The sequence below is a fragment of the Triticum aestivum genome, chromosome 3D (assembly GCF_018294505.1).
Source record: "Triticum aestivum cultivar Chinese Spring chromosome 3D, IWGSC CS RefSeq v2.1, whole genome shotgun sequence".
NCBI lineage: Eukaryota > Viridiplantae > Streptophyta > Magnoliopsida > Poales > Poaceae > Triticum > Triticum aestivum.
Window position 1 is genome coordinate 396,251,309 of NC_057802.1, and position 143,845 is coordinate 396,395,153.

At 46.4% G+C, this 143,845-nt stretch overlaps 6 protein-coding genes, 1 long non-coding RNA gene, 1 other non-coding gene and 2 pseudogenes across 9 annotated transcripts; 2 read left to right on the forward strand and 8 right to left on the reverse strand.

The window, feature by feature from the left end:
• Positions 1-10,807: 10,807 nt before the first annotated feature.
• LOC123074739 (uncharacterized) lies at positions 10,808-14,124 on the reverse strand. 2 transcript variants are annotated; one of them, XR_006436042.1, is made up of 5 exons: positions 13,600-14,124; positions 12,798-13,450; positions 11,733-11,897; positions 11,480-11,644; positions 10,808-11,276 (listed from the first exon to the last, which is right to left on the reverse strand). It is a non-coding gene; the product is annotated as an uncharacterized lncRNA (long non-coding RNA). The 2 variants fall into 2 exon arrangements; XR_006436043.1 differs by having other exon boundaries at positions 12,022-13,450.
• A 2,046-nt stretch (positions 14,125-16,170) lies between these two features.
• On the forward strand, positions 16,171-18,275 carry LOC123074740 (40S ribosomal protein S24-1-like; annotated as a pseudogene).
• A 1,009-nt stretch (positions 18,276-19,284) lies between these two features.
• LOC123079141 (senescence/dehydration-associated protein At4g35985, chloroplastic) lies at positions 19,285-21,099 on the reverse strand. Its single transcript, XM_044501825.1, has 5 exons — positions 20,431-21,099; positions 20,219-20,355; positions 19,960-20,126; positions 19,777-19,861; positions 19,285-19,671 (listed from the first exon to the last, which is right to left on the reverse strand). The coding sequence occupies exons 1-5, from the start codon at positions 21,001-21,003 to the stop codon at positions 19,512-19,514; spliced, it is 1,122 nt and encodes a 373-aa protein (XP_044357760.1). The 5' UTR covers positions 21,004-21,099; the 3' UTR covers positions 19,285-19,511.
• A 56-nt stretch (positions 21,100-21,155) lies between these two features.
• On the reverse strand, positions 21,156-25,749 carry LOC123079140 (hexokinase-9). The gene is made up of 9 exons (XM_044501824.1): positions 25,343-25,749; positions 24,235-24,385; positions 23,953-24,135; positions 23,648-23,722; positions 23,371-23,526; positions 23,041-23,139; positions 22,826-22,956; positions 22,099-22,180; positions 21,156-22,021 (listed from the first exon to the last, which is right to left on the reverse strand). Exons 1-9 carry the CDS (start codon positions 25,603-25,605, stop codon positions 21,674-21,676), a joined length of 1,488 nt encoding a protein of 495 aa, XP_044357759.1. The 5' UTR covers positions 25,606-25,749; the 3' UTR covers positions 21,156-21,673.
• Positions 25,750-26,450: 701 nt separating this feature from the next.
• On the reverse strand, positions 26,451-66,318 carry LOC123076325 (uncharacterized mitochondrial protein AtMg00810-like; annotated as a pseudogene).
• On the reverse strand, positions 32,023-32,715 carry LOC123079146 (uncharacterized). Its single transcript, XM_044501829.1, has one exon. It carries the CDS (start codon positions 32,681-32,683, stop codon positions 32,204-32,206), a length of 480 nt encoding a protein of 159 aa, XP_044357764.1. The 5' UTR covers positions 32,684-32,715; the 3' UTR covers positions 32,023-32,203.
• LOC123079142 (putative leucine-rich repeat receptor-like serine/threonine-protein kinase At2g19230) lies at positions 35,864-40,261 on the forward strand. Its single transcript, XM_044501826.1, has 12 exons — positions 35,864-35,993; positions 36,078-37,133; positions 37,253-37,391; positions 37,566-37,637; positions 37,735-37,806; positions 37,902-37,982; positions 38,368-38,531; positions 38,636-38,883; positions 39,090-39,216; positions 39,320-39,382; positions 39,487-39,679; positions 39,753-40,261. The coding sequence occupies exons 1-12, from the start codon at positions 35,888-35,890 to the stop codon at positions 40,195-40,197; spliced, it is 2,766 nt and encodes a 921-aa protein (XP_044357761.1). The 5' UTR covers positions 35,864-35,887; the 3' UTR covers positions 40,198-40,261.
• On the reverse strand, positions 44,301-45,744 carry LOC123079144 (transcription factor RAX2-like). Its single transcript, XM_044501828.1, has 4 exons — positions 45,609-45,744; positions 45,020-45,149; positions 44,824-44,904; positions 44,301-44,754 (listed from the first exon to the last, which is right to left on the reverse strand). Exons 1-4 carry the CDS (start codon positions 45,742-45,744, stop codon positions 44,301-44,303), a joined length of 801 nt encoding a protein of 266 aa, XP_044357763.1.
• Positions 57,714-57,786, reverse strand: TRNAV-UAC (transfer RNA valine (anticodon UAC)). The gene has a single exon. It is a non-coding gene; the product is annotated as a tRNA-Val (tRNA).
• On the reverse strand, positions 58,481-62,951 carry LOC123079143 (probable acyl-[acyl-carrier-protein]--UDP-N-acetylglucosamine O-acyltransferase, mitochondrial). The gene is made up of 11 exons (XM_044501827.1): positions 62,705-62,951; positions 62,519-62,604; positions 62,011-62,135; positions 61,574-61,682; positions 61,259-61,351; positions 61,065-61,181; positions 60,897-60,980; positions 60,211-60,315; positions 59,350-59,436; positions 59,140-59,263; positions 58,481-58,805 (listed from the first exon to the last, which is right to left on the reverse strand). Exons 1-10 carry the CDS (start codon positions 62,787-62,789, stop codon positions 59,144-59,146), a joined length of 1,011 nt encoding a protein of 336 aa, XP_044357762.1. The 5' UTR covers positions 62,790-62,951; the 3' UTR covers positions 58,481-58,805; positions 59,140-59,143.
• Positions 66,319-143,845: the final 77,527 nt, after the last annotated feature.

Consider the following 143,845-nt stretch of genomic DNA (forward strand, 5'->3'; position numbering starts at 1 on the left):
TGCAAAACAAAGATTTAATAGGGGACACATCAATAACTTTTAGATCTTCATCTTTATTCTCATAAAAAATAGAAGAACATGCTTTTACAAAGCAATCTTTCTTAGCACGCATCCTAGCGGTTCTTTCTTTGCACTCATCAATGGAAATTCTCATGGCTTTGAGAGACTCATTGATATCATGCTTAGGTGGAATAGATCTAAGTTTCAAAGAATCAACATCAAGAGAAATTCTATCCACGTTCCTAGCCAATTCATCAATCTTAGGCAATTTTTCTTCAAGCAAAGCATTGAAATTCTTTTGTGAAATCATAAATTCTTTAACACTAGTCTCAAAATCATAGGGCATCTTATTAAAATTTCCATAAGAATTGTTGTAGGAATTACCATAATTATTAGAGGAATTACTAGGATACGGCCTAGGATCAAAGTTTCCTCTATAAGCATTGTTACCAAAATTGTTCCTACCAACAAAGTTCACATCCATAGATTCATTATTATTCTCAATCAAAGTAGACAAAGGCATATCATTAGGATAGGAAGAAACACTCTTATTAGCAAACAATTTCATAAGTTCATCCATCTTTCCACTCAAAACATTGATTTCTTCAATTGCATGAACCTTTTTACTAGTAGATCTTTCGGTATGCCATTGAGAATAATTAACCATAATATTATCTAGGAGTTTAGTAGCTTCCCCTAAAGTGATTTCCATAAAAGTGCCTCCCGCGGCCGAATCTAAAAGATTTCTAGAAGCAAAATTCAATCCGGCATAAATTTTTTGTATAATCATCCACAAATTCAAACCATGAGTAGGGCAATTACGTATCATTAATTTCATCTCTCCCAAGCTTGTGCAACATGTTCATGATCAAGTTGCTTAAAATTCATAATATCGTTTCTAAGGGAGATGATTTTAGCGGGAGGAAAATACTTAGAGATAAAAGCATCTTTGCACTTATTCCAAGAATCAATACTATTTTTAGGCAAAGACGAAAACCAAGTTTTAGCACGATCTCTAAGCAAAAAAGGAAATAGCTTCAATTTAACAATATCATTGTCCACATCTTTCTTCTTTTGCATATCACACAAATCAACAAAGCTATTTAGATGAGTAGCGACATCTTCGCTAGGAAGGCCGGCGAATTGATCTTTCATGACCAGATTCAACAAAGCAGCATTAATTTCACAAGATTCAGCATCGGTAAGAGGAGCAATCGGAGTGCTAAGAAAATCATTGTTGTTGGTATTGGTAAAGTCACACAATTTAGTATTGTCTTGAGCCATCGTGACGAACAAGCAATCCAACACACAAGCAAACAAGAGGCAAGCGAAAAAGAGGCGAACGGAAAAGGAGGGCGAATAAAACGGCAAGGGTGAAGTGGGGAGAGGAAAACTAGAGGCAAATGGCAAATAATGTAATGCGAGGGATAAGAATTTGTGATGGGTACTTGGTATGTCTTGACTTGTGCGTAGACTCCCCGGCAACGGCGCCAGAAATCCTTCTTGCTACCTCTTGAGCACTACGTTGGTTTTCCCTTGAAGAGGAAAGGGTGATGTGATACGTCTCCAACGTATCTATAATTTTTGATTGTTCCATGCTATATTATCTACTGTTTTGGACATTATTGGGCTTTATTATTCAGTTTTATATTATTTTTGGGACTAACCTATTAACCGGAGGCCCAGCCCAGAATTGCTGTTTTTTGCCTATTTCAGAGTTTCGCAGAAAAGGAATATCAAATGGAGTCCAAACGGAATGAAACCTTCGGGAACATGATTTTTAGGAAGATTATGATCCAGGAGAATTGGACCCTACGTCAAGAAACAAAAGAGGAGGCCACGAGGTAGGGGGGCGCGCCTACCCCCCAGGGCGCGCCCTCCACCCTCGTGGGCCCCCTGTTGCTCCACCGACGTACTCCTTCCTCCTATATATACCTACGTACCCCCAAACGATCAGATACGGAGCCAAAAACCTAATTCCACCGTCGCAACCTTCTGTACCCACGAGATCCCATCTTGGGGCCTGTTCTGGAGCTCCGCTGGAGGGGGCATCCATCACGGAGGGCTTCTACATCATCATCATAGCCTCTCCGATGAAGTGTGAGTAGTTTATCTCAGACCTTCGGGTCCATAGTTAGTAGCTAGATGGCTTCTTCTCTCTTTTTGGATCTCAATACAATGTTCTCCCCCTCTCTTGTGGAGATCTATTCGATGTAATCTTCTTTTGCGGTGTGTTTGTTGAGACCGATGAATTGTGAGTTTATGATCAAGTTTACCTATGAACAATATTTGAATCTTCTCTGAATTCTTTTATGTATGATTGGTTATCTTTGCAAGTCTCTTCGAATTATCAGTTTGGTTTGGCCTACTAGATTGATCTTTCTTGCAATGGGAGAAGTGCTTAGCTTTGGGTTCAATCTTGCGGTGTCCTTTCCCAGTGACAGTAGGGGCAGCAAGGCACGTATTGTATTGTTGCCATCGAGGATAACAAGATGGTTTTTTTATCATATTGCATGAATTTATCCCTCTACATCATGTCATCTTGCTTAAGGCGTTACTCTGTTTTTATGAACTTAATACTCTAGATGCATGCTGGATAGCGGTCGATGAGTGGAGTAATAGTAGTAGATGCAGGCAGGAGTCGGTCTACTTGTCTCGGACGTGATGCCTATATACATGATCATACCTAGATATTCTCATAACTATGCTCAATTCTGTCAATTGCTCAACAGTAATTTGTTCACCCACCGTAAAACACTTATGCTCTTGAGAGAAGCCACTATGAAACCTATGGCCCTCGGGTCTATCTTCATCATAGTAATCTTCCAACACTTATTTATTTCCTTTGCTTTTTTACTTTGCTTTTATTTTACTTTGCATCTTTATCACAAAAATACTAAAAATATTATCCTATCATATCTCACTCTCGTAAGTGACCGTGAAGGGATTGACAACCCCTTATCGCGTTGGTTGCGAGGATTTACTTGTTTTGTGTAGGTGCGAGGGACTCGCGCGTAGCCTCCTACTGGGTTGATACCTTGGTTCTCAAAAACTGAGGGAAATACTTACGCTACTTTGCTGCATCACCCTTTCCTCTTCAAGGGAAAACCAACGCAGTGCTCAAGAGGTAGCATGATGCAGTAAAGTAGCGTAAGTATTTCCCTTAGTTTTTGAGAACCAAGGTATCAATCCAGTAGGAGGCCACGCTCAAGTCCCACACACCTACACAAAAAATAAGAACCTTGCAACCAACGCGATAAAAGGGGTTGTCAATCCCTTCACGGCCACTTGCAAAAGTGAGATCTGGTAGAGATGATAAGATATTATTTTTGGTATTTTTATGATAAAGACTAAAAGTAAAGAAAGCAAAGTAAACGGCAAAAGAAATAGCTTGTTGACGGGAGATTAATATGATGGAAAATAGACCCGGGGGGCATAGGTTTTACTAGTGGCTTCTCTCAAGATAGCATAAGTATTACGGTGGGTAAATGAATTACTGTCGAGCAATTGATAGAATTGAGCATAGTTATGAGAATATCTAGGTATGATCATGTATATAGGCATCACGTCCGTGACAAGTAGACCGACTCCTGCCTGCATCTACTACTATTACTCCACACATCGACCGCTATCCAGCATGCATCTAGAGTATTAAGTTCATAAGAACAGAGTAATGCTTTAAGCAAGATGACATGATGTAGAGGGATAAACTCATGTAATATGATATAAACCCCATCTTTTTATCCTCGATGGCAACAATATAATATGTGTCGTTTCCCCTACTGTCACTGGGATCGAGCACCGCAAGATTGAACCCAAATCTAAGCACTTCTCCCATTGCAAGAAAGATCAATCTAGTAGGCCAAACCAAACTGATAATTTAAAGAGACTTGCAAAGATAACCAATCATACATAAAAGAATTCAGAGGAGATTCAAATATTGTTCATAGATAATCTTGATCATAAACCCACAATTCATCGGATCTCGACAAACACACCGCAAAAGAAGAGTTACATCAAATAGATCTCCAAGAGAATCGAGGAGAACTTTGTATTGAGATCCAAAGAGAGAGAAGAATCCATCTAGCTAATAACTATGGACCCGAAGGTCTGAGGTAAACTACTCACACATCATCGGAGAGGCTATGGTGTTGATGTAGAAGCCCTCCGTTATCAATGCCCCCTCCGGTGGAGCGCCGAAAAAGGCCCCAAGATGGGATCTCACGGGTACAAAAGGTTGCGGCGGTGGAAATACGGTTTTGGCTCATGTTCTGATGGTTTGGGGCTACATAAGTATATATAGGAGGAAGAAGTAGGTCGGTGGAGCCACGAGGGGCCCACGAGGGTGGAGGGCACACCCAGGAGGGGTAGGCGCGCCCCCTGCCTCGTGGCTTCCTCGTTGGTTGCTTAGCGTCCACTCCAAGTCCTCTGGATCACGTTTGTTCCGAAAATCACATTCCCGAAGGTTTCATTCCGTTTGGACTCCATTTGATATCCTTTTCCTTCGAAACACTGAAATAGGCAAAAAAACAGCAGTTCGGGTTGGGCCTCCGGTTAATAGGTTAGTCCCAAAAATAATATAAAAGTGTATAATAAAGCCCATTAAACATCCAAAACAGAATATAATATAGCATGGAACAATAAAAAATTATAGATACGTTGGAGACGTATCACTTGCTCGTCAGGGTCGACTTGCCCTTCCTCCCGATCGTCCTGTTCGGATGTTGGTTCGATGGGGTCTTCTTGGTCTTCGGCATTCTCCGGAGTATTATGGTCTCCGGTGCCAGTATTGCTATCTCTTCCGCGACGCGATTTAGAGCGCCACCGCTGACGTCGTCGCTTTGGTGGTATCTCAGGAGGTTCGTCCTCGACCGGATCCTTCTCATCATCGCCTTCTTTAGGTGTGTCCACCATGTACACGTCGTATGAGGAAGGGGCCGTCCAGCGTCCGGTGAACAGCGGGTTTTGGGTCTGCTCCTCTCCGGCATCATCGTCCATACCGTCGATGTGCTCGGAGGCGTAATCGAGCATGTCGGTTAGATCCTCGACGGTGGCTACAAAGTGGGTGGTGGGTGGGAAGTAAAATTCCCTGCCTTCAGCCCCTAGTCTAGGCTGGGCGCAAATCGGGAGCGATTCCTCTGTGATGGTGAGGGATCGCATTAAGTCCAAAGCCTCGTTTAAGAGCGAGGTCTGAACGAGGAAGCGAGAGTCCGTGGAGTTGGGCGGGACAAGAGTTCCCTGGCCGATCTCGCATGATGCGGACTTCGAGGGTTCGGAGCTAGTGCCCGGAGAGGAGCCCAGCTTTATGATGACTGCCGGTGACACTATTCCCTCCGGTTCTCCCGTGTTGAGCTCTATGGCCGCAGTCCGGCGGGCTCTCGGCTCCCGTCTTCGGACCTGGTGACGCGCTCCGGATCTAGGGCCAGAGCAGTGGTTGGGGCCGCGAACCCTTGGAAGATCAAGTCTCCTCGGATATCAGCGACATAATTCAGATTTCCAAAACTGATCTGATGCCCAGGGGCGTAGCTGTCGATCTGCTCCAGGTGGCCAAGCAAGGTGGCCCGCAGTGCGAAGCCGCCAAATACAAAGATCTGGCTGGGGAGAAAAATCTCCTTCACGGCAGTATTGTTGTAGATGATCGATGGAGCCATCCAGCCTTTTGATGACGACACAGTGGAACTCTCAATGAAAGCACCAACGTCGCTGTCAAAACCGGCAGATCTCGAGTAGGGGGTCCCGAACTATGCGTCTAAGGATCGAAGGTAACAGGAGATAGGGACACGATGTTTACCCAGGTTCGGGCCCTCTTACTGGAGGTAATACCCTACTTCCTGCTTGATTGACTTTTTTGAATATTGAGGTTACAAGAGTAGATCTACCTCGAGATCGTAGTGGTTAAACCCTAGATGTCTAGCCTGTATGATTATGATTTCCTCTACGGTCTAAACCCTCCAGTTTATATAGACACCGGAGGGGCCTAGGGTTGTACAGAGTCGGTTTACAGAGAATGGAATCTTCATATCCGAACGCCAAGCTTGCCATCCACACAAAGGAGAGTCCCATCCGGACACGGGGAAAAGCCTTCTATCTTGTATCTTCGTGGCCCATTAGTCCGGCCCATGTCACATAGCCTGGACGCCCGAGGACCCATTAATCTAGGACTCCCTCAGCGCCCGTAGTCATGCCCCGGGTATGTAGCCCTATCGGTGAACCTCGTTAACAAATATCGTGCCTCGATGTGTCGTCTATGATCTTGCATTAGCGTTTTAATCTAACAAGTGATATCAGAGCAAGGTTGCAAGAAGGCTATGCGGAAGATCATCCGGAGGTACGAGGATCATGCTCGACGGGTGTCATGGAACGTCCGATTGGTGCAAGGTGGAGCATGGCAACGATCGCGGAGGTGGTCGGTGGTGTCAGACACTTCGGGCAGGAGGCCTGGACCGTTCGATGGGCTGCGGTCGGTAAGGATCGGCTAGACGTGGCGATCGGACCGGCGTAGTGGCTGTTGAAGACGTTGCGGAGGTGACGGATTTGGCTTGTGATCAGACTAGCGACCAGACGTGGGGGTGGCCGGATAGATCGGAGTGTGAGAGCATCAAGATGATGCGCTCGGTGTTGTACAAGGGCGGCGGTGCGGCACTATGGACGGATTATGTCGGCGACGTGGATGGCCAGGGTACAGCACGCTCTTGCACGGTCGATGCACGAGGTGGCGACTATTTCTGCAGGGTTGGCGTGCGGTGAGTACGCGCGACGGGGTAGTACAGATCGCTGGCGAAGAACCAAGATCAGAGACAAGGGCGAGCTTCTTATCGAACATACAGCGGCGGAATTTTCAGAAGGACACAGACAGAGGAAATGAAGGCTACGGTTCGAGGCTGCGTACGCGAAGTCGACGCTTCATGGTGTGCGGCAGCTAGTCTCCTCGTATGAGGTGCACCGCACAAGGAAAGAAAATCGTGTCGAAGCAGGAGTTTAGGGGATTAACATGCGGCCAACCGATCTACAAGGTGATACGTGCGTGCAGACGTGTTTGGTCCTGGGAACAAAACCTGCTGCTGGTTGCGATTAAAAGGAAAAAAATAAAAATGAGACTTGTGCGTGTATGATGGTCCGTTCGGGATTGGATACGGTGGGAACTGTGACAGACTTGGGTCAGCTTTCTATGTGAGAGAGGAAAGGACAGGGCCGGCGGTATCCAGTAGAAATAAAAAGGATAGGCGACGGAGGCTAGCAAAGCGCACAAAATCAATCTACGAATTCAGGGAAAAGGTGGAGCGGATGAGTTGCTGTGGGCGGAATTAATCGGCGCGTTGCGGCAAGAGGCTTCAAGTGATTTTTCTGAAGGGCAGACACGAAGGTTGTGCAGGTTATATTTCTTGGTAGATCGTGGACTGGGGCATGGCTTCAGACAAGGAATACGGGATCAATGATCTTTTTCATGAGGAAGTCGCAGAGGAAAACAAGGGCGGTAAGACCGGCGGCAACAGGTCGGTTAGATCGCGGCTCAGCATGGCGCCGGGGTTCACCAAGTTTGATGTAGAGAAATTCGATGCCACGGGTAACTTCGGTCTATGGCATACAGGAGTCAAGGATCTTCTGGCGCAACAGGGAATCATGAAGGGTTTGCAGGAGACGAAGCCGACCAAGGTTGACGATGCGTAGGAGGATATGCAAGTGCAGGCGGCCGCTACCATACGGCTTTGTCTTGCGGATCAGGTCATGTATCATGTCATGGACGAAGATTCTCCTAAGGGAATTTGGGACAAGTTGGCAAGTCGTTATATGTCCAAGTCAGCGACCAATAAGCTGTACTTGAAGCAAGGATGAAGATGCAGGAGGGGTCGGATCTTGCGGAGCATGTGAATGCCTTTGATCAATTGGTCATGAATCTAGCGCATCTGGATGTGAAGACTGAGGATGAGGATAAGGCACTACTTCTTGTTTCATTGCCACCGTCCTATGAGTATTTGGTCATTACATTGACACATGGAAAGACAACCATCGATAATGAGGAAGTCACTGCAGCTTTGCTTGGTCATGAGTCGAGGAAGCAAAAGAATGCTGCAGAAAGGGAGAGTACTCAAGGTTTGGGGTTGGCAGTTAAAGGTTATCAACTCAAGAAGGGACAAGAGGTGGGGAAGAAAGAGAAGAAAAAGGTGCAGTACTACAGGTGCAAGGATTGGGGACATATAAAGAGGGAATGCCGGAGCTGAAGGGTGGGCCAAGTGCTAATGCGGCTACTCATGGTGATGGTTTGGACAGTGATAGTGATGTCCTCGTAGTATTAAACATGCGGTCAACAAAAGATGAATCGTGGATGTTGGATTTAGCTTGCTCTTTTCATGCGACGCCCAACCGGGAGTGGTTCTCTTCGTACAAGTCTGGTGAGTTTGGTTTAGCCTATGTGGGCGATGACACAGGTTATCGTGTTGCTGGAGTAGGTGACTGATACGTCCATTTTGCATCATGCTTTTATATTGATATTTATCGCATTATGGACTGTTATTACACATTATATCACAATACTTATGCATTTTCTCGCTTATTTTATAAGGTTTACATGAAGAGGGAGAATGCCGGCAGCTGGAATTCTGGACAGGAAAAGGAGCAAATATTAGACCTATTCTGCACAACTCCAAAAGTCCTGAAACTTCACGGAGAATTATTTTGGAATAAAAAAAAATATTGGGCGAAGAAACCACCAGAGGGGGGCCACCAGCCATCCACAAGGGTGGGGGCGCGCCCAACCCCCCTGGGCGCGCCCCCCAGCCTTGTGGGACACCTGGCAGGCCCCCGATGCTCATCTTCTGCTATATGGTGTGTTTTGACCTGGAAAAAAAAGAAGGAAGCTTTCGGGATGAAGCGCCGCCGTCTCAAGGCGGAACTTGGGCAGAACCAATCTAGGGCTCCGGCGGAGCTGTTCTGCCTGGGAAACTTTCCTCCGGGAGGGGGAAATCAAAGCCATCGCCATCACCAACGATCCTCTCATCGAGAGGGGGTCAATCTCCATCAACATCTTCACCAGCACCATCTCCTCTCAAACCCTAGTTCATCTCTTGTATCCGATCTCTGTCTCAAAACCTCAGATTGGTACGTGTGGGTTGCTAGTAGTGTTGATTACTCCTTATAGTTGATGCTAGTTGGTTTATTTTGTGGAAGATCATATGTTCAGATCCTTAATGATAATTAATACTCCTCTAATTATGAACATGAATATGCTTTGTGACTAGTTACGTTTGTTTCTGAGGACATGGGAGAAGTCTTGTTATAAGTAATCATGTGAATTTGGTATTCGTTCGATATTTTTGATGAGATGTATGTTGTCTTTCCTCTAGTGGTGTTATGTGAACGTCGACTACATGACACTTCACCATTGTTTGGGCATAGGGGAAGGCATTAGGAAGTAATAAGTAGATGATGGGTTGCTAGAGTGACAGAAGTTTAAACCCTAGTTTATGCGTTGCTTCGTAAGGGCTGATTTGGATCCATATGTTTCATCCTATGGTTAGATTTATCTTAATTCTTCTTTCATAGTTGTGGATGCTTTCGAGAGGGGTTAATCATAAGTGGGAGGCTTGTCCAAGGAAGGGCAGCACCCAAGCACCGGTCCACCCACATATCAAATTATCAAAGTAATGAACGAGAATCATATGAGCATGATGAAAACTAACTTGATAGTAATTCCCATGTGTCCTCGGGAGGGCTTTGCTTTATATAAGAGTTCGTCCAGGCTTGTCCTTTGCTACAAAAAGGATTGGGCCACCTTACTGCACCTTAGTTACTTTTGTTACTTGTTACCCGTTACGAATTATATATCTTATCACACAACTATCTGTTACCGATAATTTCAGTGCTTGCAGAGAATACCTTGCTGAAAACCGCTTGTCATTTCCTTCTGCTCCTCGTTCGACACTCTCACTTATCGAAAGGACTACGATAGATACCCTATACTTGTGGGTCATCAGTGACATCGAAATCAAGATGTTTTACGGAGTTGAGCGGATGATTCGGGGAGTCAGGCATGTGCCAGGGCTAAGGAGGAATCTAATTTTGCTTGGTGTTCTTCATGATGGTGGTATGGAATTTCATTCTAATCAGGATAAGAAGACCATGGAAATCATGGAAGATGGGGTGACCGTGATGATAGGAGAGAGGATGGCTTCACATCTTTATAAGTTGCAAGGGAGCAATGTTGCAGGTGGAGCCATGGAGAGTGGAGTTGCAGGAGTAGCAGTGGAGTCCCATGGTGGCGACGAATCTGGCCCGTCGGGTAGCTCTCAGTAAGCTACAAAGAAGACAACCCAAGTCCGGAGTACATGGAGGTTCGAGCATGGATGACTTTTAGGTGGTGGAGAATATTCGCCAAGGTGGAGTTTGTTATACTTGCGTCGAATATTATGTACGCAAGGGGTTACATGGACTTGGAGTTGTAATTGGTGTGGTTAGGTACAAGTCGTGTAGAAGTCGGGCACATTGTATCCTAAACCTCTTATATATCGAGGGGCACCACAAGTTGTAACCCATGATGACTTGATAGCAGCAGGTACGCGGGGGAGCCAACGGCTTGAGCCGGCGCTCGGGCGGCCGGTGTTGCGATATCTTGGGGAGGAGCGCCCGTAGTCATGCCCCGGGGATGTAGCCCTATTGGTGAACCTTGTTAACAAATATCATGCCTCGGTGTGTCATCTATGATCTTGCATTAGCGTTTTATTCTAACAACTGTAGGCGAGAAACAAGTTTGAATAATGGGTCAGTAGGTTTGTTGGAAAAAATATGCCCAATCATAAATTTGTTCCTAGTGGTCCATATCACCCAACACATGCCGAAAACCCAGACCAAAAGATACGCTTAACTTGCCCAGAGAAGCTCACAGCCAGGACCCTTGGCTCATGAAAAGAGAGAGGATCCCATTAAACATTCATAATGGAGCGAATGCAGCACCAGAAAGCAGAATCTGGGTCGCATCTAAAAAGGATATGGTCAGTGTCTTCAAGTCGACCATAAAGGGCACACAGATCAGAGCCTGGGCACAAACATTACTGCATTGAAAATTGTAGCTAGATCATAGTTATTCAGTAAGATACTAACCGGTTTACTTCTGTAAAAGTAAATTAACCGATTAATACTTCATCCCTTTGAATAGTAATAATGCTCAACTTCGATGCCTGGATTGGATGGTGAACTTCAGAAACTCACCTCATATCTCCTTTCTAACATCTACCCCTTGCTAGTCTCATGAAGGTGAGGTCCCTGAATAGGCAACATAGTACCTGTAGATAGAAAATAACATGATAAGTTTTGGACAATAATCATTGGGCAAAGGAGATATGTTGCTCTAGATGAGCAAAGATCGTGAAATAACATCTTCAGAAATATCTACATGACAAAAAGTGTTCCGTGCATTCTGTATAAACTTTATAGTGTCTTTGAAGTTCAGAAAACATTTAGAATGAGACAACAACGAAGCACAAACCTTTACTCCCTATTTCTTCATCGTCTTTCTCATGTAATGATAATTGCTCGTGAGATAAAAGAAGCTTCCACTCTTACCAGGGGATGAGAGCCCTCGGAGAGCCTGGTCCCCACAAAGGGATAGCATACAATCTGCTGCATCAACCTTGAACAACTTGCGCAATGTCTTGTAATTCATTTCATGAGAAAAAATGCATGTGAATTGTAACTGATGATAGATAAACCTTAATCTAGACACTGAGGTGATGACCAACCAGAATACTTGGAGGCAGTAATCTTTCCATCTGAAATCACAAGAACTCTGTGGAGGGGTATATTTTGAGCCTTCTGGTGGGAACCTTGTCCATACTTTCTCCTTTGGGTCAAAAGCTGATGACTTCAGATCAAGCGTAATTGGTCCTTGCTTTCCTACTGCGTATCTGTAACCCAAACAAGATAATAAGCACATGAACGAATTTATTTTCAATTCTTAGAAAGACATTGCATTCTGCTATAGTCATTGAAAAGCCATAATGGGTTGTGCCTCGTTGTTATGATCCAAACCTTAGTAGAAAATGAGATGTTGTATAACATGCTTTTCCACGTCTGGGTTGTGCAGCCTGAGATCAAGTTAAGCCAGAAGCTCCAAGGCAATTAACATCTCAATAAATTATCCTAGATTTGTTTCAGGTCGAATGCCTAGTTGCCTACATGGTGCAACCACTCGTGCCATTTGAATGGAACAGCAGATCGTACTAATCATCTGTCTAAGCCATCAAATTGCAAAACTCATGTCTAATTTTGAAACAAAAGACACAAAAATACATTTGCTGGAGAATTGTCTGAAATGTGAAATCTCATGCTTTCCACATATGCAAACAATTTTGGAAACTGAATGTTCACGGCAGAAGGAGGGGGAAATCAATCTATTTGCCATTAATGATTGAAAAACTTTAGGAAGTTTCAGGAAAAGAGTCTTTCATAAACATCTGATTCTTAGAAACCTGCAGTTTTCTCTGTATTTGAATGCCGATGAAATTCACAATAAATAATCACTATTGTTGTAACATCTCTCACAGACTTTTACGGTGATATGACCAAAAGGATGGCATAATGGATATTTTAGACAGAGAAAGGAGAGCACAGACATAATATGTTTTGAAACACTAACAAAGAACATGGCATAGGGCTGGCTGAAACTTCAGAAAACCTAATGCATGAGATGGTACAGGAATAGTAGGGCCAGGCAACATAGCTGCAGCTTCCACTGAAGACACGGTCTGAATGGTAACTCAAGACACCAAGAACATCTACTAATAAAAAGAGGCTACAAAACTTACCTCTAGCAGACATCCGAGCACAAGAGGCTCCAGCAGCCTGATCTAAGCGAGCCGACTCTTTGGCCTTGCCAGCATATGTCGGGTCACCACCCCGCATGGTACCTCACGTACAGTACTGAGAAGCACACATTGACATATCTGCCATGTTAAAATCGAGCACACGAACTTACTGAAACTATTGCCGCACATCTCGTCAAACATCTCCATAGTATGAGGCTAACCGGAATGTGGGGTCTGCGTACAGTGGGTCATCGGCTGTAAAATCTTTACTATGAAAATTAATAAAAAAAATATTGCAGTTGTGCTATTTCTAGTCCAATGCATAAACAAATTTGGGTCTAATATCTAAAACTAAACAAATGATTAATTGGATGAAAGAACATTCATATAGAAAATGTTGGGGTTTAATCTATCAACACAACCAATGTTTAATCAGGGATGGCATGCTCTTTAGTCCTCCAGAAATATATGTAGTAAGAGAATACCTATTGGATAACATAAAAGAACAGAAGGAGAAACAATCAACAATAATGGTGACCAGTAAGATAAGGAGCATAGGGATGTCCATGTGAAGAGTGGTTCAAACATGGCGAGAACTGCATGGCAGTCATCGCCAACCAAAAGCAGTTGGTGCAACCCAGATTATTATGAACCTGCAGCCATAAAAAACCAAACTAAGGCCTGCATCAAAATAGCTATTAACCATACAAAAAGAACACATCTTCGTGATGACGAAATTATAAGAAATCAGCAGTATGATTCAATCTACACCAATATGCCAGAAGGCACTGAACATTCGTACCATGCATGGAGAACAGGCGGACGAAATTTCAGTGGAGTCGCAAAACGGCGAGATTTTGGCAAAGTCAGCAAAACGGCGATGCTGCAAAGTCAAGGATGGGAAGCAATTGAGCAAGGGTTTCCGTTGAGGGGTCAAGGTGTTCTTCTATGTGCCTACATCGGCTTGCAGAACGGGCAAAGGAGTCCCTGCCGGACACCCCGTGGGTGTGTACTCAAGCAGAGTTCACCTTGTAGTAGGGTAGGGGTTGCCCAACCTCGAGCGGGGCGGCAAGAGGCGAGGTCCCATGCGTTGGATTTCAATGCACTCAGCGGCGGTATTCGCAGCGTGAGCCAGGTGGATGGGACCGACGACGGGCAGAGTGCGTCGGGAAGGAGTGGCTGGTGACGAATCCAGCGGGGTTGAGGGAAACATTGTCGAGGTGGAAGCAGCGGGGAGGAGTCCCGGCGGTACCATGGTAGCAGGGGCGAGGGGAGCCGCCAACAGCCGCAGCGTCCGTGGTGATGCGCGGGGGGTAGATGGTGAGCGGCCGACATGAGGTGGCGACGTGCTGGAGCCTAGAGGTCGAGATGAGATCGGGAGGTGTTTTTTTTTCTTTTATCTCGTCATACCGGTTCAGTTGACTTATTATATGGATTGTAGGTTGAATACTCTAAACCATAGGGAGTTTTTTTTTTGCAAACACACGTACGACCAGAAGTGATAGCCGCTTTATTATTATGTAAAGATAAAGACTAGCAAAACGGTTCGTGCGTTGCAACCAGAAAAAAAATCATAACACCCAATGGCCATGACCATATTTTGCTGCATCACTGATATACACTATCACTCTCATTTTTATGAAATCATGAATAATTTTTGAAAAATCATGAACAATTTTTGAAAAATCATGAACATACTTTTAAACTCATTAACATTTTTCAAATTCATGAACAATTTTACCGATTTTCAAACATTTTCTAAAATCGTGAACAATTTTTAAATTCATGAACATTTTATACAGTTTGTAATCATTTTTTAATTCTGAACATTTTTTAAAATATTTTTCTTGATTAGGCGAACATTTTAGAATCGAAACATTTTTGGAAATTGTTTTGGTGAAACAATTTTTTAAATTCATGAATTTTGTTTGATTTAACAAACATTTTTTTAAATCCATGATCATTTGTTGAATGAACGAACATTTGATGAATCAATAAACTATTTTGTAAGACACGAAGAGTTTTTTAATTTTTAGGATAATTTTCAATTCATGAACATTTTTTTAAATTGGTGAAATTTTGTTCAATTTCATTAATATGTTTTATACACAATCTTTTTTAAAAAATCTTGAACATTTTTTATTCCTGAAAATTTGTTTTAAAATTGAGAATAGTTTTTGAATATGCAATTTTTTAAAAAAAATTGTAAACATTTTCTGGATACACAAACATCTATGAATTATTTAACATTTTATTTTAGAATTCTCATTTTTTATATTTTTGGAACTTTCTTAAAGTCCTAAATTATTTAAAGTAGAAAAAAAGAAGAAGGAATGAATTTTAAAAGACATGCTGCCCGGATATGGGCTGGGCTAAACAGGCACGCTGTGTCTTCTCCTGGCATGTAGAGCCCAGTATAGAAAGTTCCTACTGTATGGGCCGGCCCAGGCGGAGATTCCCCTGTGGGGAACTTTTTTTTATCACTTATATGTGGCATCGCTTGGTAATATTTTATAACTTTGGAGGCAATGTCGATGACGTACCACCAGAAGCAATAGCCCCCTGTATAGATGATGATGATGATTATGATTATGATGATTATTATTATTATTATTATTATTATTATTATTATTATTATTATTATTATTATTATTGTTGTTGTTGTTGTTGTTGTTGTTAAAATAAAGTTCTCGTGAACATATTAATATGAAACCTAATTTTGAAGATCTCGACGTGAGAAAAAGAAACCCAACAATGACAATGGTTAGTGACTTGGACACACGTTGAAGAGATAAGATATTTGGAAGAAACGAATCTATGTCGAAACTCCTAAGTTGTGACAATTGTCGCCCATGTAATTTGTCACTTGTCATCACCGAAGAAGGTAGGAGTGACCTTTGTAAAGGGCACCCCTTAACTAACTACTGATTCCATAACTCCCACAGGCAGTGGCGCGGCTATGTCTCGTTGAACGTGAGGCAGTAGCTTGCTTCGCCTAAAGGCAACCGATTCGTGGGCCGGTCCAGTATAGCGCTGATGTCACGCCTGGTTTTTTCTTTTGTTTATCTTTTTCTATTTTCTTTCTTTCTTTCTTTTGTTTTTTATTCTCATTTTCCAATTTTTCTTTTAATTTTTAAGTTTTTTAGGCAATCTCGCAAAGCTTTTGATTTTTTTTAAGTGTTTATTCTTTTGCTTTTGAGGGGATGAGGTGATTCTAAGTTTTTTTTTTCTTTTTGACAATCTGAGGTGTTGAGGGGACTCCAAGTGTTCATTCGAAGTGTACTCCTCGAGCCCATCTATATTATCCGAACGAAGCCCACAGTGCCACGCTATATAAGCCGAGTGCCCCCATAGGGTTTTCCAGCGGCGGAACAAACCCGAACGCATCCTGTGGATCACACCTTCTCGTCTCCCACCTCTCCGCCGGCGGCCAACTCCAACCATGGCGGACTCGAAGGCCAGCGCGGCGGTCACCCTCCGCACCCGCAAGTTCATGACCAACCGCCTCCTCTCCCGGAAGCAATTCGTACGCACCCTGCCCTCGTCATCGGGGCTCTCAGGATCCATCACATCTCTCAAATCACTAACCCTTTCCGGCGCTCCACCTTTCACTTTCAGGTGCTTGAGGTGATCCACCCCGGCAAGGCCAACGTCCCCAAGGCGAGACATCGATCACACACATGGAGGCGGTTCAGGTGACGATCTAGCGATCTCATCGTCTGGGTTTCTCTGTGCAGGCGGAGCTCAAGGATAAGCTGGCCAAGATGTACGACGTGAAGGACGCCAACTGCATCTTCGTGTTCAAGTTCCGCACGCATTTCGGAGGCGGCAAGTCCACCGGATTCGGTCTCATCTACGACAACCTCGACGCAGCCAAGAAGTTCGAGCCCAAGTACCGCCTGATCAGGGTATGTTGCCATTGCGCTGATTTAGTTATGGAATCAGATGCTTTTTTATCGGGCTCGATCGCTCTTTGCAAAGTGTACTCCAGCCCTAATCGTCATTAGTATCACTATCACAATCTGTAGCAATGCACGCTAATATGCTAAAAGAGTAGTACTCCCTCCGTTCACTATTGTAAGATGTTCTAAATTTTTTTAAATCGGACATAAGTAGACACGTTTTAGTGTGTTTTTTCGCTCATTTCAGTTAGTATGTAGTCAATATTAAAGTATTCAAAATATCTTATAATAATGAACGCCTGCACGGACGGAGTAGTAGTTATTTGGCTTTCATTACCTAGATGTTTCAGGTTGGTCATACTAGTTTCATGTGCTTATCTAGACGAGAAATTTATGGCTGCGGCAGTAGATTTCTTTGGGTATAAGTCTTTTTAGAGATTTCAAATGGACTACCATATACGGATGTATATAGACATATTTTAGAGTGTAGATTCTCTCATTTTGTTCTGTATGTAATCACTTGTTGAAATCTCTAGAAAGACCTGTATTTAGGAACAGAGGGAGTAGTAAATTGTGTTCCTGACTTGTTGTATTCTATGCATCCTGTTTGCAACAGTGTAGTGTGGCTGCCAATGCATCATGGATTTATATTATGATATGGTGTCTGTGATGTTGAGAACTAATTTATGGATGCAGGATACATGTGCATGATTTTGTATTGCGTTTTGTTGCATTGAACCGTTCTGTGTTCGGTTGTCTCTACATTTTAGTTAAGGGTCTGTCTATGACACATCTAGATGTGACATAACTATGTCACATCTAAGCTGATGTCCACTCTATTTGTGGTCTTTTTTTTGTCCTAGTTTTTTTTCTTGTTGATGCATTATATATTTGTGGGAACTTAGATGTGACATCATTAAAAAACATTTAGGTGTGAATTAGACAAACTGTTTAGTTAAAGCCCATAAAGATGTAGAATGCGGATATTCCATTTAACACAAATTTGCAACACAAAAAAAGAGTAATCATCAATTAGGTAAGCCTCAACCTCCTAGGACTAGTATATATGCTGCAACAACAATTAAGCTCAGTATATAATAATATGTATCATCTTGTTAGGTCTGATATTCCTTTGTTGATCGATGGTGTTAAACAGTAATACATGACTATAAAAAAAGGCATGTAAATATTTAGTTACACAGTTTTCTATTGATGTGGCTGGATGTGTAATTGTTATGAAGAGGAATAAAACAGCTGTTGGTGTGTTTGGTTCTGAATTTTCAATGCATGGTGGTATTTATTTTTATATTCTGCCTTATCGCTCATGTATGTTATTCCTGTAACTAAATAATTTCCTCTGTTCCCTTTCCCAGAATGGTCTTGCTACTAAGGTTGAAAAGTCTCGCAAGCAAATTAAGGAGCGTAAGAACAGATCTAAGAAGATCCGTGGTGTCAAGAAGGTGAGCTACTTATGCATGATCTGCTGGCCACTTTCTACTGCTCACTGTGATCGTTTATGCTGATATATTTTTGGCTTGTGCAGACCAAGGCCGATGCCGGGAAGAAGAAGAAGTAAACATCCATTCACATTTGGTTTACACTCTCGGCGGTTTAGTGGCGGCGACATCATTATGTCCTTATTAGTTTTTTTCTCCTCCATGCTGAAGTGAGGTTTTTCTCATTCCTGGATGTGAACCTAGCTGGTTGGAATAACGCCTTGTGACATTTACATCCATGCTTAGAGCTAAAGTGTTAATGGAAGCTTTGACAAAGCAGGTTTCTCGTCCAAATTAGTTTGTGATATGCAGTTTCTTTTTCTTTTGTTTTCTGCCCATTCCATTTCTACACTTTGTTCATTTTGATTATGCACTCTCATCCTGGATGCTTAATTTAAGTGGTGTTTGCCTAGGGCATACTGTCGCAGCATCCCTGGTTTGTAGTGAGCAACCCATTTATGGTTTAACCGGTGCGCATTTGAATCCTGGAGGTTGCTCGGAGCGTTTGTAAGCATGACATATCAGTGCATCTGAAATTGACGAAGCAGAAACATTATTACACTTCATAACTGTGGAGTAGCATTACGTGTCTTCATTAGGTATGTTGATGGTCCTCCGCAGGCAGCACAGCCAGTGCTACCTGTTGGTATGGTGGCAGTGGCCGTGCTGCGGTGCGCAGTCGGCCTCAGTTTCTGTTCCTGACGGCGCTCTTGACCATGTTCCCCGGAAGGGAGGACGAGGGCGTGATATGCTTAGAGGTTAGAGCTAAAGTGTTGATGGAAACTTTAACAAGGCAGCTTTCTCGTCCAAATTAGTGTGTGATATGCCGTTTAATTCGTTGTCTGTCCACTCCATTTCTACACTTGTTCATTTTGATTATGCACTTTCTCCCTGCATGCTTAGTGCCTGTTCGGAACCTCTCCAGTCACAAAACTCCGCTCCGCGCAAGGAGCTTGGTTTGAGCCACTCCCTGCAATTGTGTTGCCGCTCCCTCCGCTCCGGGAGCTGCAATTGTAGAGCGGAGAGGATCCGAACAGGGCCTTAATTTAAGTCGTGTTTGCCTAGGGCATACTGTCGCAGCATCCCCGATTCGTAGTGAGCAACTGATTTATGATTTCTCGCATTGGTTGTTTTAGGGATGACATATCAGTGCATCCGAAATTGCCAAAGCAGAAACATTATTACACTGCACAAGTGTGGAGTAGCATTACATGTCTTCATTAGGTATGCTGATCTTCGTGATGGTCCTCAGCGGGCAGCACAGCCAGTGCTACTACCTGTTGGTACGGTGGCGGTGCCGCGGTGCCGAGTCGGCCTCAGTTTCTGTTCCTGACGGCGCTCTTGACCATGTTCCCCGGAAGGGAGGACGACGGCGTGACGGCCTTGCGTATCTTGAAGATGTTCCACGCCGTCCCGACGGTGTGCCCGACCGTCGCGAACGCGTCTCCGGTCGCCTCCCCTGCGCTCTCTCCATACCTACAGCAGAAGCTAGTCAGTCAACCGCTGCGTTCCAAATGCTGATCTGCTTTTCGAACAGAGAAATGGGGTTCATATGGCTTGAGGTGCTGCTGGTGTTCTTACCTCTTGGACACTGCACCAGAAACAACGTTGGAGGTTGCAGCAAGCGACCTCCTCTCGGCAGCCTCTACCGCGTCCATAACTTTATCTGTCACACAGGAACAAGGCAACCGATGTAATCTCTCAAAAGATTTTGGTCGTTACGGCGAGGTCCCGTGGGTGTTTCCAGGGCACTAGAGTACTCACTGATGGCGTCGAGAGAGGCGATAACGACCTCCCCGGGGACGGTGGAGAGGAGGGCTTTCCCTTGGTTGGAGCGAAGCAGCGGCGCGGCCATGGACCCCGTCACCGAGATGACCGTGTCCAGCATCGTCTTGCTCATCTTCTCCGTCATCTCCGACAGCTTCCGCACCCTGACCAACCAACATCAGTAGTGATGAATGAGCGATGAACAAGCAGTAACTTAACACAAGCAGGAAAGGGATACTGTTAGTCGAGTCACTACCTCTTGAGGCTCTTGTTGACTCCTCCACGCTTCGCCGGACCTGCCTGGCTGCTCCCGTCAGCTCCACCGGCGCCGCCGAAGCGTTTGCTCGCGCCGCCGGCTGCTTGAGGGTTTATCAGGTTGGCTCCCTTTTGAACCTACACGGCAGTGGATTCAGAGCAGTGGCCTTGTCGTGAAAAAACTTAAGGGGCGAAGCAGAGCGGAGTACGTACCTGGCTGGCGTAGGCCTCGCTGCACATGAAGATGCCTTTGACGAGGTGACCGGTGCCCGCGCCGATGGCCTTGGCGAGCACGTTGTTGTAGCTCTCCACCTTCGACGAGAAGTCGTTCCAGTACGCGTCGGGCGACGCCGACGCCGGCGGCGGCGGCCTCGAGCCCCTCGACGGCGCCGAGGGCGTGGAGAAGCAGGAGTTGGACTTGAGGAGCGAGTCGAAGGACGGCAGCAGCGCGGCGTCGGCGAAGGAGACGCCGTAGTTGAGGAGCCCGCCGTCCTTGTCCGGCAGCGTGAAGAGGTAGTGCAGGCGGTCGAGCTTGACCACAGGCTCGTCCCTCGCCAGCGGCCAGCCAAGGTCGCGGCCGACGCGCACCACGGTGGTCACGGCCACGTCGTCCTTGAAGATCCTCACGACGGAGAGTTCGCCGCGGCCGAGCTCGAGGGGCCCCTCGGAACCGGCCACGAGGTGCACCGCCGCGCCCGGGACGCGGAGCAGCGTCTCCTCCCGGATGCCGCCCCTCGGCCTCGACGACGACGACGATGACATGGCGCCCCCACCGCAGCAGCCCATGAACCACTATCTAAGTAGCTGCTACAGATTAAGACGAGCGATTCGGTCGTGAAGAACTGGTAGCAAAGCTGGCTGCCCGGGACGCATTGGCTTTGGGATGCATATATATCATGTCGGCCAGGAGAAAGAACGAACAGGACGCGCACGGAATAAATCTTTCTGCAACTTTCTCACTCCTTTGCGGCCGCGCCTTTATTCCATCCTTCAGGGTTAATACATTCGGGGACACCTTGGACACACATTCTTTGTCTACACAGGCCACACACATATATGTACACAATAATATCTGACAAGAAAAGGGAATAATAAAAGCATGAAGATAGCTATCGCATCAACAGTTGCACTCCCACCAAAGGCGAGGAGTCGACAGGCGAGAGCGAGCAACAAAACGGAATGAGGGTCGCAATTTTCGCCGACGTGAATGAAGAACGGATGCAAGCCGTCAGAGTGCACTCCGTCGATTCCTCGTCTTCTCTACCACAGCAGGAAACTTTTTCTCCATGGCCAGAGCGCCCAGAAGCAATGCTGACATGAGCAAATTGTCCCCGAATTCCATATGCAATGTCTATTTTCAGCTTCATAACTGAATTAACATCGCACTGCGCAGTTTGATGAATGTTGTGGTATACTGCTGCCATGGCTTCTGAATCAAAGGAACTATCAGATTGAGCTAATAATCTTCATCAGCCTGGAGGTACTGAGAATAGGAAGCCGCCAAGAGAGCGGCCCCAAGGCCCGAGCCGTCATTGGCCGGTTTGATCACAACCGAGGGTGCCAGCTCCTCCCCAAGCATATCACTCAGAGTCCTTTCCATGCACTTACTGAAGAAAGTATAGTACTTGTAGACTCCGCCATCCACCGCAATTACTGTCCTTCGCTTATCGGGGCTGTCAGTAGCCCGACCGAGCTTTTTGAGGATGCCATGTATCCCGGCAGCAGCAAGCCGCGCGCCACGCGTGGCAATGACCTTGCAAACATCCACGACCAGTTTTCTTGTTTTTCTTGAGGTGCTCTCGATCTGAAAGCATACAAGTCAGAAAAGGAGTTGTTTGGCGGTAGATGACAGTTTTACTAAATTTTCATTGCCGAGGGTACCTCGAAGATTTCTTTTAGCTTGATACCGACTGTTTCCAGATCAGGAGATGCATCATGATGCATCACCAGCATGTGAAATGTCCTGGAACACAGCACAAATCAAGCCGTTTAATGACAGTTGTGGGAATACTAAGCAGTTACGTTTAATTTGAATAGCTTGCAGCTCATGTTTAAACGCAAAGTGAGATGGAAAATTAGTCAAAGAACGCTAAGTGAAGAACCATTCCATTCATTTTCATTGGCTTACATTTTTTTAATTAAGGCCGCTTAGAACTCTGAAAAGTTTGCACTGCAGGCTGAATCAAAAACTGAAGATATACTCTGATAGGGATTGGCTAGCAAGATATTTTTTGGTCAGAGGTCTCCTAGTTTAGCCATTGGCATGGACAAAAATGCAGTGACTGTAGTTTTACTAGTAGCATATAAGTACTCCCTCCGTTCATAAATATAAGTCTTTTTAGAGATTTCAATAAGGACTACATAGGAATGTATAGACATATTTTAGAGTGTAGATTCACTCATTTTACTCCGTATGTAGTCCGCATTGGAATCTCTAAAAAGACTTATATTCAGGAACGGAGGGAGTATAAGGTCACATGATTTTCTTATTTAAGGTGCTCTTTTTGTTGAATTTTCAGTTTTTCTCATCAATAACTACAGCTAAGCAATTCAGTAGAGGATTTTTCTTTGCATGATAAAGCAGTGAACGATAACTAGAACAACATACTTTAGAATGTATGGGATCTCTAGTTTTGGAGGTATATTATCACCAAAAAGAGCAGCTTCTTGAGCCATCTGTAACAAGATTCTTCGGACGATTTCCCCCATATACATACCAGAGGTCAACTTCTCATAAATCTGGAAGGAGATATTCTTATCCACACTCATCAACCACGAAACAGGGAAGTCCCATTATTGTATATTGAGGGCAAAACCACATACCTGTTCTCCAGGGTTCAAACTTTCTGCATCCAAAGCTTGATCAAATTCAGTGAGTGGAAGATGAGCGGACTTGAAATTTCCCCACTCCATGTTTATTACCTGTTACAAACCAAACTAATTAAAATCATCATATCAATGGGGTAAATAGCCTTTCTTCACTTATTATCACCATTTGTTGTTTTTGTGATATTGTAAGTAATAGAAGCAAAATAGTTTGCGCGATTTTTGCAGCCATACTCCGGACATGCGCAGGTGGCCATGCCATTTAGGAATTGGGCAGAAGAAACATGGGGTAAAAGTTGCATTCATGGGTGCAGAAGAGACACTCACCATATCTCCGGACATGGGCAGGGGGCCATGCCATTTAGGAATTGCATGTGCATGCTCTATGTACGCTGCATTAGTACCAGTTCCCAGTATTACAGCAACCACAGTATCATTATCCACATACCTCCCAGCAGCCAGAGTCCCAACGGTATCATTTACCTTCAAAATAGTCCAATATTTCAGTCTCTATTGACAGACAAACCTGGCATTTAACCCCAGGACTCTTTTCCAACAGTATCACCCCCAGTAAGCATAATATACATTATAAGTAGAAACTAACCAATGTTGAGACTTTCATAACAAGTCCTTGACGTTTTATAGCCTCGTTTAATTCAGCCACGATATCCTTGCCAGCCTGACTTCAAAGCAAACATGCAAGTACATTATTCATAGCTAATTATACAATGACAACCATATAAGCATATCACCGAACTGAAATTCTAAGGAAACTACAGGATTTTTTCCAGAAATATAAATTGATATGGGATAATACTAGACATTGCTTTGTATTCCTTCAGAAAAAAATCATGTTCTTGTGATAACATCTTTAATTTGGTTTCCACAAGCAAGGTGCAACAAACTGACCATTTCCTCAATTGCAAAACCCTTTGTCCACTTTATAAGTGTGCCAGATGAAATTGAAGTTTGCTTCACTGGAAAGGAGAATGTAAAACCGAGTTCTCTATGAGTGCCCTCCGGAAGGTGATAATCCACACCCCCAGAGGCAACAAACTCTGCTAAAGCAGCGGCGATAAAATCAAATAGTTCCTGAAAATTTATGCCAAGTATGCAATATTAGCAAAAATAAATAAAAAATATAGAAACATGAATGAAATGAACATTATGAGCAATGGGCATGATCACTACATGTGAGCTTCTGGACATTAAATCCTGTGGAATGGATACCCCTACAGATTCTTGCTTGATAACTCCCTGTTCCTTGCCCCCTAGTTGAACTCGTAAAACGCGGAAGTTTGTTCCTCCGAGGTCAAGTGCATAAAATAGCCCTTTCTCATCCCTTCAGTGGTTGCATAAGTGAGGTTAGATGATGTACTGAAAATGCAGCTCAATTCTCTCTTTTTTTTTGAGTTCAAATGCAGCTCAATTCAACAGTTGCAATATAGGACAGTCACATAAGTACATATGCTATACAATATTGGAGGATGCATATGCTGCAATTGCACAATTAAATTTCTTGATATAGTTCTCTTTCACCATTCTGTATAACTAAGGTCATGTCAACTCGATTGGGATGTTCCGGGGAAAACCCTAGATCTGGGTCTACCGGATCGGATGATGACAGCGCCTTCAGTGCCGTTCTCCCTCTTCGGGGCATCGTTTTGGAGCAAGTGCTGGCTGGAGGGGACAAGAGGAGGAGCGGTGTTACATCTAACGCAAGGCCGACGACAGATCTTGGCGGCATGGCGCTGCGGAGTTTCGGTGATGAGCGCGTGTGGATGGATACGTGCAGGATGGTGGCGTTGTCTGGCGCCGTGCCGTGGTGGCACGATGGCAGGCCTGGCAAGGTCGGCGCGTCAGTACCTGCTCTGGAGATGGATTGATGGAAGACGACGGCGGCGGCCTCTGAGAGTGCGCCGGACCGGTGCGTGACCCAGACCCGGCAATGCAGCTTGGTTGGGGCATCTAGCTTTAGATGTTAGACTTTGGTGCGATGTCTGTTTGGTATTCAGCTCGGACATTCAGCACCCCTTCATCAAGTGGATAGGAGTAGCGACAGATGTTGCCAAGATGATGGCTTCAGATTTACTGTATTATTTTAAAAGGTCTTTGTGAATAATTAATAAAATGACCGCATGCATCGCCCGGATGCAGAGGCAGGTGGTCATCCTCCTTTCAAAAAAACCATTCTATATAATTACAAGCACAAGAAAACCACACATGCTAGCATTTCTTATTAATTCATAATAATCGGCTAATCGCTATTAATCTTAACCGAAGAGGTGGGGGGTTTTACCCGGAGGGGAGGGAGTCAACGTAGGTGACGAGCATCTTGAGCTTGCTCCCGTCCTCGGAGGCGAGCCCCGCGCGCATCTCCACGTCCATCGCGTCCGACACCTGCAGCAGCTGCGCCGCCGGCGCCGCGCACCGCTCCTGCAGGTCCGACAGCACGGCGGCCACGCGCGCCCACCGCTTCGCCTCCCGCAGCCTCTGGCGCACGGCGATGGCGGCTGCGGTCGCGACCACCGCCGCAGCCGCTAACGCCGCTGCCTTCCGCATCGATGCCGCTGGCTTCACCCTCGGTGGTATTCGTGAGTTGTGAGTTTGTGACTACTCGTGAAAGACTGAGAGTCAACCGGCGACTTTTACAGTAAACTGAAAGTTGGTCCAATTCGTCGTTCGGCCTGAACTCTGATGTCTAAACAACGACGACGAGACTTGGGACCTTTTGTCGCTTGGTTCGCTTAATGTATTTTTCAGACAAAGATACAAAAAATTGCAGTGACAAAGATAATTGATTTGCACATTGTACCTTCGTTGCAAAATACTTCCTCTGCATCAAAAAATAAGACGTTATTAATGTGAAAAGACATTTTATACTTTGATACAGAGAAGTACATCGTTACTTTCAATCAAACATTGTATTGACGTACTTTCCTTCTTTGTGTTTATTGAGTGTTTGGTTGGGCTGCGGCTTTTAAAAGGCTGATTGTAGTCCGAAATCGATGGTATCTCCATGGAGCTCGCCTCATCTGTCTTAACTTTCCCGATATTCTATCTAGGCTTGCCGCTCTTTATGTGCAAGGGCTCGGACTCCTCTCTACTACCCCTGGTGGAGCGTATGAAGAGCAGACTTCCCACCTGGCGAGCATCCTGCTCTCTCGTGGGGAATGATTGGCGCTTGTCCTGTAAACTTTGATGGAAGCGTTGAACCCTTTGCTCGGGCCGCATCTCTATTTATATCACATGTGTGCCGTGGCTTACAAGAGATCGAGAGAGATCGTGATCGATCGTTACAGGAGATCAGGGAGGTTACAACAGAAGAAGAGATAGGAGGATACAAGTTTAAAACACCTCCCCTACCTCTATACAATATCATCTAACACTCCCCCTCAATCTAAACCTCAAGAAACTTTCGCGAGATTAAGATTGTACTTGAACTCATTCAACCTCCTCATAGTAAGGGGTTTTGTGAAGCCATCAGCAAGTTGATCTCCAGTAGGTATAAACCGAATGTCAAGTAGCCTTCGAGCTATCCTTTCTCGAACAAAGTGGAAATCAACCTCAATATGCTTGGTACGTGCATGAAAAATAGGATTAGCTGACAGATAGGTTGCACCAATATTATCCCACCATAATCTAGCAGCTTGTGGAGCCTTGATTCTAAGTTCATAGAGCAATGTTTGTATCCACATTACTTTTGCTGTAGCATTAGCCAAAGCTTTATATTCAGCCTCTGTACTTGACCTTGAGACAGTAGCCTGTTTTCTTGCACTTCATGACACAAGATTAGTTCCCAGAAACACAGCAAAACTACTGTAGATCTTCTATCATCAGCACACCCTGCCCAGTCTGCATCAGAGTAGGCAGTAACAAGTAGAGAAGGAGACTTGGTAATCTGAAGCCCAAGTCCTTCAGAAAATTTCAGATACCTTAAAATCCTCTTGACCGCAGTCCAGTGAGTTGTTCTAGGTGCATGTAAATACTGACATACCTTATTCACAGAGTAAGAAATATCAGGACGTGTAAGAGTCAGATACTGCAAGGCACCCACAACACTTCTGTAATTAGTTGCATCCTCTGGTTCAAGTGCTTCTCCACTCTCAATTGTAAGTTTTTTCAGAAGTTGAAATTGGTGTACTCACAGGTTTACAATTATACAAACCTACTCTCCTGAGTATATCAGTTGTATATTTTTCCTGTGTAAGAAGTATACCATCCTTGATCTACTTCACTTCTATGCCAAGAAAATAGTGAAGATCTCCCAAGTCCTTGAGAGCAAACTCTAACTTTAAATCTTTAAGCAAACAAGTGGTAGCATCTGAACTTGAGCTTGCAACAATTATATCATCAACATAAACAAGCACAAATATAGTAATATTGTCTTTATGATAAAAGAACATTGAGTATCTACTTTGGATGGTGTGAACCTAAGTTGTTGTAACTGCATGCTCAACCTTGAGTACCAGGCTCTAGGGGCCTGTTTCAAATCATATAAAGCCTTATCCAACTTACAGACATGATGAGGTGTGCTTTGGTTTTCATATCCAGGTGGCTGCCGCATAAACACTTCTTCCTCAAGAACACCATGAAGAAACGTGTTCTGAACATCTAGCTGGCGTAAACTCCAACCTCTGGAAATAGTAATAGACAATACAAGTCGAATAGTGGCTGCCTTAACAACGGGATTAAATGTATCTTCATAATCAATACCAAATCTCTTCTTAAAACCTTTGGCAACTAATCTAGCCTTGTATCTGTCTATGCTTCCATCAGGTTTTCTTTTTATTTTATATACCCATTTGCAATCTATAACATTGCTACCTTTCTTTGGAGGTACTAAGTGCCAAGTTCTATTTTTCATCAGAGCATCGTATTCATTATCCATAGCCTCCTTCCATTCTTTATGAGCTAGAGCATCATGCAAATTATTTGGTTCTCCAACACTACTAAGAAAAGCACGTTTGACTGTGTCATAGCGTACCGTACCATCAGTATACTCCTTTTCTTTGATAATACCTGATTGTGACTGAGTATGTCGACGAGGAGGCTGAGGTAGTGCTGCTGATGTAGCCACAGGAGATCCAGAAGCAGTAGACACCTCCACAGAGAATCCTGGTACCGGATCCGAGGCGGATTCTGCCCCTGTAGTTGATCCTGACGCTGCAGACGCGGGTGTCCCCCTGTCAGCAGTCGCGCCAATCGCCGCGTCGTCCCCGCCCGCGCCTGGGCTGGCGGGCTCCACCCGGGAGCGGCTGTCGACCACATGCGTATCGGCGCCCGCGCCTTGGCCCACGCCTGGGCTGGTGGGCTCCTCCTGGTGGCGGCTGTCGGCCACGCGCTGGGCGGACGGTCTCACCCAATCGCGAGGCGAGACAGGCGGGGTCCGCTTGGTCGCCCACCCGGGCGCCAGTGGACGCATGCAGGGGAGGGAGATCCTCCTGGGATCGCGCGCCACCAGAGACAGACGGGCTGACGCGAGGATCTGCACGGGATCCAGCACCGCTGCCAACCGAATCAGCATGGGATCTCGTGCCTGTTTCGTCCGGATCTGCACACATAAAATGACGCCCACAATCTGCAGAATTACAGTTTTCTTTGAAATTTTCCACATGATCAGCTTTATTTAATTCACCCCCGTGATCTGGAAGCAAGGCTATTTCAGCACGAAGAAGAGCTCCTGCATTGGGATTAAGTTTGGCAAAAGGCCACAATGGCCCTGCACCTTCTCATGACCATGTCACTATGGCCTGCGATCCCCAAGCAAGTGACCCGCATCATGCGCGATTCTCTTTGGCACGGGCGGCGCGACGTGAATGGAAGTCAATGCCTGGTTAATTGGCAGAAGGTATGCCGCCCTCTATCGCTCGAAGGGCTAGGGATTCCGGACCTACAGCGCATCGGAGTGGCTCTGCGTATGCGCTGGATGTGGTTTCCAACGGACGGATGCATCCAGGGCATGGCACCATCTGCATCTACCTGGCACCCCTAAGGTGTGGACGGTGTTTCGAGCATCCACGGCTTGGACTCTCGATAATGGCAAGGCTTGCCGTCTCGGGGATGATCACTAGCTCGACGGGCAGGTCATCTTGGACAATGCCCCTTCCCTCATGGCGTTGGTGCCTTGTCGCCGGCGTAAGTCCCGCACAGTCCATGAGGGCCTCGAGCTTTGTGCATGGATCGGGGCATCCAGGGCGCGCTCGGCTCGGCAACTCTAGTCGAATACGTTGATCTCTGGCGACGGCTTCGTGGCATCCATCTCTCTGACACTCCGGATGTTCTCCGTTGGCACTTGACCGCGGACGTCACCTACTTAGCGCAGTCTGCTATCTTGTCTATTCCACAGCTCTACCTCCGAGCCCCACTGGGAGCTTGCTTGGCGATCCTGGGTGCCTCTATGCATCAAGATCTTCGTCTAGCTAGCACTTCAAGATTGTTGCTGGACGACTCAACGTCTCGAGAGGCATGGCCTGCCCCACGAGTCGACATGCCTTCTATGCGACAAGGAGTCCGAGTCCATGCACCATCTGCTATCCGATTGTCCTTTCTTGCGTCAAGTCTTGTACGCCATCCTCTCTTGGTGTCGTCCAACTGTCCAACCACCGGACGTGAACGTCCAATTCCTCGACTGGTGGGCTGCCTCCCACGCCACCTACATGGCCAGCCTTAGGAAAGGGTTTGCGTCGCTCGTCATTTTGTGTGCCTGGTCAATTTAGAGTACTAGAATGCATGTGTCCTTCACGGACGACGTCCATCTCTCGGACATCGCCGCCACCATCAAGGAGGACGCGCGGAGCTGGGCCAAGGCTGGGGCCAATGGATTGCTTAGAATCCTTCCGATGTAACCTAAAATCTAATTTGAGGGGCTAAGCAAGCCCTCTCGCTATTGTGCTCACGGTAGCCCCCACACCGACCTAGTGAACGTGGGTTCATACCGTATATCCGTATTCTTGCTACTCTACTCTATCTATCACCGCAATGTTACGCAACCTCTTGTGTATACGCGAAAAACAGTTGTGACGACATTGTTGGGGCGGGAAAGCTGAATTTTTTTTGCAATTATTACTACTACTCCCCCCGTTCCTAAATATAAGTCTTTGTAGAGATTTTGCTATAGTCCATATACGGATGTATCTAGATGCATTTTAGAGTATGGATTCACTCATTTTGCTCCGTATATGGTCCATAGTGGAATCTCTCCAAAGACTTATATTTAAGAACGGAGGGAGTACTATCTAAGGTTGGCCATAGTGGGGGTAACATAAGACTAGCCACAATGGATAGTAACATAGAGTAGTAACATGCCCATGTTACTAGTCTATGTTACTACCTCTATAGTGGGGAGTAACATATGTGTGGTAACATGGAGCACTTCATTTATTAGGCTATAGACACATCTTGCCTTGATATGTGTGATGTTACTCATACTAGTAGTAACTAGCTATGTTGCCATTTTTATCTCTTTCTTCATTTATTGCATGCCACATCATCTATTTAACCTAGATATGTGTGATGTTACTATCTATGTTACTCCCACTGTGGTTAGTCTAAGTAGTATCATGCTCTTGGGACCCGTAAATATGCTTATGTGGCAGGCAATTAAAGAAGAGAGAGATGGTTATAGTAACATAGGTAGATATCGTAACATAATAAATGTGATGCTACTATGTGTCATGCATGGCAATAAATGAGACCACCTATGATACTAATCTATGATACTATGCACTATAGAGGTAGTAACATTGACTAGTAATATATGCATGTTACTAGTCTAAGTTACTCCCCACTATGACCAGCCTAAAGGAACAAAGACGAATACATATAAATATATAAGAAAAGCTAAAACAGAGAAACTTACACTTTTGATCTATTTAGTATATATAACCATTGTATATAATCAAACCAGAGTAGTTGTTATCATCTTATCATGATATCTAGTATAAAATTCATGCAAAAAACTACTAAATGGAATTTAAATTATACGCTCAAAAGAAAGGGATAAAAATATGTTTCTCTACTTAAAAAAACGAGTTTCAAGACGTTACTACTGAAAATTGGGACTGGCTAGAGGCCAGTCGACTGAAAATGAGTCGAATAGTTTCCAACCTTCCAATGCAGAACCGACGGGCTAGATGCCTTCTTGTACTTCCAATCGGTTTTCCTCTTCATCTTTTACCCTGAGCCACCAGACATACCATTGGTCCAACCGCCTGCTGTCGACGCCCACGACGCTTCCCCGCCGGCCTCACCCCCCCACCCCCAACTGTCGCCCACTGTCGTGCTGGGGCCGCCTTCAGCCATCCCTCTAACCACAGCAAACCTCCAAACACCCGGCGAGTCTGCCATTCTAAGTGACCCACAGGTTGTTGCTTCTCCGGTGAGGCACTGACGGACTATTTCTTACTTGAAGGATGAGAGACTTAGAGTACAATAACTAATGTGTTTCAAATGTAAGACATTTGTTCCCTTTGGATGTAAAGTTTGGCTAAGTTCATAGAAAAACTATCAATATCTACGGTATTAACTGTAAAACATGAAAATAGATGTCATGATAGATCTAATACATAGGTATCGTAGATGTTGGTATTTTTATAAATTTGATCAAACATAGAAAGTTGAATACATACACGTCGTCATACGGAGGCACTATCTTGGAGTGTCATTTTAAGACGAACTGAAGCCGCGAACCAACCTGTGCTTGCAAGGTTAGAGGGACAGTGGTATCCCCAGCCCACCAGGCTTCAAGTCCTGGTGCTCACATCATTCCTGGATCTATTTCAGGATTTCTGGCGATGCACTTTTAGTTGGAGGAGATGTTTCCGTCGACGACGAGTCGCCTACTGTGACTTCATCTCAAGATGATATGTCGGCTCAATCTCTCGGAAGTGCTCATAGGGGTAGGCTGTGCGTGTGTGTTCATAGGGACGAGTGTATGCGCATATGTATGAGCGCTCGTGTCTGTACTGTGTTCAAAAAACAAAAAGACGAACTGAAGTCTCATTTTTATTACATTCACACACAAAAAAGTCTCATTTTTATTAGATACACCACTGGATCCAGTATACAACTCCCCATTCCTCATGTCGAACTTGAGGAGCAAAAACAAAAATCCTTCTGTTGGCATAGGGACCGGACAATGCACCTCCGTTCCGAGCGCTCACGAATCGAAGTCATGAAGATAATCGAGCTGCCCATCGAGGACGTCGGCCGCGTCGAGGTAGTACTTCTTGACCTCGTCGTGCCTGAACTTGCGCCCCGCCTTGCACGACGATCTTCCCCCGAAGCGCGCTGCCGCCGGCGGACGGATCTCCACTTTCTTGTAGTTGTACATGGCGGACTCGAACTTGAACGGCGACTGCAATCCCGTCGAGTAGTAGTACCCGAAGCGCGCGGCCATCGTCGGCGGAAGGGCCTGCGGCTCCTCCTCCTTCTCCTCTTGCGCGATGCCGCTCCTGCCGAGCGCGCGGAGGCCGCCGGACTTGGACTGGTTGGTCGGCTTCCGCGGCGCCCTGATGAACCCGCCGTTGGCCACCGCCGGGCCCTCCACGGCGTGCACGGCGCGGCGCTTGCCCTCCGGGTCGACCAGCTCGCGGTCGTACACGCGCACCCACCCTCGCTGCCGTCCCTCGCGACGCATGTTTGCTCGGTTCCTTTGGTTTGCTTTTCGTGGTTCTGTGCGTCGAGGCCAGATGGACAATTTATACACACCGGGGGCTTCCCTTCCTTGGCGGACACGGGTTAGTGTTCGGGTTCGTCAGTTCTTGTCGTGTGGTCGGCAACTTGGGGTCCAAGTTTCCTGAGCAATCCGACTGTTTCCTTTTTTTTCTTTGAGACAAATAACGTATTGAATTAGTAGGCCGAGGTTTCGCAAAAAAAAATAAAAAAAAATTAGTAGGCCGAGCGCGATGACCAGGTCACCTACAACGAGCCAGTAGTGGGCCGGCGCAATAACCACGTGGTCTCATCCCGCTGACGTTGCATGCATGTTTCTTTTTACTTTTCTAAAAGTTTATAAAAATAATAAATACGAATATTATGAAAAATAGTTACTTTTTCAAACGTGTTCAACGCACAATTAAAAATATAATGCGGTGTAAAAAAATGTTTGCTGAGTTCTTAAAAAAAATTGTACCATTCATAAAAAATTGTTTGTGAAATTTCAAAAATGTCCAAGTGTATCAAAAAATGTATATTGCATATTTTAAAAATATTATACAATTTAAAAAATGTTTGTCAAATGAAAAATATGTTTCATACTATTCAAAAGAATGTACATTACATATACAAGAATATACATACGTTTCAAATAAAATGTTTGAGACTTTATTTAAAAATATTTTATATATTGCAAAAAATTTTTTGCATAGTTTATATAAATGGCACGTATCATACAAACGAAACGCTCCAACATGTATTTGAAAAATGTTAACAGGTACTCAAAAAAAGTTTAAAACAAGTATTTGAAAATATCTTAATCATGTAATAAAAAGTTAAACATACGTAAAATATGTTTTAGATGTATATGAGAAAAAATAGACATCAAAATATATACTTTAGAAAATCATGTATTTAGAAAAATGTTAAACGTGAATAGAGAAATGTTTCTGATGTTTACGAAAAATGTAAAATGTCTATGACAATATTAGATGTGTGTTGAAAATAAAGAAAAATGAAAAAAAGAAAACTGGTAAAAACCAAGGAAAGAAACAAAGTGAACCAGAGAAAAGAAAATAATAAGGAAAAAAAGAAAACCGAAAAAACAAATAAAAATAGTGAAAAGGCCAGTAAAAAACTACTTCCTCCAAAATTGAACTAAAAGGACAACATTTATTTGGGACGGAGGGAGTAAAAAAAACACGTGCGAAGCTACAGTATTAGGCCGGTTTAAATAGCGCCATGCAGTAGGCGAGCGGTAATAAGAATAAGTACATGCGACATATAGCGATTACGCTAAAAGTACCCCTGGATGGGCTTCCCGAGGCGCGTGTGGGGTCGTACAGGAAGCCTGCCGTGTTGCTCGTTTTGGTGAGTGACGGCTCTCCCATGCTCGAATCAAGCAAACGTCCTCCAACTTCGTGTAATTGCCGGTTCTTTTTTTAAAATTGGCTTGACTAGCATCAAACCCCTCCACCTCAAGCTCTTTCACTTCATCATTGTTGTCATCCGCCTCCTCAACCTCGGCTTGAACCTCCGGATTGATGCCCGGATCAAAATCATCAAGTGGAGCACTCAAGTCCACCTTGTTCTCCTGCAATAACTCGGTATATGATGTATCAACGGGGTAGCTACAAAATCTGACGGCTGAAACACTAAGAAACCGAAGCAAATTTCAATCAAAGTTCACTGGAGCAAAGATAATTTTTTTACCTCTCCGGCGTTTCATCGAGCACGTTGGCGCTGGTGGAGTCGACGGGATTGCGTGACATATTGCTCACTGGAGGGGTGGAGGCGGGGCCTGTCCTCGCGCCGCCACGGCCTTCTTCTTCGGCCCCTTCGCTTGGGTCTTTGGCCGTCCACCGAAGGGGATGGAGGAGGCGAATGTCCACACGATTTTTTGGATGGGCCTGGGAGCGATTTGTTGGTCCCTCTGGACGACTAGGAACAAATTTATCATTGAGCATGTGTTTCCCGCTAAACCTGTTGATTGCTTATATAAATCGTGTGCTCTCTTGCAGCAATGGAAATCACTGACTAAGGTGGAGGACCAAGATGCACTGTCTGTGCTGATCTCTAAAGTTCGGGCCTCGGCGTCTAATCTTTGCAGACAAGAGCAGGATGCTTAGTTGGTTTTGCGCTTGGTTGGCTAGTTTCTCTTTGGCTGTGAACTATTCCGGCCTGCGTGCCGTGTACTGGCTAGGGAGCCGTGTACCCCTTTAACTTTCCTTCAACTGCCCCATGGTTGGGGTCTTGCTGGTCGTGTGTTTGGACATCTCTGTGTTCGCTACCTGCCGTATGGCTTTATTTATAAAGTCGGGCGCATGCCTTTTCTTAAAAAAAACGTCCGCGAGGCGGGGACCGCGACGGGAGGATTCACGACTGCGGCAGCTACAACTCCATGGACGACGTGGTTGCCCTGCTGCTTCCGCTTCACGCTGGCGGCGAAAGGAGTAGGCGCGGCGGCGAGGAACACGGCCGTGTGAGTGACGACGGGAGGGGGTGGGCTAGGTGGCGCCGATGGGGCCGTCAGCGCATGGAAACGCCGTTCAGGGGTTGTGGCGGCCCCATCACGGCGATTTGGGGCGCAACGAGGCGAGATGGCTTGGGGCCGGAGGGATTTACGACAGCGGCGATGCAGACAGGCGGCGCGGAATGGGAGGATTAGGTTTGACGGCTATGGGCCGAAATATGAAGGTGTCCGCAAAAATATTTACGGCCGAACTTGATCGAGACGGTTTTTTGTCCCGGTCCTGTGTAGACGGTTATTTTACGCGAGGGGTTGATTTGCGAGATCTGCTAGAGTTGCTTAGATGCACTTAGGAGCTCGCTGTCAGCAGAGTGTTCGGCTGATTGTAAAGAAAAGCAGTGTTCGGCTCGCTGTGTGGTAGTGGTAGGGGTAGTAGACGGCCATGACGCATGTTTTACGCACAACAAATCTAGAAAAGACCATCGCGTGTTGACACGAGGGCGAATTTTGTATCCGAGTTCGGACCAATACGCACTGATTTGAATGCCCACAACGTGGCACCCTGTTCGTCGCGATTGATCGAAATACGCCAGAATAAAATACAGTCGCAAAGACGTGCATTAACCCAAAATAAATCAGTGCATTAGCTCCATCCGTTGATGTTCTCTTTCCAAGATCACGGAGGCACCTGGAGCTGGAGGTCATCATCAGCTAGCCATGTCGCGCCAGGGCTCCGTGCGGACGACGGCCGCCGTCTTGTCGATCATCTCCATCTGCGTCGCCCATGCCGTGCTCCATGCTCGCGCTCAAGCAAACACTCGCGGTAAGCTGCCTGCAATCCACACATTTTCTCCCCGGAGTCCGATACATTACACACTCGTGGCACCCTCGAACTGTTCGGTTCCAGGTTTCATCAGCATCGACTGCGGCAGCCCTCCGAGCGCCGGCTACGTCGACGCCGTCACCTGGCTGCCGTACGTCTCCGACGCGCAGTTCGTGGACGCGGGCGTCAGCCACAACATCTCCGCCGAGCACGCCGACATGATCGACCTGAAGCTGCCGAGGCTCTACAACGACCTCCGGAGCTTCCCCACCGGCGCCCGGAACTGCTACACCGTGCGCCCCCTGACGCCGGGCACCAAGTACCTGGTCCGCGCCACCTTCCTGCACGGGAACTACGACGGGCTGGGCCCCGGCGGCCTCGCCGTGTTCGACCTCCACCTCGGCGTCAACTTCTGGCAGACCGTGAACGTCTCCAGCGTCTCCGACCCCTTCCAGGCGGAGATCATCGCCGTCGTGCCCGACGACTACGTCCAGGTCTGCCTCGTCGGCAAGAAGGGGCTCGGCACGCCCTTCATCTCCGGCCTCGAGCTGCGCCCGCTCCCGGACACCCTCTACACCGTCGTGGCGAACGCCTCCCTGTCCATGGCCGTCCACGGCCGGTACAACCTCGGCCCCGACGACGAGAAGCTGGTCGTAAGGTACCCGTCGGACCCCCACGACCGCGTCTGGAAGGTGCTGGCGAACCTGCGGTCATGGAACCCGGCCAACACGACGGGCAACGTGCGCTACGTCGCCGGGGACCAGTTCGAGGTGCCGTCGGCGGTGATGCAGACGGCCGCCACCGTGGACGACGGCTTCAGCCTGCGGTTCTACTGGGACGCGTACGAGTCGAACAAGGAGCTCGACTACTTCGCCGTGCTTCACATGGCCGAGCTCCGGCGGCTCAACAGCAGCGAGGCGAGGATCTGCGAGGTCTACCTCAACAACGGCCTCTGGTACAGCAAGCCCTTCTCCCCGGAGTTCCGCTACTCCAGCTCAATGTTCGGGATGGTGACAGGGAGCGTGGAGTACAGCTTCAGGATCGAACCGACCGCCAACTCCACGCTGCCGCCATTGCTCAATGCGCTGGAGATCTATGTCATGGTGCCTACTGCAGAGCGTGCAACCGATGGAGGAGATGGTATGGTCTCTATACATGCAAATTGGTGTCTCTGAACTGAATTTCGTTATGCACAGTGATTTTTACTGAAATGAAGCTGACATTTTGTTGTTTTATTTAATTAATTTGGGGGAACCTAGTGAGTGCCATTATGGCTATCAAGGCCAAGTATGAGATCAAGAGGAACTGGATGGGTGATCCGTGTGGCCCCAAGGTATATTTGTGGGACGGTGTAGGTTGCAACTATGCAATCTCTAGCGCACCAAGGATCACCTCACTGTGAGTTCCTGCAAGATGCAAATTCAGTCCTAAATACTACTCCCTCTGTCCCATAATGCAAGACATTTTTTTTACACTAGTGTAGTGTCAAAAAACGTCTTACATCGGACGGAGGGAGTACGTACTATGTTACATAGTAAAATAACTGAGAAACATGTAACCTTTGGAATGCAGAAACTTGTCCTCCAATGGGTTGGCTGGAGAAATCACCACTCTTTTAAGCAATCTCACTGCTCTTCAGAACCTGTAAATATGCATCATCTATTTTACTACTCTAGTTCTCCGTCAGTATTTTTGTGCTGCATATTCAGTGCTAATAGTTGGAATTTTTTTGATCTTTCAGGGATTTATCTCACAACAGTTTGACAGGGAACATTCCTGAATTTCTTGCACAACTACCGTCGCTTGCTGTCCTGTAGGATCAATGACTATGAGATTTGTACTACTTTGATCATACATTGTCACTGTTACACTCGCCCAACATTAATCCCGTCCCCTGTTTCCCCTCAGAGATTTGACCGGCAACAAGTTCAATGGATCTGTTCCAGAAAGTCTTCTAAAAAGGTCGCAAGAAGGTGCACTTTCTTTAAGGTAGTATATTATCCCTTTTTTTTGTGCGCTGAAAGGTACTCCCTCTGTAAACTAATATAAGATCTTTTAGATAAGTAGTGATCTAAAAGATCTTATTTAGAGAAGGAGTAGTATACAGAAGGAGTAGTATATTATCTTCCTATATATATACTATATCGTAGCTCAGAAGAAAATAAATATAATCACGAACCTGCTCATTGTCACAACTCACAATCCTATTGTGCATTAGCAAACAAAGGATTAAAAATCTGAACATTTTAATAGGGTTTTAGCAATAGCCTGTGAAGATCAGAGAAAAGTAGAATGCTCCTTTATCCAACATATCCTTTAACACTGTTCTATTTTCACTATGATTTGTGACCCTTATTTTTTTGGTGAATGTTAGGATTGAAGCGAACATAAGCAGCATCAGCAATGACCAGCCACAAGGAAAAAAACCTAACAGGAGCACTGCCGTAACTGTCGCTGTGGCTGCCGTCGTACTTTCTGTAATGGTGGTTGTGGTGGTAACTCTTACGCTGTGCCTTCGCAGGAGAAGAACTGAAAATGGTGATTTCTATTGACTGTAAACCAAGTACTTGTCTAATTACTGTTAAGGAAAAATATAGTGTACTGTGTTCTTGGTTGCTAATAAAGCACTAGTACCTATGCAGATCTTTCTGTCAGACCGCTGAATGGAGGTAAATCAAAAGAAGACAATGGCGACGCTGTCTCAATGCAATTCGATAACCGCCAGTTCAGTTACAAAGAGCTAAAGACAATCACAAATAGCTTCGAGAAGTCCATTGGCAAAGGTGGGTTCGGAGTAGTCTATCTTGGCTACTTGGAAGATGGAACCCCAGTTGCAGTCAAAACACGCTCAGAATCGTCATCTCAAGGGGTTAATGAGTTCTTGGCAGAGGTTAGGCTTCCTCCAGCTCTTTTCCTCTCATTCCTAATTACCTATACCTGCTTTTTTTCTTCCATCGTGTGCATAAAATTAATCAAATCAATTTTACCCAACTACTTTAGTAACAAGAATTTGTCAGTTTCGCCAAATCATATACTGCAAAAAAAAAAAAAACACTTGGTCACTCGTTGACAGAAGTACTCTGAATTGCATTTCAGGCTCTACATTTGATTAGAGTTCATCACAGGAACTTGGTGAATCTGGTTGGCCACTGCAAGGATGGGCAACACTCAGCTCTTGTGTACGAGTACATGTCTGAAGGAACTTTACAAGAGAAGCTAAGAGGTACCAACGGACAAGTAGTAGCGTCTTACGCGTCAAAAAAAAAAGTAGTAGCGTCTACTCTCACCCCTGAAACTCCTATTGATTACTTGTATGTATCCTTCAGAAAAATCATCTGAGTCCCTAACATGGCGCCAAAGACTAAGGATTTCGCTCGACTCCGCTCAAGGTTTGCTAGCTACTAGGCTAACTTCTTTGGACACACCAGCTTCTCTTCTCTTCTCTGTCAGAAAACAACCTAACTGAATTTTCATTTTCTGACGATGTGTACAGGCCTGGAGTACCTGCACAAGGCGTGCACGCCGCCGCTGATCCACAGGGACGTGAAGACGGCCAACATACTCCTGAACGGGAGCAACCTGGAGGCCAAGATCGCCGACTTTGGGCTGTCCAAGGCCTTCAACAACGACCTCCAGTCCCATGTCTCCACGCGAGTAGTGGGAACCCCAGGATATCTCGACCCCGAGTACGTTCCTCCCCACTAACCAAAACCAGAGAGAAGCAAACTGAAGTGCTCTCTGACAGCACGAGCTCTGCAGGTACTACACTTCGTTCCAGCTCAGCGAGAAGAGCGACGTGTACAGCTTCGGGATCGTGCTGCTGGAGGTGGTCACCGGCCAGCCCCCGATCCTCCCGGAGAGCGTGCACATCGTGCAGTGGGCGAGGCAGAGGCTCGCCAAGGGCGACATCGAGAGCGTCGTGGACGACAACATGCGGGGGCGGTACGACCTCAACTCCGTCTGGAAGGTCGCCGACCTTGCCCTGAGGTGCACGGAGCAGGCGGCCAGCCAGAGGCCCACCATGGCCGACGTCGTCGTCCAGCTCAAGGAGAGCTTGGAGCTGGAAGAAGGCTCTGAGAGGGTGCACGGTTCCTACACCGGAAGTGGCGACGCCGACGAGTATGCGGAAAGCAGTGACGCTGCAAGCCAGAGTACGCAGAGTGGGAGGGTGCTAGACCTGGTGAGTGGCCCCGCAGCTAGATAAGTCTGAGAATGTCGTTGTGATTTATCCGAGTTTCTGTTTAGCTGTGAGCTTCAACCTCATAACATGTCCCCACAATAAGAACAAACGGTATCTATTCCCTCTTCTCCATTGAGCTCCCCCTTCTTTGATGGTGTGTCGCTTCCTCTAAATAGGCTTTTGATTGTGTGTCGCTTCCTCGAAATAGGCTTTCGCCCCGTTTTATAAATAAAGCAAAGTTTCGTACAACAATCAAGCAAATCCCAAACTACAAACCAACGGCTGGGGCCACAACACAACAATGCCCAAGAAAACATAAAAGAAATATGAAAAAAGGCCACCTAGTGGCAGTCGCAAAGCGACACTACGATGCTGCGAGCCGACGCACTGTAGCTAGAAGCGCATTCATCATGTGGCCGAGGCGGGTATGCTCACGCTGCCTCGAGAGCGGGTGCCAGTGCTGCATAAAAGCAAGGAATTTGAAGGAGTCAGATGCCTTTGCCGGAAAGACCTTCTCAACCACCATCTTATTACGACTCGTCCAAAGTGTCGATGTCATCGCCGCAAAAACTAGCCAGAAAAGGCGGCAATGTTGCGGCGGATGGGTAGTCCTATGGTTAAGGAAGTCCGCAAGGTCCAGGGCCTCCCATTCGGGTCCCAGCGCCTCGTAAACGAACGTCCACATCACCCTTGCAAAAGTACAAGCGAAGAGGATATGTACCTCCGTCTCCGATAGGGGCACAGGCCGTTCCCGGGGCCGTGTCGCTTAAGAACCTCTGTCCCCGAGGGGAGGCGATTTCGCAGTAGCTGCCAAACGAATATCTTAATCATCAGGGGGCGGGGGCTTTCCACATTGGAGCTAACCAAGGTGTGTTTGGTGCCTAGCACAGAGCATGATATGCCGAGCTCACCGAGAACTCTGTCGTCGGGGTGATTCTCCATGACACGGTGTTAGGATATTCCAGAAGCGTCTGTGGTAAAGCCTCCCGCAAGCTAGACCAATCGTGTGTCGCTGTCGTGCCTTTTTCAACACTAATGTGTTTGTGTCGAATAGTATGTACAAGGTCAGGTTAGATTGGACTTATGTTGTAGAGTGGGCAGAATACATGTAATGTTGGAGTCGAACAGTTTATACCCTTAGCCTCTTATATAATGAGAGGTACCCCATGTTGTAACCAACGATGACTAGATAACGACATGCACGCGGGAGGAGCCGGCGGCATGTGCCAGTACCTAGTGCATTCGGTGTTGTCGTTCTCACGGAGGACTGCTCGTAGTCAACTAGCCATTGCCCTGGGAATAGGCAAGTTCTTCGAACCTCGTTACGAAATCTCGCTGTCGTCATTGTGCTGTGATTGCTTGTTCCTCGATGGATCAGTTGTACGTCAGATTATTCTAACAAGTGGTATCAGAGTCTAGGTACCTAGAAAATAAATCGTGATGGACTCGCGGGTGGTTGGTGGGTTAGAAAGACTCGTGTTAGCGGCCCATGGTGATCAATGTGTCATGGAGAGATTTCTGAGCTTTAGTCACACATCAGTTGTAGAAGGAGATAGAGCACAACTTACAAGGTTGAGGATGTCTCCTCTAAGCTGGCTAGTATTTTGGGAGGTGAGGGCCCAAACCCTGGTATAAGTTTGTGTTGTCCTTTGGTTGGGCTTGATTGATGGGCTACGATGCTTGTGTGGCGGGCCCAAGCAAGTGACCGACACACCCACTTCTCACGCACTGCAAATGCAATGATGCCATGTTGAATGCAATGTACAATACATCAAACACAAAAAATTGTTGCACTGACACAGCACATAACATACCTATTTCGTAGCAAATGCAGCGAAGCGTTGCAAGGCTACAGGCCGTCGAACTACACACAAGAAGGAAACATGCACTATACCGACCCAACATATGACGCGCAAACGTCCAAATCACCGCAAAAGCGGCGGCGCGACGTTGCATATGATGGCGAACAACATCGACAGGGTACATGACACGCACAAGCGCTGCGGTAGACCCAGCATCGCCGAACTACCAAAGGATCAAAGAGACACAAATAAACCGGGCAAGACGGCACCTCGCACACTCGTCAATGCATCCAAGCAGATGAAAGGATACCAGGAGGCGCAGCAGCTCCGACAACATCCACCATCCGGGCACACGCAAACAAGGCCGACCGGACAGGTCCCTCACAACCCCACGCGCACACCTACCTGCAGGGCGAAACGGTACCAGCCAAACAACATCCACCATCCGAGCATACACAAACAAGGCTGGCCAGGCAAGCCCCTCACAAGCCAAACAACATCCACCATCCGAGCATACGCAAACAAGGCTGGCCAGACAAGCCCCTCAGAACCCTACACGACAAGGCTGACAATGCAATATTCAACGAACAAGTCACGTGTACCAAGTCTCAAGATGATATGCCGGCTCAGTTTCTCGGAGGTGCTCATAGGGATAGGGTGTGCGTGTGTGCGTTCATAGGGGTGAGTGTATGCGCGTGTATATGAGCGCTTATGTTTGTACTGATGCTCAAAAAAAAGTCACGTGTACCTGGCTGGCGCGAACCAAACAACGCGGCAGGGAACGAACGACGCTAACATGACGACCCAGGCTCACCTGGCGCATGTGGACCAACGCATGAGATGACATACGTAGGCGCAACGAAAAACACTACAGAAAGCTGGCCCCGAGTGCGCCCGTTGCCCAGTTGTCATGTGTTGAAGTGTATATATGAATTGCTTATGCCTTTTCATCAATTCAGACTTTTGGTTGCGTTGGGTAGTGCATGAAGCTTAACATGGTATCAGGTTCTAAGGTCTTGAGTTTAAGTCCTAGCGTTCGCAAATTATCCAAAAATGGTGTTAACCCCTCTCTATCCGTCCACGTATAGGCCTCTTGAGCCATACTTCCGGGGGTGTCGAAATATATATATATGTGGATCGCCTAACCAAAGCTTAGCATCATGGACCCCTGAGAATCCCGTTCTTCAATCTTTGGTGCAAGATCCAATAGGTGCAACTCACTCCAGGCACCAAAGACGACATTCGATGGAAATTCACTGCTGACGGGTGCTACTCCACCACCTCTAATTATCGGATGCAGTTCGCCAGCTTGGTCAAGTCGTACATGTCTAGGATGGTGTGGAATGTTTTTTGCGTCACCAAAGATTATGTTTTTTCTCATGGCTCATTCTCCGAAACATAATTTGGACGGCGGAAATATTTGCATAGAGGGGTTGGCCAAACTGTAGTCTTTGCCAGTTGTGCAAAACGGAACGGAATCGGCAGTACACCTTATTTTCAAATATCCCTACTCTATTCGTCTTTGGAACATGATCTATAACTGGCTTGGGATGTAATCTCAGGCTAGCGATGGGTCTGACCTACATTGGGTAAGATATTGGTGGAATGCTAGCGACGGACAACTCGGAATGGCGGGAGGGCGTTCAATTTTATGAAGATGCTGGTTTGTTGGCCAATCTGGAATGAAGAAATGCGAGAGTTTTTCGAAACAAGTCATCTTTACCAACCCACGTGATTTTCTCGATCAACATTGAGGCGAAGATTTGGATCATTGCCGGGGCTAAAAAATTTCGGGAGAGTGCTCCCCTTGTGTATTGACATTTGTGGTCATGAAACTCTCAAACCTTGTCATTCTTCTTCTTAATTAATAAGATGAGACAAATTTTTTGTTCCCGTTTCTAAAAAAAGATTTCATGTCATGGGTATTCTAGTTACGAATCAAAATGTTTTATACTCCGTCCCAAAAAGATGGTAGACAGATCTAAGACAAGCTTTTCATGATGTGTGGTAATACTCGCTCCCTCTGGTCATTTTTACTCTGAGTATTATATTTGTCTCAAGTCAAACTATGCAAAGTTTGACCAATTTTATATTAAAAAATATTAACATCTACAAAACCAAATATATATGTATTATGAAACTATATTTCATAATGAATCTAACAATATTAATTTGACATTGAGAATGTCGATATTTTTTATAAGTTTGGTTAAAGTAGAGATACTTTGTCTTCGGACAAAAACTTATATGCAAACTAAAAACGACCGGAGGGAGTATAACTTAAAAACAGTAGATCTAAATATATACAAAAGTAACCACGCTAATTCAGAATTCAGACCAATTCATTCCTAGGTACAGCAACTCTTGAGTCGCTATGACCTCGTCGTAAGATGAGGCCAACAAATCTTGGAAAGAGTCGGGCGTGGACGCCGGACCGAAAGTGTGAGCAACGCAAGGATCATCAAATTCAACCGTGCCGCTCCCGCTAGACTCCGGCCACAGTATTGTGTCATGCACGTCCACTGGCCACGTAGCGCTGCTCCCCGCTGCAAAACTACTGGCCGTCGGACTTGTTCCAAATGACGACGGCGACGACATCACCTCCCCGGTGGATTCACGGGTCGTGGACTGCGGCTCGATGAGCCCCATGAGCTCGGCGTACAGCTGCTCCGATTCACGCGTGAGCTCTCCGCCGTCGTCGAGCGTGGCGAGGGCCGCGCCGAGGTTCACCATGGCCGGTGGAGGAGGGGGGAGGGACGATTGATCGACCCCGTGAGGGCTGTCGGCGGACGCGACGGCGTCGCCGCCTGTAGGGGGAGTTGATGGCGCCGCGGTCAGCGAGTAGTACCTCTTCTTGAGCTTGGTGTTCCAGTGGTTCTTGACGTCGTTGTCTGTTCGGCCGGGGAGCTTGGCCGCGATCACCGACCACCTGGTTACAAACCAAACCACCACATATATAGTTTCAAGTAGTGACATTAATTCAGCCGTCAAACGTATATATGTTCAACAAAGAACTAGGTAGTCATGTATCCGTGTATATATACCTGCTTCCGATGTCGCCGTAGAGGGACAATATGAGGCTGTCCTCCTCGTCGGTGAAGCCGCCGTGCCGGAGCGCGGGGCGGAGGTAGTTGAGCCACCGCAGCCGGCAGCTCTTGCCACAGCGGTTAAGCCCTGATGATGCATATGCAAATTACTACTAGTAGAAACAGAACTAGCTATAGAGAAGGTAAAGTGCTTTGCAGAGTGGACAAGCACTCTGACGTGTGCCACACGCTAACTGGAGTCCTGGCTAGGTGAGTAAATTAATTACGCAGCGATGATAAGCTTGCGTAAACTAACTACGTAAACTGTGTCAATTGTCAACCAACCAGCCTTGCTAGACAGAGACGTCGCAACTCACACATGCATTCCACTGCTAGCAGACGAACCTAGCTCACACGAGTTTCTTTTGACCACTGTTAGCACCATCCTCAAGGCACGTACGTACGTAGTACGGTGGAAGCAAAAATGAACCTAAGTGCGTACGGCTGACGAATGAATTCCTAGCTCCGGCAGGCGCGTTCTTCCTTTCGTCTCGGATGAACTATATACGCCGGCGGCCGGCCGTAGCACGTAACACGTATACGGTACCTGCTTTCTGTGGCAGCGTGATCCAGTTGCCGGCATTGGCGAACCTTCTGACGAAGTTCCTGAGAATGGCGTCCTCCTCCCGCGACCACGGCCCTCGCTTCACGCTCGCCTTGTCGCAGCAGGGAGACCTCCCCATGGATCAGTCCAACAGTTCAGGCCGCAGAATGCAGATGTGGGAAGGAGAGGGAGAGGGATCGCCGATTCCGGTCGAGTAATCCTCCCGACGGTTAGGAAGGGGTTATGTAGAGCAGCAAGGGCCCTGCACTGAGCAAGTTGACCAAGCATATATAGGCCCTGTTTGGTTCATAGTAAGTCCTAAGACTTTTTTAGTCCCAAGTCCCTAAAAAGTCCCTACCTGTTTGATTCTGGGACTTATAACTATAAGTCCTATAAGACTCTTCTTGAGAGTCTTATTTCCTAAATCCCAAATGCCCACTTTAAGTCCCTATAAGTCCTTCCTGTTTGATTTAGATGGGACTTATAGGGACTTTTTTAAGTCCCTAAACCAATAAGTCCCTGGAAACAAACACCCTCATAGTCTCATCCAGAAGAGTTCAACCACTACCGGTCAGTTTAACTCATCCTGTACTAGCTACAACTTGCATATATACATAACCGATCCTCGCAAAAACAAAATACCAAGATAACCACTATTCTCTTTTGTATGACGCGCTGCAACATTATATGTATAGAAGTTCAATAAGTGTCAGTTCTTGCCGAGATGCTCAAAAGAGACTCGACATATATGCTTTGGTCAGGCGGCCCCGGCCTCTAGTCTATAGGCACTTGCATTGGCCCGTATTCCATATACCTAGAAAAGCTTGATGATAACTTGGCAACTACCAGACGATAATCTATTTCGTTTTAGCCGCTAATCTCATGACCTAGCTTGGTGATAGCTTGATTACTTCCGCTTCAAAAGATTGTATATAGATGGTAGTACATACATGTAGCTGGTGTTGCTGGTAGTTTCCCATGAGGCCACGACCACCAAAGTAGCCACTAATCACATTGCATCAATTCCGCACAAAGCCGTGAGACAAACCTAAACCGCTTTTATGCATGGGTGGCACATCTTAGAAGGAGTCTTCTTGTGTGAGACTTTCTATGAGTTACATACCAAGAAACTTGATGTAGTTATATTAAAGGTGCACGTTTTAAAATCTATAACAAGGACAAGGGGCCCTTCTTAAGCAGGTCATGTGCATGAGAGGCTTTACGCCCAAATGTTATCATTCAAACAGAAAGGCAATGTTGGTGTTAAGGTTAAGAGCATAATGACATTGATCACTATTTCAAGCAATGAAGGGATTGCTGTTGGGTGATCCTTTATCACCAATCCTTTTCAACATCATTGATGATATGGCGGTAGTGCTTATAACGTGCAAGAGCCAAATGGGATGGTCAGGCCTTATACCACATTTGGTGGATTGTGGTGTGTACGTACTACAGTATGCGAACGACACTATCGTTTTTATGGAGCATGGCATGGAAAGGGCGCAATTAATATGAAGCTAATTCTTTGGCTATTCGAGCAACTATATAGCCCCAAAATAATTTTCACAAGAGTGAGATCTTCTGCTTTAGTAAGGCCAAAGAAGACAAGAACTGGTACAAATGACTTTGGTTGTGAGACTACCTCACTTCTGTTTTGATTCCTTGGCCTCCCAATGCAGAATAGAAGGGCATTGAGGACTGCTTTCAGAAAAAGCTTGGAAGGGCAAGTTATTATCCTATGGGGGTCATCTTATTATCATCAAAGTTGAATTAATTCTATTGTTTTGCAATAGTTAGTAGTTGAAATGAACTTAAGTTGTTCTTCGCTATCATTTTTCATTGAAATAATGAAGATGCTTTTATTTGTGGGTGTATGTTTTATTGATAGTTATGGTCCATTGATGATTCTTTTATAGTGCGCTGTCTCTCTCATTATTTCCTCCATCTCACCTTGTATATACTTTTAAAAAATCATTTCTCTCCCCATCAATGTTTGATAAGACTCATATCACTATCTTCTACTATCATCTCTTGCCGTGCTAGTGCTGCAATATCAAGTCGAGGTTTTAGCACACAAATAAGTTATGATTTTATTCATAAAGTAGTTGGTTAGGTATTTTATCTTTTGAAGACATTAAAATTTACAGTACCAAATAGCAGTACACCAAAATATCACAATAGAGAAAAGGGTAAAATCAACCTCCATGTTTGCACAAAATGAAAAAAAAATCATATTGGTGCTAATAGCATATATCATCATAGGTCTTTTTCTGTCAAGTTTAGCAACCTGAAGTAGCGAGCATGCTGAATATGCATAATTGATGGACAACGGCGGAAAACACAATGTTTTTTTCTTGGTTAAATTGATGCTCCGCATATGCCAAAATCTCTATCACGAGATATCCTACATGTAAGTAAATCTTTTGTGCAGTGCCACTAACAACAGCCATCTGTTTGAAAAGAACAATTCAACTTAGTAAGCCCAACTCATTTTTTCAATCACTTTCTTAAATGACCAGCTCTTGAAATCATAAATGGCAACATATGGCTAGGTTACAAACAAGATTTGGGACAAACATCAGGCAACCCGCTACAGTTATGCATGCACCACGCTGCCTTTCCCGATGCAACACAAGCACGAGGTGAAGGCATAACACCTGTAAGGATTATATGGTGTTTCCAAGGATCCTGGACATCGTATGGAACTCAACCATATGTAGTGCAAGAGGAGTAAATTGCATAAAACCATCACTTTGAGGGCTAGGTTTGCGAAAATCACTAGGATACAGTTTCTCTGCAGAAGGCACCACGTCTTGCGTAATTCTTTTGCAAAAACCACTGATCGGCGGATCTGGGTCGTTTAAGAGCGTTTATGGCAGATGGGGCCCGTTTTCTGCTTACGTGGCATAATTGTTTAGGTTTAATGCAAAAAAGCCTTCCTACATTCTCCCTACTACATCTTAGGCCCTCCAACCACGCCCTCGCTCCATCCGCAGCCGGGAGACGAGCTCGGCGCCGCCCCTCCCTCCCCGGGCCGCCGCCGTCGTGCCCCCCCCCCCCAACACTCACGAGAGCTCGTTCCCGATTTTGAGCAGGCCGGAGACCAGGGGCAAGGTGGCGTTGAGCGCGACCCCGCCTGTGAGGATGGTGGTCGCGGCTGTCGCGGCGAGGGAGGAGACGGCGTTGAAGGCGAGGACGACGCGCATGACGACGGTGAGCTGATGGCCGCGGCCGCCGCGGGGCGGGTCGACGAACGAGTTGGAAGGAGCGCTGGCAAGGCAGGGGAGGAAGTGCCCCCCACGCCGCGGCCGTCTCGGTCGTCAAGCGCGGCGCGCGAGCGGCTGAGGGACGACGGTGACTGGGGCGACGACGAGACATGGTGGACCACGAGGCGGGAGAGGAGGCGGCGCCGGTGGAGGAGGTCGACGCGGGCGACGATGGTGTTGCAGGCGTCCAGGAGTGCGACGCCGGCATCTAGGTGCGCGGCGACGACGACGGTGTCCATCCCGTCCCCGTGCCCGGCGGCGAGTGCGGGCACGGCGTCCGCAAGGGTGGTCGCTAGGAGGCTGGCCAGACACGCGAGAAGGCCGGCCGGGCGCGCGAGGAGGACGGTGGCCCTGATCCAGATCCTCGCCGGGGAGTAGTGGTCCACCGCGGAGGAGGAGCGCTGGGTCTAATTGCGTTTTTCAATTTTGACTTAGGGGTGTCTATGTAAAATTGTAGGGCCTAGTTTGTAATTTTAGATTGAAAACCATCCGGCACAAAAAGTTACGCCACGTAGGCAGAAAACGGGCCCCATCTGTCATAAACGCTCTTAAACGACCTAGATCCGCCGATCAGTGGTTTTTGCAAAAGAATTACGCAAGACGTGGTGCCTTCTGCAGAGAAACTGTATCCTAGTGATTTTCGCAAACCTAGCCCTTAAAGTGGTGTTTTATGCAGTTTACTCAGTGCAAGAGTAAGATGATGATGCTGATGATGATCCTCGAAGCAAGAAGGAAGATGAGCATCTTTCAACTTCAGGACTCAACACCGGGCGAGATAACTGTTACTCAGAATAGGATAAAGGGTAATATGTCTGCCATGACTACATCAAAGCCAACCGGGTACATCACGAGGGCTTCTTTCAGCGTCGCTAAGGTACGTGCAAGCATTTGTTATTCCGTATAACCGAGGGTGTAAAGGAATATGATCCTTACTTCACACTGAGAAAGGATTGCACCGGAGCACCGTTATTCTCTCATCTCTGAAAAAGCATTATTGCTTTGAGGATGCTTGCGTATGGTACAGTGCAAATGCCATTACAGAGTATGCCTGGATGGGATAGAGCACATGCATTGACCAAATGGTGAGATTTGTCGCTGTCATAATGAAGGTGTTTGAACCGGAGTACTTTTAAAGAATCAAATGTCGAGGATAGATGAAAGTTTTTGAGAATTGGAGCAGCAAGAGGCTTTTTTGGTACGCTCGGTTCAGTCGATTGTATGCACTTGAGATGTAAGAACTGTCTGATAGGCTTGGCATGGTAATAACAAGATCACACCAAAGAATCCAATCATAAGTTAGTTCTCTACATGTGTAGATGTTGTAGCTGACATGAACACACCATTGCCTCGTCCTTTTCAAGAAAGGGACTAACACATACTACATTAGATGATGTAGTAATCTGTTAGTTTCCGATAGATAAGAGAATCTATGGAAGTAGAATTGTCGTGATTAGTATTTTATTTTCTGTCAAAATCCGCATGATCAAAGCACGTACCAGGTCAAAGCTCTAAAACCTGGTGTGTACGGTGCACCTTGTACTTTTGGTACTACTAGGAGTCTTGTACTATTAGCAGTTCTTTAGCTTATGCCCGTCGACCTTGTAGAGTACTAAGTATAATACTACTCCCTCCGTTCCTAAATATTTATCTTTTTAGAGATTTCAACAAGTGACTACGTACGGAGCAAAATGAGTGAATCTACGCTCTAAAATATGTCTATATACATCCGTATGTGATAGTCCATTTGAAATCTTTAAAAAGACAAATATTTAGAAACGGAGGGAGTAGTTATTAGGACACTACCGGGAAATGTATTAGCCAAGATCAGGACGGCTTAAAAATAGGCTAGCCTTGTACATGGCGCATATAATGAACGGCTGATAGGTCCGGCGCCCCAAGAGCTTAAGAAGATAAGCGCCTCAACATACTTGAAACGACGGGAGCGACGCTCCATGGCCTAGAGCGAGGGGCGGCCTCAACGGCATGTATGCCTTTTCCAGAGATGGCTTGATGTGTTCGATTAGTCAGGGTTGTCTCTTGTTAGATGTGGCTCTCATGTTTTCATGCTTCGGGGTTAGTATCACTTATGCCACTCGTTTGGATGATGTTTTATTTTCTCTTGACCTGTTTGTATGAGGATTTCTTCATCATCTAGTATTATTCGACTGCATGGAATATATATATAAAGTTGGGTGAAAGTCTATTTCGGAAATGAAACGACACCGTGTTAGTTGAATGATCAAGATGTAGTGTAGCATCACACATACGTCCTCGATGCACAATTGCAGAGTTGCATAATTTATAGCAGCACAAATTGTGTCGTTCTTAATTAGGTTGTATTATATTTGATTAAAATACACAAAATTACATAATCAAAATTATCACAAAAACATTGTCTTAAGGAAGAGCTTCGAATAACCTACTTTCCCTAAAAAGGAATAATTAACCTATTCATGTATAATGTTGTAAACCATGCACTTTCGTCCATCCCAATAAGTTTGTCAGGATTATCCCGCTATGTCGAGGATAACACTATAGCTAGCTAGGTTTACTCCCTGACTTTTTTACTCTGCATATTAGCTCTATTCCAAGTCAAACTTGACGTCCCGTCAAGCTTGTATTACTCATATTAGTCGTGACCAAAATGCTATTAGTCATGTCTTAGCAAATTATGCTAGACATAGTGGTTGTATAGCTCTTTGGCTAAGCTCTGGTCCTGAAGATGTTGAGGACAGATGCATCGTTGATTGTAATCCTTATGGTTGAGTAATGCACGTTCTTTCTGCAAAAAAGAAAAGAGGGAGTACGTGAGTTTCAATAAAAGTTGAAGGTTACCTTCCCAAATATAACATATCAACTGTCTTAATCATATCCAATGGATAATAAAAACTCATAGAAGTTAATAATCATATCACAACTAGCTAAATATTCTCCCCGAAAAATAGTAGGGTTGAACTAATTGCACGGCTTTGAATTCGACACATATTGGTTCTAATACCATATTGTACTGCGAGCACCGATCATTCAGACAATGCTCAGAGAGATTATGCTATATATTTCAACACAAAGTTGGTTAAGTAAAGCGAATCACTATCGCATTGTCAACGAGCAAACACAAGGCTCACACCTAGTTAGAAACTCATGAGGTCATGTGCACCTTTAGCAACTAATGTCTAGCCTTAAAGGGCAATTGATAAATTTCTCTGTGAAATATGTATTTTGAGACTTACAGGCGAATGTTAGCACTTAGCAGTTTGTGCTGAAAATTAGATCAACACTTACGAGGGAGATATCCTCTTGCATTATCTAAACAAATCTGATATCGTTGGCTCCATGTACATCACTATGTTCCGTTTAGTTAAAATGCAACTACATAGTAGATTCAAGGTTTTGATGGCCAAGATTACTAGATTCGGTTTTCTTATCCTTATATGTTGATTCACATAATTATTCTGTGATGGTCGTCCTGTGTTTCAAACTCTTGGTATGTTGAAACAGAAGAATTGTTTTGGATGGGTTGATTTGGACTTGTAGGAAGAGAGGAAAATACGACACTGGTAAAGCCTAAGTGAGTTGGGGAGCGGTTGCTCCTTTTTTAGAGAAAAAAATATACATTTCACTCTTCCAAACAGTTCCAAGAAAATCGCATTAGATGACTCATCATTGTATTCAAGTTCCAAATTTCCAGAAAAAAAATCGCCTTATTATGTTGTTGTGCAAAAACCCAAGGTCCTTTTCACAACCAAAAAATGATTTTCTGTAAAAAAAACTAGAAATGATTTATTTTCTTGCTCTAATTCTAGTTTTTTTAATACAGACTACAAATCAACAATGCTTTTCACGCACTGCTATCTACATGCCAGGTTTGTTTCGGATTTTTTATTTATTATAGTCTCGTTTCTTTGAATCTTCATTCTGAGAAATAGAGAGCATCTGATCTCGGGTGTACAAAAACAACATTGTGTACTTTAGCACTTAGCAAGCACTTCACTAGACTTGAGGTTTATTTAGACTTGTATTAACAACTGAACAAGTATGGTAATTGAGCATTATGGATCACCATTGAGTTTCATACAAATCCACTTGCATTTCATCAATGAGCAAGAAAAGAATATGTATATATGAAGGTAGTTGTTTATAGATGTCAGAATTTTTTACTTAAGCATCTTTTGGCCATGAGATAAGGTCGTTACACTAGTAGAAAACAGGGCTTTGGTCACAGGGCAGTATTCACATTAGTCCCGGTTCAGTCACGAACCGGGACTAATGTGAGCATTCGTCCTGGTTCGTGCGGCTAAGGCATTAGTCCCGGTTCACCTGGGCCCTTTAGTCCCGATTGGTGCCACCAACCGATACTAATGGGCTCTGAGGCATTAGTACCGGTTCATGGCACGAACCGGTATTAAAGGTCCCATTTTCAAACTCTACCACCACCCCCCCACCACCTTTTCAGTTTTAGGAAAAACAAAAGAAAATGATGGAAATGTCAAAAAAATAAAATAAAATAAGTTTCCCATGTGATATGTGGTCTAGTTGTTGGGAAAATTAACAAATATGAATTTTGACTTTATTTGCAAAATCTCTCTGGAATTTGTAAAATGGGCATAACTTTTGCATACGAACTTGGATGAAAAAGTTTTTTATATGAAAAATCATCTACTCGAAAAGTTACATCCGAATTTAACTGGGGGAACCCCGTTAAACATTTTCAAAATCCTCAAAAACCTAACAAAAAAATTACGGGGCTTTTAAGATCTAGAGTGGAAAAAATCAAAAAAAATTCAAACTGTGGTCAAACAATAGTCAAACTAATTATTCTAGAATATTAGTGTTACTAAATAATTATTTCAGTTATTTTGAATTTTGGTCAAATCTGGTCAAACTATGGTCAAACAATGGTCAAACTAATTATTCTAGAATATTAGTGTTACTAAATAATTATTTCAGTTATTTTGAATTTTGGTCAAATCTGGTCAAACTGTGGTCAAACAATGGTCAAACTAATTATTCAAGAAATATTAGTGTTACTAAATAATTATTGTTTTTTAAAACAATAGTTTCAAACTCAAACAGTGAAATGTGTGACTTCATGCTCAAGCAAAATTCCTGAGGGTTAATAGGATTGACATCTTACTATTGTCAGGAAAACAACAAGTGCAGACATGGAAACGAGGGAGAATAGAACCCGGAAGTTAAGCGTGCTCAGGCTGGGGGAGTGGGAGGATGGGTGACCGTTCGGGAAGTTAGATGATTTAGAATGATGAGGGGTGATTAGAGATTAGAGGATAAATTGAGCAGTGATGAGGGGTGATGATTAGAGATTAGAGATTAAAATAATTCAGAAATTTGAAAATAAAAAAATTCAAAAAATTTCAAAAAAAAATCATAAAATTTCCTTTAGTCCCGGTTGGTAACCAACCGGGACTAAAGGGGAGAGGCATTAGTAACGACCCTTTAGTCCCGGTTCAAAAACCGGGACTAAAGGGCCTTACCAACCGGGACAAAAGCCCATTTTTCTACTAGTGTTATATCTTGTTATTGTTTACCTTCTATTTGCTACTGTACTTGTTAATATGTGGTCTTGTATTTACTTAGTTGAACATTAAGGCAGCATGCACTGAACTGGTACAGCCATATAAATATATAGAATACTTACTCCCTCCTTACATTTATATAGGGACTAATGCGTTTTTCAAGACCGCTTTTGACTATTGACAAGTTTAATAGTACATGAGATGCATAATATGGCAATTATATCATTGAAAGCTCCTTTCACATACGAATTTGGTGTTATGCTTTGTGTAAGTTGCATGTCATATATTATTGCTCTAACATTTGGTCAAAGTTAGCCACGAAAAATGTATTAGGCCCTGATATAGATGGAAGGAGGGAGTACTATGTTTGGTTTAATGGTTCAGTGCTTAAAAATGGTGGAGCTCTCAGCTATCCCACTTGTTTGTGTTAGGACTCTGCATAAGGAAATTATATTGTAGATGCCCAATCGTTTCCTTTCAGGAAAAGATACTGATTTACTATCGTTAACCCAAAACTGAAAACACCTTATTTATTGAAACAAGTTCATAGAAAGTAGGATATTGTTCATGTGTACTATCTACTATGGCAGAGCCAAAGATCACCCGGGACCAGGAGGTGCATGCCTGTACAGGTTGGTTAAATTTGATGTGTATTGTAGTGTTGTTAACACCCCTCAAAATGTATTTTTCTGCCATGGTAGTTTCAGACATCCATGTAGTTGTCTATTATGTAACTGTGATTAAGGACACTACAAAATAGAATATGGGTCAAGGGTTATCAGTTCGTGCAAGTTAAGTTACATGTATAAAATATGATTGCTAAGAAGCACGGAAGAATGAATGACAAGGATTCCCGAATGTTAGCAGACTGAACTGTTGGGTGAACTAAGATAAGGAAGACAAATAGATGGTCATTTTCATGTGCGTCAGTATCAATTTAACGACTTGGTCAGGTGATTAATTGCCTACAAAAATATTGTATCTCTCCCTAATAATAAAGCATGGATTGACTTTGTCGGGTTTACCGTCACAATACGCTTTCTTCTCATGTTATAATACGCTTTTACAATTTGTATGGACAAAATCATAATATAAACAAGGTGGTACTAATAGCATGTTCGTCCGTCCGTCCGACCTGGTTCGTATATCGCACGTATCAACCCAATCCGTTCCAAAAAAAAACCGATCTATCTCGACCAGCATACGGCTATCGCTCGATCCCGCTCGATCCGTTTCCGACCAGCATACGGCATCGGCGGGCTCCTCTCCGTGGTCAGGAGGCGCTGATCACCGTCAAGTGCGTGCACCCGGTGCGCGTCCGTGCAGTCAAGTCCGGCCGCTACAACACCAGCATCGACGCGTACGGGCGCTCCGCCTTGGTGGACGTGACGAGGAAAGGCGCTTCCTGCTCCTGGTGGACGTGCCGAGGGCCGGCAACGCGGACGACGTGACGCAGCTCGTGAAGGTGACCTGCACCTATCGCGACACGGCGACCGGACTGGTGCTGGACGTGGCCGGCGAGGACGTGGCGGTGCACAGGCCGGTGGAGCTGGCCAAGGACCAGCAGCCGTCCATGGACGTGGCGCGGGAGACATTTTGCGTGGAGGCGACGAAGGACATCGCGGCGGCGCGCGCGGCTGCGGAGCGCGGCGAGTACGCGGAGGCCGCGAGGATACTGGAGCGCAGGCGGGAGGCCCGACGACGCGAGGTGCAGGGCGCTGGTGGAGGAGCTGCGGGAGCTGAGCACCCGCGTGGTAAGCCGGCGGGAGTACGAGAAGTCGGGGCGCGCGTGCATCCTGACCGGCTACAGCTCCCACGCGCAGCAGCGCGCCGCGTCGGCCTTCGTGGCCGGTGCCGAGGGGTACGGTTGTCCCCAGCCAGCCGGGGTGGCTCCTGGCGCGGCGCCGTCGATTCTTGGTTTTGGAGCGGCTGGGGTGTACGCGACGCCGGCGATGCAGAGGATGGTTGCTGAAAACACGTGAGTTCATATTGTTGGCTAACATCAACCCTAGATCAAAACCATTGGTGGATTTCTCGATGCTCTGCTGTTTTTTCCTGCTCGTACAATTTATAGGTCAGGTGTGGTGAGGTGAAAATCTCCGCCCCGTTGGGATCCTGCCCGGATGTGGTAATGGTGGGTGAGGTGTTTCAGGCCCTTCGAACCGCGGCGTCGGCATCCATGTGATCCCTGCCTTTGCCGGCGATCTCTATCCCCCGTACAGTACCTTGATCTCTTGTTTGGGGTGGTTTATGGCTGAAACGAGTGTGAATGTGATGAGTCTGCATCTTGGTCATGGTTTTTTTCTCCGGTCATGGTTGTTTGAGTAAATTACTGGCTTACTGGCATCCTTTATGATCATTAGCATGTACAAGCGGAGTTTAATTCCATGCTTAGCTTGCAGATGCATATAATAAGTTATTAAATAAATTTGTACTTATAAGTTGCACAATGATATCATAATTGTAGTTACAGATGGTGGATTTAAGACAACTGACGTAGAGAAACAATAAGCCTCAAGGTCAACTCATATGCTAACAGGTGCTATATCACAAAGATTTACTATACCGTGTACTCATAATAAGTGTCGAAGAAGTGTATCATGTCTGAGCATAAATCATTGATAAGAATCTTCCATTTTTTTCCTTAGTGATATGATCATAGATGGCACAACTTACGCCTTGGGATAGTCGAGAAGTAGTTGTCCCAAGATATAGACCTTTTCAGCATACTTTTACCATTCATTTAGATGTCAATATTTTTTTAATACAAATAAGCATAGAGTACAAAAATATATTTTCATACAAATTTATTAACATATATCTGTCGCGATCATGGTGAAAAGAAATATAGGCGGCCACACGAGTGGGGGTTAAAATATAGGACATTGACCTGTGTATGGGTGGGGAGGGGGGAGGTGGTCTTAGCAATGCTTATTGAGGCTAGATGGTGTGTTAACTTTTTATCCCGTTGCAACGCACGGACATTTTTGCTAATAACCAATCAAAGGATATTGCTTTTTTTGTAAATGCCTAGGATCAAGGGCATGTACCGCACATTCATCCCTCCACGTCATCTAAAGATGACAACAAAGAGATGTTGCAATGGTTTATTTCTCGGTATTATATATTTTAGTGATTAAAATTTAACTTAAAAACATGGGACTACGGAATGACTTCGTTAGATTGGAGAAAAATGTTCTCTTTTCCATGTACAAAATACGGATACGTTGATATAAGAGAAAACAAATTGTTGCTGCTCAGGATCGAGTAAATAGGGATACGTTGATAAAAAAGAAAGAGAGAAAATGTGTTGCTGCCCAGGATCGAACTGGAGACCTTCAGTGTGTAAGACTGACGTGATAACCACTACACCACAGCAACTGTTGTTTATGTTTTACTGATTTAACTTATAAGTAATTATGCGTAATTGTCCTCTTCCCAGAAATCACATGTCCTGTATGCTCCGATCCATGCAGCTTCACCTTCGAAGTATCGCATTTTGTAGGGTTCGGAAAAGATGCTACACACTTGTTCCCTTAAGCTTAAGAGGGGCATCTTCAACATTTATACGATAATACTAGTACTCCCTCCGTTAGAAAAATATATGACGTTTAAGCAGCTCAAATGGAGTACTAGTTGTTAGTAAATTTGTCACACAAGACACGAATGCTATGGCAAGAAAATAAATAGAGAAAGAGTAAGGAAGCTAATAATTAGTTTCGAGATGCAAAACGAGAGCAAACTTATAGCTTCCCTCACATCATACCGAACAATTTAGACACACTTCATTTCTTTAGAGTTGTATGGTGGGTTGTTGGTTAATTATATGAATAATTATACCAACAGAATAACACAAACTACTACTACTACTAAAATTACTCTGAGCCTTCAGACGTATTTCTTGGGCGCCCTTGGATTGCTTGGCAATGATTGCCTGGAAGACTTGAACTGCTTCCACCATTGACATAGCTGAATCTTTCTGAAACACTGCCGAGTAGTATTTCGGTTGTTCGAATTTGTTTCAAAACGAGCACGAACGACTCGAGTTAAGGTCGACTCACAGGCTCACAGCAGATACAAAATAGTGACTGCATCTCTCAACAATATAATGTCATCCGGATCTTACAGCTTAGAGCCTCAGATCTGAACAAAATCGGCCATGTGCCCATGTCGAGTTGTTGTGTACAACTATGAGCTATAATACAAGTATTGTACATCCAAGAGGCAAGAAAACTAGTGCTATCTCCCTATAATCGGTGCGGCAATCATCTTGTCTACAACCCGGGTTTCATCTGGATTGACTGGCACCCGGTCACTCGCTGTCTGTATGGTGTATCCATGCATCGGGAATGGAAGAACGAGAATTGAAACTGAACATTCCATAGAGTGGGGTGGGCTGTCTGTAAACAGAAAATGAAATAAAAAACACAATTTAGGTCTTACAGTAAAGCAGATAATAAAATCAACATTGGCACAGAAATAACAAACTAAAATCAATATGGTAGCCACCAAATATAGATCCCAGAAATATATTGATGCACAAAACAACTTCTGGGGCAGCAGCATCCTGAAAGCAGTCACATTCCTGAGGCATTTTCAATATGCTCACTGTGAATTGTCTCTTCTTAATAGGGATTTGGCATATCTCCTTGATAGGAAATAAAATGAGCACATATATTCCCAACAATAGTATCCTGCAACTCAATCAGTGCACAAATGAGCTTGATAACTTACAAACTTATGAGATGTTCCAACTTCTGAATTTGCAAATTCCACGACGTCCTTGGTCAAATGAGGTGCGAATAGATTCCACCATATAGGATACAGAGGGAGATTCCAATAGCTCAATTTCCCGTTCCTGTTATTACAGAATGGTATAAATGCACGGAAGAAAGAAAATGCAACTATGCAAGTAACACACACAAAAAGACCAACTGTGCTTACCAGTTCAGCGAGTCGGTCTTCAAAGTTACTCTGGGAACTACTAGCTGGCATAAATACTTTCCTATATGCTTTCCTTAGGCTCCGTACCTTTGATGTTATGAAGAATCCATAACAATCTTATGAGAGAAAGATAATTTACTTGTGTGCAAACATTTAGCTAGTAGTGTTTAGGAACTAAAATCAAACCCTCCAGGAGTCCTTAAGAAAATGGTGCAGAAAGTAACGACAGTTCATGCTTATGGTGGTAGTTTAAAAAATAAATCCTACACCCTTTGTTTATGAATGCTTGGCACTTTTGACTAAGAATTCTGTGTAGAGAAATACATGATAGTCTCCGCTTCCTAATGCATGTATGGCCTAATGACCTATACAACTCTGCTCATGGCCCTCTGCTTGCATTGCCTCATTGCTCCTGTTTAGGAATATTATTATGGAAGGACATTCTAACCATGTATATCTAAATTGTGATTGCTTAGTATGTGTGACCTTGTAAATATGCTAAGTATTCAAGAACAGACGTACTAGTAACGATGATTTTCACATCATAATTCTTCGTGACTACTAGCAAAATCTATGACTAGTTTTAATGGGCGAAATTATCAGATGATGCATATGTCACAAAAAATATCCTCCCGATAACGCATTGAAGTAGTTTACTGTGAATTCGCAATAAATGGCATCATATGTCTATACAATTACCTATCAGTAAATGGGAGATGAGAAGTGAATAGTACTCCCTCCGTTCCAAATTACTCGTCGTGGTTTTAGTTCAACTCTTTGATTCAAGTATCAAACGACGAAAGACAAGCACTGCAGGTATGATATCAATAAGGGCTCTAAATTTTAGTAATATGAGCAAACCTCTTGGTCTGAGAAACCGTTGCGCCTGAGACCTTCAAGATTTAGACCACGAAGCTCTGCTCTATCACCTGCAACCATCGTGTATCTTGGAACATCTTGTGCAACCTGATTTAAATAGAAATGAATGAATACATAATCTACAGACAAAATATTCAAAGTTTAAACATTGTGAATTGCTTACAACTTAAAGGTGGTGGTAACAACAGTTCTAAGGCCGTTTAATTATTAGGGTTGCTCTCTACATAAAGCAGAACAGGTGCATCGATTCCAATTAAGCAATGAGCTAATCAAATATTCCAGAAATCCACAGAGCCCCACTTCCACCTCAGCGATTAGGCCCTGCTGGCAGATAGATGAGGTTGTATCATGCTAAAATGACATTTGACATGAGTGCCTCCATGCAGATATAATACTTCATAATTTTGTATGATCATGCACCTGTGCCTAGAAAAGCAACATCAGGTAAAGTGTACCATGTACACTGATTCTCTGACTTTAGCTCGCATACCTCGTTTTGTATTTACTATTTGCATTATCTATTAGTACAATTTGGCCGTGGGTAATGGAGAGGATTGATCAACAACTAAACCACATGACCTCAATATGAACTCTTTCCATAAGAATTATTCCAATACAAGGGAACACCTAAAGCACATGAATATTTATACTTTGCAGACCAAACATACCACAGAGCCTCCGCCTAGAAATGAGAATGATCCAATGTGACAAAATTGATGGACAACGACAGCCCCAGCAGTATGAGTGCAGTCCTGAAACAATAAAATCTTAACGATGCAGAAATGGGCTCTCGACTAAGAAAATGTGGAGGTTATTACAGTAAAATGATTACTCACTTCAACAATAACATGGCCACCAAATAGAGTATTATTAGCAAAGATGTTATTGCTACCAATCTTGCAGTCATGTGCTACATGGCAGGACCCCATTATGAGATTATTGTCACCAATAACCTATAAAAGAATACTTGCTCGTAAAAAGGGAGAAATGAGCTCAGCAAATATATTTGAATCATAGGGAACCTGAATACCGTGCAGTCACAAGATTTAGAAGATCGATGAATAGAGCAGTACTCTCTGATCTCATTGTTGTTACCAATGCGTAGAAAACATTCATCTCCTGGCTGAACAGGAGGAGAAGGGCATTAATGTTCTGCACAAAGCATAAGATTTCAAGTAACCAAATGAAATGCTAGTCATTCTGAATGTAAGTGTTCGTGTGTCAGCAAAAAACTGATTGACATCATTACACCAAAGTTGTCTTGAATAAGATTGCATGAACGGGAAACGCTAATCAAACACTGCACTATTTGACATCATTACACCAAAGTCAAGCTGCTGCTAACCTTATATTTGAGATCTTGACACTTAACACCAACCACAGCATAGTTCCCAATTACATTGTTTTCCCCAATAATTGTTCGTCCAGGTAGATCTGCACCAAGAATAGCACCACTGCCAGAAACTAAATTCCACAGTATGAATAGGAGTAAAAGTATGTTACTGGCATGTCATAGTTTCAAATATCTTAGAATTTGCAACATGGGCTATCCTGGAACTTTGCAAATTTCAGATGTGAGTACTGCTGGCTATAGTGTAACCGTTGACAATACCTAACTTACTTTTGCTTGTAGTTTATCTTGGAACAAGCTTACAGGTTCTTTCTCGTGTCTATTTCAGGTTTAATGCCAATTTGAATTTTCAAATCATACAGTGCAAGCCTTTATGTATTACCAAAAGAGAGAAAAGCCGGAACAGAAAATAGAGAGAGATGTCATCATACGTGTGAACAACACATCCTTCTCCTAGCTCGGTGTGTCCCGTGACATGACTCCCTGTGTGTAACCGACAAGAATCACCAATCCTCGCTGAAGCCCCCACGGTGCAAAATGGGCCTATTGAGACACCCTACAAAATAGTTCAGAGCACATAAAAAACACTGATTTTCTACCATACAACGCCGAACTAGAGAATGCATGCCAGCAGCCTGAAGATCCCAGAAAGCAGCATATTTCCACGGAAGCAGAAAGTAATTATGGGGATTGCATTTAGAAGGCAGAGGTAAACACGAGTCTCGCATGGGCCAGATCCACCAGCTCAGGCACAGCGGCTCATGGGTGGGATGGTCGGAGGGTAATACCGAAGTAAGTAATGCGTGCACCACTAGGAGTATCCATAAACTCACTCAGACATCCCCGAAGCAAAAGCTGCGAGAGATGGGAGGGAGCGATCGGTGCGTGTGCCGGTGTGTGTGCCGTGTGCGTGTATGGAGCGCAGGCGGGAGTCTTCACCTGGCCGATGGCGGCGTCGGGGTGGACGACGGCGGCAGGGTGGATGAAGCTCGTGGACGCGTCCCTCGCCGATCCCTCCGAGGCACCTGCGGGCCGCCGGGCATGGTAGGCAATCCCGCACGAGTGAGGGTGACGCTAATGGAGATTAGTTAGGATACGATGAGAAGAGGGGGAGAGCGCGCGTACTTGCTTGGAGATGGCGCGAGGCGATGAGGAGACGGGGAGAAAGGAGGAGGCCGGCGGTTCGAGAGGCGGCGGCGGCGGCGGCCATGGAGGGGGAAAGGGGGAGGCGGACCGCTGTGAATGAGGTCAGCCAGGGTTACGGGTACCCGCTGCTCCGATGCTGCCTGTGTGCGTCTATCAGCATCAGCATTCCAGCGGTACAGCCGCAGCCGCACGCCCGCTGCCAAGACACACGCGGCAGTCCCGCGGCCTGCGCTTCGGCGACACCAGCCGATCTTGGCCGCAATTTACACATACCGTAGTTTGCTCAGGTTATGTACACAAGCTCCAAGATCATCTCGACCCAAAAAAACATAGCTACGATTTGACTGCCTACCCGGTTGGCTTTCCTTTCCTCCGAAGAAAGAAAAGGCGACTCGCCCACGTCTTAGTCGTGTGGGGTGCTAGATTTGAAGTTTGATGGCGTGTTCGGGCTTTCGCCCTTCGTTTAACATAATGGTTTCATTTTTGGCGAGTCATCTTAGAGGTCCGCAAAACTGCATACCAACGATGGAGCCGCATCGAGCTCGGGTATGGAGGTGATTCGTCATTTTTTTCTTTGATGGCTGTTGTGGTGGTGCCAGAGGCAGGTGACGAACGCCGGTGTCAAGCTCGGAGAATTGTCTAGTCTTGTGTTCGCACACTAACACGTCACGTGTACCCTCGACGCCGGGGTTGATACACCGCAGCTCACGTCGAAGGAGCCTCACCGGAAGCGCGATTCGCAAGACAACCGGAGAGAACTTTTGAGGACCCGAAACCTTACACTCCCGGGAGGGACCCCGTCGGGGAGTGCGGCGGCTATGGGCTGCCCTAGGTCGGTCATGTAGGGGAACATAGCAATAATTCAAAATTTTCCTACGTGTCACCAAGATCAATCTAGGAGATGCTAGCAACGAGAGAGAGGGAGTGCATCTTCATACCCTTGAAGATCGCTAAGCGGAAGCGTTACAAGAACGCGGTTGATGGAGTCGTACTCGCGGCGATTCAAATCGCGGAAGATCCGATCTAGCGCCGAATGGACGGCGCCTCCGCGTTCAACACACGTACAGTCCGGGGACGTCTCCTCCTTCTTGATCCAGCAAGGGGAGAGGAGAAGTTGAGGGAGGACTCCGGCAGCACGACGCGTGGTGGTGGAGCTTGTGGTATTCCTGCAGGGCTTCGCCAAGCTCTACGGAGGAGAAGGAAGAGTTGGAGGAGGGAGGGGCTGCGCCAGGAAAAGGGTGCGGCTGCCCTCTATCTCCCTCACTATATATAGGGGGAAGGGGTGGAGGAGGCGCCCTAGGGTTCCCTAGGGGAGGGGCGGCGGCCACAGGGGAAACCCTAGATGGGTTTGGGCGCCCCCACCCCTAGGAAACTTGCCCCCCAAGCCGGGAGGGATGGCTGCCCTAGGGGAGGCGCCCCCACCTCTCCAGGTTACGTGAGAGGGGTTGGGAGGGGCGCACAGCCCCTTAGTGGGCTGGTGTGCCCCTCCCCTTGGCCCATAATGCCCCCAACGCTTGTCGGGGCCTCTGAAACACCTTTCGGTCACGCTGGTCGTCACCCGGTACTCCCAGAACAATTCTGAACTCCAATACCCTTCATCCAATATATCGATCTTCACCTCCGGACCATTCCAGAGTTCCTCGTCACGTCCGGGATCTCATCCGGGACTCCGAACAACCTTCGGTAACCACATACTATTTCCCATAACAACTCTAGCGTCACCGAACCTTAAGTGTGTAGACCCTACGGGTTCGAGAACCATGCAGACATGACCGAGACACCTCTCCGGCCAATAACCAATAGCGGGATCTGGATACCCATATTGGCTCCCACATGTTCCACGATGATCTCATCGGATGAACCACAATGTCGGGGATTCAATCAATCCCGTATACAATTCCCTTTGTCTATCAGTATGTTACTTGCCCGAGATTCGATCGTCGGTATCCCTATACCTTGTTCAATCTCGTTACCGGCAAGTCTCTTTACTCGTTCCGCAACGCATGATCCCGTGACTAACTCCTTAGTCACACTGAGCTCATTATGATGATGCATTACCGAGTGGGCCCAGAGATACCTCTCTGTCATACGGAGTGACAAATCCCAGTCTCGATTCGTGCCAACTCAACAGATACTTTTGGAGATACCTGTAGTGCACCTTTATAGCCACCCAGTTACGTTGTGACGTTTGGTACACCCAAAGCATTCCTACGGTATCCGGAAGTTGCACAATCTCATGGTCTAAGGAAATGATACTTGACATTAGAAAAGATCTTAGCAAACGAACTACACGATCTTGTGCTATGCTTAGGATTGGGTCTTGTCCATCACATCATTCTCCTAATGATGTGATCCCGTTATCAATGACATCCAATGTCCATGGTTAGGAAACCATAACCATCTATTGATCAACGAGCTAGTCAACTAGAGGCTTACTAGGGACATGTTGTGGTCTATGTATTCACACATGTATTACGGTTTCCAGTTAATACAATTATAGCATGAATAATTGACAATTATCATGAACAAGGAAATACAATAATAACCATTTTATTATTGCCTCTAGGGCATATTTCCAACAGTTTCCCACTTGCACTAGAGTCAATAATCTAGTTCACATCACTATGTGATTGTAATGAATCCAACACCCATGGGGTTTGTTCATATCTCGCTTGTGAGAGAGGTTATTAGTCAACGGGTCTGAACCTTTCAGATCCGTGTGTGCTTTACAAATCTCTATGTCATCTTGTAGATGCAACTACCACGCGCTACTTGGAGCTATTCCAAATAACTGCTCTACTATACGAATCCGGTTTACTACTCAGAGTCATCCGGATTAGTGTCAAAGTTTGCATCGACGTAACCCTTTACGATGAACTCTTTTACCACCTCCATAATCGAGAAAATTCCTTAGTCCACTAGTTACTAAGGATAAGTTCGACCGCTGTCATGTGATCCATTCCTGGATCACTCTTGTACCCCTTGACTGACTCATGGCAAGGCACACTTCAGGTGCGGTACACAGCATAGCATACTGTAGAGCCTACGTCTAAAGCATAGGGGACGACCTTCGTCCTTTCTCTCTCTTCTGCCGTGGTCAGGTCTTGAGTCTTACTCAATACTCACACCTTGTAACACAGCCAAGAACTCCTTCTTTGCTGATCTATTTTGAACTCCTTCAAAATCTTGTCACGGTATGTATTCATTTGAAAGTACTATTAAGCGTTTTTGATCTATCCTCATAGATCTTGATGCTCAATGTTCAAGTAGCTTAATCCAGGTTTTCCATTGAAAAACACTTTTCAAATAACCCTATATGCTTTCCAGAAATTCTACATCATTTCTGATCAACAATATGTTAACAACATATACTCATCAAAAATTCTATAGTGCTCCCACTCACTTCTTTGGAAATACAAGTTTCTCATAAACTTTGTATAAACCCAAAATCTTTGATCATCTCATCAAAGCGTACATTCCAACTCCGAGATGCTTACTCCAGTCCTTAGAAGGATTGCTGGAGCTTTGCATACTTGTTAACATCTTTCAGGATTGACAAAACCTTCTGGTTGTATCACATACAACCTTTCCTCAAGAAAATCGTCAAGGAAACAATGTTTTGACATCCTATCTGCAAGATTTCATAAATAATGCAGTAACTGCTAATATAATCCCGACAGACTCTTAGCATCGCTACGAGTGAGAAAGTCTCATCGCAGTCAACTCCTTGAACTTGTCGGAAAACATCTTAACGACAAGTCGAGCTTTCTTAATGGTGACACTTACCATCATTGTCCGTCTTCCTTTTAAAATCCATCTGCACCCAACAGCCTTACGACCATCAAGTAGTTCTTCCAAAGTCTATACTTTGTTTTTATACATGGATCCTCTCTCGGATTTTATGGCCTCGAGCCATTCGTCGGAATCCGGGCCAACCATCGCTTCTCCATAGCTCGTAGGTTCATTGTTGTCTAGCAACATGACTTCCAAGACAGGATTACGTACCACTCTGAAGTAGTACGCATCCTTGTCGACCTACGAGGTTTGGTAGTGACTTGATCTGAAGTTTCATGATCACTATCATAAGCTTCCACTTCAATTGGTGTAGGTGCCACAGGAACAACTTCATGTGCCCCGCTACACACTAGTTGAAGTGACGGTTCAATAACCTCATCAAGTCTCCACCATCCTCCCACTCAATTCTTTCGAGAGAAACTTTTCCTCGAGAAAGGACCCATTTCTAGAAACAATCACTTTTGCTTCCGGATCTGAAATAGGAGGTATACCCAACTGTTTTGGGTATTCTATGAAGATGCATTTATCTGCTTTGGGTTCGAGCTTATCAGCCTGAAACTTTTTCACATAAGCGTCGCAGCCCCAAACTTTTAAGAAACGACGGCTTAGGTTTCTCTAAACCATAGTTCATACGGTATCGTCTCAACAGAATTGCGTGGTGCCCTATTTAAAGTGAATGCGGTTGTCTCTAATGCCTAACCCATAAACGATAGTGGTAATTCGATAAGAGACATCATGGTATGCACCATATCCAATAGGGTGCCGTTATGATGTTCGGACACACCATCACACTATGGTGTTCCAGGCGGTATTAGTTGTGAAACAATTTCCACAATGTCTTAATTGTGTGCCAAACTCGTAACTCAGATATACATCTCTATGATCATATCATAGACATTTTATCCTCTTGTCACGACGATCTTCAACTTCACTCTGAAATTACTTAAACCTTTCAATAATTCAGACTTGTGTTTCATCAAGTAAATATACTTAGCATCTACTCAAATCATCTGTGATGTAAGAACATAACGATATCCACTGCGTGCCTCTGCACTCATTGGACTACACACATCAAAATGTATTACTTCCAACAAGTTGCTTTCTTGTTCCATCTCACTGAAAACGAGACCTTTCAGTCATCTTGCCCATGTGGTATGATTTGCATGTCTCAAGTGATTCAAAATCAAGTGAGTCCAAACGATCCATCTGTATGGAGTTTCTTCATGCATATCTACCAATAGACATGGTTCGCATGTCTCAATCTTTTCAAAAACGAGTGAGTCCAAAGATCCATCAACATGGAGCTTCTTCATGCGTTTTATACCAATATGACTCAAATGGCAGTGCCACAAGTATGTGGTACTATCATTACTATCTTATATCTTTTGGCATGAACATGTGTATCACTACGATCGAGATTCAATAAACCATTCATTTTAGGTGCAAGACCATTGAAGGTATTATTCAAATAAACAGAGTAACCATTATTCTCCTTAAATGAATAACCGTATTGCGATAAACATAATCCAATCATGTCTATGCTCAACGCAAACACCAAATTATTTAGGTTCAACACCAATCCCGATGGTAGAGGGAGCGTGCGATGTTTGATCACATCAACCTTGGAAACACTTCCAACACATATCGTCATCTCACCTTTAGCTAGTCTCCGTAGCCCTTTATTTCGAGTTACTAACACTTAGTAACCGAACCGGTATTTATTACCCTGGTGCTACTAGGAGTACTAGTAAAGTACACAATAATATAACGTATATTCAAAATACTTCTGTCGACCTTGCCAGCCTTCTCATCTACCAAGTATCTAGGGTAGTTCTGCTTCAGTGATCGTTCCCCTCATTACAGAAGCACTTAGTCTCGGGTTTGGGTTCAACCTTGGGTTTCTTCACTAGAGCAGCAACTGATTTGCCGTTTCATGAAGTATCCCTTCTTTCCCTTGCCCTTCTTGAAACTAGTGGTTTTACTAACCATCAACAATTGATGCTCCTACTTGATTTCTACTATCGCGGTGTCAAACATCGCGAATTGCTCAAGGATCATCATGTCTATCCCTGATATGTTATACTTCATGAGGAAGCTCTAATAGCTTGGTGGCAGTGACTATGGAGAACCATCACTTTCTCATCTGGAAGATTAACTCCCACTTGTTTCAAGCGATTGTAGTACTCAGACAATCTGAGCACATGCTCAACGATTGAGCTTTTCTCCCTTAGTTTGCAGGCTTAAGAAACTTGTCAGAGGTCTCATACCTCTTGACGTGGGCACTAGTCTGAAATCCCAATTTTAGTCTTTGGAACATCTCATATGTTCTGCGACGTTTCAAAACCATCTTTTGTGCCACAATTCTAAACCGTTAGCATTACGCACTGAACTATCACGTAGTTATCAAGACGTGTATGTCAGATGTTTCGCAACATCCACAGACGACGCTCGAGGTTTAGCACACCGAGCGGTGCATTAAGGACATAAGCCTTCTGCGCAGCAATGAGGATAATCCTCAATTTAGGGACCCAGTCCGCATAATTTCTACTATCAACTTTCAACTAAATTTTCTCTAGGAACATATCTTAAACAGTAGAACTAAAGCGTAAGCTACGACATAATTTGCAAAGACCTTTTGACTATGTTCATGATAATTAAGTTCATCTGATTATTTAATGAACTCCCACTTAGATAGACATCCCTCTAGTCATCTAAGTGATACATGATCCGAGTCAACTAGGCCGTGTTCGATCAGCACGTGAGACGGACTAGTCATCATCGGTGAACATCTTCATGTTGATCGTATCTACTATACGACTCATGTTCGACCTTTCGGTGTCTTGTGTTCCGAGGCCATGTCTGTACATGCTAGGCTCGTCAAGTCAACCTAAGTGTTTCGCATGTGTAAATCTGGCTTACACCCGTTGTATGCGAACGTTAGAATCTATCACACCCAATCATCACGTGGTGCTTCGAAACAACGAACCTTCGCAACGGTGCACAGTTAGGGGGAACACTTCTCTTGAAATTTTAGTGAGGGATCATCTTATTTATGCTACTGTCGTTCTAAGCAAATAATATGTAAAGATGATAAACATCACATGCAAATCATAAAGTGACATGATATGGCCAATATCATCTTGCGCCTTTGATCTCCATCTTCGAGGCGCGACATGATCACCTTCGTCACCGGCATGACACCATGATCTCCATCATCGTGTCTTCATGAAGTTGTCTCGCCAACTATTACTTCTACTACTATGGCTAACGGTTAGCAATAAAGTAAAGTAATTACATGGCATTTTTCATTGACACGCAGGTCATACAATAAATTAAGACAACTCCTATGGCTCCTGCAGGTTGTCATACTCATCGACATGCAAGTCGTGATTCCTATTACAAGAACATGATCAATCTCATACATCACACACACACACACACATATATATATATATATAAAATTCATCACATCCTTTTGGCCATATCACATCACATAGCATACCATGCAAAAACAAGTTAGACGTCCTCTAATTGCTGTTGCATGTTTTACGTGGCTGCTATGGGTTTCTGGCAAGAACGTTTCTTACCTACACAAAAGCCACAACGGTGATATGCCAATTGCTATTTACCCTTCATAAGGACCCTCTTCATCGAATCCGATTCGACTAAAGTGGGAGAGAAAGACACCCGCTAGCCACCTTATGCATCAAGTGCATGTCAGTCGGTGGAACCTGTCTCACGTAAGTGTACGTGTAAGGTCAGTCTGGGCTGCTTCATCCCACAATGCCGCCGAATCAAGATAAGACTAGTAACGGCAGGTAAATTGAACAAATCATCGCCCACAACTACTTGTGTTCTACTCGTGCATAGAATCTACGCATAGACCTAGCTCATGATGCCACTGTAGGGGGGACGTAGCAATAATTCAAAATTTTCCTACGTGTCACCAAGATCAATCTAGGAGATGCTAGCAACGAGAGAGAGGGAGTGCATCTTCATACCCTTGAAGATCGCTAAGCGGAAGCATTACAAGAACGCGGTTGATGGAGTCGTACTCGCGGCAATTCAAATCGTGGAAGATCCGATCTAGCGCCGAATGGACGGCGCCTCCGCGTTCAACACACGTACAGCCCGGGGACGTCTCCTCCTTATTGATCTAGCAAGGGGAGAGGAGAAGTTGAGGGAGGACTCCGGCAGCACGACGGCGTGGTGGTGGAGCTTGTGGTATTCCTGCAGGGCTTCGCCAAGCTCTACGGAGGAGAAGGAAGAGTTGGAGGAGGGAGGGGCTGCGCCAGGGAAAGGGTGCGGCTGCCCTCTATCTCCCTCACTATATATAGGGGGAAGGGGGGTGGAGGAGGCGCCCTAGGGTTCCCTAGGGGAGGGGCGGCGGCCACAGGGGAAACCCTAGATGGGTTAGGGCGCCCCCACCCCTAGGAAACTTGCCCCCCAAGCCGGGAGGGGTGGCTTCCCTAGGGGAGGCGCCCCCACCTCTCCAGGTTACGTGAGAGGGGTTGGGAGGGGCGCACAGCTCCTTAGTGGGCTGGTGTGCCCCTCCCCTTGGCCCATAAGGCCCCCCAACGCTTGTCGGGGCCTCCGAAACACCTTTCGGTCACGCTGGTCGTCACTCGGTACTCCCAGAACAATTCTGGACTCCAATACCCTTCATCCAATATATCAATCTTCACCTCCGGACCATTCTGGCGTTCCTCATCATGTACGTGATCTCATCCGGGACTCCGAACAACCTTCGGTAACCACATACTATTTCCCATAACAACTCTAGCGTCACTGAACCTTAAGTGTGTAGACCCTACGGGTTCGGGAACCATGCAGACATGACCGAGACACCTCTCCGGCCAATAACCAATAGCGGGATCTGGATACCCATATTGGCTCCCACATGTTCCACGATGATCTCATCGGATGAACCACAATGTCGGGGATTCAGTCAATCCCGTATACAATTCCCTTTGTCTATCGGTATGTTACTTGCCCGAGATTCGATCGTCGGTATCCCTATACCTTGTTCAATCTCGTTACCGGCAAGTCTCTTTACTCGTTCCGCAACGCATGATCCTGTGACTAACTCCTTAGTCACACTGAGCTCATTATGATGATGCATTACCGAGTGGGCCCAGAGATACCTCTCCGTCATACGGAGTGACAAATCCCAGTCTCGATTCGTGCCAACTCAACATATACTTTTGGAGATACCTGTAGTGCACCTTTATAGCCACCCAGTTACGTTGTGACGTTTGGTACACCCAAAGCATTCCTACGGTATCCGGGAGTTGCACAATCTCATGGTCTAAGGAAATGATACTTGACATTAGAAAAGCTCTTAGCAAACGAACTACATGATCTTGTGCTATGCTTAGGATTGGGTCTTGTCCATCACATCATTCTCCTAATGATGTGATCCCGTTATCAATGACATCCAATGTCCATGGTTAGGAAACCATAACCATCTATTGATCAACGAGCTAGTCAACTAGAGGCTTATTAGGGACATGTTGTGGTCTATGTATTCACACATGTATTACGGTTTCCAGTTAATACAATTATAGCATGAACAATAGACAATTATTATGAACAAGGAAATACAATAATAACCATTTTATTATTGCCTCTAGGGCATATTTCCAACAGGTCAAGCCGCCCCTAGAGCCTCGGGATTCGCAGCTCTCCAACACGAAGAACGACGAAGAAGGAGAAGCAAAAACGGGGGAGGGACAAAATGTAGATGAAAAAGTAGCAGATGTGTTTTTTGCGATTGTGTGTTGTTCAATCGGCCGTTACCTCTCATCTATTTATGATGAGGGAGTTGGACTTCCCGTACAAGAAAAGGACCAAAAATTCCGTCCAAAACCCTAACCTAACTCAGACAGGAATCTTTGGTAATTTCCCGGATCAACTCGGTCTCACCGATTGGTTCGTTTCGGCCCCATCGAGTGAACGTTGCCAACTCTGTATCCTTCTGTAATTTCCCGGATCAACTCGGTATCACCGGTTGGTTCGTTTCGGCCCCACCGAGTGAACGTTGCCAACCCTCTGTATCCTTGTGTAATTTCCCGGATCAACTCGGTCTCACCTATTGGTTTGTTTCGGCCCCATCGAGTGAACGTTGCCAACTCTCTGTGTCCTTCTGTTATTTCCCGGATCAACTCGGTCTCACCGATTGGTTTGCTTCAGTCCCACTGAGTGAATGTTGCCAACTCTCTGTATCCTCCCGGATCAACTCGGTCTCACCGAGTCAAATCAACTCGGTCGGTCCGAAATGACTCTGCAGCTTCTGTTTCTGACCTTGTTTTTCCTCCACAGGTTGCATACGACCTCGGATTAAGACAATTTTTATATCGAAATCAACCGTTTTGATGAGACACACAACTTTTGTGTTGAAACATTTTCCATCAGAGGCCATATTAATTGAGTTTCATGCCATTCTTTAAGCTGGTGTCAACATGAGCATCTCTGAACTTGTCACAACTATTGTTTCCGAGCTCCGTTTTAAACCATCTTCATATCCATCTCGTTCTTCTTAAAGAGAGCCATTCAGAGGTGACCTCCAATCATAAGTTTGAAGTAGTCTTGATGTAGCCTATGCTAATTTTATGACTGTGCCACTTTTGAGCGTCAACACATGCCTCCCTGTTTTTCGGCATAGCTAGCGTGCCGAAAAATAACTTGTATCAAGTTTGTTCTAAGGACAATGTCAACACTCCATCGGTAATTTATATGTTCTTAGGACGATAAGTATATATCGGCCATGTCTATACTAAGGGCGATAGTTATTTATTGGCCGTTGGCTATCTAGGCTTCTTTCCACACATTTGGGTGGTACTTCTTTAAATATTTTTCATTGAGAGCTCGAGGTAACAATGTCCCTTGTACAGATTCCACCAAATATGAGTTTCCAGGAACTACTCTTGTAATCCTAAAAGGACCTTCCCAACTTGGAGACCACTTCCCGAATTTTCTGTCTTTCAAACCAATTGGTAGAATCACCTTCCACACGAGATCGCCAACTTGGAAACCCTTCAACTTGACCTTATTATTGTAAGCTCTTGCCACCCTCAACTTATCTCTCTCTGTGGCCTTCAAAGCAGCCAAACGTTTATCGGTGACTTCATCAATATTGTCCATCATCAAGTTATTAAAGTCCACCGCCGATAAATCATTTTGTTTGGCTATTCTCAAAGCATTCAAATTCACTTCAACTGGTAAAACGGCCTCTTGACCATATACGAGCTCATATGGAGTTATCTTTGTAGCGCCATGCCTTGAGATTCTGTGTGCCCACAAAGCTTCGAACAGTAGCTCATGACATCTCCTTGGATTATCCTCAATCTTCTTTTTGATGAGCTTGATTAATGTTTTATTGCTAGGCTCAGCTTGTCCATTGGCTTGGGCATAATATGGAGAGGAATTGAGCAACTTTATCTTGTATGATTCGGCAAATTCTCTAACTTGATGTGACATAAAGGATGAACCTTGGTCCGTAGTTAATGTTTGTGGAATGACGAATCTATAAATAATGCGCTCAGTTATGAATTGAATTACCTGTGTATGCGTCATATTTTTGAGTGGTATTGCTTCAGACCATTTAGTAAAATAATCAGTTGTCACCAATACGAATCGATGCCCCTTTGAAGAAGAAGGATAAATCTCCCCAATAAAGTCTAATCCCCAACCTCTAAACGGCCACGGCTTGATAATAGATGTAACATAGCAGCAGGAGCCAGCTGAATATCGCCAAACTTTTGACAAGCTTCACATCCTTTATAATACCTGAAGTAATCATTAACCATCGCCAGCCAATAAAACCCAGCCCGTCACAATAACCATTTCTCATCTTGGGAGCCGATTGATGAGTGCCACTAATTCCTTCATGAACCTCTCCCATAGCAACTCATGCTGGGTCCTTATCCAAGCATTTTAAAATAACATCATCAAACGTTCATCGATAAAGATCATCATCTCTCATCGTATACTTGAAAGCCATACGCCGAACGGTCCTGTCCGCCCTTTTAATAGAATCACGCAAATAATCAATAATGGGTTTCCTTCAGTCCTGATTTTTCTCCTGCATTAAAATTTTTATTAGTGGCCGAAACGGTGGGCTCCGGTTCAACCTCCCCTACGTTGGCAAGACTAGACATCGGCTTTTGGGAAATATGAAACATGCCATGATCAATATGATAGCCAGATGCTTGCTGTGCCAACTCATTTGCTCTCCAATTGTCATGTCTAGATATATCAGCAATACTAAAATAATCCAAAGTAGAAATTATATCTAGACATTTATCAAGATAAACATTAAGTGATTCATCAAAACATTGAAATACTTTGGATATTTGTTGCACCACTAATAACGAATCACCAAAAGCCTCAATATTTGTTGCACAGTGCTTCATATTCAGCTTGATTATTTGCGCAAAACTATTCTAAGCGGCATGAGGCTTCAAAAATAGCACCATGAGTAGATATAAAAAAAATACCAACACCTTGGCCATTGCTACAAACTGAACCATCAAAATATAATCTCCATGATACTAACTAGACAAGGTTTATATCAATATCATGCTTGCCATCAATCCGATGCTCAACAATAAAATTAGCAACGATTTGGCCTTTCATGGATTTCAAAGATTCATAAGCCAAATCATATTCAATTAAAGCATAAGCCCACCTGCCAATTCTACCAGTAAGAATTGGCCTATGCAACATGTATTTAATGACATCGGTTTGACAAGCTATAGTGCAAGTACTAGACACTAGATAATGTCTCAATTTTGTGCAAGCATAATATAAGCATAAGCATAATTTCTCAATACATGTATACCTTGTGTAACACCCGGGTAATTAAGCTACAGTAAATCCCATGCTAATGATGCCACGTCACCGCGATTACTGTTGTTAACCTCGCGATGATTCAATCACGTTCGATTTCAAAATTAAATATTAAGTCAAACAACAAAAGTAAATAAAAGAAAAAAGGGAAAACAAACAAAACAAAACGAAGAAGAACCCCTGGGCCTCGGCCCACTCCCACTGGCCAGCCCACCTAAGCCGGCCCACTCCCCCGCTCCACTGGCCTATAGGCCACACCCGACCAAACCCTATCCCATCTCCCCCAGATCCCCCACGACCCCCACTCTCTCCCTCGTCTCTCCCTTCCCACTCGCCTGGATAGGGGAGGAGCCTGATCCCGCGCCTCCGTCGCCGGCGCCCATCCCCGGCGCGGCCCCAACCGCGCCGCCCGACGCCACCGCCCGCCTCTCCGTCTCCTCCCGCACGGTGCCCGCCCCCTCGACACGAGCTGGATCGGGGGCTCGACCCTGCGGCGCCCCGAGCCCCGACGCCGCATCGTCGCCGCTCACCACCACCTCGTCGGCGTCGCCTGCCCGCCTCTCCCCCGATACGCTCCCTCAAGCCTTGCCGACCCACTCCCCGTCAACGCCGGTGAGGCCCGGCCTCTTCCTCTCTGACCCCGACCGCCGCTCCGCTGCGGCCGGCGTCTCCCCTCCTCTTCCCTCTGCCGCTGCGGCTCGCTGCCGCCTGCACCGGGCCACCTCGCCTGTTGCTGTCGCCCGGCCGCCGTGACCGTTGCCGTGCCTCGCCGCTCCCGCTGCTGCGTGCTTCTGCCCCCCTCGCGTGCTGCCGTAGCCATATGCGTTGCTGCTGCTCCACCGCGGCCCCGCACGGCGCTCGCTGCTCGCCCCGCCTCCGCCCGCCGTGGCCCTTGCGTCCAGCTGCGGCAAGCCCCGCCATGGCCACGGCCACGCCCCGCCCCAGGCAGGCTACGGGCGCCCGTTGCCCGCTGCCCGTTAAGCCGCGCCCGCCCCGGTTGGCCTCTAGGCCACTTACACGTGGGGCCCAGTCCCGAGGAACTCTTAAAATAATAATAAATAATAGTAAATAATAATTAAAATAATTATTTAATTAATTAAATGAATTAATTAACTTAATTAATACTAATAATTAACCTGCTAATTACCTGCTAGTTAAACGGTGACAATGAAAGCGGGACCCACATGTAAGTTTGACCCAGTCAACAACCCTGTTGACTGTGGCATCATGATGATGTCGTAACCCTGTTTTCCATTTAAATTAATTCTGTTAATTCCAAAAATGATTTAAAACTTAGAAAATTAATATAAAATAATCTGTAACTCGAATGAAACTACTTTGTACATGAAAGTTGCTCAGAACAACGAGACGTATCCGAATACGCGGTTCGTTCGTCTGCCACACGTCCCTAGCATAGCGAACATGGAACCATCCCCCTTTGATTCATCTATCCGAAAATGCCAAACGTCGGGAAAACTTTCCCGGATGTTTTCCCCCTTCACTGGCATCGTGTAGCCTTGCGTTAGTTCACCCCTAGCGCTGCTTATTGTCTTGTCATGCATAGTATTGCACTTGTTTGCTCTGTATTTACTGTTTCTTCCCCCTCTTCTCTCTGGTAGACCCTGAGACCGCTGTTGATCCCCCTGTGATCGACTACGTCGACGACGACCCTTCTTCCCTTTCATCGGAGCTTCCAGGCAAGCCCCCCCTTTGATCATCCCGATATCGCCCATTCCATTCTCTCATGCTTGCATTAGATATTGCTACTGTTATTGTTTGCTCCTATTCTGATGCATAGCCTGCTTTTGTACCTGTTGTTGTACCTTACCGGCTTATCCTAAACTGCTTAGTATAGGTTGGTTAGTGATCCATCAGTGACCCCCACCTTGTCCTAGTTGCCCCTGCTTCATCATCGACGACTCAAGCAATGTGATCGACGACCAGAGCCCGAAACCTCACATCACATCACACTGTTGGGGAACGTAGTATTTCAAAAAAATCCTACGATCACGCAAGATCTATCTAGGAGAAGCATAACAACGAGCGGGGAGAGTGTGTCCACGTACCCTCGTAGACCGAAAGCGGAAGCATTTAATAACGCGGTTGATGTAGTCGAATGTCTTCGCGATTCAACCGATCCAAGTACCGAATGCACGACATCTCCGCGATCTGCACACGTTCAGCTCGGTGACGTCCCTCGAACTCTAGATCCAGCTGAGGCCGAGGGAGAGTTCCGTCAGCACGACGGCATGGTGACGGTGATGATGAAGTTACCGGCACAGGGCTTCGCGTAAGCACTACAACGATATGACCAAGGTGTAAAACTGTGGAGTGGGCCACCGCACACGGCTAAAGATCAACTTGTGTGTCTATGGGGTGCCCCCCTCCCCCGTATATAAAGGAGGGAGGAGGGGAGGGCCGGCCGGCCCCTAGGGCGCGCCCCAAGAGGGGAATCCTACTAGGACTCCAAGTCCTAGTAGGAATCCACCAAGAGGGAGAGAGGGGGAAGGAAGGAAGAGGGGAAGGGAAGGAAAGGGGGGCGTTGCCCCCTTCCCCTAGTCCAATTCGGAACCAATTGGGGCGCTCATACGTCTCCAACGCATCTATAATTTTTGATTGTTCCATGCTATTATATTATCCATCTAGGATGTTTTATATGCATTTATATGATTTTTGGGACTAACCTATTAACCTAGAGCCCAGTGCCAGTTTCTATTTTTCCCTTGTTTTTGAGTATCGCAGAAAAGGAAAACCAAACGGAGTCCAATTGACTTGAAAATTCACGGAGATTATTTTTGGACCAGAAGAAGCCCACGGAGTATCGGAGATGGGCCAGAAGAGTCCCGAGGCACCCACGAGGGTGGGGGCGCGCCCTACCCCACTGGGCGCGCCCCCTACCTCGTGGCCGCCTCGGAGACCCCCCTGACTTGTTCCCGATGCCAAAAATCCCTATACATACAGAAACCCCCAGAACATAACCTAGATCGGGAGTTCCGCCGCCGCAAGCCTCTTTAGCCACCAAAAACCAATCGGGACCCTGTTACAGCACCCTGCCGGAGGGGGGATCCCTCACCGGTGGCCATCTTCATCATCCCGGCGCTGTCCATGATGAGGAGGGAGTAGTTTACCCTCGGGGGTGAGGGTATGTACCAGTAGCTATGTGTTTGATCTCTTTCTCTCGTGTTCTTGATTTGGCACGATCTTGATGTATCGCGAGCTTTGCTATTATAGTTGGATCTTATGATGTTTCTCCCCCTCTACTCTTTTGTAATGGATTGAGTTTTCCATTTGAAGTTATCTTATCGGATTGAGTCTTTAAGGATTTGAGAACACTTGATGTATGTCTTGCATGTGCTTATCTGTGGTGACAATGGGATATTCATGTGATCTACTTGATGTATGTTTTGGTGATCAACTTGGGGGTTCAGTGACCTTGTGAACTTATGCATAGGGGTTGGCACACGTTTTTGTCTTGACTCTCCGATAGAAACTTTGGGGCACTCTTTGAAGTTCTTTGTGTTGGTTGAATAGATGAATCTGAGATTGTGTGATGCACATCGTATAATCATACCCACGGAAACTTGTGGTGACATTGGAGTATCTAGGTGACATTAGAGTTTTGGTTGATTTGTGTCTTAAGGTGTTATTCTAGTACGAACTCTAGGATAGATCGAACGGAAAGAATAACTTCGTGTTATTTTACTACAGACTCTTGAATAGATCGATCAGAAAGGATAATTTTGAGGTGGTTTCGTACCCTACAATAATCTCTTCGTTTGTTCTCCTCTATTAGTGACTTTGGAGTGACTCTTTGTTGCATGTTGAGGGATAGTTATATGTCCAATTATGTTATTATTGTTGAGAGAACTTGCACTAGTGAAAGTATGAAACTTAGGCCTTGTTTCCTAGCATTGCAATACCGTTTACGCTCACTTTTACCACTTGCTACCTTGTTGTTTTTATATTTTTAGATTACAAAAACCTATATCTACCATCCATATTGCACTTGTATCACCATCTCTTCGCCGAACTAGTGCACCTATACAATTTACCATTGTATTGGGTGTGTTGGGGACACAAGAGACTCTTTGTTATTTGGTTGCAGGGTTGTTTGAGAGAGACCATCTTCATCCTACGCCTCCCACGGATTGATAAATCTTAGGTCATACACTTGAGGGAAATTTGCTACTGTCCTACAAACCTGTGCACTTGGAGGCCCAACAACATCTACAAGAAGATGGTTGTGTAGACATCAAGCAATTTCTGGCGCCGTTGCCAGGGAGGTGAGTGCTTGAAGGTATATCTTTAGATCTTGCAATCGAATCTTTTAGTTTCTTGTTTTATCACTAGTTTAGTCTATAAAAGAAAAACTACAAAAAAATGGAATTAAGGTTGCCTCATATGCTTCATCTTTTTAATGTCTTTCGTGAAAATGATGGGAAGGAAAATTATGCTCAAGTACTAGAAGAAGAATTACATAGAATGCTTGGCATAAAATATGTGAATGATGAGCATGATTGCAATGTTGTTAGTATGAATTCTTTCAATACCCATGATGCTAATGATATGCAAAGCCACAAGCTTGGGGATGCTATGTTTGATGAAGATGATATGTTTAGTCCCCCAAGTTTGGTTGAGCAAATTTATTATGATGAAAGCATGCCTCCTATTCACGATGATTATTGTGATGACACATATGCTCTAAAGAATAAAGATAACCATGAAACTTGTCATCATGATTTTAATTTTCAATTGGATTATGCTTCACATGATAGTTATTTTGTTGAGTTTGCTCCCACTACTATTGATGAGAATAAATTTGCTTATGTGGAGAGTAGTAAAATTTCTATGCTTGTGCATCATGAAAAGAATGCTTTATGTGATGGTTATATTGTTGAATTCATTCATGATGCTACTGAAAATTATTATGAGGGAGGAACATATGCTTGTAGGAATTGCAATAATATCAAGTTTCCTCTCTATGTGCTTAAAGTTTTAAAGTTATGCTTGTTTGGCCTTCCTATGCTAGTTGATTATTGTTCCCATAAGTTGTTTGCTCACAAAATACCTATGCATAGGAAGTGGGTTAGACTTAAATGTGCTAGTCATATTATTCATGATGCTATCTTTATGTTTCAATTCTTATCTTTTATGTGAGCATCATTGAAATCATCATGCCTAGCTAGAAAGGCAATAAAGAAAAGCGCTTGTTGGGAGACAACCCAATATTTACCTTTACTGTTTTTGTGTGTTCACATGATTATGATACTGTAGTAATCATGTTTTTATAGCTTTTGTTTCAATAAAGTGCCAAGTAAGACCTTTAGGATAGCTTACGGTGATAGTTGTGTTGATCCTGCTGAAAATCAGAAACTTTTGCGCTCATTAAATTAGTTTTGATAATTCACAGAAACGTGATTTTGATCTGATTCTTTTTGCTCTGGATTGGTACACAAATTTCTCAGGTTTTCCTAATTTGGTATAATTTTTGGAGTTCCAGAAGTATTTGTTTAAGTCATATTACTACAGACTGTTCTGTTTTTGACAGATTCTGTTTTCTATGTGTTGTTTGCTTATTTTGATGAATCTATGAGTAGTATCGGAGGGTATGAACCATAGAGAAGTTGGAATAAAGTAGATATTACACCAATATGAATTTAGAATGAGTTCACAACAGTACCTAAGTGGTGATTTATTTTCTTATACTAACGGAGCTTACGAGTTTTCTGTTAAGTTTTGTGTTGTGAAGTTTTCAAGTTTTGGGTAAAGATTCGATGGACTATGGAATAAGGTGTGGCAAGAGCCTAAGCTTGGGGATGCCCAAGGCACCCCAAGGTAATATTCAAGGACAACCAAGAGCCTAAGCTTGGGATGCCCCGGATGGCATCCCCTCTTTCTTCTCCGTTCATCGGTAACTTTACTTGGAGCTATATTTTTATTCACCACATGATATGTGTTTTGCTTGGAGCGTCATTTTGTTTTATTTTGTTTTGCTTGCTGTTTGAATAATATCCCAAGATCTGAAATTCTTAAATGTTAGAGAGTCTTCACATAGTTGCATAATTATTCGACTACTCATTGATCTTCACTTATATCTTTTGGAGTAGTTTGTCATTTGCTCTAGTGCTTCACTTATATCTTTTTAGAGCACGGCGGTGGTTTTATTTTGAAGAAATAGATGAACTCTCATGCTTCACTTATATTATTTTTAGAGTCTTTTAGAACAGCATGGTAATTTGCTTAGGTTATGAATTTAGTCCTAATATGATGAGCATCCAAGAGGGACATAATAAAAACTTTCATATAGAGTGCATTGAATACTATGAGAAGTTTGATACTTGATGATCATTTTGAGATATGAAGATGGTGATATTGGAGTCATGCTAGTTGAGTATTTGTGAATTTGAGAAATGCTTGTGTTGAGGTTTGCAAGTCCCGTAGCATGCACGTATGGTAACCGTTGTATGACAAATTTGAAGCATGAGGTGTTCTTTGATTGCTTTCCTTATGAGTGGCGGTCAGGGACGAGCGATGGTATTTTCCTACCAATCTATCCCCCTAGGAGCATGTGCGTGGTGCTTGGTTTTGATGACTTGTAGATTTTTGCAATAAGTATGTGAGTTCTTTATGACTAATGTTGAGTCCATGGATTACACGCACTCTCACCCTTCCATCATTGCTAGCCTCTTCGGTACCGTGCATTGCCCTTTCTCACCTCGAGAGTTGGTGCAAACTTCGCCGGTGCATCCAAACCCCGTGATATGATACACTCTATCACACATAAGCCTCCTTATATCTTCCTCAAAACAGCCACCATACCTACCTATTATGGCTATTCCATAGCCATTCCGAGATATATTGGCATGCAACTTTCCACCGTTCCGTTTATTATGACACGCTTCATCATTGTCATATTTCCTTGCATGATCATGTAGTTGACATCGTATTTGTGGCAAAGCCACCTTCATATTTCTTTCATACATGTCGCTCTTGATTCATTGCATATCCCAGTACACCGCCGGAGGCATTCACATAGTCATATTTTGTTCTAAGTATCGAGTTGTAATTCTTGAGTTGTAAGTAAATAGAAGTGTGATGATTTTCATTATTAGAGCATTGTCCCATGTGAGGAAAGGATGATGGAGACTGTGATTCCCCCACAAGTCGGGACGAGACTCCGGACAAAAATAAAATAAAAGGAGGCCAAAGAAGCGCAATTAAATAAATAAAAGAGGCCAAAGAAGCCAAAAGAAATGAGAGAAAAAGAGAGAAGGGACAATCTTACTATCCTTTTTCCACACTTGTGCTTCAAAATAGCACCATGATCTTCATGATAGAGAGTTTCTTATTTTGTCACTTTCATATACTAGTGGGAAACTTTCATTATAGAACTTGGCTTGTATATTCCAATGATGGGCTTCCTCAAAATGCCCTAGGTCTTCGTGAGCAAGCAAGTTGGATGCACACCCACTTAGTTTCTTTTGATGAGCTTTCATATATTTATAGCTCTAGTGCATCCGTTGCATGGCAATCCCTACTCCTCGCATTGACATCAATTGATGGGAATCTCCATAGCTCGTTGATTAGCCGCGTCAATGTGAGACTTTCTCCTTTTTTGTCTTCTCACATAACCCCCATCATCATCATATGCTATTCCACCCATAGTGCTATGTCCATGGCTTGCGCTCATATATTGCGTAAAAGTTGAAAGAGTTTGAAAAGGCTAAGTATGAAACAATTGATTGGCTTGTCATCCTGGTTGTGCATGATGGGAGCATTTTGTGTGACGAAAATGAAGCATGGCCAAACTATATAATTTTGTAGGGATAAGCTTTATTTGGCTATGTTATTTTGATAAGACATAATTGCTTGGTTAGCATGCTTGAAGTATTACTATTTTATGTCATTATTAAAACTTTGTCTAGAATCTTTTGGATCTAAACATTCATGCCACAATAAAGAGAATTACATTGAAAATTATGCTAGGTAGCATTCCACATAAAAATTTCTGTTTTTATCATTTACCTACTTGAGGACGAGCAGGAATTAAGCTTGGGGATGCTTGATACATCTCCAACGTATCTATAATTTTTTATTGTTCCATGCTATTATATTGTCCATCTAGGATGTTTTATATGCATTTATATGATTTTTGGGACTAACCTATTAACCTAGAGCCCAGTGCCAGTTTTTGTTTTTTCCTTGTTTTTGAGTATCGCAGAAAAGAAAAACCACACGGAGTCCAATTGACCTGAAAATTCACGGAGATTATTTTTGGACCAGAAGAAGCCCACGGAGTATCGAAGACGGGCCAGAAGAGTCCCGAGGCACCCACGAGGGTGGGGGGCGCGCCCCTACCCCGTGGCCACCTCGGAGACCCCCCTGACTTGTTCCCGACGCCAAAAATCCCTATAAATATAGAGACCCCCAGAACATAACCTAGATCGGGAGTTCTGCCGCCGCAAGCCTCTGTAGCCACCAAAAACCAATCGGGACCCTGTTCCGGCACCCTGCCGGAGGGGGGATCCCTCACCGGTGACCATCTTCATCATCCTGGCGCTCTCCATGACGAGGAGGGAGTAGTTCACCCTCGGGGGTGAGGGTATGTACCAGTAGCTATGTGTTTGATCTCTTTCTCTCGTGTTCTTGATTTGGCACGATCTTGATGTATCACGAGCTTTGCTATTATAGTTGGATCTTATGATGTTTCTCCCCCTCTACTCTCTTGTAATGGATTGAGTTTTCCCTTTGAAGTTACCTTATCGGATTGAGTCTTTAAGGATTTGAGAACACTTGATGTATGTCTTGCATGTGCTTATCTGTGGTGACAATGGGATATTCATGTGATCTACTTGATGTATGTTTTGGTGATCAACTTGCGGGTTCAGTGACCTTGTGAACTTATGCATAGGGGTTGGCTCACGTTTTCGTCTTGACTCTCCAGTAGAAACTTTGGGGCACACTTTGAAGTTCTTTGTGTTGGTTGAATAGATGAATCTGAGATTGTGTGATGCATATCGTATAATCATACCCACAGATACTTGAGGTGACATTGGAGTATCTAGGTGACATTAGGGTTTTGGTTGATTTGTGTCTTAAGGTGTTATTCTAGTACGAACTCTAGGATAGATCGAACGAAAAGAATAACTTCGTGTTATTTTACTACGGACTCTTGAATAGATCGATCAGAAAGGATAATTTTGAGGTGGTTTCGTACCCTACAATAATCTCTTCGTTTGTTCTCTGCTATTAGTGACTTAGGAGTGACTCTTTGTTGCATGTTGAGGGATAGTTATATGATCCAATTATGTTATTATTGTTGAGAGAACTAGCACTAGTGAAAGTATGAACCTTAGGCCTTGTTTCCTAGCATTGCAATACCCTACTCCAGTGTGGTGGTGGTGGATTGCCTCTTGGGCTGATGATGAACAATACAAGGGGAAGAACAGCCTCCTGAGGTTGAGGTGTTCTTGTGCTTGGCGAACTTGTGTGTGTGTGGATTCGATCAGCTCAGGCTTGTTGACCTCCTACTGTGGTGGCTAGTCCTATTTATAGGGCCCCTGGTCCTCTTCCCAAATATTGAGCGGGAAGGGAGCCAACAACGGCTAATTTGAAAGGGGACAGCTAGTACAGCTTATCCTGACAAAAGTAGTCTTCGCCTGCAAAAGGCTCTGGTGGTGACGCCGCCTTGGGGTCCAAGGTGACCTCCGTCTTGCCGTCCTGCTGGTCTTGGTCTCATTGCACCGATATGGAAACCTTTGCTTGATGCCTCGGTACTCTGCGCCTGCGCTTGTCCCTTTAGCACCAAAGAGGAAACAAGGACGCTGCGCGCGCTGGCGCCTACGTGGTCTCGATCGTCATGGCTCACGTCACGAGAACCTCGTGAGGCTTGCCTTGCCTTGATCTCTCTGCCCCTCGCGAGCCTGCCTGGCGAGGCCACTCCTGAGGAGGTCTTGCGTCGTCCGCCTCGTGAGGCTTGGCCCCTCGCGAGGGTCTTGAATGCCTTGTCGATGAAGATGGGTCGTACAGGCCTGCCTGCACAGCCACGCCGTGGGCCGCAGGCAGGCAAGTCTGGGGACCCCCGTTCCCAGAACGACGACAGTATCCCCCGGGCCCAAGGCGCGCTCGGGCTTGGCTTCGAGGCGAAGCCAAAGGTCAAGCGCGGAGCGCCGCAGGCCCCAAAGGCCTGCGGCCTCGGTTGACGCGTGGCGGTTGATTGGACGTGAGTGTCTCCGCTTCCCCATGCTGCCTCGGCAACTGCCCGGCTTAACAAAAGGCTGGCGTGGACAACGCTTGCCTTCACTATTCCCCTTCGCCTTGCTCCAGATCCCCTTTCTCGTTCCTTGCTGCCGAAAACTCCAGATCTACTCCAACCTTGCTTCGCATCTGCGACCAATGGCGCCGCGCAAGGTCAAGTCCTCCTCAGCGCCGGCTTGGTACGAGCCTGCTCTCGACGCGCCCAACGTCGCGGGGAAGAGCCTCGCCTCCACGTGCTTGCTGACGGCGGGGGAGAGCAACGAATGGGGGAAGACGGAGCTTCGGGTTGCCTCCGCCGAGCTAGAGGCCGAGGAGAGCACGTTCTTCCCCTTCTTCATGAGCAGCATCGCCGCTGAGTTGGTTCCTCCCTTCTCCGATTTCTTCTATGAGGTCCTCGACCACTACGGGCTGCAGGCGCTGCATCTCCATCCCAACTCCATCCTTCTCCTGTCCATCTTCGCCTACTATTGCGAGGCATATCTAGGCGTGATGCCGTCCGTGGCTCTCCTATGCCACTTCTTCTTCCTCCGCCTTAGCAATGGCCATATCTCCGGGTGCGCCAATTTCATTGCGTCCGGCAAGGCCAACTCGATCTCGAACACCGGGAAGAGGGTCGACAATCTCAGGGCCAAATGGGTCATGATGAGTGCCAAGTGCGTCCATCCACGCTTGGTACTGCCGACGGAGGCGCCCCAGTCTGACAAGGGGTGGTCTCGTGCAGAGCTCACTGACGAGCGGGCGTTGCCGGTGTTGGAGCAGATGAAGACCGACTTGAAGCCGGGCAACGCGAAGGAGGCCAAGGTGACGGGGGCCATGCTCCTGAGGGAATTCTTAACGCTGCGTGTTGGTCCACTTCAGGCGCGCCCGCGCCCTTTGTGGAAGCTTGGAGATGAAGGAGACAAGGTTCGCCTGAGGCCGGAGGCCCTGCCTGACGACGAGCTGACTGCTGTCCTGCGCCTCTTGGTTGGGAATAACTAGGAGTACCCGCCGAGCGCCTTCGTCCCTTTGTACCACCGCAAGGACTGAGAGCCAATCGTGGCCTCCAGACCGACCTTTGACGCGCGCGGGTTGGTGCCGCCCACGCCCCCTGGAGGCCCTGCGGCGCCGAAGCCGGTGGAGCTGTCTTCTGACGAGTCCCGTGGGGAGGAAGAAGAGGAGGTGGACTCAGAGGTGACCCCAGAGGAAATGGGGGAGACTTCTCCCTTGAGCAAGGCCGACATCCTCCGCGCCCTACCAGACGACGCTGAGATCGACGCCCGCCAGGAGGAGGGAGAACTGCCAGTTATCCCGACGAGGAGCAGATCATCGCTGGTCTCCCAAGATGCTGCCTCCGCCGTGACGCCGCCCGGAGCTGCCTCCGGCCCTTCTGCCGCGCCGTCTTCAGCTCCCAGAGCCCGTGTGCCCACTCCTCATGCTTCAACGCTTTCAGGCTTCAGGCTTCCCAAGCGGAGGGTGGATTATGTCGCGGTGGATCAGTAAGTGCTTCGAACTTCGTCTTGTTCCTGCTTGTGCTTGCCATTTTCTGACGTTCACCCTTGGTTGGTCAGGCTGATGCCTTCGACAAAGAAGAGGAAGGAGGATGCAGTGGCCGCGCCTCCCTCTGCAGAGAAAGGAGGCGTCAGCACCCGCACCTCCCCAGCCCGGTCGCCCTCGCGAGGCCAAGAGGAGCATCATCGAGGGGAGTCAGCCCCCGTGGCCCCGCTGGCTCCGGAAGTGCCAATGCCTGGCTCGGCTGATGAGGTCCCAAGGGCTCAGGAGCCCTTGATCTCCCAGGATCTAGTAACGACGTCGCTTCCTCATCCTGCTGCGCCTCTGGCCCCAAGTTCTTCTGCTTCCTCCACCGTCTTGGAGCGTGTTCTTTCGGAGATGGCCCAGCTGCGGGAAGACCTCGTGGGTGTGGATCTGCGCCTGGTAGCCGGGCGCCTGGAGTTGGCCTCTGGCTGGCTTCACTCCGACTCGGCAGTTCGAGCGTCGCTGAGCCAGGCCGCGGCGGCCTCCGAGAAGGAGAAGCAGGCCACCGCCAAAGCTGCTGCTGATCGCGAGGCGGCGCTGAAGGACGCCGAGGCCGCCCGCGACCGCTGCCGAGAGCTGGAGGACGAGCTAAAGAGCCTGCGCGACAAGCACGGAGAAGAAACACGTGGCCGCCAGGCGAGGGAGGAGGAGATGAAGGCTCGGGAGGACGCCATCAAGGGCCGCAACGCCGAGCTGGGGGAGCTGGCGAAGGCGCAAGCCGTGGAGCGCGGCCAGCTGGAGGAGCTGGAGCGGGAGGCGAAGGCGAGGGAAGCCGATCTTGACGCCAAGGCGAAGGTCCTGGCTGAGGACCGCGTGGCCTTCTCGCTTCTTGAGAAGAGGTCCAGCGTGGCGCTGAAGTCACTGTACGAGAAGGGCTTGGAGAAGCCGCTGACCACCGACGAGGATGGCCCTGCTCAGCTGCTTCCCCACTTGGTGAAGGCGCTTGAGGAAGTCGTGGAGGGCATCGGTCCCATGGCTGAGGCAGAGGCTCGTGTCCTTTCTTCAGCTGCGCTGACGCGTGTCTTCAGCCATCTGTACCTTCGCGACCCCAATGCTTGTCTGACGAGCTGCTGGAGCCTGTAGCTGATGAACACTGCGCGGCTGCCGCCGCAGCCGTGAAAGGACAGGTGGAGGCCCTGCTGAAGAAGTTCCGCGGCTTCGTCCTCGCGCCCTCGACCGGCGATGCCACCGATCCTGCGGCTAGCGGTGCTGGTGAAGGCGACGCTACCAAGAGAGGAGCACCTTCTGTGGGCGATGGCGGTGTCCAGGGGTGAATTGCTTGCGACTGCGTCCCTGTTTTATCCCTGCAGTATGCATCAGGCCTCGTGGAGGCGTTAAACTTTCTTTTGATATTGTGAGAACAATATGTCTTGTAATAGTTGCTTCGAGATTTTGCGATTTTTCTTCCTATTTGCTTTGCGTTCTGCGTCGGCAGAGCCCGACCCCGCGCATACCTCAATCGCCATTGGGCCGACCGGAGACCAGGACGGACCAAGGAGTGAGGGGCTACGTGACCAGTTAGGCTCCTGAGTCGCGATGCATAGGAGTCCCCCTTGACGCGCAAACAGCTTATAAGAAGTATTCACGAGGATAGGTTAATGTTCTACGTCGGCAGGGCCCGGCCCCGCGCATACCTCAACCGCCGTTGGGCCGACTGGAGACCAGGACGGACCAAGGAGTGAGGGGCTACGTGACCAGTTAGGCTCCTGAGTCGCGATGCTCAGGAGTCCCCCTTGACGTGCAAACAATCTCCATACCTTTTCCCTCACCGAGGCTCTGCTCGGGAGGGGCGTGCGACGACCAGGTCCGGGAGACCTGGTTGGGTGGCATACGCTTGGGCGTGACCCGAGCGCAGCCCCCGTGCCCAGCCCCCTCGCGCGGCTCTCCCGAGGGGAGGCGTTGCGGCGGGGCCGAACACTGAGCTCTGGGGCTCCCTGAGGTTGGTACGGCCGTGAGGCCGCCCTCAGTTGTTTATCACTAGCGCGGAGCATAGTGCTTTCGCTTGTGCACGGGCATAGCCGCTCCTCGGCAGTGTCGACGGCCAGCGCGGAGCATGGTGCTTCCACTTGTGCGTGGGAGGGGGGCTCCCTCTGCGGAGAGCCCCCGAGGCATGTACAGCCCCACCCTGACATGTGGCTTGCACGGCAGGGCTAGACGAGGTGTATCTGGGCACTCGTGAGCCAGCGCGGGACTCACGAGGCCCTACCTCAAGGCGGGTTGCGGCTGGTCTTGGCTCTTGTTTGCTGTGTTAGTCCTGCGAGATGGCCAGACAACCTGTGCCGAACGAATCTCCTAAGGTTATCGCGTGAAAAAGCCAAGCACCAACGGCCCCAGGAGGTGACGTGAACGGGGCCGGCCCGCCAGACAGAGCTTAGTCGCTAGATTTATCAACGCTGCAGGGACGGGCCCGAGCACAGACGTCGTGCTTAACTGACTCACGCGAGGGATCCTGAAGAAAGACAGCCGGCACGTGGCTCCCATGATGGGTGGCGATCAAGTAGGTAATGGCCATAGATGGGTTAAGCATGAAAGCAGCAGGCTTAAGTAAACGCAAGGGAGATACATGCCGCTGGGTCAGGCCCAAGCGGCTTGGGGATGATGCAGCCCGAGGGGCGCCCCCAACAAGGTAAGCTAAAGACAAAAAAAGGGGTACATGCCACAGGGACGGACCCATGCGGCCTGGGGATGATGCAGCCCGAGGGGCGCTCCCAGCTAAATGAACTTGGAAAATGTCACGTGGCTGTGACGCCCCCGATTTGACCGTACACTAATCATACACGCAAATGTGTACGATCAAGATCGAGGACTCACGGGAAGATATCACAACACAACTCTAGACACAAATTAAAATAAAACAAGATTTATATTACAAGCCAGGGGCCTCGAAGGCTCGAATACATAAGCTCGAAAACACAAGAGTCAGCGGAAGCAATAATATTGAGTACAGACATAAGTTAAACAAGATTGCCTTAAGAAGGCTAGCACAAAAGTACCAACAATCGAAAAGGCAAGGCCTCCTGCATGGGACCTCCTAACTACTCCTCGAAGCCGAACTCCACGTAGAATCATCCTCGGGATCTCTAGCTCCTGGACTCCAGTATCTGGTTGCGACAACCAGGTAGAAGGGAAAGGGGGAAAAGAGGGAGAAAAGCAACCGTGAGTACTCATCCAAAGTACTCGCAAGCAAGGAGCAACACTACATATGCATGGGTATATGTGTAAAGGGCCATATCGGTGGACTGAACTGCAGAATGCCAGAATGAGAGGGGGATAGCTAATCCTGTCGAAGACTACACTTCTGGCCACCTCCGTCTTGCAGCATGTAGAAGAGAGTAGATGGTAAGTTCACCAAGTAGCACCGTATAGCATAAACCTACCCGGCGATCCCCTCCTCGTCGCCCTGTTAGAGAGCGATCACCGGGTTATATCTGGCACTTGGAAGGGTGTGTTTTATTAAGTATCCAGTTCTAGTTGTCATAAGGTCAAGGTACAACTCCGGGTCATCCGTTTACCGAGGGACACGGCTATTCGAATAGATAAACTTCCCTGCAGGGGTGCACCACATAACCCAACACGCTCGTTCCCATTTGGCCGGACACACTTTTCTGGGTCATGCCCGGCCGCGGAAGATCAACACGTCGCAGCCCCACCTAGGCACAACAGAGAGGTCAGCATGCCGGTCTAAATCCTATGGCGCAGGGGTCTGGTCCCATCGCCCATTGCACACCTGCACGTTGCGAGGGCGGCCGGAAGCAGACCTAGCCTAGCAGGCGTTCCAGTCCAATCCGGCGCGCGCCGCTCCGTCGCTGACGTCAAGAAGGCTTCGGCTGATACCACGACGTCGAGTGCCCATAACTGTTCCCGCATAGTTGGTTAGTGCGTATAGACCAAATGGCCAGACTCAGATCAAATACAAAGAACTCGTTAAGCGTGTTATTTTCAAGTAACCGCGGACGCCGACCAGAGCCAGGCGCACCTCTCTCCTAGGTGGTCTCAACCTGCCCTGTCGCTCCGCCACAAAGTAACAGTCGGGGGCCGTCAGAACCCAGGCCCACCTCTACCGGGATGGAGCCACCTGTCCTTTCAGCCCCCTCATCAGAATCACTTGCGGGTACTCAACGAGCTGACCCGACTTTAGTCACCACATGTGTCATGTATATAAAGTATATAGTATATACCCGTGATCACCTCCCTAGTGATCACGGCCCGATAGTATAGCATAGCAGACGGACAAGAGTGTAGGGCCACTGATGGAACACTAGCATCCTATACTAAGCAGTAGGATAGCAGGTAAGGGTAACAACTGTAGCAACAATGACATGCTATGCAGCAGAATAGGATTAACCGAAAGCAGTAACATGCTACACTCTTCTAATGCAAGCAGTATAGAGAAGAATAGGCGATATCTGGTGATCAAGGGGGGGGGGACTTGCCTGGTTGCTCTGGCAAGAAGGAGGGGTCGTCAACAGCGTAGTCGGTCGGGGCACCAGCAGCGGCGTCGGTCTCGTAGTCTACCGGAGAAGAGGGGGAAGAAATAATAAATATAATGCAAACATAAGCATGACGATGGAAGACATGTCAATGCGCGTGTGCCCTAACACGGTAGGAGGTGGTACCGGGAAAGGGGGGAAACATCCGGGAAAGTATTCCCGGTGTTTCGCGTTTCCGGACAGATGAACCGGAGGGGGAAAGTTGCGTGTTTGCTATGCTAGGGCTGCGTGGCGGGCAAACGGACTGCGTATTCGGATTCGCCTCGTCGTTCTGAGCAACTTTCATGTAGAAAACATTTTCATCTGAGCTACGGTTTATTTTCTATTAATTTTCAAAGTTTTAAATCATTTTTTTAATTTCTTGAATTTACTTAATTCGAAAATATATTAAATACTAAATGCTAGGTGTACACAGAGAAGTGTACACAGCAGTGGCATTACAGGCTGACAGGTGGGGCCAGCCTGTTGAGTCAGCAGGTCAACAGTTGACCAGTTGCCTGGTAAACAGGTCAACATGGGGCCCACATGTCATAGACTGGGACTAGCCCAGTCAGCAGGTTGACTGGTCAAACTGACCAGTCGGGCCCAGTAGTCAGCGAGTAAGCTAATCAACAGTGCTTTAGTTAATTTAATTAGTTAGTTAACAGGGTGGGGTCCCGCTGTCAGTGTCCTAGTTTAATAACATGGTTAGTTTAATTAATTTAAACTCTATAGTAGGTGGGCCCACCGGTCAGTGGGTGTTAGGGACGGCTGTTAGCGGCTAATGGCCTGACGGGTGGTCCCGCCGGTGTTTAAACACCGGCGCGTGCCGGTGACCAAATCGACGGCGGCGCAACGCGGGACAGCGCCGGAAATCGGCCACAGTGGCCCATTTGGAGCGCGGTTAGGTCCTACGGTGAGTTGACGCTCGCGTGCGTCCGGTCGGGCAAGATGGAGGTACCGAGGTGGCCGGGAACGGAACCGGCGATGAGCCGAGGCGGCGGCCGGAGAACGACACCGGCGGAGAAGATGCAGGGGGCACGAGGGAAAGATCTGGTGGGTGCTACGGCATCCTACAGAGCCGTTGAGCACGGTGATGTGCTTAGACACGAGCGGCGTGAGCTGTGGCCGCAACAACGAGGTGAGCGGCGGAGTAAGCTTTCGGCCATGGTGGTCGGGGCATCTAGGAGCGACTCAGTAGTGGGGAAAGCGATGGGGATGGATGTGGTGCTCACCGGGGAGCTCAAGGAGGCTCGACTAGGTCTCGGAGCGCGGGGGGGGGGGGGGGGGCGAATCGACGCGACGGAGCTCCGGTGGCCGGAGGTAGAAGACGATGCGGATCCGGCGATGGAGAGGCGCAGAGCTCGAATGAGTCCTCGTAGAGGATGTAGTGGACTACGACGCATCTCCTAGGCGCGGTCTCGAGGCGTGGGGACGACGGTGGCCGCGAGATCGACGGAGGCCATGGTGGCAGTGCTTTGGGCTCGTGTGGGGGAGAGAGCGGCGCGAGGGAGGTGGGAGGGTGAGCTAGGGTTCATCAGGGGGAGTTCGGGGAGGGGTCACCGTCGACCTAAAGGAGCCGGGGGCACTGGATGGCCGCCCCGTGGCCATCTTCGGCCATGGACGCGGTGCGCGCGTCCAGCGCGACGGGGGTGAACAGGAGAAGGGGAAGGGGTTAAGTGGGCCGTGTTTTCGGCTAATGGGCCACAGGGCCCAGTAGATTAGTTTTGTTGTTATTTTTTTCTTTTTCCTTTTGTTTAACTTTTCTTTTTTGTTTTCTGTTTTATTTTAGTTCCTCTTTTATTTTAGTTTTATAAACTATAAAAGTTGTCCCTAATTTAGTGCTAATAAATAGGCTACTGCCACATAAGTTTGGGCAACAAAATAAAATAGTTTAATATTTTATTTATTGTAAAAGGCATTCAACTAATTGTTTTTGCTACTGTTTAAAACATTTTAGAGTATTTTACACTTTTATAAAAGTGTGGTTTCTCCACCATACTTACCTATGCATTATTTGGCTCACCCCAAACATTTTAGTTTTAATATTTGAAAACTTTTATTGTTTGCTTGATTTTGAATTTGAATCAGTTTCGAACTAACGCGAGATTAGCAACAGTAATCGAGGTGACGTGGCATCATTAGTAGAAAGTTATTGTAGCTTAATTATCCGTGCGTCACAATTCTCCTCCACTACAAGAAATCCCGTCCCGAGATTCAAGAGGGGAGTAAGGGGGAAGAATAGATTACGAAATTCTAACGATTCTTCTCGGTCTTGGTTGCTCTTCTCGAAGAGGTCGATCCATTACATTGTTGCCTTCATTTCTCTGCTTCAAGTCATCATGATGAAGTCGGCATCCTTTCTTCGGGAACTCCATCGTACTTACGAAAGAGTAAAGGGTGGGTAGTCCGGGAGAACAGACCTCTGCAAGGTTGTCTATCTGGTCGATAACATCAGGGAAGGTGGCGGAAGTAACTCTCGAATTGAAACTTAAGAAATTATCGAGAGCAAAGTAAGAAGTAGCAAAGTAGAAGTTTCAAGCGCATAGGCAATCGTTCGTTGCCTGATATGAAATGTGAAAGGGGTTCAGAGCAATGGGAATAAGTATTGTGTCTGATACCAGAATAGATCACTAGGCAGGTAGCCCATGAACTACATACGAAGTCAAGCTCTAGCAATAACTTTGGCAACGGGGTGTACAGGAGAGTCAGGTTTCGATCTTGTGGAACTGTGGGTTATGTGTCCACCATGTGGGTTAAAAGTAGAAAGTGTGCTGACATCTTGCACGGTCACGATAGTAAGGTATGTCAGAGGGTAGCCTACCATTTATGTTGGCAACAACGTTGGTACCAAGGGCAAGGGACAAAGAGAACCATTTTCCTGCTTGTTGAACGAGGCGGACCAATAGGCAAAGTTCTCGTCCATCGGTGGTTACCGGAATGTCATCAACAATAGTAACAGGGTCTTACTGACTAGGTTGTATGATGAGGTGTTTACATAAGCAGGAGAATATTACTGCTTAGATCATATAGACCAGAAGAAATGTTAAACAAGACAATGGAATGGAAAATGTGATTATCAGATTAATCAGAACAATGTAAAGGAAAATGTGTTTAAACACATATTTCAGGGGTATATCCTTCCCAAAGACAAACAGAGCATGATATCCATGACAGGATATAACGTAGAAAACCATTTAGGTAACAGGAGAGGAAGTTCATGACATTACCCAGTCAACGGTGTTTGAATAATTGGTAAAGGAAATTTAGCATGGTGCTTAAAATGTTCTTATCGATGATCAGAGTACCACAGACATGCTTCGAGATAGCATTGACATGGTCTTCAAGCAAAGGTCAGACTTCGGATATACGAAGGATCCATCAGGACAACTTGTAGAATAAGTTTTACAATTTCCTCATGGAAGAATGGATAGCCTTGCTAAAAGGAAAATTATAACAATAGGTCCTCCGGTCAGGTGTGCTAGGCATGACATCACCTTACCGAGTCATATAAAGACCAATGTTATAACTCTTGGAAAGATGTTCCAACCATCATATCTGACCGAGGTTCAGATCCGAATGATGTCAGGATACCTCCGACTTTGGATGCCTGAGAAGAAAAGGTGCAACACAAATTGACGAGATGACCATGTAAGATTTTTGGGAAATGAACTATGGGGGCGAGTTCCGAAACAAGAGTTCATCATTAAATCAAGGAGAGGATAAGGAGGTGGCTGATGGACTCAGCGACAATTCATTGAGATTTTCAAAAGATGGATGTCCACACTTATGTGAACAAGGAGATAACATTTGTCAGATCAAATGATATAACGAGGTATGTTCGAGGAAAACATACACAGTTAAACATTGGTTGAAAGGTGCACCCGAAATATGGGCTTAGGTAGCATGATCAATGTTGGAACAGTGATTCGATAACCAATAGTCTAAGAATGAACTATCGACCATTAACTCCAAAGCAATAGGATTGCTAGAAGTTTTGAATTCACGCATCATAGTTCAATTGTCGGTATTCAGGTTAGAAACAACACGGGGGTCAGAAAACGAATGGAGACAGCGAGAAGTATTACTATGTCAAGAATTCTCAAGAGGTGGAGCAATTCTTACAATATCCTTAACATAAAAGATGGTAATACTTCAAGGTAGAACATAACATAAGCTGGTTAGCAAGGAGCTCCATAACATGAACAAATTTGTGATGAAAGGAAGGTAAGGATGTTGTTCATGATAACACAGATCCTTGAGAGGCAAGGATGGTGTTTCTCATCATGAATTCAATTGATATCCAGGAAGGAGTCAAGATGTTGATAATGATCATGAAAAATTTTGTCGAGCGGCTCCACGAAGAAGCAATCGTACAATGACTGCTCAAGCAGAAGGACTGATGCAGCAAGAGATTATTGGAACTACGGATACAACACCAACTAGGAATCAAGCTTGCCGTTCGAGGTGAAACGATACGACAAGGAAGATCGACATAAGCTTAGCTCATCGTCGAAAGTTGTGCTCCGGGAAGAAGGATCAGGTAGCACAGTTAAAAGTTTGCACGATAATGATATAGCCGATAAGGCTAGGAATGACTTGAAGGATTATTAAACTCGTAGCAACAAGAATTACTTAGAGTTATTGAATCAGAGTGCGGAATCGATTCACTTATCAGTGTTCTCGAGTGACTAATAACTCAGAACCTGGGGGGATCCGAGATCGGTGAGAAGCAATACTAGATGAAGACTCGCAAGAAGCAACACAGTTCTCGAGATACCAGAGGTTAATACTCAAGGAAGATCAAAAATAGAGGTTGCGGAGATGTATCGATCAACAAAAGACAAGTGCTTTAACTTGTCTGAGAAATGGAATCAAGGAGAAAATGTGGTCGGGACCACGATTGCAAATGATCAATACATAGATACCATATGATTTCATATCAAGGAAATAGTTATTATTACAAGAAGCTTCTATGATAGGATCTACATCGTGTCCATGGGCAAGAACACAAAGTTCAAGGTCGACTCCTACTTCTTTAATGCATAACCTTTCATTCACTTCTCACCTTCAACGAAGTTGTGGTGTTGAAATTTTATCTGTCATAACACCAGTAGAGTATGACCTGTAGTAGTTTCCGGGTTCACACAGATTAGAAAAAGGCATATGTCCAACCCATCGGGGCCTCTTAGGAACATATACCACAAACTTCAGGAGTAATTATCACCAGCTCGTAAGTAGAGCATGGTTGACAAAGCAGAGGATACAATTTATCAAAGGCATTATATACCCGTGGAAAGGCTCACAAGGTTATTGAATATGAAGGACGATGTCGGATGAAATCCAACAATGGATCGAGCGATCCACAACGGAGCTGATGTGAGTATCGGTACTCAATCAGAGGAAGAAATAATGCAAGGGCGTCAGATTATAGAACATCTGAATAATTTGATGCTTAGTTAACAAAGGAATTTATGATTTCCAAAACGAAGGATCAGAAGCAGACGCTCTGATCAAGGATGGATAAACTGAATAGACCAGAGGATCAATCGACGACAAATAGTTTGGTCAAGAACCAGCTCATGTTCAAAATGACGTCTGAGCCGGAAAGATAATTTAGAAGGGTCGATTGATGTGTACATTCGCACACATGTTGAATCAATAGGATCAAAATTATAGTGTCAAAAGATACTAGTGAATATTGCTAGTGATATGGGAGCATCCATAATGTAAGCATACAAGTATTTCAAGAGCAATAGGCTACTCAGGATTTGCGAAAGTTCAAATAGTATTTTGAAGACTTTTGTGAAATACATGAATCAACTGGGGATGAGCAAATATCCGGTGAGTGTTAGAAATTATCCATAGTGGTATTCATGTGGCAAAGAACAGCAAGGCAGTAAGCTCAAAGGATTCTCGGAGCAACGGAGAGAATTTCGGGGTATCTTGTAATAACAAGATCAACTGGGAAGCATTGTATGAATGGCGAGTATACGTGGTTATCCACAGGGGTTTATCGATGGAAGGGAATTGCAAAAGCGACGCCATAAAGTCTCAAGAGAACATCGGAGAGTATCTTCGGATTCTTCTGGTGCAGCAGACGATCATCTGTAATAAGGGGCTCTCCGGGAGAAAGTATTATCGAGAACCTAGAGTCAGAGTTAGTAAAATCGTTTAACCCGAATAGAAGAGATGTCAGAGTCACAGAGTATAGGTTGAGGAATAAGAGATCCTAATACCACCCAATGGGGACGTGGGCCCGTAAGCCGCACAGCCATGTTAGTAAAAACATTTTCAATGACTAGACTCGACTTCGGCCAAGGAGTTGGAAAGGGGGATTCCTACATGCAGTTGGCTCTGATACCAACTTGTGACGCCCCCGATTTGACCGTACACTAATCATACACGCAAATGTGTACGATCAAGATCGAGGACTCACGGGAAGATATCACAACACAACTCTAGACACAAATTAAAATAAAACAAGCTTTATATTACAAGCCAGGGGCCTCGAAGGCTCGAATACATAAGCTCGAAAACACAAGAGTCAGCGGAAGCAATAATATCTGAGTACAGACATAAGTTAAACAAGATTGCCTTAAGAAGGCTAGCACAAAAGTAGCAACGATCGAAAAGGCAAGGCCTCCTGCATGGGACCTCCTAACTACTCCTCGAAGCCGAACTCCACGTAGAATCATCCTCGGGATCTCTAGCTCCTGGACTCCAGCATCTGGTTGCGACAACCAGGTAGAAGGGAAAGGGGGAAAAGAGGGAGAAAAGCAACCGTGAGTACTCATCCAAAGTACTCGCAAGCAAGGAGCAACACTACATATGCATGGGTATATGTGTAAAGGGCCATATCGGTGGACTGAACTGCAGAATGCCAGAATAAGAGGGGGATAGCTAATCCTGTCAAAGACTACGCTTCTGGCCACCTCCGTCTTGCAGCATGTAGAAGAGAGTAGATGGTAAGTTCACCAAGTAGCATTGTATAGCATAAACCTACCCGGCGATCCCCTCCTCGTCGCCCTGTTAGAGAGCGATCACCGGGTTATATCTGGCACTTGGAAGGGTGTGTTTTATTAAGTATCTAGTTCTGGTTGTCATAAGGTCAAGGTACAACTCCGGGTCGTCCTTTTACCGAGGGACACGGCTATTCGAATAGATAAACTTCCCTGCAGGGGTGCACCACATAACCCAACACGCTCGATCCCATTTGGCCGGGCACACTTTTCTGGGTCATGCCCGGCCGCGAAAGATCAACACGTCGCAGCCCCACCTAGGCACAAAAGAGAGGTCAGCACGCCGGTCTAAATCCTATGGCGCAGGGGTCTGGGCCCATCGCCCATTGCACACCTGCACATTGCGAGGGCGGCCGGAAGCAGACCTAGCCTAGCAGGCGTTCCAGTCCAATCCGGCGTGCGCCGCTCCGTCGCTGACGTCAAGAAGGCTTCGGCTGATACCACGACGTCGACTGCCCATAATTGTTCCCGCGTAGTTGGTTAGTGCGTATAGACCAAATGGCCAGACTCGGATCAAATACCAAGAACTCGTTAAGCGTGTTAGTTTGAAGTAACCGCGGACGCCGACCAGAGCCAGGCCCACCTCTCTCCTAGGTGGTCTCAACCTGCCATGTCACTCCGCCTCAAAGTAACAGTCGGGGGCCGTCAGGAACCCAGGCCCACCTCTACCGGGATGGAGCCACCTGTCCTTTCAGCCCCCTCATCAGAATCACTTGCGGGTACTCAACGAGCTGACCCGACTTTAGTCACCACATGTATCATGTATATAAAGTATATAGTATATACACGTGATCACCTTCCTAGTGATCACGGCCCGATAGTATAGCATAGCAGACAGACAAGAGTGTAGGGCCACTGATGGAACACTAGCATCCTATACTAAGCAGTAGGATAGAAGGTAAGGGTAACAACTGTAGCAACAATGACAGGCTATGCAGCAGAATAGGATTAACCGAAAGCAGTAACATGCTACACTCTTCTAATGCAAGCAATATAGAGAAGAATAGGCGATATCTGGTGATCAAGGGGGGGGGGCTTGCCTGGTTGCTCTGGCAAGAAGGAGGGGTCGTCAACAGCGTAGTCGGTCGGGGCACCAGCAGCGGCGTCGGTCTCGTAGTCTAACGGAGACGAGGGGGAAGAAACAATAAATATAATGCAAACATAAGCATGATGATGGAAGACATGTCAATGCGCGGTGCTAGGTGTGCCCTAACACGGTAGGAGGTGGTACCGGGAAAGGGGGGAAACATCCGGGAAAGTATTCCCGGTGTTTCGCGTTTCCGGACAGATGAACCGGAGGGGGAAAGTTGCGTGTTTGCTATGCTAGGGATGCGTGGCGGGCAAACGGACTGCGTATTCGGATTCGCCTCGTCGTTTTGAGCAACTTTCATGTAGAAAACATTTTCATCTGAGCTACGGTTTATTTTCTATTAATTTTCAAAGTTTTAAATCATTTTTTCAATTTCTTGAATTTACTTAATTCGAAAATATATTAAATACTAAATGCTAGGTGTACACAGAGAAGTGTACACAGCAGTGGCATTACAGGCTGACAGGTGGGGCCAGCCTGTTGAGTCAGCAGGTCAATAGTTGACCAGTTGCCTGGTAAACAGGTCAACATGGAGCCCACCTGTCATAGACTGGGACTAGCCCAGTCAGCAGGTTGACTGGTCAAACTGACCAGTCGGGCCCAGTAGTCAGCGAGTAAGCTAATCAGCAGTGCTTTAGTTAATTTAATTAGTTAGTTAACAGGGTGGGGTCCGGCTGTCAGTGTCCTAGTTTAATAACATGGTTAGTTTAATTAATTTAAACTCTATAGTAGGTGGGCCCACCGGTCAGTGGGTGTTAGGGACGGCTGTTAGCGGCTAATGGCCTGACGGGTGGTCCCGCCGGCGTTTAAACGTCGGCGCGTGCCGGTGACCAAATCGACGGCGGCGCGACGCGGGACAGCGCCGGAAATCGGCCACAGTGGCCCATTTGGAGCGCGGTTAGGTCCTACGGTGAGCTGACGCTCGCGTGCGTCCGGTGGGGCAAGATGCAGGTGTCGAGGTGGCCGGGAACGGCACCGGCGATGAGCCAAGGCGGCGGCCGGAGAACGGCACCGGCGGAGAAGACGCAGGGGGGCACCAGGATACTGTTGCTAAATCTCGCGTTAGTTCGAAACCGATTCAAATTCAAATTCAAAATCGAATTAAGCGGTAAAAGTTTACAAGCATTAAAACTAAAATGTCCAAAATGTGTCAAATAAACCATGGATAATACTAGTGGGGAAACCACACTTTTATAAAATGTTTAAAGGCTCTAAAGTAATTAAAACAGCAGCTATGTCAATTAATTAAATGCCTTTTAAAAATTATAATAATGCAAACTATTTTAGTTAGGTGTCAAACTTTTTGGGGCAGTAGAATAAGTTATAACAATTATCTAGGAGTTGCATTTATATTTTATAAAACAAAAGTAAAAAGAAAATAGAAAAGAAATTAGATAAAGAAAAGAAAACAGAAAAAGAAAACAAAAGAACCCCCTCTCCCTGGGCCAAATGGCCCAGCTAGCCACAGGCCGGCCCAGCTGCGGCCCAACCCCACTCCCCTTATCCACTCACCCCCAGCCAAACCCTAACCCAAACCGAACCCCACCCACTCTCCCCGATCCCCTCTCTCTCTCGCTCCCCCTCGATCCCCCTCTCCCTTCCCCGTTCTGGATCGGGAGCGGGCGCCCCCGACGCCACCCGTCGCCCGCCTCGCCGCCCCTCCTGGCCTCCTCGCCGCCGCCCCGGTCCGCCATCGCACTCCGCCGTCCAGATCGAACCGCGCCCCGCCACCCCGACGTCATTCCCCGCGGCGCCGCCCCCTGCCCGGGTCAGGTCGGGGGCGACCGCCGCTGCCTCGACCTCGACGCCAACCGCCGTGGCCGGACCCCGACGCCGCCACCCGCCGGACCGCCTCATCCTCTTCTCTTCTCCTCTCCATCGTCCCCTCGTCACCGGGCCACACCCGCTCGTCGTCGCTGTGCACCACCACCGCCGCCGTCCTCTCCGTCACCGAACCGCCCCCGAGCTCGTCGCCTCGTCCCCGTCGTCCTCCCCGCGCCCACTGCCATTTCCCTGCAACCGTCGGTGAGACGCCGTGCCTCCCCTCTCCCCCTGTCGGACGCCATCCGCCACGCCCGACCGCGACGGTGCACGGGCCAAGCCCCGCTCACTGCTCCTCCCGTTCACGCACCGTCACGCCATGCCTGACCCCGCGACGCACCTCGCTGCCACACCCGCCGTGCTGCTTCTCCCGACGCCTGCGCCCTCGCTCGCCTCTGTGCTGCCCGCCCCTCGCGGCCATGCCATCGCTCCACTCCCCACTGCCCCTCGCCTCGCAGCGCCGGGCCGCGCCCCGCGCGCGCTCTCATCGCTGCCGCCTTGGGCCGCGTGGCCCCCCTCCGCCTCCGCGCCGCTCCGGCCGCCTGCCGGTGCCGTGGCCGCCGGCGCCCCGCGGCGCTGGGCGGCACCCGTTGCGGCTGTGTCCAGGTGACCCGGTGCCCGCACCCGTAACCACTGCCCAGCGCCCGCTAAGGCCCCGGGCCATTGACACATGGGGCCCGCCCCTGTTAGATAATGTAAACAAAAAAGGAATTAAAAATAGAAAAAATAATAAAAATAAATTTAATTAATTAATTAATTAACTAAATTAATTAAGTTAATTAATCCTGTTTAAATTAATCTAATTAATTAGTTAATTTAATTCAACAGTAATTAATTAGATAAACTCTAATTAACCTAAACAGAGAATGACAGGTGGGTCCCATTGGACCCACATGTCAGTTTGACTTAGTCAACCCCTGTTGACTGCTGATGTCAGCATGACATCATGCTGATTTCATAATTCCAATTTCGAATTAAATTAAATAATTTATTTAATTCCAGAAATTAATAAAATCTTTAGAAAATCATATCTTTTAATCCGTAACTCAGATTAAATTATTTTCAACATTAAAGTTGCTCAGAACAACGAGACGAATCCGAATACGCAGTCCATTCGTCCGCCACGCGTCCCTAGCATAGTGAACCTGCAACATTTCACCTCCGGTTCATCTGTCCGAAAATGTGAAACACCGGGAATATTTTCCCGGATGTTTCCCCCCTTCACCGGTATCACCTCATACCGCGTTAGAACACGTCTAGCTCTGCCTGTTGTCCTGTTATGCACTTGCTTGCTATGTATTTACTGTTTCTCCCCCCTCTTCTCTTCGGTAGACCCCGTGACGATGCTGATGCCCCTGTGGTCGACTACGTCACTGACGACCCCTCCTTCTTGTCTGAGCAACCAGGCAAGCCCCCCCCTTGATCACCAGATATCGCCTATTCTTCTCTATACTGCTTGCATTAGAGTAGTGTAGCATGTTACTGCTTTCGGTTAATCCTATATTGATGCATAGCCTGTCATTGTTGCTACAGTTGTTACCCTTACCTGCTATCCTACTACTTAGTATAGGATGCTAGTGTTCCATCAGTGGCCCTACACTCTTGTCCGTCTGCCATGCTATACTACTGGGCCGTGATCACTTTGGGAGGTGATCACGGGTATATACTATATACTCTATACATGACACATGTGGTGACTAAAGTCGGGTCGGCTCGTTGAGTACCCGCAAGTGATTCTGATGAGGGGGCTGAAAGGACAGGTGGCTCCATCCCGGTAGAGGTGGGCCTGGGTTCCTGACGGCCCCCGACTGTTACTTTATGGCGGAGCGACAGGGCAGGTTGAGACCACCTAGGAGAGAGGTGGGCCTGGCCCTGGTCGGCGTTCGCAGATACTTAACACGCTTAACGAGATCTTGGTATTTGATCTGAGTCTGGCCATTTGGTCTATACGCACTAACCATCTACGCGGGAGTAGTTATGGGTATCCCGGCGTCGTGGTATCAGCCGAAGCTCTTTTTGACGTCAGTGACTGAGTGGCGCGCGCCGCATTGGACCGTAAGCTCGCGCTTGTATTAAGGGGGCTAGGTCTGCTTCCGGCCGCGTACGCAACGTGCAGGTGTGCATAGGGCGATGGGCCCAGACCCCTGCGCGCATAGGTTTAGACCGGCGTGCTGACCTCTCTGTTGAGCCTAGGTGGGGCTGCGACGTGTTGATCTTACGAAGCCGGGCATGACCCAGAAAAGTGTGTCCGGCCAAATGGGATCGAGCGTGTTGGGTTATGTGGTGCACCCCTACAGGGAAGTTTATCTATTCGAATAGCCGTGTCCCTCGGTAAAAGGACGACCCTGAGTTGTACCTCGACCTTATGACAACTAGAACTGGATACTTAATAAAACACACCCTTCCAAGTGCCAGATACAACCCGGTGATCGCTCTCTAACAGGGCGACGAGGAGGGGATCGCCGGGTAGGATTATGCTATACGATGCTACTTGGTGAACTTACCATCTACTCTCTCCTACATGCTGCAAGATGGAGGTGGCCAGAAGCGTAGTCTTCGACATGATTAGCTATCCCCCTCTTATTCTGGCATTCTGTAGTTCAGTCCACCGATATGGCCCTTTACACATATACCCATGCATATGTAGTGTAGCTCCTTGCTTGCGAGTACTTTGGATGAGTAGTCACGGTTGCTTTTCTTCCTCTTTTCCCCCTTTCCTTTCTACCTGGTTGTCGCAACCAGATGCTGGAGTCCAGGAGCTAGAGATCCCGAGGATGATTCTACATGGAGTTCGACTTCGAGGAGTAGTTAGGAGGTCCCAGGCAGGAGGCCTTGCCTCTTCGATCGTTGCTACTTTTGTGCTAGCCTTCTTAAGGCAAACTTGTTTAACTTATGTCTGTACTCAGATATTGTTGCTTCCGCTGACTCGTCTATGATCGAGCACTTGTATTCGAGCCCTCGAGGCCCCTGGCTTGTATTATGATGCTTGTATGACTTATTTATGTTGTAGAGTTGTGTTGTGATATCTTCCCGTGAGTCCCTGATCTTGATCGTACATATTTGCGTGCATGATTAGTGTACGGTCAAATCGGGGGTGTCACAAGTTGGTATCAGAGCCGACTGCCTGTAGGAATCCCCCTTTCCACACTCCTTGGCCGAAGTCGAGTCTAGACATTACAAAAACTTTTACTAACATGGCTGTGTGTCTTACGGGCCCACGTCGCCATTGGGTGGTACTAGGATCTTTTACTCCCCAACCTTTACTCTGGGACTCTGATCTCTCTTCTATTCGGGTTAAGTGAGTTTTGCTAAATCTAACATTAGGATCTCGTTATCGTTTTCACCCGGAGAGCCCCTTATTACTGATGATCGTCTGCTGCACGTGAAGACCCTGAAGATACTCTTCGCTGATAACCCGAGAACTTGTGTTCATCGCTTTTACAATTCCCTTTCATCGATGAACTCCTATGGATAACCACGTATACTCGCAATTCATACAATGTTTCCCAGTTGATCTTGTTACTACAAGATACCCCGTAATGCTCTCTGTTGTTCCAAGAATCCTTTGAGCTTACTGCTATGCTGTTCTTTGACACCTGAATACCCCTACGGATAATTCTCGCACTTACCGAGTATCCGCTCATCCCCAGTTGAATTCAAGTATATCACAAAAGTGTTCAGAATACCATTCGATCTTCCGAAAATCCTCAGGAGCCTATTGCTCTTGAAATTCTTGCTTACTAACATTATGATTAATCCCATAAGTCTCGAAATCTTATTGGCACCCTTTGTCATTATCTTTTTGAGTCCATTGATTCAATATGTTGCGAATGCTCGCAATCCTCAATCAGATCCTAGAATTCATCCTTCCGGCTCAGACATCATTTTTAACATGAGCTGGTATCGACCAATCGAATTGCCATCGATTGTACCCCTAAGGCTATTCAACTTATCCATCCTTAATCAGAGCGTTTGCTTCTGATCCCTTGATTTGGAAATCATATTTCCTTTGCATTTGAACTTTGAGTTAGTCAGTTGTTTCTATAATCAGATCTCCTTGCATTCTTCTTCCTCTGGTTGAGTACCGATGCTCACATCAGATCCCTTGTGGACCATCAGTTCCTTTGTTGGATTTTATCCGACAGTTTCCTTCATATTGAATAACCTTGTGAGCCTTTCCATGGGTATATAATGCATTTGGTAAATTGTATCATCTGTTTTTGAACAATGCTCTTCTTTCGAGCTTGTAATATTTACTCCGAAGTTTGTGGTATATGTTCCTAAGATGCCTTGATGGGTTGAACCTATACCTTCCCTAAAAACCGTATGAACCCGAAGGTTTTCACAAGCCATACCCTTTTGGTATTTTACCAGATAATTTTCTACCATACAACTTCATCGAACGCGAGAAGTAAATGAAAGGTTATGCATTGGAGAAGTGGGAGTCGACCTTGAACCTTTGTGTTCATGCCCATGGACACGATGTAGATCCTATCATGGAAGCTTCTTATAATAATAACTATTTCCCTGGTATAATATCATCTGGTATCGGTGAATTGATCCTTTGCAATCGTGGTTCCGACCATGTTTCTCCTTGATTCCGTTTCTCGTGCAAGTTTAAGCACTTGACTTCTGCAGAGCAAAACCCAATCTAACCTCTACTTTGATCTGTCGTCGAGTATTACCCCCTGGTATCTCGAGATTATCACGAGCAACATAACTTCTTATGAGTTCTTCATCAACTAATATTCTTGCCGATTCCATTTTTCCAACGGGTTCTGAGTTGTTAGAACCCCTCAAGGACACCGACAACTGAATCGAGTCCGCACTGCGATTCAACAACTCTTGGTAACCTTCATTACTTACGAGTTTGAACTCGATCACGTCATTCCTAGCCTACTCGGCTACATCATTATCGTGCTGATTTTAACTGTGCTACCTGGTCCTTAATCACGGAACACAACCTTCGACGGTGAGCTAATCTTACGTCGATCTTCCTCGTCATATCACTTCTCCTTGACCAGCAAACTTTATTTCGAGTTTGTGTCCTACCCGTGGTTCCAATAACCTTTCGCTTTCATCATTCCTTTGACTTGATGTCGTCGTCGATCAATTACATCTTCTTGAAAACCTCTCGACAAATTTGTCGTGATCATTGTCAACAATTTGACTTCTTCCAAGTTGTGTGTCGAAATTCAGGATGAGAAGTACCATCCTTGCCCCTCGATGAATTGTGTTATCATCGACAACATTCTTACCTCCCCCCAACACAAACTTGTTCATATTTTGTGTTGTATCTTGATTTCCCCTGCTATCCAACTTATGTTATGTTCTACCGTGGAGTATTACCATCTTTGATGTCAAGAATGTCGTGAACATTACTCCACCTCTTAAGAATTCTTGGTACAGTGATACTTCTCACCATCACCATTCTTTCTTGGTCCCCGTGTAGTTTCTAAACGAATTACCGACAAATGGTCTGTGATGTGTAGATTCTAAACTTCTAGCAACCCTATTGCTTTGAAGTTATTGGTCTATAGTTTCATTCTACGTCTATGGCTTAATGAATCATCATTCGAACATTGATCGTGCTACCTAGCCCATATTTCGGGTGCACATTTCAACCAATGTTTAACTGTGTATGTTTTCCTCGAGCATACATCATTAAGTCATTCGATCTAGCTAATGTTATCTCCTTGTTCACATAGTTGTGGAAATCCATCTTTTGGAAGTCTCAATGGATTGTCGCTGAGTCAATCAGTCACCTCCTCACCTCTCCTTGGTTTAATGATGAACTCTTGTTTCGGAACTTGCTTTCATAGTTCATTTCCCGAGAATCTTACAATGTCATCCCATCAATTTGTGTTGCACCTTTCTTCTCAGACATCCTAAGTCTGAGTTATCCTAACACCAATCAGATCTGAATCTCGGTCAGATATGATGGTTGGAACATATTTCCAAGAGTTATAACATTGGTCTATTTATGACCCGGTAAGATGATGTCATGGCTCGCACACCTGGCCGGAGGACTTATTCTTCCATGAGGAAATTGTAAGACTTACTCTATAAAGTTGTTCCTGATGGATCCTTTGTGTATCCATAGCCTGATCTTACCTAATGACCATGTCAATGCTATCTCGAAGCATGTCTATGGTACTTCGATTTTCAACAAGAAAATTTGAAGCCCAATGCTAAATGTTTCTTGCTCAATTATCCAAACACCGTTGTATGGGTAATGTCATGAAATTTCTCTCCCCTTTCCTAAAGGGTTTTCTAAATTATATCCTCTCATGGATATCATGCTCTGCTTGCCTTTGGGAAGGATATTCCCCTGAAATATGTGTTTTTAACACATTTTCCTTTCCATTGTTCTGTTTAATCTGATAATCACATTTTCCTTTCCATTGTTTGGATTAACGTTTCTTGTAATCTGACTTAGCCGAGCAGTGATAATTCCCTGCTTAGGGAAGCACCTCGTTGCACCACTCTGTCAGTAAGGCCCTGTTACTATTGTTGATGACATTCCGGTAATCACCGATGGACGGGAACTTTGCCTATTAGGTCCGCCTCATTTCAACGAGGAGGAAAATGGTTCTCTTCGTCCCTCGCCCTTGGTACCAACGTGTTGCCGACATAACTGACAGGGTACTCTCTGACATGCCTTGCTATCATGACCGTGCAACATGTCACTGCTCCTATAAAAAAAACCCACATGGTGGGCCCATAACCCACAGTTCCACAGGATCGAAAACTGACTCTCCTGTACACCGTGTTGTTAGAGTTATTCCTCGCTCTTGACTTTGTATGTAATTCACGGGCCACCTGCCTAGTGATCTATACTCGTATTAGATGCAATGCTTATGCACATTGCTCTAAACCCCTTCAACACTTTGTTTCAGGCAACGAACGATTGCCTATGCGCTTGAAAACTTCTATTTTTGTACCTTCTTACTTTGCTCTCGATAATTTCTTAAGTTGCAATTCGAGAGTTACTTTTCGCCACCTTCGCCGATGTTATCGACCAGATAGTCAACCTTACGGAGGTCCGTTCTCCCGAAATACCCACCCTTCATTCCTTCGTAAGTACGATGGAGTTCCCGAAGAAAGGACGGCAACTTTATCATGATGACCTGAAATAGCAGAATGAAGACATCAATGTAATGGATCAACCTCTTCGAGAAGAGCAACCAAGACCGAGGAGATTCGTTAGAATTTCGTAACCAGACCTTCCCCCCTTACTCCCCTCTTAAATCTCGGGACGAGATTTCTTGTAGTGGAGGAGAATTGTGACGCCCGGATAGTTAAGCTACAGTAATCCCACGTTAACGATGCCACGTCACCAGGATACTGTTGCTAAATCTCGCGTTAGTTCGAAACCGATTCAAATTCAAATTCAAAATCGAATCAAGCGGTAAAAGTTTACAACATTAAAACTAAAATGTCCAAAATGTGTCAAATAAACCATGGATAATACTAGTGGGGAAACCACACTTTTATAAAATGTTTAAAGGCTCTAAAGTAATTAAAATAGCAGTTATGTCAATTAATTAAATGCCTTTTAAAAATTATAATAATGCAAACTATTTTAATTAGGTGTCAAACTTTTTGGGGCAGTAGAATAAGTTATAACAATTATCTAGGAGTTGCATTTATATTTTATAAAACAAAAGTAAAAATAAAATAAAATAGAAAAGAAATTAGATAAAGAAAAGAAAACAGAAAAAGAAAACAAAAGAACCCCCTCTCCCTGGGCCGAATGGCCCAGCTAGCCACAGGCTGGCCCAGCTGCGGCCCAACCCCACTCCCCTTATCCACTCACCCCCCAGCCAAACCCTAACCCAAACGGAACCCCACCCACTCTCCCCGATCCCCTCTCTCTCTCGCTCCCCCTCGATCCCCCTCTCCCTCCCCCGTTCTGGATCGGGAGCGGGCGCCCCCGACGCCACCCGTCGCCCGCCTCGCCGCCCCTCCTGGCCTCCTCGCCGCCGCCCCGGTCCGCCATCGCACTCCGCCGTCCAGATTGAACCGCGCCCCGCCACCCCGACGTCGTTCCCCGCAGCGTCGCCCCCTGCTTGGGTCAGGTCGGGGGCGACCGCCGCTGCCTCGACCTCGACGCCAACCGCCGTGGCCGGACCCCGACGCCGCCACCCGCCGGACCGCCTCATCCTCTTCTCCTCTCCATCGTCCCCTCGTCACCGGGCCACACCCGCTCGTCGTCGCCGTGCACCACCACCGCCGCCGTCCTCTCCGTCACCGAACCGCCCCCGAGCTCGTCGCCTCGTCCTCGTCGTCCTCCCCGCGCCCACTGCCATTTCCCTGCAACCGTCGGTGAGACGCCGCGCCTCCCCTCTCACCCTGCCAGACGCCATCCGCCGCGCCCGACCGCGCCGGTGCACGGGCAGGGCCCCGCTCGCTGCTCCTCCCGTTCACGCACCGTCGCGCCATGCCTGACCCCGCGACGCACCTCGCTGCCACACCCGCCGTGCTGCTTCTCCCCGACGCCTGCGCCCTCGCTCGCCTCTGTGCTGCCCGCCCCTCGCGGCCATGCCATCGCGCCACTCCCCACTGCCCCTCGCCTCGCAGCGCCGGGCCGCGCCCTGCGCGCGCTCTCATCGCTGTCGCCTTGGGCCGCGCGGCCCCCTCCGCCTCCGCGCCGCTCCGGCCGCCTGCCGGTGCCGTGGCCGCCGGCGCCCCGCGGCGCTGGGCGGCACCCGTTGCGGCTGTGTCCAGGTGACCCGGTGCCCGCACCCGTAACCACTGCCCAGCGCCCGCTAAGGCCCTAGGCCATTGACACATGGGGCCCGCCCCTGTTAGATAATGTAAACAAAAAAAGAATTAAAAAAATAGAAAAAATAATAATAATAAAAATAAATTTAATTAATTAATTAATTAACTAACTAAATTAATTAAGTTAATTAATCCTGTTTAAATTAATCTAATTAATTAGTTAATTTAATTAAACAGTAATTAATTAGATAAACCCTAATTAACCTAAACAGGGAATGACAGGTGGGTCCCATTGGTCCCACATGTCAGTTTGACTTAGTCAACCCCTGTTGACTGCTGATGTCAGCATGACATCATGCTGATTTCATAATTCCAATTTTGAATTAAATTAAATAATTAATTAAATTCCAGAAATTAATAAAATCTTTAGAAAATCATATCTTTTAATCCGTAACTCGGATTAAATTATTTTCAGCATGAAAGTTGCTCAGAACGACGAGACGAATCCGAATACGCAGTCCGTTCGTCCGCCACGCGTCCCTAGCATAGTGAACCTGCAACATTTCACCTCCGGTTCATCTGTCCGAAAATGTGAAACACCGGGAATATTTTCCCGGATGTTTCCCCCCTTCACCGGTATCACCTCATACCGCGTTAGAACACGTCTAGCTCTGCCTGTTGTCTTGTTATGCACTTGCTTGCTATGTATTTACTGTTTCTCCCCCCTCTTCTCTTCGGTAGACCCCGTGACGATGCTGATGCCCCTGTGGTCGACTACGTCACTGACGACCCCTCCTTCTTGTCTGAGCAACCAGGCAAGCCCCCCCTTGATCACCAGATATCGCCTATTCTTCTCTATACTGCTTGCATTAGAGTAGTGTAGCATGTTACTGCTTTCGGTTAATCCTATATTGATGCATAGCCTGTCATTGTTGCTACAGTTGTTACCCTTACCTGCTATCCTACTTCTTAGTATAGGATGCTAGTGTTCCATCAGTGGCCCTACACTCTTGTCCGTCTGCCATGCTATACTACTGGGCCGTGATCACTTTGGGAGGTGATCACGGGTATATACTTATATACTCTATACATGACACATGTGGTGACTAAAGTCGGGTCGGCTCGTTGAGTACCCGCAAGTGATTCTGATGAGGGGGCTGAAAGGACAGGTGGCTCCATCCCGGTAGAGGTGGGCCTGGGTTCCTGACGGCCCCCGACTGTTACTTTGTGGCGGAGCGACAGGGCAGGTTGAGACCACCTAGGAGAGAGGTGGGCCTGGCCCTGGTCGGCGTTCGCAGATACTTAACACGCTTAACGAGATCTTGGTATTTGATCTGAGTCTGGCCATTTGGTCTATACGCACTAACCATCTACACGGGAGTAGTTATGGGTATCCCGGCGTCGTGGTATCAGCCGAAGCTCTTTTTGACGTCAGCGACTGAGTGGCGCGTGCCGCATTGGACCGTAAGCTCGCGCTTGTATTAAGGGGGCTAGGTCTGCTTCCGGCCGCGTACGCAACGTGCAGGTGTGCATAGGGCGATGGGCCCAGACCCCTGCGCGCATAGGTTTAGACCGGCGTGCTGACCTCTCTGTTGAGCCTAGGTGGGGCTGCGACGTGTTGATCTTACAAGGCCGGGCATGACCCAGAAAAGTGTGTCCGGCCAAATGGGATCGAGCGTGTTGGGTTAGGTGGTGCACCCCTGCAGGGAAGTTTATCTATTCGAATAGCCGTGTCCCTCGGTAAAAGGACGACCCGGAGTTGTACCTCGACCTTATGACAACTAGAACTGGATACTTAATAAAACACACCCTTCCAAGTGCCAGATACAACCCGGTGATCGCTCTCTAACAGGGCGACGAGGAGGGGATCGCCGGGTAGGATTATGCTATACGATGCTACTTGGTGAACTTACCATCTACTCTCTCCTACATGCTGCAAGATGGAGGTGGCCAGAAGCGTAGTCTTCGACAGGATTAGCTATCCCCCTCTTATTCTGGCATTCTGCAGTTCAGTCCACCGATATGGCCCTTTACACATATACCCATGCATATGTAGTGTAGCTCCTTGCTTGCGAGTACTTTGGATGAGTACTCACGGTTGCTTTTCTCCCTCTTTTTCCCCTTTCCTTTCTACCTGGTTGTCGCAACCAGATGCTGGAGTCCAGGAGCTAGAGATCCCGAGGATGATTCTACATGGAGTTCGGCTTCGAGGAGTAGTTAGGAGGTCCCAGGCAGGAGGCCTTGCCTCTTCGATCGTTGCTACTTTTGTGCTAGCCTTCTTAAGGCAAACTTGTTTAACTTATGTCTGTACTCAGATATTGTTGCTTCCGCTGACTCGTCTATGATCAAGCACTTGTATTCGAGCCCTCGAGGCCCCTGGCTTGTATTATGATGCTTGTATGACTTATTTATGTTGTAGAGTTGTGTTGTGATATCTTCCCGTGAGTCCCTGATCTTGATCGTACACATTTGCGTGCATGATTAGTGTACGGTCAAATCGGGGGCGTCACATCCTATGTGGTGCGGCTAGTGGTGTGGCCAGTGAAATATGGGTACAGTCTGCTGGAGTCGGTCTTACGTTTTGTGTCACTGGTTGTACAGCCAATATAAGTGGGGTGCTGTCTGATTTCTCCGGAACAACCACGTTTTTCAAGGACTTTGCTGGTGCTCCTTCAGGTTTGGCAATCACCCTCTTCCTTTTTGATGTCTGATGCACAAGAACAACATTTGAAGTGGAAAAACATGGTATGATGACAGATGGAATATGTATTGATAATGGATGGGCATGGCATCTCGACATATATGATGAGTAAACTAAGCAGATGGCGGTGCAACAAAGTAGAAGAAATGCAAGACAACATATGCAAGATACGCGCAATCAATAAAACCTTGCCAAATTAGAACAGGCACCTTGATGGGTGAATAGGACAGGCCATCTGCCTTTGACTCCTCGAGGTTAGAATAGTCATTAGGATCATATTCTAAACAAGAATCAACAGGTGGTGAGCGTATGAGTTTCATTGCATCCAGAATGGCACTCAATGCCTTGGTGCCAATTTTGTAAGTCATTGCGGTGTTTAGCTTCAAGAGTGGACTACTGCTACTGCGACACAAAGTAGCTACACAGATCATAGTGTAGATATAACGGGAAAACCGTAAGCATCAGAGTAAAATCAGCAAAGTGGAACTTGCTGGAATATATGTGCTAGTATTGCCGGCACGGCTAGAAAGGCTTCGGATACCAGCTCTCTTCAACTGAAGGTGCGGTACTGTTAATATCAGTGTAACTCTCAAAGGCGACACAACTCCCTGGATTTCCTTGCTATTCTTATAGGATTCAAGTGGGCAGGCCACTACAAATCCTATTCCGATGTTTACGAAATCCTACGAATCAAAGAGGCCCGATGAGTTCAAAGTGTCCATACCAACCGACCGTATAGACCTCTACACTGCAAATGTCCCTGCTCATATTCACTACAAGGAACATACTGTACTACTATCATACTCCTTCCGTTCCAAAATATAAGTCTTGGTAGAGATTTCCACTATGGATCACATACAGATGTATCCAGATACATTTTAGAGTGTAGATTCACTCATTTTGCTCCGTATGTAGTCCATGGTGGAATCTATACAAAGACTTGTATTTAGGAACGGAGAGAGTACTTATTGAAGAAGAATGGAAGAGGAACATGCTAAAGAAGAGCAAGCAGATTTTGGATAATAAAATGTTCGTTGCGCAGTGCCCACACATGATGAACCAGAGCGCATTAAGAAAGAAACTCCCTGATGTCTCTCTATATGTGGTGCACGTGCTTTTTCGAAAGTAAAGTAGGAACATTAGCTGACCAATTAAATGTTATATGTTTTAGTAATATCAGCATCATATCAGATTCATACTTGAGCAACAAGTTTGGAATTATGAGTGGCACGTTGTTTAGCTTGATGGATTCAGGAGCAGTGCTAAGCATGTACGATGATGGTACTGAATATAAAGGCATGTCTGCATTTGGGTCAGTCGACCATTTCAGGCGGTTGGATGAAGATCCTACGTCTCCTAACCCTTTTTCTTCCTTGTCTCTGATTCTTCCCATACAGAACACCGCATGGGCCGCCGGCCGGACCATCGGCCCCCACCGCCTGTGTTCCTCCGCCACCCCCACCCCCAACCCCCGTCCCCACCCGCGTCGAGTTTTCTTCGTTCGGCGAGGCCCCACCACCGCCCCCAACAACCAAAGTCCCCACCCGAGCCCCTTTGTTCGCACCGGCGAACTTCGGCGAGCTCTGAAAAATCGACTGACCTAATTTTGAAATTTATTCTACTGTGATTTAACTAGTGTGGAATATAAAAGGGAAAAGCCGTACGCATTGGGAGTATAGTGTTGAGCGTGCCATGGCGGATCTGAAGGTGCAAACCGGACAAAGGCAACTTCGCAACCAATGTTTGCTCTCTACTAGCATGTAAGTGATGGACAAGAAATCAGAGTAAAGCAGTGGTGATCTATTTTCTTTCTGCGATAAATAAGTTGAGCAGATACGAAAGAGTACCGCCTCTGGTGCGGCGCCGTGTATGCATCTGCTGAGAATTTGACGGTGCTGCGGTAGCGATGGCTGTCGGCGGCGTGGAAGCAGATCTAGGAGGGTAGACGGTGGCGGCGGGGCGCGGTGGACGAGACGGTCGTAGGAGCGGCGCCGACAAGGTGGACGACGGCGGGGATGAAGCGAGAGGACGGGATGCAAGGATCCCGGTCCGAGGCCGTGGATGAGAGAGGTCGATCTCTTGTAATGGATGGCGGCGTCGGGGTATCAGCTCCGGCATGGTGGAGGAGGACAGTGGTGGATGGGGTGGCGGACGGAGGAGGCTGGGCTGGAGAGGGTGTTTTGGCGCCCACGGAGTACGAATGGGGAAATGGAGGTGGAGAGGAAGGGGGGAACCATGTCTTCAGGGCGCGCTTGTCTCAAATGCGAGGAAATTTACAAACTTAGCCCCCGTTTCAAATTTCCTACATCACAGCAATATTAGTCGGTTGGGGATAGTACGGTAATCTCGCATACACCGAATATTTGCTGACGAGAGTTTGTTTTTGGCGCCCACCGTGTATGAATCAGGGAGGGAGTCGATTTCGGCCGAGGACACACTGTGTTTTGGCGCCCACCGTCTATGAATACGGGTGAGAGGCGGTTATGTCACGTTGGAGTGAAATTACAAACCTACCCCTATCGAAACCTATAGAAATCGAGCAGATAGGCTTTGCGTGGCAGGGATAGGCAGTAGTAATTTCCATCTCGCAGATTTTGGTTTCGAGCGGTTACTGCGACTTTCCCCACTTCGCTCAAATTTTGCAGAGTGCACGTTTACCGTGCCAACTCAATTCGAATCCCGTTTGTATTCTATTTTTTTCGGGCGGGATCCATTTTTGATTGGAATAAAATTCTATATACATCATTTTTTTATTTATACTTTCAAAAGCACAACAAAGAATTCTGCTCCTTTATATGTGTAATATGATTTACAAATACAATGATCTCAAAATCATAAGGTTGAATTCAAAAAATTAAAACAAATTATGTTCTACTAAAATGTATGGACCAGTAATATCTACATATTAAATAGCATAGATGCGCATGAATTCATATGAGTATGCATGTTTGATAGATCAATTTTGGTTCGAGTATGGATTACATGTATCATCATCTCGAATTCAAATATTTAAATCCCTTTTATGTTCACTCCTTTCATGCCCATCTCTCTCGCATGCATGCTCCTTCATGTAGCTATCACTCTCTTTTCTCCAGCTCACCCGTACGCTCACTTCATGTTTCTCCTATCCTCGCAAACATGGTCTCTCGACGTCTCCCTTGAGAAGTGTCACACTCTCCCTATCATTATACATTACACGGTTTTCATTATCTCTCACGTCTCTACCGTTCTCTCGTATCACTAGGTACCTAAGCTTTCTTTTTCACTGCCACACACACAGTCTCCACTCGTCTTTCACTTTGTCTTCCTCTCTATGGGATTCTCTCACACACCCTATATGTCTCTAGATATGAATCATACCACTAAAATTACTCTCTCTCTCTCTCCTGTAGACACAACATTTGTTGCGGTCTCCTTTTTGTCTCCATCCCAGACTGACATTATTCATTTGTTTACCGATCAGACAAACTCCCCCCTCTCTCTCTCACACACACACACAACTCCTGCTTCCACTCCCCTTCCCGACTACCGTCTCTCTCTCACACACACAAAACTCTCGCTTTCGCACCCCCGTCTCGTATTTCTCTCACAAACATTTATCGACTAGCCTCTAGATAGGTTTATACACCCACACACTCGTGCTTCCACTATTGCATACATGTCTCTCTCCCGCTCCTTGTATCTATGTAGATTTTTCTTCCCTTCTTGAGACACGCCCTCTCGATTGTGCACACACACACTATCGCCTCATTTTAAGCTGATACCTCTCGCACACACACTCTTTGTGTCTTTGTCACACATGCACTCCGTCCTCCTCCTCTCTCCCTCTCTCTCTCTCACATGGGCTTTTTGCAACAACTAGCAAGATGCCCATGCATTGCACGGAACATGAAGATGCATTTGTATGAGTAGTTTATCTTGTGGGAGAAAAGGATGAACAAGGGAAGGCCTTATTTGCAAGTGTGGAGAGGGGTGTGGGTATCTTTTTGCAAAATTGCCTTAGTTTCCTTCCTATCCGTCAGATATAGATCGGACGACCTATATTGCAGGATGGCAGGCACACGATCATCACCGACTATGCTTTTATAAGAGTAGGGATAAAAACAGAGTTGGTGATGATGGTGGGCCTGCCATCCTGCAATATAGGCCGTCCGATTTATATCTGATGGATAGGAACGAAACTATGGCAATTTACCCGCACTCCTCTCCATATTTGCAGATAAGGCCTTCCCTCGTTCATCCTTTTCTCCCACAAGATCTTGATGTTCCGTGCAACGCACGGGCATCTTGCTAGTAAGAGTAGAAATTAGACATATACCACTTCTCGAATCTTGAAACCAACAACATTCCTCCCTTATCTCATCAAAACTGCGAAAGGGATATATTTTGAGTGAAACATAACATTTTTTTAGTGATATACGTATTTCAAAACTAGACTTTTTTTTCTATCAAATCGATGAATATGTATTAATCTACTCTGATCGTGTGGCAACGCATTGGCACATTGCTAGTAGTTATTATAATTTTTTGGACACCAGATAAACGGTGGAGTACATATGCGAAGAGAAGAGGCGCACGCACGCAGTCGGTCTCTCGCTGTCTCACACACATGAGTGTTACGTAAAGGCAACGTTAACAAATAAACCCTAAAACCCTAGGTGCACGATTGCTGCATTCGCGGGTACCGGGTACGTGGTGGAGTGCACCTTTGTAGGAATAGTCAGCTCGCGTGATAATTTGATCCATAGGAGTTGATGGCCGGGACCACAGCTGAACGACTTGGAGGCGGTGGCTTGCCAGTTGCCACAGATCGAGTAGCCACGTTTAAAATATCATTTTTAACGGGGTTAAGAGTTCCGAATTTCAATGGCGCGTTATAAGTACTAAGTAGTTTTTGGAGCGATTGGTATGGAGCGAAAATGGAATTCATAGTACTACTACCTCCTTGGCGTATGGTTGTATGGGTTTATGTTGCGAGATGTTGAACCTGGTAGTTCTAGGGCAAATACTATGTTTAGATTTAGATGTTGGGTTTCAGTAATGAAAATCGGAAGGGGGAAACCCTTCTTTGATTAAAAAAACTACTACCCCCGTTCTGGTTTACTAGTCCCCATCGTTTTTTGGGTCAAAGTTTGTCCATGAATTTTACTTGTAAAATGTGAATGGAAAACGAGATTTTGTTATACGCAAACAAAAAAGGACCGGAGGGAGTGATTGCTCTGACACTGACGCGACCTCTCATAGCGCAGGCATTGAACCGGCGCGCTGGCCAAGAGGGCCCCACTCGCTGCAGGCCCGGCTGAACACGCCTCCTCGCCGCATGCAACCGGCTTCAGACTGCCCCGCCTGCCTTCATTGAATCCGTGCGTGTGCAGGCAACACGTCCTTCCACGACCAGGCCGGCATTTTAGAACACAAAAAGTGACCAAAATATAATTAATTACGCATGTTCTTGACTTGTTGTGCTCGCACTGGTAGCAGGAACTAGAGGTTTTTCTTTATTCATAACTCTCCTCAATTTTTTTGGCTTTGAAGTGAATCATGGTTGTGGACATTATGTATGAATGTGGGGATATCTGTGAACATGAGTTTGATGTGGAAGTTTAACTTGGAATGTCAGGCTTGCGTGTGAACTATACCATGTCCAATGCTTCGTCTGTTATTGTTTGGAAAGTAATTGCTGTTATTACATGACCCGAAAAAAAATTGTGCCACATCAGTAGATGCACGGACATCACAACATGCATGCTGACTGGATAAACATTTGAACCTAGCTACTATGAAGGAAATTTTGTATTGACAACAGTTTCAGATAGCAGGAGACGCCTAGCCTGCTCTGCCTCTGCTAGCTTATTTCTGGCTTCTTCCATCTCTTCTTTGGCATGGGTGAAGAGAGCATCTGATTGCTCTTTTCACTTCTTCAGGAACTCAGCTACATTCTCAAGGGCTGTTGCACGCTTTCTTTCAGCCTTTACTAGAGCCACGAGGACACGAACAGCTGACGACTCCACCTGGCTTGTGTGTAATCCAGCATCATCTGGGAATTTGCACCTTGTGTCTAATCTAGCATCATTAGGGAACTGGCACCTTGTGTGTAATCCAGCCTCATTCTGGAAACATGATCTCGAGGTTGACCATACTTCCCTCCTCGCAGGAACTGCATCCTGACATGAAGTTACTTCCTTTTTAGATAATTACTCAGAGCAACCCGGATCCATTTAGTAGAAGCCAGATAAATAGAACTGGGAGAAGTGAATTCAAAAGGAAAAAAAATATAAAAACAGGCTACAAGGTGAGAACACCCACTTCCTACATCAGGCTAAAAACGAAAGTATTAGGACGATTAAGACTCTTCTTATGACACATCGAAGAACACAAGGCTTAAGAGAAACAAAAACTACAACATATCACATCAAGAACACGAGGCTAAACGAAAGTAATTGAAAGGGTGTTACTTACCAAAGCTCGTTTTACCAGGTTTCGGTGCAGCTTCCTCTTTAACTTGCCACACTCCTTGAAGATGTCCCAATATCCCGTGTTTGGTCTTCATTGCTCCTCTGCATGTTCGCACTCGTGGTTTTAAAATCTCAAGATGGCAAGAAAAATATACTACTAGTAATACTCGCGCATCTTGTGGGCAACATTAAAGCACTCATCTGCCATGTTAAAGCATCTCCAACAGAATCGCAATGCGCGGCGCTTTAAAAAAAGCATTTACAGTGCTGAGATCGAGAAGTAGAGATAGAGAGTAGATGATAGTTCTCAGCATAGATAGAATAAAAAATAGATTATTCAACTACTCCTCGTCGTCCGACTCCTCCTCGGTGATGTCCTCCTCCGACGTCTGACTGTAGGCGTGAAGATACTGATCATCGTCGGATTCCCAGGGCAACGCTGCTCCTAGCCTCATGTTGATTGAGCGTCCGCTTTTCGCCTATGCTTGTCCCTCCGCGATAGGCGGCTCGCTCCGCCCTCCTCTTATCCCTCTCCGCACTCCTTTGCTCGTAGAACTCGCGCTCGTTGATGATGTCCTGCGGGAAGCGTTGGTGCCACAGCGCCATGGCTTCCTCGTCCATCTCGGCGATGCCGAGACGGTGCTCCGGCCTCCGGTTGTCGCAATGATCCTCGCCGGTGATAAGCCGTGGCAGAGGCGCGAGCTCCTGTGCCCGCTCCCGCGTCGGCACGTTGGGGAAGTTCAATGTTCTATGAGGCCACTGGAGGCGCCACACTGCCGCGTCGTACGCGCGGGCGGCCTTATTGGCGGTGTCGAAATTGCCGAGGCTGAGGCGCATCCCGCGGAACCGGATCTCGGCTGAGAAGCCGCCGGAGGGGCGCGCGTGAACGCCGCGGTATCCCCAAGTTTCCCGGCGATGCGATGGCATGGTGGCACGGCGGCGGCGAGGCGAGAAAGAGCGGGGAGAGAGCGGTGGCAAGGCACAGAGCGGTGGGAGGGCGTTAGATTTTATAAAGCGCGTCGGACGCCGCACGCCAAAACTAGCGCACGCCCGCCCGCTTTTTCCCCCGCGCGCGCAATCCTTTCCCGACATCTCTGCTATCTCTACTCTCTTCTCTACTGTTATATTTATTTTATATTTAATATTTATCTCTACTTCTCTACTCTCTACTTTTTTCTCTACTTTTTCCCTACTCTTATAAAAAACAGAGTTGGTGATGATGGTGTTCCTGCCATCCTGCAATATAGGCCATCCGATTTATATCCGACGGATAGGAAGGGAACTGTGGCAATTTTGCAAAAAGATACCCACACCCCTCTCCGCATTTGCAAATAAGGCATTCCCTCGTTCATCCTTTTCTCCCACAAGATAAACTACTCATACAAATGCATCTTGATGCGTGCAACGCATGGGCATCTTGCTAGTTCTAAAAAACTATCCATCATTTGCCACACTACTGGTTGCAGATGAAATACCTACCGAAGCACAGCGCGATACAGGAGCGACGCACAATTACAAGCTGATATTCTGTTGGACAATGGAGGCTATAACCAATTACTTTTATGGGAACAATAGCACCCGGGAAATTTGAAGGGTAGGTATGAACAAAATTGGAACTGCACATGTACTGCTAAGTGATTCAATACACACATTACCAATCGAGGAGGAGAACGATGGTCGCGGCAACCTTTGTGAGTCATGGTCGGCAATGGGAGTCAGTTCCTTGTCCACGACGGTGGTGCTTCTGCGCTTGGCGTCGGCTTCCGGGAAGCAGATCCGAGACCATGGAAGACGGTGTTGGGGAAGAGGCTCCGTGTACGACGAAGATAGTGAACCGGCTCTAGTGCGGCGTACGAGGTCGTCGATGAGGCAGATGCGCTGCGGTGGACGAGTGCGCCGATGTAGAAGGGGAGGAGCACAAAGGATGCGGTGCCGTGGAGAAGTCTATTTTGCGGTGGGGATAGAAAATGGGGAGTATTCAGGTGTACTACTCTGGGTGCCGGGGTGGGGTTGGCTAGGTAGGGTGAACCTGAAGTTACGAAAACAGCCCCTACCAACCGTCATCCGTAGGCCTGTTCCGATGGCTATGATGGTAACTTCCCACTGCTCGAATCAGGGTCGCGGGAGATTTTCCCGCCGACCTCAAAATTTTATGACACTGAACTCCCCGTGTGGCATGTTGGGTGATTTGGCTAAGCAACTAGCGAGTAGTACTAGTAAACTCTGCATATTAGGTTTGACCAAAGTCAAACTTCCTAAAGTTTGACCAAGTTTATAGAAAAATATAAACATTTACCATAACAGATATGTATGATGTGAAAGTACATTCAATAATGAATCTAATGGTATTTATTTGTTATTGTATATGTTAATATTTTTTGTTATAAACTTTCTGAGAGTTTACAAAACTTGACTTTGACCAAAGCTAATACGCAGACTTAAATAAAAACGGAGGATGCACACATTTGTTTTCTTAGTATGTAGTGAATTAATCATTTGTTGAAATTGTGAAATAAATATATTAGGCTACTGACTTCGAATGTAATGGTCTATACAATTCAATAGTTACAATCATTGTCGAATTCCCAGATGTATACGAGGTCTATAGTACTTCACAACATGCTCAAACTCGCATAATCCCAGTCAAATGACAATCAAAATGCATTTCATAGTTATTACTTTGTCGGATGCAACAAAACCAACAATAACTCTACATCAGCCATTATAAAAGCAACATTTTGAACATATCCCAATGTGTGAATGAAACATGCAGAGAGAGCTTGCGAAGATGGAGCAGATAGGGCGGGAAAGATTGTATGTATGTGGACGAGAGAGTAGGAGACAAACTAATGAAACAGAGAGAGGGGGATAGAGAAAGAGAGAGGAAGAAGTTAGGTCTGTGAGAAAGATGGAGACATGTAATATACGTGTGCATCCGGATTCTGTACACGTGGAAGGAGAAGAGACAACAGGTTCGATGAGAGAGCTAGAAAAACATGGACAAGAGGGGAAGGATCTCATGGGTTGAGGGATTGATAAATTTGTGCGGGGGAGAGAGGGATTGTAATTTTGTGCAAGAGAGAGATGGTGGGGGAGGAGTCAGTCAGCCGTCGTCGCATCATCCTGCTTCCAAATGGCCCCGCATTCTCTAGCGCAGTGTGGTCGCCGTCTTCGATCTCCTCGATGCCCTCTTTGAAGATTGAGGTGTTGTGCATGCTGGGGTGCAGAGCAGCACAAGCGAGAGTGGTCACCATATAACCTTTGATGGGGATGAATTGTGTGCTCGGGGGAGGGGGTGTGTGTGTGCTGTATGCTATCTGTGTGTGTGTGTGTGTGTCAGATATTGAGAGAAAACAAACCTAAGGAGAGAAATGTGTGTGTATGTGACGGAAAGCTACTTGCTAAATAGGGAATTCACGAAGAGATTGTGCGTGCGAGATAGAGAGCGATGTGCGGGCCTTGAGGTGGGCAGGGGCCGGGTGAGGGTGTCAAAATGTGCGCGTTGATGCATGTGTTACATGCGATCGTGCGAGGGACGGACGAATCGAGAGAGATCGTTGTTGTGTTACGGATGCTCCTCTCTCTCTCACACACACAAGTAAAATAGAAGACCGTTCTCTCATGTATACACAACGTATCGGCATCTGTCTATGTCTCACTCATGCATGATCATTTGCACATTCACACCTCTCTATGTCTCTATCACACACACACACCGTCTCCACATTGCCCTTCCGCCACAACACACATATGGACACATACACACGTTCTCTGTCAGTCACACACACTTTGGACGCCAAACTTTGGCAAAAAATTGTCTCTATGACAAGCGGGCCATAGGGGCAATAAAGTGTGGCAAGCCAAAGTGTGGCAAAAACCAAAGACATGCCAACTAAACTGTGGCTGCCCAATTTTGGCTTGGCAAACGGTGGCTAGGAACCAAACAGCCCCAAAATCAGTATTAAAAAAACTTGGGCGCACCTAAAAGGTCCAAATCCAAATAAACACGAACTGGAGCTAAATTCAAATATATGGAAATATTGTAGCGTCAAGAACTTTTCCCGGAAAAAAAGTTGAGTAATATTCGGGGATTGTTTTCACACACAAAAAAGGTTCGGTGGATGTCCTTCGAGCGCGACACAGTGACGCACCGTTCGGTCGACCGCGCGGCCGCGGTTCACGTGCTTGCACATGATTCCGTATTGTGGCTGTGGTAATTAATAAAAGCGCTGCCTAATTCTAATGTTTACGTGTACTAGTACGGTTTTCTTTTAAGTTTGACCAACCCTATATAAAACTAAACTAAGCTCCCATACGCGCACTCATCAATATGTCGCTGCTGCCGTTGCGCATGCCGGCGCCCGCCTGCTCCGGCCAACAATTTCTCGCCCATCACCGTCGTGTCGCCGCTAAGCCGAAGGCTCGCCCGCTCACGTTGTCTGCAGTCCCTCCTCGCGATGCCGCCGCGCTGCCAAGCACGCGAGCAGCTGGTGGAGCCGCGTCGCGTACGAAGAGGAGGACGAGCACGTGCTCCAGCACGCCGGCGAGGAGGGACTAGTGTGTCATTGTCGTCTCCGCCTGCGCGGAGGAGGCGCGCATGGTGGCTGTCACGGCGGAAGCCGGTCGCGCGCGCGTTGAGCCCGCAAACCGGGTGCGGACGCGAAATCTACCTTCGAGACCTTGAATGCCACGTGGATCCTGCAATCTGAAGGAGCAATTTGGGTCAGTCGACTCTTGTGAACCGTTTGATGCAACATGGATGGCTATAAGGGCTTCTTCAACCTCCGAAATAGATGCACGGTTCATCTTCTCAGCCCGCCACACGCCTAACCGCCTGCCGCCGCTGCCGCGCCCTCCCCTGAACCGCCTGCCACCGCCATGCTCCCCCCAACCCCGCTATCCGTTTAACCCCGGGCACGATCCATTTTTTTCCGGCGAACTGCATTCCACACCCAACACTCATAAGATAGATCATGGGCACCCTGCCGTCTTCTTCCTTCACTCCGTCGAACTTCTTTCACAAATCGACTGACCCAAATTATACTACTAGTACGAACGTATTAACTGCAGTAGGAACACGAAGATACGAGCAGTAGTACCAACTGCAAGAAGAACAGTAGTAAGACATAGTACTAGTACTACTGTATGTACTAAAGAGTTCAAATAACGAGAAAGAACATCAACATAGTTCTGCTGGGGCCTCAGCACAACACACCCTTGAAAATAAACTAAGCAACTAGTCCGCTTGACACTGCAGTAGAACCAGATGAGCGACAGCACTGCCACCTACTCGGAGTCCGAGTCCACGTCCTCGACTTCGTCCTCGTCCCTCTTCGTCTTCCTCTTCGCCGACGCTTCTTTGCTTGAACCGGACACTGGGCTCTGCTTCTTCATCAAACCCTTGTAGATATTTAAACAAAGGTAGGCATCCATTGCTGCGTACAGGATGCGATCTTCATCTAATGTCTTCGACTCCCATGCATGATGAAACTCGTGGTGAGGTTTCTTCAGTTTAGCGTACGAACGATCAATCATGGCTGCTACCAGGGTCAGCATTGAAGGCTGAGAGGAGGACACCAGCCCTTCCTTCTGGAGGTCGAAGGGGTCGCCTACAACGAGGCCTGTCCGACCCATGATTTCCTTGTCGTTCCTAAAGTCTACAGTAATGAATTTGACTCGGCCGCCCTTGAGGAACTTCTTAAATTCCTCGCACTCAACGTTGGCATGGCATATGTGGTAGACCAAGCATAAGTCATGCACGCAAACCTGGATCACGGCGGGCTTCTTCTTCTCTGCCTCCTTTAGTTTCTTCTCGCTTCCCAGGACTGTGGTGTACTCAACATCTAGCCCAGCGACCCACTCATCATTTGAGTTTTCGAACATGCGTTTGAAGCGAGCAAGGCATTCTTTCACCGTTGCGGAAGAACGGGTGTAGATGATGTCGAACTCATCGCCGTTGATGGTTCTAACATTGTACTCACCGCCGATCATGGAGATTTGGGGCGCCATGGATTTGGGAGGAGGGTTAGGATTAGTGGAACTGCCGTAATGTGAAAGGACGGGACGACTGGGAGCGGACTGTTGTAAGGTACTGTACTAGTAGAAGACGGGGACGAGTAGGGCGTGTGAACGGCGTGGGGTTGCTGGCTTGCCAGGTGGATAAACAGCTGCAACCCCCAAAGAGTTCTCGAGAACTATGCGGGACCCACTAGATGTCATGTCTACTAGACCCATATCGTAGGCCTGACGGTATAGCTTCTGCCTGTTCGCATGCCATGCCGGCGCATGGGTAACTTCACTTAATTCTGTCAACCGTCGCGCCTCCCACGACCTTCGCCTCCCTCGCGCGGTCGCGCCCTTTGAGACTTCGACCGGCTATAAATGAGCAATTTTTTTTGCCTACTCCGCATGCATGATACTCCCTCTGGTCCTTTTTACCTCCGTCAACCGTTTGCAACGTTTTTGACCAAATTTATACTAAAAATATCAATATCTACAATACTGATTATAATAAGTATAAGAACTACTATTAGATGACTTAGATGAGTTAAAGATTCTAATCCTGAACTAACCCTGAAGTAACTCTAGTGAAAGAGGTGTTTGGATGACATGGTTAGATGGAGCGCGGATACGGCGAGGTGCCATCATGGACGGTGCGAGAGGGAGGGAGGGAGGGAGAGGACGAGAAGCTTCGAGGAAGTGGGGAGGGATCTGCTGCGGGGAGAGCGAGAGAAAAATGTGTTTTTAGTGTCCCGGGAAGAACTACTCCCTCCGTCTAGGTGTGTAAGTCACCTTACGAAAACCAAATAATCTCAAAACACTTAGGCACCGTACATTAACTCCCTCCTCGTTTCTTGTTTTGTGACATATCAACCAATAAGAGATGTGGGCCGTGCATGCTTTCAATGACTTGAGACTGCCAAACATGACATGCAGTGGTTAGTTCATTGCATGCAATGCTATTAATTAGCAAAAAGACATTAAGTTTTCTCGTTTTCCTCTCTGCCTTGGTCGCGGTGCACAACGTACGATGACTTACACACCTAGACGGAGGGAGTAACCCAAATAAGCACCTCTTGGGTGGGTTAGATTTTTTTTGGGTTAGTTGAGTTCAAATTAACCCAAACTAACTCTAACACATGGATCCAAACAGGGCCAAGGTTAGCTATTAGAGTACTACTACCTCCCTTCTAGTTTAAAGGGGCTCGATTCAAAATTTTCACCTACTCTTAGCAAGATAGAGGCGGTGGAATAGTTTTTGTAGTTCTTCACAAAAAAATGTGTTTACCAATGCATGCATGAACACTAGTTACTCTAACCCCCCTCTCTTCTTTAATTCTTTGGCCACATCAGCATGTTTGCTATTCCCGTGTGCATGATACCAGCTAAGATACCACCATTATGGCCATCCTTAATCATCGCATGCAATAATTTAGTGCACCTTGAAATATGAACATGTGTGGGGCGTGTCTGTTTCTAATGACTTGAGACTATACCTAGCCCGGCATGCAAGATGAGACTTATTATGCACCGTTCCACATACCTGCAGGAAGCCCGTTCATCTCCAAATCTTTTCCTCTCCATGTGTGGAAACAATATGCCTACCAGACTCTCCTTCTCCCTCCGGCGGTCCTACCACTCACCCCATGTGGAAAAAATCTGCATGCATGACTCTCCTCCCCCCCCCGCGCTCGTCCAATCCGTTGTGACCAGCAATATTTCCACCCCTTCCCTCCCCCATAATTTACTCCAACAAATATGCCCACGTAGCTGTTACTTAACTGCAGGTGCATTGGGTCACTGACATATGGGCCCAACAGGGGTCTGGCCCACATGTCAGTGACACAACTGGACCTGCAGTTAAGTCAGTGCAGCTCAGTCCATATCTTACGTAGGTGTGCCATTGCTCGCTATAAATACTGCGCCTCCCACGACATCGCTATCTCCTCCCCCTCACGTTCACGTTCATCGCTATCTCCTCCCCCTCCCTCTCACATCGACCACCATGGCATCGCCCCTCCCAAGCCCTAGGCTCCCCTCACTGCACCGCGCGGACGGTCACACGTCACCGTTCCGTTCCTCGCCGCCACTAGTTCCTGGCTCGATCAGACGACAGCGAACGATTGATGATCGTTCACACGTACCGGACGTGCTGTTTCGCGGAATACAATCACAGTCACTGCAAGGTCTTTGAGCAGGATCCCAGCTTCTCTGGGCCTTCAGGAATTTTTGACTGGAGGTTGGTAAGTAGCCTTGGTACACGCTCTCTGTTTGTCGGACTGAATTATCCGATTAACCAGGAGATAACCGACGGCAAGGATCATGATGGCAGCGCGGTTTCGTTCATCAGGCAAAATTGTGTGTACACAGCGTACCATGCATCTCTGCATGTATCATACCCTGATATGTGCCGCCACGCTCTGCAGCCCAAAGTAGGAGCGAGGGTCGCAAGTATCAGACTTCGACCTGCTGGCTGGAGTTCCCCCCGTCAGGCACCCATCTGGTTCAAGCCATCAGCCAATCTCCACAGCTTAATAAATAGTAGCGTCTAACTGAGCCAGTTAGTTAGATGCGTACACTTGGTGTAGTAGGATCTTTATTAAGTTTGATGCATACACTTGCTCTTTTTTGGTAGCCCTTTTGTAATGATGGCTGATGTTTGGTTTGGAAGAGAGAGCTGCGTCTTCACTCTTCTGGCCTGCTTACTGCTTCTGTTGCACCCCCAGCCCTGGTTGCTGCTGCCAGGGGCGGAGACAGGGGGTGCGAGCAGGGGTTAGACACCCCCCATCGCCTCGCCCCCCCTATTAGGCCTCGTTAGGTTTTAGTAGTTGTAGTTTATACGTATATTATCGCTGACCTGTTGTTTTAGTTATACGTGTGTGTAGCGGCGCTAATGGCCTAGCATGGCAACTTCTCAGCCCAAAGGCCCAAAGCATCCCTAGGTGTACATACGCGTGAGAAAAAATATTACATCCAGATCCAGCCGTGAGATCGTGTAGTTAATTCCCTAATCCTTCCCGTAATTACGTTCCTGCCTTCTAGGTCTGCTGGCTCCATACGTACATCTTTGCGCCGCTGTCGCCTTCGCCAGTCGCAGCATAGCCTGCCGCTGCTTCCGCCGTTCTGGTTGTTGCACAGCCGCACAGGGCAGAGGGCACTACATACTCCCTAGCAATTGAGAGAGATCACAACAACTCGTCTGCTACAGCGCGTCACACATCAACAGATTGACTTCGAAGGAATTCTGGTATATAGTACTCCTTCCGTTTCTAAATATAAGTCTTTGTAAAGATTCCAATATGAACCACGTACGGATGTATATAGATGCATTTGAAGCATAGATTCACTCATTTTGTTCCGTATGTAGTCTATAGTGGAATCTCTATAAAGACTTATATCTAAGAACGGAGGGAGTAATCCCGAGTCATTACAATTTGTTTCAAATCGATGATTTTATTTACTAATTAGGTAAGATTGTAATTTACAGATATAGTTTCACTTCTTGTTTAATGCTTCATGGAAAATAGATTCATTGTACAAGCTCATTGTTTCGAAATATTACTTAGAACACAAATCCACTTGAGGAGCAAGCTATTCTGCACGATAATTTGAACCCATGTTATTATCAAACATATAGTTTCATTCATATCAATTCTACTTTTGAGACTATTTTTTTGTGTGTGTTGTGTGTATCAGAAACGATTATTATCGTTCTCGCTCCCCTTATGCCTAAATCCTAGCTCCGCCCCTGGCTGCTGCTGCTGTTTTCAATGTACGATCAGTAGTATATTTCGTCTGTTGGTTGAAATAAATGTGTTGTTAGAACGACAAACACAATGTTTTGGAAGTCGTTGCATGGTTCGATCCTTTAGTGCCCCGTACCGTACGTAGCGCATACTATTTCCGTACGGAACACATTTTCCACTTGTTGATAACATGCAACCCACTGATGAAGGCCCAATAGAGAAGCCCATAATTAACTGGAAGAGAGGCTCTCACATGAATCCGGCCCAGGTACATGGTCATGGTCCACTAAACATAAATAAGTAAATAAATAAAGCTAAATGCTCATGCACCAGTTCTTTAAATTCACGATTTAACAGGAGGATATTATTTCCTATGATAGTGCCGTTACATTCAGTCGATATTATTCTTCGGCAAAGATAGCGACCAGTCTTCTTTGTCCCAGCATTTTCTTCCTTCAACCAGCGGACCCATGCAAATCGTAGTCAACGTCGTAAATAGATCCGATCCATTTTTATTTTTCAATAAGAATGTCCAACCCAGCCCAGCACATTGGCGACAGCACTTTATCCTCCGACTTGGTGTGCTCGCCGCGGCGCGGACGTCCAGCCCTGTCAACATAGTTTTTTTTGAAACGGTCGCTGTCAACATAGTGAATCGAGAGAGGACTATAGTTGTGAGTATGACAGTACGGACCCACCAGGTCCACTCCCGAACACAAGCAAGCGCCTCTTTTACTACTCAGATGAACCCCTCGTTTTTTACTCTAATCTAGCCTGCTGATATCTGGGACCCACATCATTTTCAACGTATAGTCAATTAACGACAGAATTGCACAACTTTTTTGTAGTAGTAATTCGGAGGAGTAGGCTATAAACTGGGTTGTGCGGTCTCTGTGGCCCGTCTAACAACATGACCAGCCCAGCAGTTTTTTCTTTGGGAAAATAGGTAGTCCAGTATTTCTTTTTGAAGAATACCCAAGGTAGGCCTATTTGTTTTCTCCGACTTACTGGGCTGCAAATCTTTCAAGACGAGGAGGGATGCATTCCGGCCTGGCCAAAGAGTATGGTCGATGTCTGTTAAAAGTAATATCAAAAGGGGTTGAAAATTCCAAAAAAATTATAACAAATGGGATATTAGTTTATTTTTTTATTTTTGTTCTTCACTGATATCTTATACGTATTTCATTGGATTTAACATGACATAGTACTAATTTATTTTTAAATTTGTTTTAGTATGGCTACTAATTTTTGGATTAAGAATATTTTGTTCCCCAGCAAAAATTTGCGAATTTTCAAAATTTCCCACATATTTTCAAAATCTGGGGTGCACCGGTTGGGAGGCTGACCTGTGGGCCTACTAAGTTGACGCGTTCGCATGGCTTGTCAACTTAGTCAACAAACGATTCTAGCAACAGTAACCCTTGGATTTGAATCGAATGGTCCTGCTGCTTCTTCAATCGCCGCTCTTCTTGCACCAGCTGCCCAAATCAGCGCCGGTGAGACAGCCTGCTCCTGCCTCCAGTGGCCGGCTGTGCTGCCATTGAGGCCTCATCGCCCCCTACTACTCCCACCGCTAGCCAGGCCCTGCAGCGACGACAGCCTCACACCGCAGCTGAACCAGTGAACCCTCGTACTCCTCTCCGCGTGGGCATCCACTGTCGCGTCTTCCCCGACTCTGCATCGTCCCCTTCCTAGGCCTCGCCGTCGTCCACCGCCTTGGTGCTCTCGGCGCGGCGTGGTCAATGTGGTCAACGACCGACTTTCATCGAAAGAGTACTGTACGTGGAGAGGCTGACAGCTGGGTCCACGGCCACATCCTAGTTTTTTGTGATTTGCCAAGTAAGTCGCTTTGTCAGGCCTGTTGGGCTGCAAATCTTTCAAGACGAGGAGAGCTTTCATTCGGCTGGCCGTGAAAATGGCCTATCAGTAATGAGAAATGGGCTGTACATTTTTAAAACACATCAAACCTGCAATAGTTTCAAATTTCTTTTTTTCATTTTGAGATTTTAAATTGCATTGATTTTTATGCGTGGACAATTTGTTGGGTTTTATATTGATATATATTTATTTTTAAAATCAGTTTGAACGTGACTCGAAATTTCGGGATTAAAAACAGTTCGGACCGCACCGAAATATGCAAAATTTCGTATAAATTTTTAACTGTGGCCACAATATGGGCTGTAATGCTAACAAAAAGAATATGGGCTCCAAAAAAAACCTTAAGAATTAGCAAATGGGTTGTAAATTATTAGAAATAATGGAAGATGGGTTGTATGATGTTTTCCACAGATTTGAGGCTTTCCTAAAAAAAGGTTGACACACAAGCAGTGACTGTTGGATGTCCATTCAACAGTCGTCGTGCTTTTTCAATCTCTGCTCTTCCTGCTCCAGCCGCTCAAACAAGCGCCGGCGGGACTGCCTGCTCTCTCCTCCCCGCGGCTGGCTGTGCTGCCGCGCAGGCCTCACCGCCCCACCGTACTCCCATCGCTGGCCTAGCCATCCCTCTACTCACCCACACCTACTGTTATTCTCCGGCGACGGCAGATGAACCAGTAAACCCTCGTACAGTCGTACTCCCCTCCGCGTGGGAAACAACTGCCGAGTCTTCCCTGCCTCCATGTCGTTCCCTTCCTAGGCCTCGCCATCGTCCACCGCCCTGGTGCTCTCGGTGCGGCCTGGTCAACGTGGTCAACGACCGACATGCATCTGAAGTGGACTGTACGTGGAGAGGCCGACAGCTGGGTCCACGGCCGCACGCAAGGAAATGTCTCCTTATTACGCGCAAAATAATGAGTCCTCCACCTGACATCTGGGACCCACCGAAAGGGCCTCTGTATTTCGCGAAAAAAGCGTTACCGCCACTGACAGCTCGGACCCACCAGCTATATTTTCGCATGCAAGGAAGTGCCTCGTTATTACGCACAAAAAATGAATACCCCCCTGTTAGCTGGGACCCAGTATAGTGGCAGGCTGACTTGTGGGCCTACTAAGTTGACGGGGACGGAGGGCTTTGTCAACTTAGTCAATATGCACGATTCTAGCTCCAGTGACCGTACGATGTCCATCCAACGGCCGTAGTGCTTCTTCAACCTCTGGTCTTCTTGCTCCAGCCGCCCAAACCAGCGCCGGTCGTGCCTCGTGCTCCTGCCTCCCGTGGCCGGCTGTGCTACCGCGGAGGCCTCACCGCCCCCTACTACTCCCACCGCTGGCCAGGCCATCCCTCCACTCACCCACACCCCCTGTTATTCTGCGGCGATGGCAGCCTCACACCGCAGCGAACAAGTGAACCCTCGTACTCCTCTACACGTGGGCATCCACTGCCGCGTCTTCCCCGGCTCCGCGTCGTCCCCTTCCTAGGCCTCGCCGTCGTCCACCGCCCTGGTGCTCTCGGCGCGGCGTGGTCAAGGAACGGCTTGCATCGGACGTGGACTGTACGTGGAGAGGCTGACAGCTGGGTCCACGGCTGCAGCAAGGAAGTGCCTCCTTATTACGCGCAAAATAATTATTCCTCCACCTCACAACGGGGACCCACCGGACGGGCCATCGTATTTCGTGAAAAAACGTTTCCCCCTGATTGCTGGGACCCACCAGCTACATCTTCGCACGCAAGGAAGTGCGTCCTGGCAAAAAAAAAATGATTCGCCCCCTGACTGCTGAGACCCACCAGCTACATCTTCGCAGGCAAGGAAGTGCCTGACAGTCGGGACCCACCTGGTCGAAGCGTACGTAGCGTTGTCATTCTGGTCGCGAATGTGTACGTACATACTAGTCGATGTAGAGGCGCGCCCGTGTCGTAGTAGAGGCGCGCACGTAGCATGTACACGTACGTACAGCGGCCAGTCTGCAAGAAAGAAAATACGGCCACGTACGTACATACGGCCAGGGCTCGTGTACATGGCTGGGTCGGAACGGAGAAACTGCGTCGTCGTTGTTGGGGAACGTAGTAATTTCAAAAAAATCCTACACACACGCAAGATCATGGTGATGTGTAGCAACAAGAGGGGAGAGTGTTGTCCACGTACCCTCGTAGACCGAAAGCGGAAGCGTTAACACAAAGCGGTTGATGTAGTCGTACGTCTTCACGATCCGACCGATCAAGTACCGAACGCACGGCACCTCCGAGTTCAGCACACGTTCAGCTCGATGACGTTCCTCGAACTCCGATCCAGCGGAGTGTTGAGGGAGAGTTTCGTCAGCACGATGGCGTGGTGACGATGATGATGTTCTACCAACGCAAGGCTTCGCCTAAGCTCCGCTACAATATTATCGAGGTGTAATATGGTGGAGGGGGGCACCGCACACGGCTAAAAGATCGTTGATCAATTGTGTGTAGAGTGGTGCCCCTGCCCCCGTATATAAAGGAGCAAGGGGGAGGCCGCCGGCCAAGGAGGAGAGGCGCGCCTAGGAGGAGTCCTACTCCTACCGGGAGTAGGACTCCCCCCTTTTCCATGTTGGACTAGGAGAGAGGGGGAAGAGGTGGAGGGGAGGAAGGAAGGGGGGGCGCCGCCCCCCTCTCCTTGTCCTATTCGGACTGGGGGGGGAAGGGGCGCACGGCCCTGCCCTGGCCTCCTCTCCTCTCTTCCACCTAGGCCCACTAAGGCCCATTAAGTTATCGGGGGGGTTCCGGTAACCTCCCGGTACTCCGGAAAAATCCCGATTTCACCCGGAACACTTCCGATGTCCAAACATAGGCTTCCAATACATCAATCTTTATGTCTCGACCATTTCGAGACTCCTCGTCATGTCCGTGATCACATCCGGGACTCCGAACAACCTTCGGTACATCAAAACATATAAACTCATAATATAACTGTCATCGTAACGTTAAGCGTGCGGACCCTACGGGTTCGAGAACTATGTAGACATGACCGAGACACCTCTCCGATCAATAACCAATAGCGGAACCTGCATGCTCATATTGGTTCCCACATATTCTACGAAGATCTTTATCGGTCAGACCGCATAACAACATACGTTGTTCCCTTTGTCATCGGTATGTTACTTGCCCGAGATTCGATCGTCGGTATCTCGATACCTAGTTCAATCTCGTTACCGGCAAGTCTCTTTACTCGTTCCGTAATACATCATCCTGCAACTAACTCATTAGTCACAATGCTTGCAAGGCTTATAGTGATGTGTATTACTGAGTGGGCCTAGAGATACCTCTCCGACAATCGGAGTGACAAATCCTAATCTCGAAATACGCCAACCCAACAAGTACCTTTGGAGACACCTGTAGAGCACCTTTATAATCACCCAGTTACGTTGTGAAGTTTGGTAGCACACAAAGTGTTCCTCCGGTAAACGGGAGTTGCATAATCTCATAGTCATAGGAACATGTATAAGTCATGAAGAAAGCAATAGCAACATACTAAACGATCGAGTGTTAAGCTAACGGAATGGGTCAAGTCAATCACATCATTCTCCTATTGATGTGATCCTGTTAATCAAATGACAACTCATGTCTATGGCTAGGAAACATAACCATCTTTGATCAACGAGCTAGTCAAGTAGAGGCATACTAGTGACACTCTGTTTGTCTATGTATTCACACATGTATTATGTTTCCGGTTAATACAATTCTAGCATGAATAATAAACATTTATCATGATATAAGGAAATAAATAATAACTTTATTATTGCCTCTAGGGCATATTTCCTTCAGTCTCCCACTTGCACTAGAGTCAATAATCTAGATTACACAGTAATGATTCTTACACCCATGGAGTCTTGGTGCTGATCATGTTTTGCTCGTGGAAGAGGCTTAGTCAACGGGTCTGCAACATTCAGATCCGTATGTATCTTGCAAATTTCTATGTCTCCCACCTGGACTAAATCCCGGATGGAATTGAAGCGTCTTTTGATGTGCTTGGTTCTCTTGTGAAATCTGGATTCCTTTGCTAAGGCAATTGCACCAGTATTGTCACAAAAGATTTTCATTGGTCCCGATGCACTAGGTATGACACCTAGATCGGATATGAACTCCTTCATCCAGACTCCTTCATTTGTTGCTTCCGAAGCAGCTATGTACTCCGCTTCACACGTAGATCCCGCCATGACACTTTGCTTAGAACTGCACCAACTGACAGCTCCACCGTTCAATGTAAACACGTATCCGGTTTGCGATTTAGAATCGTCCGGATCAGTGTCAAAGCTTGCATCAACGTAACCATTTACGATGAGCTCTTTGTCACCTCCATAAACGAGAAACATATCCTTAGTCCTTTTCAGGTATTTCAGGATGTTCTTGACCGCTGTCCAGTGATCCACTCCTGGATTACTTTGGTACCTCCCTGCTAAACTTATAGCAAGGCACACATCAGGTCTGGTACACAGCATTGCATACATGATAGAGCCTATGGCTGAAGCATACGGAACATCTTTCATCTTCTCTCTATCTTCTACAGTGGTCGGGCATTGAGTCTTACTCAATCTCACACCTTGTAGTACAGGCAAGAACCCTTTCTTTGCTTGATCCATTTTGAACTTCTTCAAAACTTTGTCAAGGTATGTGCTTTGTGAAAGTCCAATTAAGCGTCTTGATCTATCTCTATAGATCTTGATGCCTAATATATATGCAGCTTCACCGAGGTCTTTCATTGAAAAACTCTTATTCAAGTATCCCTTTATGCTACCCAGAAATTCTATATCATTTCCAATTAGCAATATGTCATCCACATATAATATCAGAAATGCTACTGAGCTCCCACTCACTTTCTTGTAAATACAGGCTTCTCCAAAAGTCTGTATAAAACCAAATGCTTTGATCACACTATCAAAGCGTTTATTCCAACTCCGAGAGGCTTCCACCAGCCCATAAATGGATCGCTGGAGCTTGCACACTTTGGTAGCTCCCTTTGGATCGACAAAACCTTCCGGTTGCATCATATACAACTCTTCTTCCAGAAATCCATTCAGGAATGTAGTTTTGACATCCATTTGCCAAATTTCATAATCATAAAATGCAGCAATTGCTAACATGATTTGGATAGACTTAAGCATCTCTACGGGTGAGAAGGTCTCATCGTAGTCAATCCCTTGAACTTGTCGAAAACCTTTCGCAACAAGTCGAGCTTTATAGATAGTAACATTACCGTCAGCGTCAGTCTTCTTCTTGAAGATCCATTTATTTTCAATGGCTTGCCGATCATTGGGCAAGTCAACCAAAGTCCATAATTTGTTCTCATACATGGATCCCATCTCGGATTTCATGGCCTCAAGCCATTTTGCGGAATCTGGGCTCACCATCGCTTCTTCATAGTTCGTAGGTTCGTCATGGTCTAATAACATAACCTCCAGAACAGGATTACCGTACCACTCTGGTGCGGATCTTAATCTGGTTGACCTCCGAGGTTTAGTAATAACTTGATCTGAAGTTTCATGATCATTATCATTAACTTCCTCACTAATTGGTGTAGGTTTCGCAGAAACTGGTTTCTGTGATGATCTACTTTCCAATAAGGGAGTAGGTATAGTTACCTCATCAAGTTCTACTTTCCTCCCACTCACTTCTTTCGAGAGAAACTCCTTCTCTAGAAAGGATCCATTCTTAGCAACGAATGTCTTGCCTTCGGGTCTGTGATAGAAGGTGTACCCAACAGTCTCCTTTGGGTATCCTATGAAGACACATTTCTCCGATTTAGGTTCGAGCTTATCAGGTTGAAGTTTCTTCACATAAGCATCGCAACCCCAAATTTTAAGAAACGACAACTTTGGTTTCTTGCCCTATTTAGAGTGAAGTTCATAAGGCATCGTCTCAACGGATTTCGATGGTGCCCTATTTAGAGTGAATGCAGCCGTCTCTAAAGCATAACCCCAAAACGATAGCGGTAAATCAGAGACATCATAGATCGCACCATATCTAGTAAAGTACGATTACGATGTTCGGACACACCATTACGCTGTGGTGTTCCGGGTGGCGTGAGTTGCGAAACTATTCCGCATTGTTTCAAATGTGGGCCAAAATCGTAACTCAAATATTCTCCTCCACGATCTGATCATAGAAACTTTATTTTCTTGTTACGATGATTTTCAACTTTGCTCTGAAATTCTTTGAACTTTTCAAATGTTTCAGACTTATGTTTCATTAAGTAGATATACCCATATCTGCTTAAATCATCTGTGAAGGTGAGAAAATAACGATATCCGCCACGAGCCTCAATATTCATCGGACCACATACATCTGTATGTATGATTTCCAACAAATCAGTTGCTCTCTCCATAGTTCCGGAGAACGGTGTTTTAGTCATCTTGCCCATGAGACACGGTTCGCAAGTACCAAGTGATTCATAATCAAGTGATTCCAAAAGTCCATCATTATGGAGTTTCTTCATGCACTTTACACCGATATGACCTAAACGGCAGTGCCACAAATAAGTTGCACTATCATTATCAACTCTGCATCTTTTGGCTTCGACATTATGAATATGTGTGTCACTACTACCGAGATTCATTAAAAATAGACCACTCTTCAAGGGTGCATGATCATAAAAGATATTACTCATATAAATAGAACAACCATTATTCTCTGATTTAAATGAATAACCGTCTCGCATTAAACAAGATCCAGATATAATGTTCATGCTCAACGCTGGCACCAAATAACAATTATTTAGGTCTAATACTAATCCCGAAGGTAGATGTAGAGGTAGCGTGCCGACGGCGATCACATCGACTTCGGAACCGTTTCCCACGCGCATCGTCACCTCGTCCTTGGCCAGTGTTCGCTTAATCCGTAGTCCCTGTTTCGAGTTGCAAATATTAGCAACAGAACCAGTATCAAATACCCAGGTGCTACTGCGAGCTCTTGTAAGGTACACATCAATAACATGTATATCACATATACCTTTGTTCACCTTGCCATCCTTCTTATCCGCCAAATACTTGGGGAAGTTCCGCTTCCAGTGACCAGTCTGCTTGCAGTAAAAGCACTCAGTTTCAGGCTTAGGTCCAGATTTGGGTTTCTTCTCCAGAACAGCAACTTGCTTGCTGTTCTTCTTGAAGTTCCCCTTCTTCTTCCCTTTGCCCTTTTTCTTGAAACTAGTGATCTTACTGACCATCAACACTTGATGCTCCTTTTTGATTTCTACCTCCGCTGCCTTTAGCATTGCGAAGAGCTCGGGAATTGTCTTATTCATCCCTTGCATGTTATAGTTCATCACGAAGCTCTTGTAGCTTGGTGGCAGTGATTGAAGAATTTTGTCAATGATGCTATCATCCGGAAGATTAACTCCCAGTTGAATCAAGTGATTATTATACCCAGACATTTTGAGTATATGCTCACTGACAGAACTATTCTCTTCCATCTTGCAGCTGTAGAACTTATTGGAGATTTCATATCTCTCAATCCGGGCATTTGCTTGAAATATTAACTTCAACTCCTGGAACATCTCATATGCTCCATGATGTTCAAAACGTCGTTGAAGACCCGGTTCTAAGCCGTAAAGCATGGCACACTGAACTATCGAGTAGTCATCAGCTTTGCTCTGCCAGACGTTCATAACTTCTGGTGTTGCTCTTGCAGGAGGCCTGGCACCCAGCGGTGCTTCCAGGACGTAATTCTTCTGTGCAGCAATGAGGATAATCCTCAAGTTACGGACCCAGTCCGTGTAATTGCTACCATCATCTTTCAACTTTGCTTTCTCAAGGAACGCATTAAAATTCAACGGAACAACAGCACGGGCCATCTATCTACAATTAACATAGACAAGCAAGATACTATCAGGTACTAAGTTCATGATAAATTTAAGTTCTATTAATCATATTACTTAAGAACTCTCACTTAGATAGACATCCCTCTAATCATCTAAGTGATTACGTGATCCAAATCAACTAAACCATAACCGATCATCACGTGAAATGGAGTAGTTTTCAATGGTGAACATCACTATGTTGATCATATCTACTATATGATTCACGCTCGACCTTTCGGTCTCAGTGTTCCGAGGCCATATCTGCATATGCTAGGCTCGTCAAGTTTAACCTGAGTATTCTGTGCAAAACTGGCTTGCACCCATTGTAGATGGACGTAGAGCTTATCACACCCGATCATCACGTGGTGTCTGGGCACGACGAACTTTGGCAACGGTGCATACTCAGGGAGAACACTTTTATCTTGAAATTTTAGTGAGAGATCATCTTATAATGCTACCGTCAATCAAAGCAAGATAAGATGCATAAAAGATAAACATCACATGCAATCAATATAAGTGATATGATATGGCCATCATCATCTTGTGCTTTGTGATCTCCATCTCCGAAGCACCGTCATGATCACCATCGTCACCGGCGCGACACCTTGATCTCCATCGTAGCATCGTTGTCTTCTCGCCAACTATTGCTTTTACGACTATCGCTACCGCTTAGTGATAAAGTAAAACAATTACATGGCGATTGCATTGCATACAATAAAGCGACAACCATATGGCTCCTGCCAGTTGCCGATAACTCGGTTAAAAAATATGATCATCTCATACAATAAAATATAGCATCATGTCTTGACCACATCACATCACAACATGCCCTGCAAAAACAAGTTAGACGTCCTCTACTTTGCTGTTGCAAGTTTTACGTGGCTGCTACGGGCTTAGCAAGAACCGTTCTTACCTACGCATCAAAACCACAACGATAGTTTGTCAAGTTGGTGCTGTTTTAACCTTCGCAAGGAGCGGGCGTAGCCACACTCGGTTCAACTAAAGTGAGAGAGACAGACACCCGCCAGTCACCTTTAAGCAACGAGTGCTCGCAACGGTGAAACCAGTCTCGCGTAAGCGTACGCGTAATGTCGGTCCGGGCCGCTTCATCTCACAATACCGCTGAACCAAAGTATGACATGCTGGTAAGCAGTATGACTTATATCGCCCACAACTCACTTGTGTTCTACTCGTGCATAACATCAACGCATAAAACCAGGCTCTGATACCACTGTTGGGGAACGTAGTAATTTCAAAAAATTTCCTATGCACACGCAAGATCATGGTGATGTATAGCAACGAGAGGGGAGAGTGTTGTCCACGTACCCTCGTAGACCGAAAGCGGAAGCATTAACACAACGCGGTTGATGTAGTTGTACGTCTTCATGATCCGACCGATCAAGTACCGAACGCACGGCACCTCCGAGTTCAGCACACGTTCAGCTCAATGACATCCCTCGAACTCTGATCCAGCCGAGTGTTGAGGGAGAGTTTCGTCAGCACGACGCGTGGTGACGACGATGATGTTCTACCGACGCAGGGCATCGCCTAAGCTCCGCTACGATATTATCGAGGTGTAATATGGTGGAGGGGGGCACCGCACACGGCTAAAAGATCGTTGATCAATTGTGTGTAGAGAGGTGCCCCCCTGCCCCCGTATATAAAGGAGCAAGGGGGAGGCCGCCAGCCAAGGAGGAGAGGCGTGCCTAGGAGGAGTCCTACTCCAACCGGGAGTAGGACTCCCCCCTTTTCCATGTTGGACTAGGAGAGAGGGGGAAGAGGTGGAGGGGAGGAAGGAAGGGGGGGCGCCGCCCCCTCTCCTTGTCCTATTCGGACTGGGGGGGAAGGGGCGCACGGCCCTGCCCTGGCCTCCTCTCCTCTCTTCCACCTAGGCCCACTAAGGCCCATTAAGTTACCGTGGGGGTTCCGGTAACCTCCCGGTACTCCGGAAAAATCCCGATTTCACCCGGAACACTTCCGATGTCCAAACATAGGCTTCCAATATATCAATCTTTATGTCTCAACCATTTCGAGACTCCTCGTCATGTCCGTGATCACATCCGGGACTCCGAACAACCTTCGGTACATCAAAACATATAAACTCATAATATAACTGTCATTGTAACATTAAGCGTGCGGACCCTACGGGTTCGAGAACTATGTAGACATGACCGAGACACCTCTCCGGTCAATAACCAATAGCGGAACCTGGATGCTCATATTGGTTCCCACATATTCTACAAAGATCTTTATCGGTCAGACCGCATAACAACATACGTTGTTCCCTTTGTCATCGGTATGTTACTTGCCCGAGATTCGATCGTCGGTATCTCGATACCTAGTTCAATCTCGTTACCGGCAAGTCTCTTTACTCGTTCCGTAATACATCATCCCGCAACTAACTCATTAGTCACAATGCTTGCAAGGCTTATAGTGATGTGTATTACTGAGTGGGCCCGGAGATACCTCTCCAACAATCGGAGTGACAAATCCTAATCTCGAAATACGCCAACCCAACAAGTACCTTTAGATACACCTGTAGATCACCTTTATAATCACCCAGTTACGTTGTGACGTTTGGTAGCACACAAAGTGTTCCTCCGGTAAACGGGAGTTGCATAATCTCATAGTCATAGGAACATGTATAAGTCATGAAGAAAGCAATAGCAACATACTAAACGATCGAGTGCTAAGCTAACGGAATGGGTCAAGTCAATCACATCATTCTCCTAATGATGTGATCCCGTTAATCAAATGACAACTGATGTTTATGGCTAGGAAATATAACCATCTTTGATCAACGAGCTAGTCAAGTAGAGGCATACTAGTGACACTCTGTTTGTCTATGTATGCACACATGTATTATGTTTCCGGTTAATACAATTCTAGCATGAATAATAAACATTTATCATGATATAAGGAAATAAATAATAACTTTATTATTGCCTCTAGGGCATATTTCCTTCAGTCGTCGTGTTCATGGGGAGGCAACGGAATGCGTCGTGTCCATCGGGAGGCAACGGAACGCGTGGGAGCCAACCGGCTTGGACGGAACAACCGATGGAAACGAGGCCTGGCGTACCGCAGAACGGAGGAAATGGCCTTGTGTTCGACCGGCCACAGTCGAAACGGGATCCTGTTCATCGGGAGGGGTCTGGCGTACCGCAAAACAAAGGAAACGGACCTCCTACGGTCGAAACGGGGGTCCTGTTGATCGGGAGGGGTGTGGTGTACCGCAAAACGGAGGAAACAGACTTGTGTTGGAGCGCTACGGTCGAAACGGGGTCCTGTTCATCAGGAGGGGTGTGGCGTACCGCAAAACGGGACTCCACGGGATACTGTTCATCTCCACCGTCGACCCCCTCCAGCCTCCACGGGCTACTGTTCATCCACCGTCGGCCTCCTCCAGCCTCCACCTGCGACTGTTCATCCACGGGCTCCTGTTCATCCAGCCTCCACCGGGTGCTACTCCACCGGCTACTGTTCAACCAGCCCTCTCCACATGCTCCTGTTCAACCACCCCTCCACCGTCTACTGTTCATCCAGCCCTCCACCGTCTACTGTTCATCCTGCCCTCCATGGGGTGATCCTGTTCATCCAGCCCTCCACGGGGTCCTGTTCATCGAGCCCCAACTGGCTCGATCGATCGGGGTCCTCTTCATCCAGAGGCAACACCACGGGGTCCTGTTTATCCACCCCCACCGGGAACTGTTCATCCAACCCCCCCAGCAACGCTCACTATTCATCCAGAGGCAGCATCGATCGGCTTCAGTTAGCATCAGTAGCGAAGGAATTGCTCGATCGGGTTCAGTTAACAGCCATCGATCGATCGCTCGGGTTCAGTAACGCGTAGCCTGCAGTGCAATCGCTCGGGTTCAGTTAGAGCCCAACGCCTCGCTCGGGTTCAGTTAGAGCCCAACGCCTCGCACCCACGCGCGTGCGTGTACGAGAGAAACGCGCATCGCTCGGCCCCGACCACCCACCCTAACCGGGAACACCCCGATATTTTCCTCGCCCTCGCTTCTACCACGGTTTTTTCGTCATGGACGACCCAAAGAATGTCATGCAGCTGCGTCTCCGGCCCGCCCAGGACGAAAAGCCCATTTTCTGTCATGATTTTTTGTCATAGAAGTAGGACCCCACCACATCTATGATGATACCGGGTTTTGTCACAATTATCGTCATAGAAGTGTCATCGTATGACAGAATTTTTTTCCGTTCGGCCCAAAATGTCACGGATGTGTCTTTTTTTTGTAGTGTTCCCACCCTGGATGAAAAGTATAAGGGGCCATTGGGGGTTCCCCCCATACTCCATTGAAGCCTCCAATGTAGTATGGTGCATGGGGGGGGGGGGGCGCCTGATGTCTACTATGCAAACCTTCTTCTTGTAGACTCGTGTTGGGCCTCCAAGTGCAGAGTTTTGTAGGATAGTAGCAAATTTCCCTCAAGTGGATGACCTAAGGTTTATCAATCCATGGGAGGCATAGGATGAAGATGGTCTCTCTCAAACAACCCTGCAACCAAGTAACAAAGAGTCTCCTGTGTCCCCAACACCCCCAATACAATGGTAGATTGTATAGGTGCAATAGTTCGGCGAAGAGATGGTGATACAAGTGCAATATGGATGGTAGATATAGGTTTTTGTAATCTGAAAAAATAAAAACAACAAGGTAGCAAGTAGTAAAAGTGAGCAAAAACGATATTGCAATGCTTGAAAACAAGGCCTAGGGTTCATACTTTCACTAGTGCAAGTTCTCTCAACAATGATAACATAATTAGATCATATGGAAATCCCTCAACGTGCAACAAAAGTCACTCCAAAGTTCCTATCATGGAGAACATAAGATCAAATTGCTTGTAGGGTATGAAACCACCTCAAACTTATTCTTTCCGATCAATCCATTGAGCTATTCCTATAAGTGTCACAAACAACCCTAGAGTTCGTAGTAAAATAACACCATATGACACACATCAATCAACCCT

Excerpts from the sequence above, each read along its gene's own strand:
- LOC123079141 (XM_044501825.1), bottom strand. The coding sequence starts at position 21,003 with ATGGGCTGCTGCGGTGGGGGCGCCATGTCATCGTCGTCGTCGTCGAGG. Across the intron at positions 20,127-20,218 it reads GTCAACAAGAGCCTCAAGAG|GGTGCGGAAGCTGTCGGAGA; the intron begins GTAGTGACTCGA and ends TTGGTTGGTCAG. Across the intron at positions 19,862-19,959 it reads CGCCTCTCTCGACGCCATCA|ATAAAGTTATGGACGCGGTA; the intron begins GTGAGTACTCTA and ends CCTGTGTGACAG.
- LOC123079140 (XM_044501824.1), bottom strand. The coding sequence starts at position 25,605 with ATGCGGAAGGCAGCGGCGTTAGCGGCTGCGGCGGTGGTCGCGACCGCA. Across the intron at positions 23,723-23,952 it reads GTTTTGCAATTGAGGAAATG|GCTGGCAAGGATATCGTGGC; the intron begins GTCAGTTTGTTG and ends CTTTGAAGTCAG. Across the intron at positions 22,022-22,098 it reads AGCTAAAAGAAATCTTCGAG|ATCGAGAGCACCTCAAGAAA; the intron begins GTACCCTCGGCA and ends GTATGCTTTCAG.
- LOC123079146 (XM_044501829.1), bottom strand. The coding sequence starts at position 32,683 with ATGCGTCGCGAGGGACGGCAGCGAGGGTGGGTGCGCGTGTACGACCGC.
- LOC123079142 (XM_044501826.1), top strand. The coding sequence starts at position 35,888 with ATGTCGCGCCAGGGCTCCGTGCGGACGACGGCCGCCGTCTTGTCGATC. Across the intron at positions 37,134-37,252 it reads TGCAACCGATGGAGGAGATG|TGAGTGCCATTATGGCTATC; the intron begins GTATGGTCTCTA and ends GGGGGAACCTAG. Across the intron at positions 37,983-38,367 it reads GAAGGTGCACTTTCTTTAAG|GATTGAAGCGAACATAAGCA; the intron begins GTAGTATATTAT and ends GGTGAATGTTAG.
- LOC123079144 (XM_044501828.1), bottom strand. The coding sequence starts at position 45,744 with ATGGGGAGGTCTCCCTGCTGCGACAAGGCGAGCGTGAAGCGAGGGCCG. Across the intron at positions 44,905-45,019 it reads TACGGCGACATCGGAAGCAG|GTGGTCGGTGATCGCGGCCA; the intron begins GTATATATACAC and ends GTTTGTAACCAG. Across the intron at positions 44,755-44,823 it reads AACACCAAGCTCAAGAAGAG|CCCTCACGGGGTCGATCAAT; the intron begins GTACTACTCGCT and ends GTCCGCCGACAG.
- LOC123079143 (XM_044501827.1), bottom strand. The coding sequence starts at position 62,789 with ATGGCCGCCGCCGCCGCCGCCTCTCGAACCGCCGGCCTCCTCCTTTCT. Across the intron at positions 61,352-61,573 it reads GTCAAGATCTCAAATATAAG|CCAGGAGATGAATGTTTTCT; the intron begins GTTAGCAGCAGC and ends CCTCCTGTTCAG. Across the intron at positions 61,182-61,258 it reads CTAAATCTTGTGACTGCACG|GTTATTGGTGACAATAATCT; the intron begins GTATTCAGGTTC and ends ATTCTTTTATAG.